Genomic DNA, 144,179 nt, shown 5'->3' with positions numbered 1-144,179 from the left:
TGAATGTCTAGTTTATGCACTACTCAAGATACACAAGTAGAGTTTTGTAGTTTTCAGTAGGAAAACGGTAGGGTTTCCAGTATTAATCAGTTGGAGATTTTTACTTCCTGATGTTGGTAGTATAAACAGTAAGTACTAAAAACACTACAGCTTTACTACACAGGCTTGACAATAGTAATCAGGTAGAGTTATTACTATTAGATGTGGGTAGTAAATAACAAGTAACAACACTAAAGCCAGACTACACCAGCTTTTCACGACCATAGAGGAAGACAAACAGGGAGTAGTTGGTTGTTGTTAGCTAGCTACTGTTTGCTCCAAAAAAATGCTCCAAGAAGGCGTAGCAGTCGGACGTGTGTTTGTCTTGTCTTGTCCCGTCTTGTCCCGCGTAAATAGTCCTCGTATTTTTTGTATACATTTCGTATATATTTTAATTTCACTTTCCATCTTGGAACTGAATATACATTCCCGCAACCCGCCTCACCCAATGTGGTACGGATCTGCTATTTTTTATACTTTAGAACCGTAACCCCAATCAGAAGCTAGCCAGATAACTAGCTACTAGCTAGTAGTCAGTTAGCCACTGCTGCGGTCTTCGCCCTTAACTCGGACACCAGCCAGCTTCAGCTCGGGCAAATACCTGCCAGTCTGCAGGCGCGATATCAACCCAGAGAATATAGGACTGCTTTTTCTCTACCACATCACCGGATTCCTGACGCAAGCTCTGGACAATTACACCGGATCATCGTCGCTAGCTAGCTGCAACCAGGTGGCTACTACTGGCTAATACCTCTGTCCTGAAACAAGCACCAGTTAGCCTTGAGCTAGCCTCGAGCTAGGCCCATCTGCCGGCTAGCCGAAGAGGCCTACCAGCGAATTATTGGGCTACAATACCTATTTTGCCAATTGGACTGGACCCTTTATTGCCGACACGGAGCCCCGCCGATCCATCACGACTGGTCTGCCGACGTAATTGTCCGAGGTGGTTTCAACAGGCTTTTCCATTGCGACGTTTCTGAATACCCATCTGCTAATTATTAGCTGTCTTATCGGCTGCTATCTAAATAAATATACCGGACAATTTTTTTTTTCTTTTTCCTGGGTCACTATATCTATTTTGCCAATTGGATCGATCCCCTCTACCACACGGAACCCCACTAATCTACCGACGGAAACGAACGAGGTGACAAAAAAATAAAAAAAATAAAAATAAAAACAGACCTCCATCCTATGTTATCTTGCTACCGATAGCCAGCTACCCGGCCAGCTGTCTGGATCGCCGTGCCCCCAACCAACCTCTACTCACTGGACCCTTATGATCACTCGATTAAGCATGCCTCTCCTTAATGTAAATATGCCTTGTCCATTGCTGTTCTGGTTAGTGTTTATTGGCTTATTTCACTGTAGAGCCTCTAGCCCTGCTCACTATATACCCAACCTCTCAGTTCCACCACCCACATATGCGATGACACCTGGTTTCAATGATGTTTCTAGAGACTATATCTCTCTCATCATCACCCATTACCTAGGTTTACCTCCACTGTATTCACATCCTACCATACATTTGTCTGTACATTATTCCTTGAAGCTATTTTATCATCCCCAGAAACTTCCTTTTACTCTCTGTTCTAGACGTTCCAAACGACCAATTCTCATAGCTTTTAGCCGTACCCTTATCCTACTCCTCCTCTGTTCCTCTGGTGATGTAGAGGTGAATCCAGGCCCTGCAGTACCTAGCTCCACTCCTATTCCCCAGGCGCTCTCTTTTGATGACTTCTGTAACCGTAATAGCCTTGGTTTCATGCATGTTAACATTAGAAGCCTCCTCCCTAAGTTTGTTTTGTTCACTGCTTTAGCACACTCTGCCAACCCAGATGTTTTAGCCGTGTCTGAATCCTGGCTTAGGAAGACCACCAAAAATTCTGACATTTTCATCCCTAACTACAAGATTTTCAGACAAGATAGAACGGCCAAAGGGGGCGGTGTTGCAATCTACTGCAAGGATTGCCTGCAGAGTTCTGTTTTACTATCCAGGTCTGTTCCGAAACAATTTGAACTCCTACTTTTAAAAATCCACCTCTCTAAAAACAAGTTGCCGCCTGCTATAGACCACCCTCTGCCCCCAGCTGTGCTCTGGACACCATATGTGAACTGATTGCCCCCCATCTATCTTCAGAGCTTGTGCTGCTAGGCGACCTAAATTGGAACATGCTTAACACCCCAGCCATCCTACAATCTAAGCTTGATGCCCTCAATCTCACACAAATTATCAATGAACCTACCAGGTATCACCCCAATTCCGTAAACACGGGTACCCTCATAGACATCATCCTAACCAACTTGCCCTCCAAATACACCTCTGCTGTTTTCAACCAAGATCTCAGCGATCACTGCCTCATTGCCTGTATCCGTAATGGGTCAGCGATCAAACGACCTCCACTCATCACTGTCAAACGCTCCCTGAAACACTTCAGCGAGCAGGCCTTTCTAATCGACCTGGCCGAGGTATCCTGGAAGGATATTGATCTCATCCCGTCAGTAGAGGATGCCTGGATATTTAAAAAAAATGCCTTCCTCACCATCTTGAATAAGCATGCCCCATTCAAGAAATTAAGAACCAGGAACAGATATAGCCCTTGGTTCTCTCCTGACCTGACTGCCCTTAACCAACAGAAAAACATCCTATGGCGTTCTGCATTAGCATCGAACAGCCCCCGTGATATGCAACTTTTCAGGGAAGCTAGAAACCAGTATACACAGGCAGTTAGAAAAGCCAAGGCTAGCTTTTTCAAGCAGAAATTTGCTTCCTGCAACACAAACTCAAAAAAGTTCTGGGACACTGTAAAGTCCATGGAGAATAAGAACACCTCCTCCCAGCTTCCAACTGCACTGAAGATAGGAAATACTGTCACCACCGACAAATCCATTATAATTGAGAATTTCAATAAGCATTTTTCTACGGCTGGCCATGCTTTCCACCTGGCTACCCCTACCCCGGTCAACAGCACTGCCCTCCCCTCTGCTACTCGCCCAAGCCTTCCCCATTTCTCTTTCTCCCAAATACAGTCAGCTGATGTTCTGAAAGAGCTGCAAAATCTGGACCCTTACAAATCAGCCGGGCTAGATAATCTGAACCCTTTCTTTCTAAAACTATCTGCTGAAATTGTTGCCACCCCTATTACCAGCCTTTTCAACCTCTCTTTCGTGTCGTCTGAGATTCCCAAAGATTGGAAAGCAGCTGCGGTTATCCCCCTCTTCAAAGGGGGAGACACTCTAGACCCAAACTGCTACAGACCTATATCTATCCTACCCTGCCTTTCTAAGGTCTTCGAAAGCCAAGTCAACAAACAGATTACCGACCATCTCGAATCCCACCATACCTTCTCCGCTATGCAATCTGGTTTCAGAGCTGGTCATGGGTGCACCTCAGCCACGCTCAAGGTCATAAACGATATCTTAACCGCTATCGATAGGAAACAGTACTGTGCAGCCATATTCATTGACCTGGCCAAGGCTTTTGACTCTGTCAATCACCACATCCTCATCGGCAGACTCGACAGCCTTGGTTTCTCTAATGATTGCCTCGCCTGGTTCACCAACTACTTCTCTGATCGAGTTCAGTGTGTCAAATCGGAGGGTCTGTTGTCCGGACCTCTGGCAGTCTCTATGGGGGTGCCACAGGGTTCAATTCTTGGACCGACTCTCTTCTCTGTATACATCAATGATGTCGCTCTTGCTGCTGGTGAGTCTCTGATCCACCTCTACGCAGACGACACTATTCTGTATACTTCTGGCCCTTCTCTTGACACTGTGTTAACAACCCTCCAGGCGAGCTTCAATGCCATACAACTCTCCTTCCGTGGCCTCCAATTGCTCTTAAATACAAGTAAAACTAAATGCATGCTCTTCAACCGATCGCTGCCTGCACCTGCCCGCCTGTCCAGCATCACTACTCTGGACGGCTCTGACTTAGAATATGTGGACAACTACAAATACCTAGGTGTCTGGTTAGACTGTAAACTCTCCTTCCAGACTCACATCAAGCATCTCCAATCCAAAGTTAAATCTAGAATCGGCTTCCTATTCCGCAACAAAGCATCCTTCACTCATGCTGCTAAACATACCCTTGTAAAACTGACCATCCTACCAATCCTCGACTTCGGTGATGTCATTTACAAAATAGCCTCCAAAACCCTACTCAATAAATTGGATGCAGTCTATCACAGTGCCATCCGTTTTGTCACCAAAGCCCCATATACTACCCACCACTGCGACCTGTACGCTCTCGTTGGCTGGCCCTCGCTTCACACTCATCGCCAAACCCACTGGCTCCAGGTCATCTACAAGACCCTGCTAGGTAAAGTCCCCCCTTATCTCAGCTCGCTGGTCACCATAGCAACGCCCACCCGTAGCACGCGCTCCAGCAGGTATATCTCTCTGGTCACCCCCAAAACCAATTCTTCCTTTGGCCGCCTCTCCTTCCAGTTCTCTGCTGCCAATGACTGGAACGAACTACAAAAATCTCTGAAACTGGAAACACTTATCTCCCTCACTAGCTTTAAGCACCAGCTGTCAGAGCAGCTCATAGATTACTGCACCTGTACATAGCCCATCTATAATTTAGCCCAAACAACTACCTCTTTACCTACTGTATTTATTTATTTTGCTCCTTTGCACCCCATTATTTCTATCTCTACTTTGCACCTTCTTCCACTGCAAACCAACCATTCCAGTGTTATTTTTTTTTTACTTGCTATATTGTATTTACTTCGCCACCATGGGCTTTTTATATTTTATTTATTTATTTATATATATATATATATCTTGTTTGCCTTCACCTCCCTTATCTCACCTCACTTGCTCATATTGTATATAGACTTATTTTCACTGTATTATTGACTGTATGTTTGTTTTACTCCATGTGTAACTATGTGTTGTTGTATGTGTCGAACTGCTTTGCTTTATCTTGGCCAGGTCGCAATTGTAAATGAGAACGTGTTCTCAATTTGCCTACCTGGTTAAATAAAGGTGAAATAAAAAAATAAAAATAATCCCGAATGAAGTCATCTTCCTTCCTTCATCGTCCTGTCTTTCATAGCCCTTCTACTGGCACCATCTGTAAGTTTAACTTTCCTTTATGTTTTATGGATATTTTCATGTCATTGCATAGCCGCTTATATAACTTTGTACCACATAAAAAATATTGATATCCAAAACGGTCTTGTGTTTAGCCTAGATGTTTGCTAGCCCCATTGAGATGTAGCTATGTAGCCTCTGTTAACTATGCTAACTAATAAGTTTGTGTGTTTGTATGCAAATGTGAAGCAATTACTACATAAATCACTACTGGTTTCCTACACATCTCAATAGCAATCGAGTAGTAAAACCAGTAGTAAAACCAGCAGGTTTTGTGTAGATCTTGTGTAGTAGGGATGAGTGGTGATTCAGTAGTACTTTTTCATGAGGGACTTCACTGATAATGAATCCTTCATACTCAGACGAAACACTATCAAAGAGATGTCAGGGAACAGTCTCACCTCCTCTCACTGAAGTTAGAGATATTTGGAGGTTTCTCCTCCACGCTTGAGGTACCGGCCAGGAATGTGTTCTCTTCCTGGTCCATTGGGATAGGCTAAGCTTGCAGGGGTCAGTCCAAACCATGCTGAGCTTAGAGTTTGTCTGGCCTGTTCCCCAGTGCTTCCCCAGTTACTGCCAGTAAACCAGTCAGTCTGCCAGCAAGACTCCAGTAAGCAGTCTGGACTCCGATCTATAGGTCTTTTGTTGCTCAGTCATTCCAAATTTGAGATACTATAACATATCATTATACAGTTTTGTTCTCCTTTTTCAAATATAGTACATACATTAGACAGACTGCATAGAGGTTTATCGAGGTTTGTTCATGTTATTGGAGGAGATCTGGAATGATGGTAGCAGAGAAGCTTAGAGGGAAGAGAGGCTTAGAGAGAAGAGAGGCTTAGAAAGAGAGGGAGAGAGAGAGACAGAAAGAGAGAGAGGGAGAGAGAGAGACAGCAAGAGAGAGAGGGAGAGAGAGAGACAGAAAGAGAGGGAGAGGGAGAGAGAGACAGCAAGAGAGAGAGAGAGAGAGAGAGAGACACACACAAATAAAGAGAGAGGGACAGAAAAAGAAAGAGAGACAGAGACAGCGAGAGCGAGAGTGAGCTTAAAAATATATATATATATGCCACAGTATCTCCATTTTGAAATGTCCTCTGCCTCAGCCTCTTTCAACACTGTACTGGCTCTCTTTATATCTCCTGGTGTTATGACAGCTGGGCGAGAGGAAAGATCCTGCTGGGTACCAATGTAGCTCGCGCAGCTGAAATCATGCTTATTTATCTTTCTTTGTCTCCTTCATATGACAATATGAGAACAGTACAGTACAGAAGATTTCCTGGTCACTCATTCAGTCTAGTGCTTCTCTAGGTCACAAACTCTCGGTGACATAATAGATTTGATTTGGTGTACATGTTACGTGGGGGATTTAAAGATGTACTATGCAGAAATCCGCCATTTCCTGGTAGCGAAAATTCTAATAGTTTGCCTAATTTCAGTGTATGTGACAAAACAAGCAAGTATAGTGTAGAGCAGTGGTTCCCAAATGTTTTATAGTCCCGTATCCCTTCAAACATTCAACCTCCAGCTGCGTACCCCCTCTAGCACCAGGGTCAGCGCACTCTCAAATGTTGTTTTCTGCCATCACTGTAAGCCTGCCACACACTATATGATACATTAATTAAACATAAGAATGAGTGTGAATTTTTGTCACAACCCGGCTCGTGGGAAGTGACAAAGAGCTCTTATAGGACCAGGGCACAAATAATAACATAATAATAATCTATTATTTTGCTCTTTATTTAGCCAATTTACATATAAAACCTTATTTGTTCATCAAAAATTGTGAATAACACACCACAAGTTAATGAGAAGGGTATGCTTGAAAGGATACATACAGTGGGGAGAACAAGTATTTGATACACTGCCGATTTTGCAGGTTTTCCTACTTACAAAGCATGTAGAGGTCTGTAATTTTATCATAGGTACACTTCAACTGTGAGAGACGGAATCTAAAACAAAAATCCAGAAAATCACATTGTATGATTTTTAAGTAATTCATTTGCATTTTATTGCATGACATAAGTATTTGATCACCTACCAACCAGTAAGAATTTTGGCTCTCACAGACCTGTTAGTTTTTCTTTAAGAAGCCCTCCTGTTCTCCACTCATTACCTGTATTAACTGCACCTGTTTGAACTCATTACCTGTATAAAAGACACCTGTCCACATACTCAATCAAACAGAGTCCAACCTCTCCACAATGGCCAAGACCAGAGAGCTGTGTAAGGACATCAGGGATATAATTGTAGACCCGCACAAGGCTGGGATGGGCTACAGGTCAATAGGCAAGCAGCTTGGTGAGAAGGCAACAACTGTTGGCGCAATTATTAGAAAATGGAAGAAGTTCAAGATGTCGGTCAATCTCCCTCGGTCTGGGGCTCCATGCAAGATCTCACCTCGTGGGGCATCAATGATCATGAGGAAGGTGAGATATCAGCCCAGAACTACACGGCAGGACCTGGTCAATGACCTGAAGAGAGCTGGGACCACAGTCTCAAAGAAAACCATTAGTAACACACTACGCCGTCATGGATTAAAATCCTGCAGCGCACGCAAGGTCCCCCTGCTCAAGCCAGCGCCAGGCCCGTCTGAAGTTTGCCAATGACCATCTGGATGATCCAGAGGAGGAATGGGAGAAGGTCATGTGGTCTGATGAGACAAAAATAGAGCTTTTTGGTCTAAACTCCACTCGCCGTGTTTGGAGGAAGAAGAAGGATGAGTACAACCCCAAGAACACCATCCCAACCGTGAAGCATGGAGGTGGAAACATCATTCTTTGGGGATGATTTTCTGCAAAGGGGACAGGACGACTGCACCGTATTGAGGGGAGGATGGATGGGGCCATGTATCGCGAGATCTTGGCCAACAACCTCCTTCCATCAGTAAGATCATTGAAGATAGGTCGTGACTGGGTCTTCCAGCATGACAACGACCCGAAACACACAGCCAGGGCAACTAAGGAGTGGCTCCGTAAGAAGCATCTCAAGGTCCTGGAGTGGCCTAGCCAGTCTCCAGACCTGAACCCAATAGAAAATCTTTGGAGGGAGCTGAAAGTCCGTATTGCCCAGCGACAGCCCCGAAACCTGAAGGATCTGGAGAAGGTCTGTATGGAGGAGTGGGACAAAATCCCTGCTGCAGTGTGTGCAAACCTGGTCAAGAACTACAGAAAACGTATGATCTCTGTAATTGCAAACAAAGGTTTCTGTACCAAATATTAAGATTTTCTGGATTTTTGTTTTAGTTTCCGTCTCTCACAGTTGAAGTGTACCTATGATAAAAATTACAGACCTCTACATGCTTTATAAGTAGGAAAACCTGCAAAATCGGCAGTGTATCAAATACTTGTTCTCCCCACTGTAACTCTGCAATGTTGGGTTTTGTTAGAGAGAGTCTGTCTTAAATACTTTTCTACACACAGTCTGTGCCTGTATTTAGTTTTCATGCTAGTGAGGGCCGGGAATCCATTCTCACATAGGCACGTGGTTGCTAAGGGCATCAGTGTCTTAACAGCAAGAGTGCAGCCGTATCCAGAAATCTGTCTGTGGCTTCTGATAAAATTAAATTTTCACAGAACCGCTTGTTACAATTTCGATGAGGCTCTCTTGTTCAGATATTGGTAAGTGGACTGGAGGCAGGGCATGAAAGGGATAACAAATCCAGTTGTTTGTGTCGCCCGTTTCGAGAAAGTACCTGTGTAATTGCGCACCCAGCTCACTCAGATGCTTCGCTATATCACATTTGACATTTTCCGTAAGCTTGAGTTCCTTTGCACACAAAAAAAATGATGGAAAGACCTGTGTGTTGTCCTTGTTAATGCAGACAGAAAAGAGCTCCAACGTCTTCATCATAGCCTCAATTTTGTCCCGCACATTGAATATAGTTGCGGAGAGTCCCTGTAATCCTATATTCAGATCCTTCAGGTGAGAAAAAAACATCACCCAGATAGACCAGTCGTGTGAGAAGCTCGTCATCATGCAAGTGATCAGACAAGTGAAAATTATGGTGCGTAAAGAAAACTTTAATTAAGCTCGTCTCTCAATTTTTAAAAAACGTGTCAATACTTTGCCCCTTGATAACCAGCGTTACATGGTCGCTGCCCATATCATTGCATAATGCAGAAAATACACGAGAGTTCAGGGGCCTTGCTGTAACAAAGTTAACCATTTTCACTGTAGTGTCCAAAACGTCTTTCAAGCTGTCAGGCATTCCCTTGGCAGCAAGAGCCTCTCGGTGGATGCTGCAGTGTACCCAAGTGGCGTCGGGAGCAAGAAAAAGCTAATTTCTTACAATTATTCACTTTTTGCCATGGAGCAGGGATTTTTTTCCCCTGTTTTCTAGCTTATCTCATGCTTTTGTTCACATTTTGTCATGAGAATGAGAGAAAATGTTGCAGTTTTAAAGCGAATTTGCTATCATATATGATCCACGGAAGCTCAAAAAGTCCCTATCACAGGACATAAAAACATGTACAAATCCACAATTCAATTAACAGAGGCTTGAATCACGGCATACACACAGATCAGATCAATATTCCGCACAGGCAAAGAACATGTGTTGTGCAACACCTCGGGAGGGCGTACCCAGGGACAAGGAGAGTGGGTTCAACTGGCATACGGGAAACCTTGCCATAAACACATTTACTACCCATGGAAACACTTCTGAATTTGAACTAGCCCAATAACTCCACTCCCATCCTTGCGCATGTCAACCTTCACATGGTAATCTCTACAACAGGGATGTGCAACTTTGAAGGGGGCCACAAAAATATCTGAATTCATCATGAAGGGCAACAGTTGCTCATATGGCAAGCAAAATATTTTAGTGCCCTACCCCCGCTTGTCTGCAGCACTAAGCCAGTTGCCCAGCCCTGCTCTAGAACGGCAGGAACAGGCAGGTTAAATACTGAAGGCCACACCTTTAATTACAATCAAGAGTCTCACACACCTGGCACTGACAAGCTGTATTCACCAACTCAACAGTTCCACCCTGTTACATACATACTATACAGTACACATGCCTGTGGCTCAAATGCATTACAGAAGGGGTGTCAAACTCATTCCATGGAGGGCCTAGTATCTGTGGGTGTTTGGTTTTTTCCCTTCAATTAAGACCTAGAGTACCAGGTGAGCGGAGATCTTTACTAATTAGTGACCTTAATTAATCAATCAAGTACAAGGGATGAGCAAAAACCTGCAGACACTCAGCACTCCGTGGAATGAGTTTGATACGTGCATTACAGGCGAGACCAATTTGACAGAAAAAGCACGAAAGATAGATTGATTTAATGGAACTTTACATAGACAGAGTGAATGCATTGAGTCTAATGTTTATGCTCAGCATACAACAACCATATGACACACACCACTGTCAGTAAATCACTCTTAATCCCTCCAACCTTGTCTCAGTGCTGCCCATTATAGTAATCTAGCATGCCACATATTAAACAGGCAGTTTACACTCATTCACACACAGCTTGTCACAATTTTCTCTCATTCACACTTGCATTATCACAAATACACACAGTTACATAGATAGATGGATTGAATGGATCTACTGCAATGCTGGGTGGATGGTGCATGGCCAATAAACATGACAGTGCACTTCTCTGTGACTAACAACCAGAGCGAAACCCAACACTGAGTCAAGGACAGGGAACCAGGAACATCCATCTCCCCAGGCATTAAAAAGGCAGCCCAGCCTAGCACAGAGTAGCACTCAGTCCCAACCACACTCCACTACAAAACGGTTTCACCCGGAACTCACACTGGCTACTCCCTTCACGGGCATTAATTACAAATTACAATCATAAAATACCACAAAAATCTATGTATCAAAATAAAATATAATCGATTTTTGCAAAGTATTGTCTTTAATTAAAATACATGTATTTTAAAATACAAAAGTACATTTGCTTTGTGGCAGGCCGAACAGCAACAACATTCTCAGTAATGGTTACAGAAACGTCTTACTTTCTATGACTGTGATATGTTGTTGTCTATCTACCTTGGTTGACTGCACTCCCTCTGGATAAGAGTGTCTGCTAAATGACCAAAATGTAAATGTATAAGTGAAAATGAACAACTGTAAAGCACACTGGGTATTGTCATTGGTCTTGTTTCGGAGCGGGAGTGCATTAGAATGATACTCAGCATGCTTTGCAAGTGTTCATTTTTACACATTTACATTTAGTTTATTTAGCAGGCACTCTTATCTCACCATAGTGCCATAAGACTTTTGAGACCAATGTAGGGTAAAAAGGGGCCCCAGAAGGCCAAACTGCTATAAAGAAATGGTATAGAAAAGTATTTTGTATTTTAATATACAAATGACAACTTTCAAAAGTATCTTGTTAAATTATACATTGGAGTGTAGTTCAGCACAGTGCAATACAACATACAAAATAATCAGAAGTAATTCAAATACATATTTCAAATACATGTAACAGAAATACTGCCCATCTATGACATCATCGACAATAAAATAAAATAAAATGAAATGTGTAAATTCTATCAATTGATGACACAATATTGACAAGTATTGACAATGTGAGAGCAGGCCCAGTGGGAGTTACCGTACTGTGGATGATGATGTGAAATGTGAGATTTGGCTGGAGATAGGATCCATGTTTTAACCTTTCACTTAGTTGTTTTAAGTCTGGAAAGTACTGGCTCCTGAAACAGTTTTTTTTTTAATTGTCTCTTGTTTAGGAGTTGACGTGAGATAGGCCGCTGGTCTCACAGGCAGGGTTGGGGAGTAACGGAGTACAAAAAAATGTAACTGTAATCCATTACATTACCAGCTCAAATATTGTTACCAGATTACAGTTACATAAAAAAAATTAGATTATTATTTCGAAGATTACTTTTAAATTCCGAAAGGATGTTTGCAAAAAAATAATTTGACACCTTTCTTCTGTTTTCTCAATGACTTTCACATCAGTTTGGTTCCGTCTGAGTGAGTCTGAATAGAAATCTGAGACCACCATGATGACACACCAAATACGTTTGATGGATCGCGGGGAAAGACCAGGAACATGCTTTTGTAGGCTACAGTCCAAGCTACAGTATGTCTTCCAATGGTCCAACTTGAATAAACGCTTGGAGGTAAGGAAGACAGCAGTGGTGTAGCCTAACTGCGATATGGATATCGCGTATTATAGGCTACATAGCGCATTCATTTAGCAATTTGTGGTTGTTGTGGATAGCTGTTAACAAATGTATATGTGTATTTTAACCCAATAATGGTTAAACTGAAGAAATGTAAGTTGCCAATCATTGTTTTTGCGTGCAGGGGTGTCGCCTATTCATTAAGGAAACCATTTACCGTTTAAGAACCAAACGGAAGAAAATGGCGCAAAATGAGAGTTTCTATTGGACAAATGCAGGTAGGTCCCGCCCCGTTTTTTTCCGTATAAGGATATTTTTGCAACTGAATCGGTGTAATGAATATGCCCAGGTGGAAGAGCGGATCCCAGCCTATGGAATAAAGGTTTGAGTTCCTCCCTTCTAAACTGCCCCTGTGGTATTGTGCTCCATACTGTCAAAAACTAGTTTAATTTAGGAAGACCAGGAGCGGGGCTTTTATTGCTCCTTTTTCTTCGTCATAGGCCTAACAGAAACATGCTCGAACTCGCACAATTTTGAACAGCTGCAAATTATCAATATATCAAGTGTCACCAACAAAAAACGTAAACAATAGGACTAATTAAATGCAGCATATGGAATTGATTTTTCATATGCAAATAGCACTTTTCGGTGGTGCTCAGAGCATGCCATTCCAAGAGCAGAATTTATTTTTCAATTAGAAGAAATGAGCCCAATCAGTCTTCCATGACAGCAAAATCATAAACAACAGGGTAGGCTAATTAGTCTTTCGTTTTTGGGTTATGCTAAACAGAAAATTCCACAGTGTTAACGCACTGCTCAGTGTAAAGCTTTATTTGCATATGTCCTAGAATGCCTTGCCTTTGTAGTGAATTGGTGAGTTACCATCCATGACAGAATTTGTTAGTGACAGAGATATTCTTGTTCCAAACATCCATTTTCAGCCCTGTGGACTTCAAATGAGAACACAAGTTAATATAACTCAAATGTATTGTTTTAACACAATATTATTTGTATTTTATAAGGCCTTATTTTGAGGGATACTCTAAAAGGAAATACTTGTTTTTTTGGATGACCCGGTTGCAGGCATTTGGTCACTTATACTGAACACAAATATAAACGCAACATGCAAGAATTTCAAAGATTTTGCTGAGTTACAGTTCATATAAGGAAATCAGTCAATTTAAATTAATTAATTAGGCCCTAATCTATGTAATTCACATGATTCAGCAGGGGCACAGCCACGGGTGGGCCTGGGAGGGCATATGCCCACCCACTTGGGAGCCAGGCCCACTCACTGGGGAGACAGACCCAGCCAATCATAATGAGTTTTTCCCCACAAAAGGGCTTTATTACAGACAGAAATACGCCTCAGTCCCCACCCCGTCTCTGATGATCGTGCAGGTAAAAAAGACGGATGTGGAGGTCCTCGGCTGGCGCGGTTACACATGGTCTGCGGTTGTGAGGCCAGTTGGACGTACTGCCAAGTTCTCTAAAACGACGTTGGAGGCAGCTTATGGTAGAGAAATTAACATTAGATTCTCTGGAAACAGCTCTGTTGGACATTCCTGCAGTCAGCATGCCAAAGCACGCGATTCAAACCAGAGCATACCGGACCTATTTTCTCTCCATATCCCCAGACTCCCACCGCACGCTCCGAACCTTTTCACCTGAATCATCGCAGCTGGCTAGCTGCAATCCGAGTGTCTACTCCTGGCTAACGTCTCTGACCTAGCTACTAGCTAGTAGTCAGCTAACCACTGCTAGCGGTAATCAGCTAACCTTTAGCTCGGAAAGCTCTCGCCAGTTTGCAAAACTCGATTCTAACCAGAGCATACCGAACCTATTTTCTCTCCATATCCCCGGATTTCCACCGCAAGCTCTGAACCTTTTAACCTGGATCATCGCAGCTAGCAATCCGAGTGTCTACTTCTGGCTAAAGTCTCTGTCCCGAAGCAAGCACTAACTAGCCTGGAGCTAGCCCATGCTAGGCCCATCTCCCGGCTAGCTGAAGAGTTCCATCAGCCACTCCTGGGCTACTATACCTATTTTGCCAATTGGCCTGGACCCATTTTACTGCCGGTGCAGAGCCCCGTCGGTCCTTCACGACTGGACTACCAACGTAATCTGCCCGAGGGGGTTATTCAACTGGCCCCTCCGTCGTGACATCCCCTGAATGCCCATCTGCTAGCCTGCTATCCGCGGCCCACTAGCTGTCTAGAGCATATCGGCTGTTAGCTGAATAGGTCCATCGGACAATTTCTTGGCCCACTATACATATTCTGCCAATTGGACTGGTCACCTTTACCACACGGAACCCTACTAATCCATCACGACTGGTCTACCGACAAACGCACGAGGAGGCTCCGCACGAGGAGGCTATAAACAGACTTCCCCGGTCACGACGTCCCTCTTTGGCCCTTCTGCTAGCCCCGGCCTGCTAGCTGTCTGAATCGTTGTGTCTCCAACCAGCCTCACTACTCACTGGACCCTTATGATCACTCGGCTACGTATGCCTCTCCTTAATGTCAATATGCCTTGTCCATTGCTGTTCTGGTTAGTGATTATTGTCTTATTTCACTGTAGAGCCTCTAGCTCTGCTGAATATACCTTAGCCAACCCATTAGTTCCACCTCCCACACATGCAATGACATCACCTGGCTTAAATTATGTTTCTAGAGACAATATCTCTCTCTCTCATCATAACTCAATGCCTAGACCTATCTCCACTGTATTCACATCCTACCATACCTTTGTCTGTACATTATGCCTTGAATCTATTCTATCGTGCTTGATGCCCTAAGCTATCTAAGCTTGATGCCCTCAATCTCACACAAACTATCAATGAACCTACCAGGTACTGTAGGTTCAAAGCTGTAAACACGGGCACCCTCATAGATATCATCCTAACCAACTTGCCCTCCAAATACACCTCTGCTGTTATCAACCAAGATCTCAGCGATCACTGCATCATTGCCTGCATCCGTAACAGGTCTGCGGTCAAACGACCACCCCACAACATCACTGTCAAACGCTCCCTAAAACATTTCAAGAGAAGGCCTTTCTAATCAACCTGGCCCGGGTATCCTGGAAGGATATTGACCTCATCCCGTCAGTAGAGGATGCCTGGTTATTCTTCAAAAGTGCCTTACTCACCATCTTAAATAAGCATGCCCCATTCAAAAAATGTAGAACCAGGAACAGATATAGCCCTTGGTTCTCTCCAGACCTGACTGCCCTTGACCAGCACAAAAACATCCTGTGGCGTTCTGCATTAGCATCGAATAGCCCCCGTGATATGAAACTTTTCAGGGAAGTTAGGAACCAATATACACAGGCAGTTCGCTTTCCTAAGGCTAGCTTTTTCAAACAGAAATTGGCATCCTGTAGCACAAACTCAAAGTTCTGGGACACTGTAAAGTCCATGGAGAATAAGAGCACTTCCTCCCAGGTGCCCACTGCACTAAGGCTAGGAAACACTGTCACCATCGATAAATCCACTATATTTGAGAATTTCAATAAGCATTTTTCTACGGCTGGCCATGCTTTCCACCTGGCTACCCCTACCCCTGTCAACAGCCCTGCACCCCCCACAGCAACTCGCCCAAGCCTCCTCCATTTCTCCTTCACCCAAATCCAGATAGCTGATGTTCTGAAAGAACTACAAAATCTGGACCCCTACAAATCAGCCGGGCTAGACAATCTGGACCCTCTCTTTCCAAAATTATCTGCCGAAATTGTTGCAACCCCTATTACTAGCCTGTTCAACCTCTCTTTCGTATCGTCTGAGATTCCCAAAGACTGGAAAGCAGCCGCGGTCATCCCCCTCTTCAAAGGGGGAGACACTCTAGACCCAAACTTCTACAGACCTATATCTATCCTACCCTGCCTTTCTAAGGTCTTCGAAAGCCAAGTTAACAAACAGATTACCGACCATTTCGAATCCCACCATACCTTCTCCGCTATGCAATCTGGTTTCAGAGCTGATCATGGGTGCACCTCAGCCACGCTCAAGGTCCTAAACGATATCATAACCGCCATCGATAAAAGACAGTACTGTGCAGCCGTATTCATTGACCTGGCCAAGGCTTTCGACTCCGTCAATCACCGCATTCTTATCGGCAGACTCAACAGCCTTGGTTTCTCAAATGATTGCCTCGCCTGGTTCACCAACTACTTCTTTGATAGAGTTCAGTGTGTCAAATCGGAGGGCCTGTTGTCCGGACCTCTGGCAGTCTCTATGGGGGTGCCACAGGGTTCAATTCTCGGGCCAACTCTTTTCTCTGTACACATCAATGATGTCACTTTTGCTGCTGGTGATTCTCTGATCCACCTTTACGCAGGCCCTTCTTTGGACACTGTGTTAACTAACCTCCAGACGAGCTTCAATGCCATACTACTCTCCTTCCGCGGCCTCCAACTGCTCTTAAATGCAAGTAAAATTAAACGCATGCTCTTCAACCGATCGCTGCCCACACCTGCCTGCCCGTCCAGCATCACTACTCTGGACGGTTCTGACTTAGAATATGTGGACAACTACAAATACCTAGGTGTCTGGTTAGACTGTAAACTCTCCTTCCAGACTCACATTAAGCATCTCAAATCCAAAATTAAATCTAGAATCGGCTTCCTATTTCGCAACAAAGCATCCTTCACTCATGCTGCTAAACATACCCTTGTAAAACTGACTATCCTACTGATCCTTGACTTCGGCGATGTCATTTACAAAATTGCCTCCAACACTCTACTCAGCAAGTTGGATGCAGTCTATCACAGTGCCATCCGTTTTGTCACCAAAGCCCCATATACTACCCACCACTGCGACCTGTATGCTCTCGTTGGCTGGCCCTCGCTTCATAACCGTCACCAAACCCACTGGCTCCAAGTCATCTATAAGTCGCTGCTAGGTAAAGCCCTGCCTTATCTCAGCTCACTGGTCACCATAGCAGCACCCATCCGCAGCACGCACTCCAGCAGGTATATCTCACTGGTCACCCCCAAAGCCAATTGCTCCTTTGGCCGCCTTTTCTTCCAGTTCTATGCTGCCAACGACTGGAACGAACTGCAAAAATCACTGAAACTGGAGACACATATCTCCCTCACTAGCTTTAAGCACCAGCTGTCAGAGCAGCTCACAGATCACTGCACCTGTACATAACCCATCTGTAAATAGCCCATCCAACTACCTCATCCCCATACTGTATTTATTTATCTTACTCCTTTGCACCCCAGTATATGTACTTGCACATTCATCTTCTGCACATCTACCATTCCAGTGTTTAATTGCTATATTGTAATTACTTTGCCACCATGGCCTATTTATTGCCTTACCTCCCTTATCATACCTCATTTGCACACACAGTATATAGACTTTTTCTACTGTATGTTTATTTATTCCATGTGTAACTCTGTGTTGTTGTATGTGTCGAACTGCTTTGCTTTATCTTGGCCAGGTCGCAGTTGTAAATGAGAACTTGTTCTCAACTATCCTATCTGGTTAAATAAAGGTGAAATAAAAACAAATTTAAAAATTGCTCCCTCAAAAGTGGATACATCTGTGGCATTGTGTTGCATGACAAAATGGTGCTTTTTAGAGTAGCCTTTTATTGTCCCCAGCACAAGTTGCACCTGTCTAATGATCCTGCTGTTTAATCAGCTTCTTGATAAGCCACACCTGTCAGGTGGATGGATTATCTTGAAAAAGGATAAAATGCTCACTAACAGGGATATAAATACATTTGTGTACAACATTTGAGAAATATGCTTTTTGTGCATATGGAACATTTCTGGGATCTTTTATTTCAGTTCATGAAACATGGCACCAGCACTTTACATGTTGCGTTTATATCTTGGTTGAGTGTTGTTGGGTTATTTTTTTAAAAGAGCAAGGTTGGTTTGCTGATGATGGGTTATTGAGATATGACCCAGTGGGTCAGATCAGAAGACTGGAGGCTTGGTTTAGTAGGGCTTTGGCTTTCAGGAAGTTATTTTGGCCACCTGTGAGAGTTAATGTCATTCCGGTTCATCTGTTCTGTTGAATTTTTATCACATGCTACTGGCCAACACTGACAAGTTTGTAGCTTTAATGAATCTTACAGAAGTGTATGAATTTCTTAAGTCCATGCAAATTCAAGCGTGAGATACCCAATGGTATATTAACCACTTTGTTACCGTATCTAAATAATATTGTTAATATAATCTTTTAACAATCTTTATTAAATCTGCAGATCCATCCATGGTGTAGCAAGAAATTCAGGTTGCTGGCAACCGAGAGGTTCGGAGTTCAAATCCCATTGAGATGAACTTCCAAGTAATCAGAATTTAGCTGATCTGCAAAACCACACCCATCACCATCATATTTTCCAGCATGATGTATTGCAATTATTATTTTTTCAGTATGTGTTTTTTGCATTATACATTGACTGATTAATTAATACATTAGTTAATCTAATGTTACACATTTCATACATTTATAAACTAGTTGGACTTCCACCCATTACTGAAATGGTTTTCCACTTTACCTTTTTAGCTAGTCTCCTTCATGTGTCTTCCTAACCCTGGCAGTCATTCTGAATGCAGATTGTGGGCATCAACGCTGGCGGGTTTCCAATCGGAATTAAACATTACATTTCAAGCCAGCATAATGTGACTTGATGCTGGTTTTAATTTAGCTTATGTTGGTCACCAGTATCCAAAACATAGTGAAGGCTGGCCACCAGCAAAAAAAAACTAAACAATGAAGGCTGTTCACCAGGGAAAACGCAATGAAGGCTGGTCTGCCAGCATAACCAGCAGAGATAGGCAACTCCAGTCGTGGGGGCCAGAGTAGTGTCACACTTTTCTCCCATCCCGTGCAAACACAGCTGATTAAAATGAATTGCATTCTAAACTGAATATCATGATTAGTTGATTATTGGAGTCAGGTGCGTTAACCGGGGCTGTGGCAAAAGCGTGACACCAATCAGGCCCCCGAGGACTGGAGTTGCCTATCTGTATCGATGTGCGCTGAAGGGAAGCAAGTTCAGGGAGTGAATACATTTTAATTAATAAATTAACAAAACAAGAAACACAAACAGCGCACCAACATGAAACAGAAACAATGACGAATGGGAAGAAACCAAAGGGAGTGACATATAAAGGGCAGGTAATCAAGGAAGTGATGGAGTCCAGGTGAGTGATGAAGCGCAGATGCGTGTTACGATGGTGACAGGTGTGCGCCATAACGAGCAGCCTGGTGACCTAGAGGCCGGAGAGGGAGCACACGTGACAGTACTCCCTCCCGATACGAGATTAGCCGGATCGCCGGCTCCTCTAGGTCACCAGGCTGCTCGTTATGGCGCACACCTGTCACCATCGTAACACGCATCTGCACTTCATCACTCACCTGGACTCCATCACTTCCTTGATTACCTGCCCTATATATGTCACTCCCTTTGGTTCTTTCCCCATGCGTCATTGTTTCTGTTTCATGTTTGTGTGATTTTAGTGTTGCTTGTTTGGATTATGTTAATTTTATTGAAACACTCACTCCCTGAAATTGCTTCCTGGCTCTCAGCGTGTATTGTTACACTGTCCATGCTGGTAGATCTGCGCTAGACCAGCTTGAACAGCATCCGACCAGCACTGATCAGCATTGACCACCTTGAAATGTATGTTGGTCTATGCTGTTTCTTTCAAGAGGGTTAATGGGGAGGTCTGGAAAGATGGAGCAGAGAGGAGATACGGGAAAGAGAGGCTTAGAGAGTAGACAGACTATTACGTTATCTAAAGTATCTCCATTTTGAAATGTCCTCTGCCTCAGCCTCAGACTCATTCAACACTACTAAGGCATGGATATGCAAAATTTACAAAATAAAACTACAAAATACCATAAAGATCAATGTATAAAAATAAACTACAAAATACTTGCATTTTGTAATGTATTTAATTTAAATATATAAAATACATTTGCAAGCAGCAACAACAACATTCTCAATAACAGTTTTCATAAACGTTTAACTTGCAATGACTATGATATGTTGTTTATCTATCTTAGTTAAATGCACTGACTAAGACTAAGTGACTAACTCTGGAAAAGAGTGCTAAATAGCCCAAATGTAAATGTCTATGTGAAAATGAACATAGCTAAATTAACTGCAAACCACACTGGTATTATTATTGGCCTTGTTTCACGGCAGAGCTCATTAGATTAATACTCAGCATGCTTTGCAATTGTTCCTTTTTACATATACATTTATATTTAGTTAATTTAACATATGCTCTTATCACACCACAGTGCTATCATACTTCTGATGCCAATGCAGTGTTAAATGGAGCCACAAAATGTGAACTGGTATAGAAAAGTATTTTGTATTTTGAAAATACAAATTGCAGCTCTCAAAAGTATCTTGTTACAAAATACATTGGAGTGTTAGTTCAGCCCAGTGTAATTCAAATGTCAAAATACTCAGAAGTAATTGAAATACATATTTCAAATACATGTAACAGAAATACAGCCCATCTCTGTACTCGGGGATGGGCATAAATCACAAATTACAATTACGAAATACAACTACAAAATACCACAAAGATTAATATATCAAAATAAAATATAATAAATACACTTTTACTAAGTATTGTATTTAAAGGTCATGAAAAGTCAAAATCATGTTTTTTATGAAAAATTCTTACAATTACTTTTTAATTTTTTAAAACCTTTTTTAAGGGGGTAGATCAGCTTTAATATTGCAGATATATTGTTTTTCATTAAATTTGTTGATATTTGGATGAAACCAGATCAAAGTAGGATGACCGAAGTAGGAAAAATGACTGTTGGTTCTACATTGATAAAGTTTGACCATAAAGTTACTGGTCCCCTCCCCATGTCAAACACTTGGATTCAGGAGGTGGGATTATTAAAATTAACTCTCATTTTAATACACCAATGGTAACATGTTATTCTCTTACCTAATTTAAATAAGTACCACCTTGTAACCAACATTGGAGAAGATATGTTTGCAGATGGGTGTGGTTTATTTTAGCAATAAGGCCAGAGGGGGTGTTGTATATGGCCAATATACCACCGCAAATGCTGTTCTTATGCACGATGCAATGCGGACTGCCTAGACACAGCCCTTAGCCGTGGTAAATTGGCCATATATCACAACCCCCCGAGGAGCCTAATTGCTATTATAAACTGGTTACCAACATAATTAAGGCAGTAAGTATACATGTTTTGTCATACCCGTGGTATACGGTCTGATGTACCATGGCTTTCAGCCAATCATAATTCAGGGCTCAAACCACCCAGTTTATAAATAGCTATATACTATAGCTACTCTACTGGTGCCAAAATTTGACTGTCGGGTGTCAGCAAATAAAATTAAAAGTTTACACATTTCATCTATGGTAAAGATACATCATTAATGCAATTTCAATGTTTGAGTTGCTTTGTGTATCACCAAATTAGCTTGAGATGATTTTACAGCAACACTGCATCCAAGAGCTGTCAGTCAAGGGGAGCTCATAAATATAAGCTCCCAAGCCCACTCAGCCTCTTTTCAAACTTCTTGGTAGTTAGCCATTGGCGATAAAGTACTTTTCTCCAATTTTGAGCATTTCTACCCTACTTTTTTTATGGGTGATATTTGAGTCACTCAAAAGGCTATTTTACATGGGAATCAGACTGACTGTTCAAGACCTTTAATGAAAATAAGAGTGTCTGCTAAATTAACAAAATGGAAATGTATATGTGAAAATGAACAACTTTTGATACCAATGTAGGGTGAAAGGGGGCTACAAAATTGTTAACCGCTATAAAGAAATGGTATAAAAAAGTATTTTGTATTTCGAAGGTATCTTGCTACAAAATTCATTGGAGAGTAGTTCAGCCCAGTGTAATACAACATACTCAGACGTAATTAAAATATGTATTTCAAATACGTCACAGAAATACTGCCCATCTCTGACTGTACTTTCCTTATGACGTGATCACGTGTGATCTCATGTGATTTTATTTGAAGTTAATGTGATCATTTTAAAACATCTCGTGAAATAAGTTTGACGACATGGGGATTCAAAATGTCAACATGTGATACCATGAAACTACACGTGACAACATTTGAGCACATGTGAAAACCAAGGTGTCAAATGTCATTCAGAATATTTTACTTTAAATGCATAGTTGACATTACTTGAATTTAAACAGTCATAGTCGCCTGCAGGTTTTATCTAGTTCCCCGTTAGTTCCAGGGACACCCCCCCCCCCCCCCCCCCATCAGTTCTTTTTAACATTGTGTCATAGTCCGCTGGATCATTTGGGATTTAACCTCACTTGGATTTGAACTCACAACCTTTTGTTGTTAGGTAACTGAATTTCCTTCCTGCTGAAACACCAGGTCTATGTGGACTAAAGGTGACTAGAAATGTCACGTGAAGTTTTTCAAAAACACATTTTCACAGGATTTCACATGTGAAATTTGGTGATTTTCCATGTGAGATAATATGTTTTTTCTGTAAGGGGGGGGCTCTGTACTGTGTCTCGTTATCTCTCCTGGTGTTATTACAGCTGGACGAGAGGAAAATCCTGCTGGGTACCATGTAGCTAGCACAGCTACAGCCATGCTTATTTGTCTTTCTTTGTCTCCTTCATATGACACTATGAGAACAGTACAGTACAGAAGATTGCTCATTCGTCTCTCAATCAGTCTAGTGCTTCTCTAGGTCATAAACCCTCTGTGACCTAATATATTTGTGTTTGGTGTAAATATTATACACAAGCCTGGGGCTCAAACGCATTACAAGCGAGACCAGAGTGACAAATAAAGAACGAAAGATAGATTGATTTAATAGAACTTTACACATAGACCGAGTGAATGCATGGAGTCTAATGTTTATGCTCAGCATACAACAACCATATGACACACACCACTGTCAGTAAATCACTCTTAATCCCTCCAACCTTGTCTCAGTGCTGCCCATTATGGTAATCTACAGTGGTTCTTCCTTTGAAAATTGCGGCGTACTGCAGTGCAGCTTGCGCGGTGCCGCAGAATTCTATGGCACGTTATTTAATTGTCAATCATTGTTGCAAGAATGACTCAATTTACCAGAAACTGCCACCATCTCATCTACCACAAACGGTCGCGGCATAAGCTCAAAACCTTTAAATGAAGAACCACTGTAGCAAGGCAGGTGCCACGTATTTAACAGGCAGTTTACACACACACACTCGCACACAGCCTACCACAATTGTCTCTCATTCACACTTGCATTATCATAAATGCACACAGTCACACAGAGACCAGGGTTTAAATGGCTCCACTGCAGTGCTTGGTGGATGGTGGATGGTAAATAAATCTGACAGTGCACTTCGCTATGACTAACAACCAGAGCGACACCCAATCCTGAGTCAAGGACAGGGAAACTGGGACATCCATCTCCCCAGGCATTGGGGAGGCAGACCAGCCTAGCACAGAGTAGCACTCAATCCCAACCACATTGCACTACAAAACGGGTTCACCCGAAAATCACATTGGCTACTTGGTTTCTCATTGGTTTCTAGGAAATATGTGTCAATTCTGTCATTTGGTGGAGAAAGATATTAATATTTACGACACATTATTGACAACTACTGACATGAGAGTAGGCCTAGTGAGAGTTACCGTGGATGTTGATGTCAAACATCAGATTTGGCCAGAATGAGTGCATAATATTTTTCCTGGAGATAGGTTTCATGTTTTTACCTTACACCTATTTGTTTTAGAGTCTCAAAGGACACAACGTCCCACAGAGGTTAAACACACTAAACAATATAGCTGAGAAAGTCATATGTGGGAGTACTGGCTCCTGAAACTATTTTTTGGGGGGGCTTTCATGCTTACAGTATGAGTTTATGTGAGATATGCTGCTGGTCTCACAGGGGGGGGGGAACTATTAAATAGAAGCTTATAAGCACCATCCAACAATTGTGAATCTGTACTCAATCAGAGATATGAATATAGAACTACAAATCAAATCAAATTTTATTTGTCACATACACATGGTTAGCAGATGTTAATGCGAGTGTAGCGAAATGCTTGTGCTCCTAGTTCCGACAATGCAGTAATAACCAACGAGTAATCTAACCTAACAATTCCACAACTACTACCTTATACACACAAGTGTAAAGAGATAAAGAATATGTACATAAAGATATATGAATGAGTGATGGTACAGAACAGCATAGGCAAGATGCAGTAGATGGTATCGAGTACAGTATATACATATGAGATGAGTAATATAGGGTATGTAAACATAAAAGTGCATAGTTTAAAGTGGCTAGTGATACATGTATTAAATAAAGATGGCAAGATGCAGTAGATGATATAGAGTACAGTATATACATATACATTATATTAAGTGGCATTGTTTAAAGTGGCTAGTGATACATTTTTGATCAATTTCCATAAATTTCCATTATTAAAGTGAGCTGGAGTTGAGTCAGTATGTTAGCAGCAGCCACTCAATGTTAGTGGTGGCTGTTTAACAGTCTGATGGCCTTGAGATAGAAGCTGTTTTTCAGTCTCTCGGTCCCTGCTTTGATGCACCTGTACTGACCTCGCCTTCTGGATGATAGCGGGGTGAACAGGCAGTGGCTCGGGTGGTTGTTGTCCTTGATGATCTTTATGGCCTTCCTGTGACATCGGGTGGTGTAGGTGTCCTGGAGGGCAGGTAGTTTGCCCCCAGTGATGCGTTGTGCAGACCTCACTACCCTCTGGAGAGCCTTACGGTTGTGGGCGGAGCAGTTGCCGTACCAGGCGGTGATACAGCCCGACAGGATGCTCTCGATTGTGCATCTGTAGAAGTTTGTGAGTGCTTTTGATGACAAGCCGAATTTCTTCAGCCTCCTGAGGTTGAAGAGGCGCAGCACAACGCTGTCTGTGTGGGTGGACCAATTCAGTTTGTCCGTGATGTGTACGCCGAGGAACTTAAAACCTACTACTCTCTCCACTACTGTTCCGTCGATGTGGATAGGGGGGTGCTCCCTCTGCTGTTTCCTGAAGTCCACAATCATCTCCTTTGTTTTGTTGACGTTGAGTGTGAGGTTATTTTCCTGACACCACACTCCGAGGGCCCTCACCTCCTCCCTGTAGGCCGTCTCGTCGTTGTTGGTAATCAAGCCCACCACTGTAGTGTCGTCCGCAAACTTGATGATTGAGTTGGAGGCGTGCAGGCCACGCAGTCGTAGGTGAACAGGGAGTACAGGAGAGGGCTCAGAATGCACCCTTGTGGGGCCCCAGTGTTGAGGATCAGCGAAGTGGAGATGTTGTTACCTACCCTCACCACCTGGGGGCGGCCCGTCAGGAAGTCCAGTACCCAGTTGCACAGGGCGGGGTCGAGACCCAGGGTCTCGAGCTTGATGACGAGTTTGGAGGGTACTATGGTGTTAAATGCTGAGCTGTAGTCGATGAACAGCATTCTCACATAGGTATTCCTCTTGTCCAGATGGGTTAGGGCAGTGTGCAGTGTGGTTGCGATTGCGTCGTCTGTGGACCTGTTGGGGTGGTAAGCAAATTGGAGTGGGTCTAGGGTGTCAGGTAGGGTGGAGGTGATATGGTCCTTGACTAGTCTCTCAAAGCACTTCATGATGACGGAAGTGAGTGCTACTGGGCGGTGGTCGTTTAGCTCAGTTACCTTAGCTTTCTTGGGTACAGGAACAATGGTGGCCATGTTGAAGCATGTGGGGACAGCAGACAGGGGTAGGGAGCGATTGAATATGCCTGTAAACACACCAGCCAGCTGGTCTGCGCATGCTCTAAGGATGCGGCTAGGGATGCTGTCTGGCCCAACCGCCTTGCGAGGGTTAACACGTTTAAATGTCTTACTCACGCCGGCCACGGAGAACGAGAGGGGGGGCCGGCAGTCCTTGGTAGCAGGCCGCGTCGTGGAACTGTATTATCCTCAAAGCAGGCAAAGAATGTGTTTATTTTGTATGGAAGCAAGACGTCTGTTTCTCTTTGCACGACCCCTGAAGACACCCAGTGGCTGTACTGACTCTGACAACATATCCTGAGAGAACCATGTTTCCGTCAAACAGAGAATGCTACAATCTCTGATGTCTCTCTGGAAGGCTACACTTGCCCTAGTTTCGTCCACCTTGTTGCCTATAGACTGAACATTGGAGAGTAATATACTCGGAAGCGGTGGGTGGTGTGCACCCCTTCAAAGTCTGACCAGGAGGCCGCTCCGTCTACCTCTCCTGCGGCGACGTTGTTTTGAGTTGGCCTCTGGGATTAGATCCAATGTCCTGGGTGGTGGTCCGAACAAAGGATCCGCTTCGGGAAAGTCGTATTCCTGGTTGAAATGTTGGTAAGTTGACTTCGCTCTTATACCCAGTAGTTCTTCCCAGATGTATGTAATAACACTTAAGATTTTCTGGGCTAACAATGTAAGAAATAATACATAAAAAATGTAAATACTGCACAGTTTCCTAAAGACTCCAAGTGAGTCTTTAGGAAACTGTCGGTGCGAGATTTTGTAAGGATAAACATGTGTATGTGAGAGGAATAAATCCTTAGCCCTAATCCCAATATCAGCATATTTGAACTGAGAACCAACTGTACTATATGAACATACATCACAGACTCCAGTAGTGGAGGCTCCTCAGAGGAGGAAGGGGAAGACCATCTTCCTCAGTGAATTTCATAAAAATAAAAATCCTAACAGCTACCATCTGTCCTCCTCTGGGTACATTGACTTCAATACAAAACCAAGGAGGCTCATGGTTCTCACCCCTTCCATAGACTTACACAGTCATTCTGACAACTTCCAGAGGATGTCCTCCAACCTATCAGAGCCCTTGCAGAATGAAACTGACATGTTGTCCACCCAATCAAAGGATCAGAGAATGAATCTAGTACTGAAAGCATAAGCTACAGCTAGCTAGCACAGCAGTGCATAAAATGTGGTGAGTAGTTGATTTTAAGAGACCGAAAGACAATAGCTGAACAGTTTTGAACAAATTAATTTCTTCGTAGAATGCATCTAGCTAGTTTAGCCTACTCAAACACCCAGTTAAAAAAGAAAGGGATGCTATGTTAGCTAGTTGGCTATGGCTATCCAACACTGGAGCTCTTCCAAGTCAAGGTAAGCTTTTGGTTCTATTAATTTATTTAACTATTTAACTATTAAACTGCTTGCTGTACACTGTACTGCATGATTGTAGCGGGTTTACTAACGCTTTAGTTCTACTATGTTGACTATGATGTTAATATGGTGAAAACAATGTAGGCTATGTGTAGCTGTTATTGGTTATGTGTTACGAGTCCCGCCGAGGATGGTGCCTCTTCCCGTTCGGGCGGCGCTCGGCGGTCGTCGTCTCCGGTCTACTAGCTGCCACCGATCCCCTTTTCTGTTTTCCTTTTAGTTGGTCTAATTTGTTTCACCTGTTGTGTGTTTAGATTAGGGGTTATTTAAACCCAGTTTGCCCGCTCCCTTTTGTGCGGGCTTGTTTTTCTGTTTCGTGTTTGTGGTGTGTATTAGTGGATTTTTTGTGATTCAATTTACTTTGGACATTTCTCTTTACGCGCCCAGTGTTTAGTGTGGCGTCACCGGTTTGTAGGTGATTACTGTAAGGAAATAAATTCCACTCGTTGAAGAGATTCCTGCTCTCTGCACCTGACTCTTATTTCCACCACTGGAATTGTTACAGAAGCCCGCACCCCATAATGGAGTCAGCAGAAGCAGCAACCACCCCTCTCCCATCGATGGAGGAGCGTGTCCATCATCACACCGCCGTTCTCCATCGGATAGGGACGGCAATGGACATGATGATGGAGAGGATGGAACGATGGGAGAGGAGTGGTATCCCGACTACAACCCCAGCTCCTTCCCAGACGGCGCAACCTTCTCCATCAACGTCAGCATCAGGTTCGGGCGCATTGCGTCTTGCGCTCCCAAGGGAGTACGATGGAGCGGTGGCTGGGTGCCAGGGGTTTTTGCTCCAGTTGGAGCTCTACTTGGCCACTGTTCGTCCGACTCCCTCTGGAGAGGAGAGTGTTAGCCTCCTCATCTCCTGTCTGACGGGTAGAGCCCTGGAATGGGCTAATGCGGTCTGGAACGGCCCAGACTCGGTTCGAGACAACTACCCAGAGTTCACTCGCCGCTTTCGGGCCGTATTTGACCACCCTCAGGAGGGCCGAGCGGTGGGTGAGCGACTGTTCCACCTCAGACAGGAGACGAGGAGTGCGCAAGACTTCGCTTTGGAGTTCCGGACCTTGGCTGCTGGCGCGGGGTGGAATGACAGGGCCCTGATGGACCATTATCGATGTAGCCTTCGGGAGGACGTCCGTCGGGAGCTAGCTTGTCGAGACACTACGCTCTCTCTCGATGAGTTAATTGACATGTCTATACGACTGGACAACCTGCTAGCTGCCCGCGGGCGTTCAGAGGGGGTCCTGTCAGTTCCACCTCCCAGTCCTCCCGCTTCAACCCCGATGGAGTTGGGAGGGGCTGCATCTAGGGGGGCCAGAGGAGGTGGCTTCTCTTGCACCTATTGTGGCAGGAGAGGACACACTTCAGACCGGTGTTGGAGGAGCGCCTCTGGGAGTGGAGATGGCAGGCGGAATACTCCTCGATCACCCCAGGTGAGTAGGCACAAGACTCACCCAGAGCTTCCTGTCGGTCACATGTTTTTGGTTATTTTTTTCCCTGCGTTTTTCCCTTCTCTCCAGCATAAGGCGCTCGTAGACTCAGGCGCAGCTGGGAGTTTTATGGATCGCGGTCTAGCCCGTAAGTTGGGTATTCCGTTGGTGCAGATAGACCCTCCTTTCCCTGTGCACTCCTTAGATAGCCGACCGCTAGGGTCAGGGCTGATCAGGGAGGCCACGATTCCGCTGGACATGGTAACACAGGGGGATCATAGGGAGCAGATTAGTTTCTACCTTATTGATTCACCTGGGTTTCCAGTGGTGTTGGGGGTTCCTTGGCTAGCCATTCACAATCCCCTCATTTCCTGGAGACAGGGAGCTCTTCAGGGGTGGTCAGAGGAGTGTTCAGGTAGGTGTGTGGGAGTTTCCATCGGTGCCACCTCGGTGGAGAGTCCAGACCAGGTTTCCACTGTGCGCATTCCCCCAGAATATGCCGATTTGGCTATCGCTTTTAGTAAAAAGAAAGCGACTAAATTACCACCTCATCGACGGTGGGATTGCGTGATAAACCTCCAGGTGAACGCTGCACTTCCCAGGAGTCATGTGTACCCCTTGTCACAGGAGGAGACGTTGGCTATGGAGACATATGTCACGGAAGCTCTGAGACAGGGGTTCATTCGGCCCTCCATGTCACCCGTCTCCTCGAGTTTCTTTTTTGTGAGAAAGAAGGAGGGAGGTCTGCGTCCGTGCATTGATTATCGAGGTCTAAATTCAATCACAGTGGGATTTAGTTATCCGCTACCTCTCATCGCTACGGCGGTGGAATCATTCCACGGAGCACGTTTTTTCACAAAACTGGATCTTAGGAGCGCGTATAATCTGGTGCGTATTCGGGAGGGAGACGAGTGGAAAACAGCGTTTAGTACCACATCAGGCCACTATTAGTACCTCGTCATGCCGTATGGGTTAAAGAATGCTCCAGCCGTTTTCCAATCCTTTGTAGATGAGATTCTCAGGGACATGCACGGGCAGGGTGTGGTAGTGTATATTGATGACATCCTGATCTATTCTGCTACACGCGCCGCGCATGTTTCCCTGGTGCACAGGGTCCTTGGGAGGCTGCTGGAGCATGACCTATACGTCAAGGCTGAGAAATGTGTGTTCTCCAAACAAGCCGTTTCCTTCCTGGGTTATCGCATTTCCACCTCAGGGGTGGTGATGGAGAGTGATCGCGTTAACGCCGTGCGTAATTGGCCGACTCCAACCACGGTAAAGGAGGTGCAGCGGTTTTTAGGGTTTGCCAATTACTACCGGAGGTTTATCCGGGGTTTTGGCCAAGTGGCGGCACCCATTACCTCACTGCTAAAGGGAGGGCCGGTGCGTCTACAGTGGTCGGCTGAGGCTGAGGGAGCTTTTAACCAGTTGAAGGCACGTTTCACTGAGGCTCCCGTGTTGGCGCATCCGGACCATTCATTAGCGTTCATAGTGGAGGTGGATGCGTCCGAGGCTGGTGTTGGAGCCGTGCTATCACAGCGCTCGGGCACGCCACCGAAGCTCCGTCCCTGTGCTTTCTTTTCTAAGAAGTTGGGTCCGGCGGAGCGGAACTATGATGTGGGGGACAGGGAGTTACTAGCTATGGTAAAAGCCCTGAAGGTGTGGAGACACTGGCTTGAGGGGGCTAAGTACCCTTTTCTCATCTGGACTGACCATCGCAATCTGGAGTATATCCGAGAGGCGAGGAGATTGAATCCGCGTCAGGCGAGGTGGGCCATGTTCTTTACTCGTTTTAGATTTACGATCTCTTACCGACCAGGTTCCCTCAACACAAAGGCCGACGCGCTGTCTCGTCTCTATGACACGGATGACCGGCCCATCGATCCGACTCCCATCCTTCCCGCCTCTTGTCTGGTGGCGCCGGTGGTATGGGAGGTGGACGCGGACATCGAGCGGGCGTTGAGGGTAGAACCTGCGCCGTCCCAGTGTCCGACTGGCCGTAGGTACGTACCGCTTGGTGTTCGTGATCGATTGATTCGGTGGGCTCACTCAATACCTGCTTCGGGTCATCCGGGGGTGGAGAGGACAGTGCGTGGTCTTAGAGGGAAATACTGGTGGCCCACCTTGGCTAAGGACGTGAGACTCTATGTCTCCTCCTGCTCGGTATGCGCTCAGAGTAAGGCTCCTAGGCACCTACCGAGGGGGAAGTTACAACCCCTTCCGGTTCCACAACGGCCATGGTCTCATCTATCGGTAGATTTTTTGACGGATCTTCCTCCATCTCAGGGGAACACTACCATTTTGGTCGTTGTGGATCGGTTCTCTAAGTCCTGTCGTCTCCTCCCATTGCCTGGTTTCCCTACGACCCTACAGACTGCGGAGGCTCTATTTACCCACGTCTTCCGGCATTATGGGGTGCCGGAGGATATCGTATCTGATCGAGGTCCCCAGTTCACGTCCCGGGTATGGAGGGCGTTTATGGAGCGTCTGGGGGTCTCGGTCAGCCTCACCTCTGGGTATCACCCCGAAAGTAATGGGCAGGTGGAGAGAGTGAACCAGGAGGTGGGTAGGTTTCTGAGGTCGTATTGCCAGGACCGGCCAGGAGAATGGGCGAGGTACGTCCCGTGGGCGGAGTTGGCCCAGAACTCACTCCGCCACTCATCTACGAACATGTCGCCCTTCGAGTGTGTACTGGGGTACCAGCCGGTCCTGGCTCCGTGGCACCAGAAACAGACTGAAGCTCCTGCGGTGGAGGAATGGGTACAGCGCTCTAGAGAGACCTGGCGAGCGGTCCAGGACTCTCTCAAGCAGGCCAGTGAACGGCAGAAGAGGAGCGCTGACCGCCACCGCAGTGAGGCCCCTGTGTTTGCACCAGGGGACAGGGTCTGGCTCTCGGCCCGAAACCTGCCCCTCCGCCTGCCCTGCCGGAAGCTGGGGCCGCAGTGTGTGGGGCCATTTAAAGTCCTGAGGAGGATAAACGAGGTGTGTTATAGGTTACAACTTCCCTCTTACTATCGTATTAACCCCTCGTTTCATGTGTCTCTCCTCAGGCCGGTGGTAGCTGGTCCCCTGCAGGAAGGTGAGGTACCGGAGGTCCCTCCTCCCCCTCTCGACATCGAGGGGTCCCCGGCGTATAGGATAAGAGCCATTCTGGACTCAAGACGCCGGGTGAGGGGCCTGCAGTACCTCGTGGACTGGGAGGGGTACGGTCCGGAGGAGAGATGCTGGGTACCGGTGGGGGACATCTTGGATCCGTCCCTTTTGAGGGACTTTCACCGCCTCCATCCGGAGCGCCCTGCTCCTCGCCCTCCGGGTCGTCCTCGAGGCCGGAGTCGGCGCGCTGCGGGAGCCGCGCGTCGGGAGGGGGGTACTGTTACGAGTCCCGCCGAGGATGGTGCCTCTTCCCGTTCGGGCGGCGCTCGGCGGTCGTCGTCTCCGGTCTACTAGCTGCCACCGATCCCCTTTTCTGTTTTCCTTTTAGTTGGTCTAATTTGTTTCACCTGTTGTGTGTTTAGATTAGGGGTTATTTAAACCCAGTTTGCCCGCTCCCTTTTGTGCGGGCTTGTTTTTCTGTTTCGTGTTTGTGGTGTGTATTAGTGGATTTTTTGTGATTCAATTTACTTTGGACATTTCTCTTTACGCGCCCAGTGTTTAGTGTGGCGTCACCGGTTTGTAGGTGATTACTGTAAGGAAATAAATTCCACTCGTTGAAGAGATTCCTGCTCTCTGCACCTGACTCTTATTTCCACCACTGGAATTGTTACATTATGTTATAAAAGTTTGGCTTGGAAAGGTTTTTGCCAGGTCACAGAGAGTTGTTATATTGTGCACTGAATTCCACAAGTGTAGGGAAAAGGTGAGAGGAGAAGAGAGTGTAGATGAGAGAAGGAATTATATATACACCACAAGCAAAATGATCATGCCGTTTATATGTGGCTGAGTTCTGTGTTTGCGTGTGATCAGGGGTGTATTCATTCTGCCAATGCTGTTGTTGAAAACATTTATTCAACCGAAGCAAACGGAACGAAACGGGGATAAACATACCTGAATTTGTTATTTGCAACTGTTGGACTAATGACTACAACCTAGATCAGCTAGATGCAGGCAAGAGTGTTGAAGGAGGTATTGAATGTGTCACCGCCTTTCACCTTGATTACTCTAATTTCTCTCGACCTGTCCACCTACTTTATAAACTTTCATTTGTAGGCTAGTTTGTAGCAACCTCATGATGGGTATAGGGAAAATGTTTGTATCGTGTAGTAGCCTAAACCTATCGATGTTACATTGAGCTGGGTGAATGTAATATGAATGACAGTCATCTAATATGCTGTAAAATAAATAAGGCCATGCTTATAAAAAATAAAAAAATGTCCTCCCTCATCTTAAACGGCACTGATCGCCACTGGACACCAGTGATCAAGTCATAAAATACGAAGCAAGTGTATACAATGGTCATGACAGCCCTCATAGTCCTTCACACAGATTGGAATTTGGATTGTGTCTTCTGTCTATAATACATGGATGCAGGCTGGGAACTCATGACATAATGAGGGTGTCAGGTGATATGTCGGGTCATATATACTGTAACTTATCCAACAATATGAATGTGTTCATGTTTAAAAGCAGTTTATAAGAGGACTTTCAAATAGTGCTACAATTCTTATAATGATCATTATTTAACATTCACATTTCCCAGTATTTCTACACTTTTACCTCTATTTCTCATCTGATCTCCATCAAAGTCTACAACCAAGGCACTTGTGGTCACTAAAACAGGATATTTGCCTCAAACATCAACAGCAATGTTATTACATGATAATCCATGGGAATGTTGTATTAGACAAGAAGATATCCTCTATGTTAAATAATGAACAGAAAAATTCAAATATTTGTTGAGTAGATTTTAACTTGTATTTATTAAAAGAGAAGATTGAATATTTGTTTGTTGTTCAATAAACTGTGTGCTGGGAGGCAGATTGAACTCAGATTGAATTAATCTTTTCCCAACCATGTGTCCAATGCTCAGCTGTGAGAGCTTCAGCACTAAGCTATTCACTAGTAAACAGAGGTAGGCTATGTAGCCTCACCATAACTGCTAAAGCTAAATGGGAGTATCAAATAGTATGTGTATAGAATTATATAAAGTAAAGTTTTTTAAAAAGAGAACCATGTGTATTGGGGTGTGATCAGAAAAGCAAGTTAAGAATAAATAGGACTTCTATATAGTTATACTACTAATATTGTGACATTCATAAAAAATCCACAGTTTTAACATGAATGGGATCATAGAATAATCCAAATGACTATAAACTCTCTCAAAACAAGTAGATTATGTGTAATGAAGAGTAAAGTAACATACTAACTGCTTTAAAACTTTACACTTATTGTACACAATGACCAACATCTCTGAAGTATATATTGGAAATATTTAATCCTTTTGATTAAGTAATTGTGTGTTTACTGGTTCAGTTTTTCCAAAGCCACACCATGTTCTGTTTTTAGTTGAATATGTGGACTGAAGTCATTATCTCCTAGTGAGGTACGTTAGTAATTTCTATCGAACCTCTGATGACACATACAGGAGGGGAGGCGATAGGGAGGGTGTGTCACCTTGGGAGGTCCTTGGTTTTCCACACTATTCTAATCCTAACCAGGTCACCTACATAGAACATTACCTCTCCTAGCCATACTGATAAGGCCACACCATTTCACTAGGGAGGTTAGCACACCAGAGCAGTGGAAACAAATCTTATTTGAGTCAAAATCACCTTCGGAGTCAAAATGCAAGCCGAGATCTACTGTTATATATATTTTTAACATGACTTAAAAAAAACATAAGCCTATGCAACACTAATGTATTAAAAACAGTACTGTAGTAATGGGATTTGTGTAGTAGGCTATAGGCCCAAAACATTATATTGGCTTTGCTTAAATTGCCCTGTTCTTCTCAGACCATTCAAAAAATTTAAATGTCAACATATTTGATGTAGGCTATGTGATCACACCGGTAATAGATCAGTTGTTGTATTATTTGTGAGGCACAGCTGAGTGAGCATACACTTACATTTCATTTTTATTTTATTTTACTGGGCTGATATAGCCTGCATCTGAGGGTCAGTCTCAGTGGAGGGAAAGAGCAGCAGACTGAGGGTCTGCCTCTCAACCTCCTTCCACTTTCGCTTTCCTCCACTGACACTGACCAAAAAGGGACACCGTCTAACAGCTGATGGCAAAACTTGAGTCGCACAGCATTATTTCTGCCTCATGCACAAATTCATGTTGTTACTCCTATGACCAGAAAAAGTAAAATATTCCTCGATATTGAAAAAGACCCAGGCTTCTAATAACAAGAATGCAAGCCTATTGATACACTTTCCTACTCAGTCATTACAACTACAGTGCTGGTTGTAGCACTCCTTCCATGACATAGACCAGCCAGGTGGTCAAGGTGATCCCTTATTGATGTCCCTTGTTAAATCCACTTCAATCAGTGTAGGATTTGTAAGCCTTGAGACAATTGAGACATGGATTGTATAAGTGTGCATCCCCGTGGAACACTTTCGACACCTTATAGAGTCCATGCCCCGAAGAATTGAGACTGTTCTGATGACAAAATGGGGTGCAACTCAATATTAGGAAGGTGTTCCTAATGTTTTGTACACTGAGTGTATGTTACCTTTACAATTAACATTGAATTGAACATTTGTCAGTCAGCCTTTCTCTCTCTCCCATCATTCCTCCCTCCACCTACAACCCTGGCACTACTTTCCCCATGAATTCTCTCCTCCTCTCCTCTATTGCTGCTCATTCAGCCAACCCCTCAGTTCACGGCCCACTAGCTCTCCAGTCTACGGTTCACCTCCATGCCCCTACTTTCTTGTGGTATGCTTGGGAGAGGGGCTAGCATTACCCAGGGAGAGTAAAGTTTCCCGAGGAGCGGCAGGGGGTCAAGTCTCTCAGGTTACCACGTGTTGGCAACTGCTTGCCCTGCAACCTCTCAGCTGACACCCAACAGGCCGCATACTGTATTTGTATGCTTGACGTAAGTGAATAGAGACATAGGGCTCCATTCCATCAAACTCGTATTACGGGAAAAAAATATTATTGATTAAGAGAATGCATGGTCCAATAAATAATCCCATTAGTTTCATTCAATTGGTTTCAATCAGTAAGCATAGTAATGTAAGTGATTTCAAGCTTTTTCTTGGTGCATGTATTATGCAATGCTGGTTTGATTACATTGAACCCACGGTCCAGTCAAGCCGCTTTATTTGAAGGACCATTATATCATCATAACTGATTGGGTGATAAAATATGTACTGCACTTGGCATTGTGTTATACTTGGCACTGAAGCATCCATTTCATCAGACAAGCCAATGATCAATTGTATTATTATTACTGACTAATATTGAATTATCTCTGCCATCAAGGATGTGGATATTGTTACACAACAAAGAGCTCTTGTTTAGCAAAAATCTATTTTATTGGAGCATGTATATAAGTGATTGAATATAACCATTTATTTTCACTTGGAACATGTGTAGTGGTTCGCCCTGAACAGTTTTTAGTAGTTTCACTTGTGGATGTGGTGTAAGGGTGTGTGCAACAGTGCTGCTATCTGTTTTGAACAGGCATCTAACCAGAAGATCCAAATTTCGTTTCAGTTGTTGATTGTATCAGTGTCTACTGCATGCTTGACTACAGATACACACATCAGCACGCACGCACATAAAACAACCCATATCTCCCTAACACATTCAAGTGAAGACACATGACATGACATGTAACAGCATTCACATGCAAACACAGAAATTCACACAGACACACACTTTTTGAGTGCTCTTGGTTCATCCCGCTGGACACAAACTGGTTGAATCAATGTTATTTATCAATATATTGTGACGTGGAATCTACGTGGGAAAATACATTGGATCAAAAAAGGAGTAATTGAGGGTGGTATTTCAACCGCAGGATTGTGTCATCGTGGTAACCAAATTCAACTTCGACAAACCTATCTTTAACTTCAATTTTTTGTTTGAGATGTGAATCCAACATAGAAATAATTTTTTGGGAGACAAACATTTAAGCCAGACTAAGTCAATGGCACTGATGATAAATCTTTTTCAAATGTTGATATTTGTCACAGGTGCTCCCTCCGGCCTCTAGGTCACCAGGCTGCTCATTATGGCACACACCTGTCACCATCGTTACGCACACCTGCGCGTCATCAGACTCATCTAGACTCAATCCCTTCCCTGATTACCTTCCCTATATATGTCACGCCCTTTGGTTCCATCCTTTGAGTTGGCGTCCTGAGGCTGGAGGCGAACGTACCTGGGAGGGGGTACCGTCAGGTATGCGCTCTCTCCGGCGCTCTAGGTTGCCATGCTCCTGCGTCTCAGCCGGATTGACAGGTTTCCTGAGCCTCTGCAGAGTTGTCTGCTCCTGATACCCGGGATTGTCATTTTGGTCGGTGTCCTGCGGCTGTAGCCGTGCGTTGGGAAGGGGGTACTGTCAAGTGTGCTCCCTCTCCGGCCTCTAGGTCACCAGGCGGCTCATTATGGCGCACACCTGTCACCATCGTTACGCGCATCTGTGCGTCATCAGACTCACCCGGACTCCATCACTTCCCTGATTACCTTCCCTATATATGTCACGCCCTTTGGTTCCTTCCCCAGGCGTCATTGTTTCTGTTTCATGTCTGTGCATTGTTCGTGTTTCTTGTTTTGTATTATGTTGCGTTTTATTTAAAACACTCACTCCCTGAACTTGCTTCCCGACTCTCAGCTCACATCATTACAATATTTGGTTGCATTGACAACCAAGCAAAATTCAATATCACGTTTGATATACAATAAACAGCCTTTTAACTTGTCGACAAGATAAATTTTTTTATATTGTATTCACATCTCCAACTCAGCCAAAAATAACAGTTAAAGAATGGGATTAAGGCAATGGCTCAGATGGAACTATTTAAAGCAGTAGATACATATCCTTTGAATATTGATATTTGGTTGCATTGTCAACAATAACAATTTAATATTACTTTTGTAATACAGTAAGCCTTAACTTTAGGCTCTTTCGGCCATCTTACAAACTAATGTAACATTGAAACTTAAAATGAGTATCACATCCATGGTCACATGGACTTTAACAATACATTTCTTCTTATGTAATCATAATGCGTGCATGTTAAAAATAGCATGCATAGGTCATCGCAGGTCTGTGGAAATATACAATTGTTGTAAACTGTGCAGAATCTCAGCATCAATCACTTGCACCATGTATTTTTAACTGGATCGGTGCCCCGAAATCGGGACAAATGTTGCTCAATATGCGATAATGTAACTAGAATGACGGTGTAAACAGCCAACTTCCCGGGACATAGACATATCTTATATGGGCAGAAAGCTTAAGTTATTGTTAACCTAACTGCAGTGTCCAATTTGCAGTAGCTATTACAGCAAAAAAAATACCTTGCAATTGTTGGAGGATAGTGCACAACAACTTATCACTTATCACGGCAACTGGTTTAATACATTCACCTCTTTAGGGAAATAATGTACTTGCATTCAGTAATCTTGCTCTAATTTGTCATCCTGAGGGTACCAGAGATATAAATGTAGCATAGTTTTGTTTGATAAAATCAATTTTTATATTCAAATGTAGAGACCCCACTGCTGTCTCTGGCTCCACACCCACCATGCCTGGCCATCTAGATGTTTGAAGGTTAATGTATTTTCTTTAGGGAGGTACTGATACTCCTAGGAATGTCAAACATGTTGTATGTCAAATGTTTTATTACCATAGCATTTTTGTATGTTCTCTTTAGTTATGTACTTGAAAATGTATCAATTGACCAATTCGGCACATTTGGGAAAACTGGTGAAGGACATCTGGCAGACTTGATATAAAATTTTGTGTGATGATGTAATTCTTCAATGGATCAGTCTGAAACTTTGCTCACACACTGCTGCGATCTTGTGGACAACATCTAAATTACACCTAGAATCCTACTTCACTGTCTCGCCTTTCTCTTGCATTTCAAAGATGCAACAACAAACAAAAAATCGAAAGTGCATGTTTTTTGGTTTGTATTATCTTTTACCAGATCTAATGTGTTATATTCTCCTACATTAATTTTACATATCCACAAACTTCAAAGTGTTTCCTTTTAAATAGTATCAAGAATATGCATATCCTTGCTTCAGGTCCTGAGCTACAGGCAGTTAGATTTGGGTATGTCATTTTAGGCGGAATTTGGGAAAAAAGGCGCCGATACTTAAGAGGTTTTTAATGTAATCTCAACAGCAATCCAGGTCATTTGGTTCTGCAATAACAGTGTTTCCCGATTCTGGTCCTCAAGTACCCCCAATGCCTGATTCAGCTTGTCAAAGGCTTGATGGTTAGTTGACAAGTAGAATCAGGTGTGCTTGTCATTTGAATTTTGCTGTGCTTTTAAATGGTTGAAAGTGCAGTGAGACATTTGGGTGACAACTAAACCAAATATCTGACATTGTTTTTCCATTGGAATTTGGTTTAGATGGTTAAAAGAATAGTGATAACACATCAGAAATTCTATTGACTTTTGGCTGTCTTTTTGAGTGGGTGAATATAGGTTATAATCTCATTGATCAATTTCTCAACCAAATATTACCCAATTATCCACGTTGAAATGACGTGGTGTGCTCAGTGGGATTGTTGTGCAAGAACAACAGTAGTTGGTCCCGTTTTTGAAAATGAATCTTTGTAGAAGGATTATTCAAATCCTCTCTGCCCCTGCTCCCTGATACACATACAGCATATAATCATGTGGATAAGAGATTCAGTGAAACCAGAACAATATCAAATTCCCCAAAAGGTCTAAGCTTGTAGACATAACCTTTATAAACAAAGAGACTTAGAATTACAAGATGGCCGTCTTAAAATGCTTTGGAATAATGCAAAAAATCTCTCTTTTATGCAATGTGTTGTGTGCGCAATAGTCAAGGGGTACTGTGAGAGACAAAGAGCAAAGTACTGTATGTATCATAAAACATCCCTTGCACCTCATGGGAACATAGGCCTTTGCACTTTGGCGCCATGTTTGTACAAGAAAATTGGTTTGAATGTAAACAAGAGTCTATGCAAAGAGATCTAGTCATTGATAGCCCTATACACAAGCCAAACAGTTTTTTGAGGTCTGCAAGGGACTATGGGGACATTCTTCAGAGACACTAGCGTATGACAGCCCTCATGCTCATAATCATTTTTACAGATTGGAGATTGGAATGTGTCTCTATAGTGCCTGGATGCAGGTTGGGGCGTGAGATATGAGAATATCAGGTGAGGTGTATAGCTCACGCGCAGCTGCGCAGTGTGCGGCGCCACCAAAGGACTAGGATCGTGGGATCGTGGCATATCTCAAGTCATAATTCAACTCCGGATGATATGGCTTGTATATCATTTGACAATGACATATTGATAGAATATTTTATTTGTGAGAAGCAAATTACTTAATTGCCCTCTCTCTATCTCACACGCACATGTAGATGCAGTCTCTTACACTCTTTTGTGGTTTGTCTGTCTGTCTGCTTATGGAGACTTTTGGGGAAGTAGGTTTATATTTTTCACAGGAACATAAGCATGTGATTAAATAAAGCATCTGTACAGATAGGACCTTTACTTTCTCATAATGTGAAAAGTTCAGGCAATCATGACTTCAGCAGCCATAGTTATACATAGATCGTATGAGGAACAAGGAAGACTACCCTTGAGTGAAACTGAAAATGTTTCATGTGGGGGCTTATTGTACTATTAAGTATTCCAAATACATAATAATAACAATACTTTTTTACAAATAATTTAATCCAACTGATGTACAAAATATTGGAACAAACATGGAACAAACAATACATTCACGTGACAAATTCTGCATAAAGTGATAGGTGATAACATCGTTCCTTTGAGACAGCCCTGCACATCTGGACAATACATTGACCTGCTGTAGTTAAAATGGTACTCAGTTACTATAAACAGGAAAAAGAGTGCAGACAATATTGAACTGTTCATTGAATTCACTCAGAGCTCAGGGTCACCGGTCATGCGTCATGGGTATAGGGCCCTGAGCTGTTCCAGATCACATAGTCAGGGAAAACTCAGGGCCTCGTGGGAAGAAGAAGGAAGAGGGAGAGTTTCAAGGAAGAAAATGCGTTACTGCATTTATTGGTCGAGTTTTGATTGCAATTCAACTTTATTGAGTTAGAAATGCACCTGAGGCTCGAACAATGGTTGCATCATCAAAAATGTTGTCAAACTTTAGCTTTGGCAGCAAACATGGGAACGGTTGACTTCCTATTTGACAGCCAATAAATAGACGCAATTGATGTCTATTGCGAGCTATATGGATCACTCCATATATTTCGTTTTATGACGCATAGCGACAGTTTAGTTTTATATTTGTGTAACCAGTGTCTGCCGCTAAGTGTATGGCCACTCATCACATGATCTGCAAAATGTCCCCCTGTACATTGTATCACAGTGTTAAAATTCCACTCTGTAAACAATTCACAGACATGTTCTTATGTAATCGTTTACATGTACCCTACCTTCCACCCATATACCCAACTTTTTCTAGTGACCGTATATACACTGCTCAAAAAAATAAAGGGAACACTTAAACAACACAATGTAACTCCAAGTCAATCACACTTCTGTGAAATCAAACTGTCCACTTAGGAAGCAACACCAATTGACAATAAATTTCACATGCTGTTGTGCAAATGGAATAGACAAAAGGTGGAAATTATAGGCAATTAGCAAGACACCCCCCAAAACAGGAGTGATTCTGCAGGTGGTGACCACAGACCACTTCTCAGTTCCTATGCTTCCTGGCTGATGTTTTGGTCACTTTTGAATGCTGGCGGTGCTCTCACTCTAGTGGTAGCATGAGACGGAGTCTACAACCTACACAAGTGGCTCAGGTAGTACAGTTCATCAAGGATGGCACATCAATGCGAACTGTGGCAAAAAGGTTTGCTGTGTCTGTCAGCGTAGTGTCCAGAGCATGCAGGCGCTACCAGGAGACAGGCCAGTACATCAGGAGACGTGGAGGAGGCCGTAGGAGGGCAACAACCCAGCAGCAGGACCGCTACCTCCGCCTTTGTGCAAGGAGGTGCACTGCCAGCGCCCTGCAAAATGACCTCCAGCAGGCCACAAATGTGCATGTGTCTGCTCAAACGGTCATAAACAGACTCCATGAGGGTGGTATGAGGGCCCGACGTCCACAGATGGGGGTTGTGCTTACAGCCCAACACCGTGCAGGACGTTTGGCATTTGCCAGAGAACACCAAGATTGGCAAATTCGCCACTGGCGCCCTGTGCTCTTCACAGATGAAAGCAGGTTCACACTGAGCACATGAGCACATGTGACAGACGTGACAGAGTCTGGAGACGCCGTGGAGAACGTTCTGCTACCTGCAACATCCTCCAGCATGACCGGTTTGGCGATGGGTCAGTCATGGTGTGGGGTGACATTTCTTTGTGGGGCCGCACAGCCCTCCATGTGCTCGCCAGAGGTAGCCTGACTGCCATTAGGTACCGAGATGAGATCCTCAGAGCCCTTGTGAGACCATATGCTGACACATGCACATTTGTGGCCTGCTGGAGGTCATTTTGCAGGGCTCTGGCAGTGCACCTCCTTGCACTAAGGCGGAGGTAGCGGTCCTGCTGCTGGGTTGTTGCCCTCCTACGGCCTCCTCCACGTCTCCTGATGTACTGGCCTGTCTCCTGGTATCGCCTGCATGCTCTGGACACTACGCTGACAGACACAGCAAACCTTTTTGCCACAGTTCGCATTGATGTGCCATCCTGGATGAATTGCACTACCTGAGCCACTTGTGTGGGTTGTAGACTCCGTCTCATGCTACCACTAGAGTGAGAGCACCGCCAGCATTCAAAAGTGACCAAAACATCAGCCAGGAAGCATAGAAACTGAGAAGTGGTCTGTGGTCACCACCTGCAGAATCACTCCTGTTTTGGGGGGTGTCTTGCTAATTGCCTATAATTTCCACCTTTTGTCTATTCCATTTGCACAACAGCATGTGAAATTTATTGTCAATCAGTGTTGCTTCCTAAGTGGACAGTTTGATTTCACAGAAGTGTGATTGATTTGGAGTTACATTGTGTTGTTTAAGTGTTCCCTTTATTTTTTTGAGCAGTGTATAACACTAACTGCACACACCAGCCGGTTGCTTACTGTGTGATGTGTATACATTAAAAGGAGAAATTACACCGGAGGGTAAATGTGTAAAAAAATAAATAATAAGATACACATGCTATGGTCACTTTGAGGTCATTCTGTTTCAGGAATTAACACGGCTATGTGAGCTATATGGATCACTATACGGATCACTCCAATATATTGGTATCATTCTGCGGCGGAGGGATACATATGAGGTGAGGATTTACAGATTTTCTCCTGGGTACACCTGTGGTCCACCCCTATATATAGACCCTGTGGCCACACCTCATTTTTGAGGCGCCTCTACCACCGTAGAGGATTGGAGTGATCCATATAGCTCACATAACCGTGGTTACATACATAATCTTCGTTATGTTTCACTATATTGGATCACTCCAATATATTGGTATACCCGTACCAGATTTAGTCGGTGCTAGAGGGACCTGGCCAGCCAGCGGCGAAGTCCCAACGCGGGACCGAGATGCAGGGGCCGTCAATGTGGAAGGTGGGTCCCGGCACAGTCCCCGGAAGGGGAGGCGATGCCCAGGACCGCTGAACCAACCACAGAGGGAGGTGCCACATTTACCCGATAGTACCTAGCAAAGGAGCAAGAGGAAGCCCAGCTGGCCCCAGTACAAATATCAGAGAGGGGCACTCCTCTCAGTAGAGCCCAGGATGCAGCCACACCTCGTGTTGAATGTGCCACCACAAATCCCAGCACTGGCCTGCCAGCCAGGCGGTATGCTGTCATAATTGTGTCCACGATCCAGTGAGAGAGCCTCTGCTTTGATAGCCCAGGCCCCAGGACACTCTCACCATAGCAGACAAAGAGCTGTTCTGTTGTTCTCACTGACCGTAAGCAGCCAGTGCCCACACAGGGCATAGCATGCCGGAGGGAGGCCCAGACTACCCCGCCACTTCCAGGGGGGTCGTAAGCAGACAGGATAAAGGGGATGTTCACATGCCTGTCTGACAGAACCTTCGGGAGGAATGAAGGGTTGGGGCGGAGAGATATACTCCTCCCACCTGGGTCCATCCGGTAGCACTCAGAACTTACCGAAAGAGCATGAAGCTCACCGACCCTCTTCATGGAAGTAATCGCTACCAAGAAAGCCACAGAGGTCCTGGTGGCTATGACATGGAGTACCACAGGGGACAGTGTGCATCGTACAGGGAGGCAAACAGGTCCACCTGCGCCCTCCCGAACATGTCCCACGGGTGCTGCACCACCTGGGGATGTAGGCTCCAGTCCCAAGGTGGCGGGCCCTCCCTCAAGAGCATATCCACTGCCACATTCAGGATGCCAGGTATGTGCGCTGCGCGTAGAGACGCTAGACGTCCCTGAGCCCAGAGAAGGAGTTCCCATGCCATAAGATGGAAACGGTAGGACCTCAGTCCACCCTGAAGTTTTATGTAAGCCACCACTGTGGTGTTTTCCATTGTCACCAGGACTTCAGATGTGGAAGGAAAGACCGCAGGGCCAGCAGTACAGCTCGGAGCTCTAGTGTATTGATGTGCCTGCCGCTCCAAGGAGGTAGCCAACAGCCGCTGGCCGACCTGCCCTTTGAGGCGTCTGTGCTGACTAGCTCCCGGCGACACATCCTCAGCATCTCCACCCCACCTGAGAGAAAGGAGCGACAGTGCCACCTCAACAATGCCCTGAGGCACTGTGTGGTCACCTGCAGCTGGCGGTAAAGGTGGCGCTTCGGGTGCAGCCGGTGGGAGTTGAACCACCGTTGAAGAGGTCGGAGATGCAGCAGGCCCAGGGGAATTAGCAACGAGGCCGCCGTCAGCAAGCCCAACAGGCGTTGGCAATACCACCCGCCCCTGCCGAAAGTCGAGGCAAGATAAGATCACCTGAACCCTTCTGGTGGGCAGGCGTGCTCTGATGAGGACTGAGTCCGGTTCCATGCCAATGAAGGCCAACCTCTGGGTGGGCGTCAGACGACTCTTCTTGTCATTTACAGTAATGCTCAGCCCGCCGATGTAGGTCAGGAGCATGTCTCTGTCTGACAGGACCTGGGTCCTGGTTGGGGTACAAATCAACCAATCGTCCAGGTAATTGAGGATCAACAATCCTCGGTATGTGAGAGATGCCAGGACAGCGTCCATGCACTTTGTGAAAGTGCGGGGTGCCAAGGAGAGGCCAAAGGGAAGAACCATGAATTCGTAAGCCATCCCTTCGAAAGCAAATCGGAGGTACTGCCAATGAGCTGGGTGAACAGGAACATGGAAGCACGTCTCCCTCAGGTCCAGCGTCACAAACCACTGGTCCCTGGACACGGTCTGCAACACTCAGGCTGGGGACAGCATGTGGAACCTCAGTACCTTGAATTACCCATTGAGGTTGCAGAGGTCCAGAATCGGTCGAAACCCTCCGTCTCTTTTTGGGACTACAAAATAAGTAGAACCCACCTAGCCGTTCTGATGTCTCGATCCTGCAGATGGTACCCTTGTCCAGGAGTGAGGAGATCTCCAACCACAGGGTTTTCTTCTTCAGGGGGTCAGACACCGTGGTGACACGAAGGCCCCTGAAGTACGGGGGCCGGCACCGGAATTGGAGTACCCCTCGAGCATTGTAGACAACACCCAGGGGGACTTCACACCCTCCTCCCACTTTGTTCTTTGAGACCGGGAGAAGCGGCCCGGGGAAGGGTGTGTCAGGGGTCCTGCCGGGGCCCTCCTCTCTTCTGGTGCACGGAGCGCCTGTGTCCCCCAGGCACGTACCTATGGCAGTGACAGTTGCTCTCCCGCAAGCTGTGCCCCTCCCTGCTGTCGCCTCTCAGCACGATATCCAGTGCATTGGCTACCCGAGTGAGTAGGCTCCTCATAGCCTCTCGATCCGCTGAGGGCGATGAAGACCTGCTGCGGCTTCTGATGGCCTGTCAGCCTGGTAGCCCTGCTCACGGTGGTGAACAGTGCCAGCATCGTCCCTCAGAAACAGCCTATCACTGGCCAACAGGGAACAGCAGTCGTTACCGTCGAAGCTATCAGCCTTCTGACGCAGGGCATGCGCCCTCCGTTCAAGGTGGTCCCGGCGGTCCGACTCCTGGCCTCCAATCGCGCCATGCATTCTGAGAACACCACACAAAACGGGCATCCAGTAGGGCGCGCCACCGCCCTCTCTGCATGGCTCAAACCCAGGCAGTGCATACTCAAGGTATGCACATCCCCAGGGGGGAGGCCACCATCACACCTGTCACAAAGGGAAGCCATAAGCTCAGCCAAGCCAACAAGACCACGGAGCAGGGGTCCAACGCCCTGGAAGAGCTATGTCGTGACCCGCTTAGAGGAATAGGAACCCGGTGAGGGATAAATTACCCAGTATCTCTGAAAAAAATGGGGAAGACCCGTGTGGGAAAAGCAGGCAGACAAAAAAACAGCAACCAGGTAATGGATTTGTTTTATTTGTTTTTGTTTCACGCCAACTGCAATATTACCTAGCCGGTTTAATATCCAAGCAGTAAAAACAGCACCATATGATGGAGTAACTCCATTAAGGAACTCCAAAGTTAATGTCTCAACGTAGTGGAAAGCCCATCACAAATACTCTTACACTCTGCAGGGGAAAGAACAAGAAAAAAGCAGCATGTTAAAGCAATTCACAACACACACATAGACCAAGCCAGTGGGCAAGTTGTGTAAGGTAAATTACAGTTTGTGGCAGCAAGAGCCGCCATACTAATGGATGCACACGGAGTCGTAGTGTAACGCTAACGAAACACAAGTACGACAAACCATGGGCGGAAGGTACAGATCAACCACGTGCAGCGAGTGGAACACTCAAGAGGAGGGGCTGGCCATGTGGCCAGCTGTAAACAGCCAGTGAGTATACTTCCACGTAAGATATTACACTTACCAGTGACTTACCAAGCAAACTTCCGAAAGTTTGTACCTCAAACCATACGGACGTCCACAGAGAAAATGAAAGAGAACATGGGGTCTATATATAGGGGTGGATCCCAGTCGTGACACAGGTGTACACGGGAGTAAATCTGTAAATCCTCACCTCGGGTATCCCTCCGCCGTGGATTGATACCAATATATTGGAGTGATCCAATATAGTGAAACATAACATAAGTTGCGTGCAAGTAGTTATTTCTCATTAAGCCCCCTCCCAAACAAAATACTCAGTGAGTTAGTAAACTGTGCTGTGCAGTAGGGTGGGATTGGGTTGGGTTGCCCCCAATCGCCAATCTCTGTCTGACCCTTACAGCTGGCACTGTATGGCTTTCTGATAACTGCAGTATCTCTCTTATCTCACTCTACAACTCTGCAAAGTCATAATACAGCTTGGTCGTTCCACAAAATGAGTGCCTTTTGCATCCCTTTGATATTTTAAGTAGAAATTGTGTGAAAATATAGAATTTTAAAACCCTGTTATATTAAATGAAGTGCCCTTTAATATAAACCCCATGGAAAATTCAATAAATCTGATTTTTAACATGAATAAAGAAGACTTGCCAAAGTGCATTTTGAATTGTCCCTTTTTGCACGCTGTGTGACTTCTAGGAAGATTTTAACCCACTTAACCCTAACATTTCTCCAAGTTGTAACAATCATTGTAAAACCCTATTTATTATGTTGCCTTGACAAAGTCATTTCTGGCTATTATTATTTATTTCATATGATTAGTGATTAATTTTAAGGTAAAACCCTGTTACATGAACAGAACTCTCGTTTTAATATGGTGAAACTATTCCTTTAAAAATATATATATTTTAAAGAAACGTTGAACATCTTATAGTCAAACCCTAGTGTAAAAGCAGGTGAGCTGGTTCTACTCTTTTTGGCAATTTTCTGGTGTTTTGTAGTGGAAAACTAAGTGGGTCGAGTATGACACATAAACCCTGTAATCCATAGAAACTTGCATTCAATTGCCCCTCTCTGTTGCACACAACAAGCTTCCATTCGCCCTGTCACAAGGGGATTTATGGCTGATTTAAGATGAAATTGTCAACCCTGTTACTTTACTTGGTACTTACTATGATCTCTTTTTTAGTTAACCACTTGAGATGGGAAAACATGCTTTTTATTAAGTTGACCATGTGCTCTTTATGGCAGAATGTAAAAATGAGGTAAAACAAAATGTTTTTTGTTTTTTTGCACCAAATGACACTACTCAAAAGGCACCCACTTGGTGGAGCGACCCAGTGTCATGTACTGTATGCATATGGACTCATAAATGAACACATGCAAGAGACCATTCAAAGAGAAAATGACGAGTGAACTGAGAAAACAAATGTGTATACTGTATCAAATGAAAAAATGATAGCAATTATTTTGTCACATCGACAAAGCAAACAAGCATTATTTCAATTCCATAACTATTTATTGAATGTGCCCCTCGAAAACTGACAGGATATTTTGTGGTGTGTACTAGACAATAAACTCCCCAATTGTATTCTGCTCTGCTGTATCTCTCCCCTAGGCCCAGAGCTTGTGTAAGGATATTAGGCCTGACAGCTCCACATTAATTATGACAAATGGCCAGACGTGAGACAAACCCTGGGGTTCAGGGCTTAAGCAGGAGGATGTTGCGGCACGCGCGTGTGAAAGTGTGTGCGTGCATACAGTATGGCTTCTGCTTATCACACTTTTGCATCAATGTGAAAAGGTTAAGAGAAGGGTAAGAGAAAGATAAGAAAACATCATTCGATTTATAGCAGGTAGGGACAGATACTATCTTTTCTTTCTCACTAAGATGTGCTTCAGAGACACTTGAGACACATTTGAGATGTTTCATAATAATAATAATAATAACTTGCCGGATGAGTAAGATGAACTCAACTCTGGGATCACAGACAGCTGCAAAATAGAAAACCACTCTAGAGAAAGAAATTGTAATATAGTATGTATCTTATTGGTGAATATGAACCAAGTTACAGACAATACATTTTTGGGGGGATTGCTCATTAAATCCTCACTGACATATTAATTGGATTAATACATTAAGAACACATTTATATTGTGAGTGTTGTTTTGGGGGGGATAGAAACTTTAAAAAAATGATCAGCCCCTCTAGTTTATTTTGTATTAATACCTGTTTTCCCTAATCAATCAATCAAATTTATGAAGCTATTTTTAATTCAACAGTCCATCATCAGGCATCAGAAAGCCGATTGGATTTTCCTGTCTCTGTTATGTTGTCTGTAGAGCCAGACAGCTACTGTACTGTACAGTCTCCAAACCGCATCATAAGCAACTGACCTCAATTCCTGTTTTGACATATGGTGATTCCGTGCAGAAAATGAGGGGAAATCGTGTAAAACATGACATGGCTTCCTCACAAACACACTGTCAGCAGACAGTGCATAATGATGGTGTATATAAAACATTCAATTTGCTTGTTTGAATCAGGTAGCCAACAAGTTTCCAACTTAAAAAACTCAACACACATATAGTGCTGTGAAAAAGTATTTGCCCCCTTTCTAATTTTCTCTATTTTTGATACTGAATGTTATCAGATTTTCAACCAAAACCTAATATCAGATAAAGAGAACCTGAGTAAACAAATAACAACAATTACATACTTATTTAACTGTGTGAAAAAGTAATTGCCCCCTTACACTCAACAACTGGTTGTGCTTGAAAACCTACAAATGTCGCTGCGTTAAAGCAGTTCTGCATGGAATAATAGGCCAAAATTCCTCCACAGCGATGTGAGAGACTGATCAACTACAGGAAGCATTTGATTAGAGTCATTGCAGCTAAAGGTGGCACAACCAGTTAATCAGTTTAAGGGGGCAATTACTTTTTTACACAGGGGCATTGGGTGTGGCATAACTTTATTTATAAAATAAATGAAACAAGTCTGTAATTGTTGTGTTATTTGTTCACTCAGGTTCTCTTCGTTTAATACTAGGCAGTTGTGCAAAGTACTTAAGTAAAAATACTTTAAAGTACTACTTATTAAGTCATTTTCTTTGCTACCTGTACTTTACTATTCATATTTTTACCAACTTTTACTTTTACTTCACTACATTCCAAAATAACATTTTTACTCCATACATTTTTCCCTGACACCCAAAAGTACTCGTTACATTTGGACAGGAAAATTGTCCAATTCACACACTTATCAAGAGAACATCCCATGTCATCCTACGGCCTCTGATCTGGCAGACTCACTAATCACAAATTCTTTGTTTGTAAATTATGTCTGAGTGTGCCCCTGGCTATCCGTAAATACATTTAAAAAACTAGAAATTGAGCCATCTGGTTTGCTTAATATAAGGAATTTGAAATGATTTATACTTTTACTTTTGATACTTAAGTATATTTTAGCAATTCCATTTACTTTTTATACTTAAGTATATTTAAAACCAAATATTTTTAGACTTTTACTCAAGTAGTATTTTATTTGGTGACTTTTACTTGAGTCATTTCCTATTAAGGTATCTTTACTTTTACTCAAGTATGACAAATGAGTACTTAGGTTTTAGGTTGAAGATCTGAATGTTAATTCAGTATCAAAAATATGAAAAACTACAGAAAATTAGAAAGGTGGAAAATACTTTTTCACAACACTGTACATGTAAACCATTTGAGAGATGAAAATGAAATCATATCTGCGAAGTTAAGGACAAAAACTCATTTGAACTGTTCATGACCTACCTCTGACCTTCCTAAGTTAGTTGCATGTCTGGACTGCTGAAACAGGCGCCAGATCGGTCCAATTCACCCTGAAAATGTGGCCAAATGTTTCCCTCTGGACACGCCGCCACACACACACACACACACACACACACACACACACACACACACACACACACACACACACACACACAGAGAACATCTCAGAGCATATCTCAGCATTGTTGGCAAAGCAAACACAAATACCTATTCCATATGAAGGCAAAATAGACGCTCATAATAAGCCTTTCCGATGGCCATCAGGCTTCCTCCCCAGTGAGCAGGCGGTACATGGCAGGGCATGAGAGGCCGACAGGGGCCTCCTGAGGCCAATGTTATGTAACCAGTCAGCTTCTGATGAGCATACAGACAATAGCCTGTCTAGCCCCCATTCCCCCAGATAAGCACATGGGGCACATGAGGATGTGTGAAACATACTCCTCAGCCTGAAGTGTCCCCACTTGCGCCAACGAATAGCTAGCGTTTCACGTGGCGCTGAATGGTAAGACCCTTCAGGAGGGCCATCACGTGTGCTAAAAGGGCAGAGGTCCTGGGTTTGAGTCTTGGTGTAAGCCGAATCAGGAGGAAGTAGTACTCGCTAAGCAAGCAGCGTGATTTCCTTTACAGTTGTGCCGTGACCTGGATCTACAGTTGCGCTGGAGTCGCTGTTGAGTAAGTTTGAGGGGTGAATGTAGCACATAATGATGTGTGAAACGTACTCCTCAGCCTGAAGTGTCCTCACTTGCGCCGACGAATAGCTAGCTTTTCTTGAGGTACCGACTGGTAAGACGCTTTAGGACACGGATGATCAAATATTACAAAGTACAGATACAAAATTATATTTTGTAATGTATTTAATTAAAACACATTTATTTTGTATTTTAAAATTCACAAAAAAAATCTAAGTAGCCAGTCTGAGCAGCAACAACATTCTCAATAACATAAACTTTTTTCTTGCTGACTGTGATGTGTTATTGTTAATATACCTTAGTTGAGCAATTCACTCTCAGTAAGAGCGTCTGCTAAATGACAAATGTGAATGTATAATTGAAAATGAACTGCAAAGCACACTGGGTATTATTATTGGCCTTGTTTGTGGGTGGAGCTCATTAGAATAATACTCAGCATGCTTTGCGATTGTTCATTTTCACATTTACATTTTAGTCATTTAGCAGACGCTCTTATCCAGAGCAACTTACAATTAGTTCATTCATCTTAAGATACTATAGCTAGGTGAGACAACATATCACAATCATATAAAGTACATTTTCACTCAATTAAGTATTTATCAACCTTTTTACATATTCAAGTACATTTAGTTAATTTAGCAGACACGTATCTCACCATAGTGCTATCAAACTTCTGATGCCAATACAGGGTGAAAGGGGATCGCAATATGTGAATCGCTATAACAAAACAGGTATATAAAAGTATTTAGTATTTTGAAAATACAAATTACAGTGTTTAGAATATACACAACACAAAATACATTGGAGTGTAGTTTACCCGGTGTAATTCAAATGACAAAATACTCAGAAGTAATTAAAATAAATATTTCAAATATGTGACAGAAAAACTGCCCATTTCTGCTTCAGGAGTGCGGTCATGTGTGCTATTAGCAAGGCGGAGGTCCTGGGTTTGAGCCGAATCAGTAGGAAATGGTACTTGCTAAGCAAGCAACGTGACGTCCTTTACACACAAATATTTGAAGCGAGGAACTGGTTTTCCAGATAATATAGCCTTTACAAGGATAAGTATCACACATCCAAGTGTCTCAAATGTACTGCTGGTTCAGTGGCCCTGAGGGCGTCCACATACATAAGTTTGGTTTGCCCCTAGCAGAACTCGTCTACGCGAAGTGATAGTGTCTTAAAATACATTCGCTTGAAAACAAGAAAAAAAACGGCAATATCAATGTTTGTTCCTGTTGAGACACCGTATCAACAACATAGCCAGTACACTTCCTCAAAATAGTTAGAATTAATATTTCCTGTTGAGACACCGTATCAACAACATAGCCAGCATTAATCTATGATAATTCAAGAAATCTGTCATTAATTTTGACGTTTTTTTGCAGAGTAATCTTAGTCGCACAATTTTACATCTAAGATGTTTGATGCAGTATTTCTCAAGTGAAAAAACGTGCATGAAAACGAGTTGTCTGTCATTAAATGACAACAAACACTTAATTGAAGAATCCATACTGTCTACCAATCACTGACGAAGGAATGTAGATGTTGGCTACCGAACTTCGACAAGCCTCAAGAAAAAATTGTGTGTGCTCAATAAGCCGAAAAACCCTTGCTAAATGCTGCTGAACACCAAAACCAAAAGAAACGCCATGTGAATGCAGTAATATAGAAGCTTACTGCTCGATTGTACAGCACAGTCCTTTATTGTGCAGTATATCGTGTGAAGAGAAGAGTTCAGGAGGTTTATTCATTCTGGGCCACGCAAATTAGTTGTGCATTGACAATGAATCTTACCATCAAGTCATGCTTGCAAGCATCTGAAGTGAGAGTTGACTCGATTACATGACACACCCAAGCAGAGACAATCTGCTCTCAATCAGCTGATGAAGGACTGACCTGTACATTTGACATTAAGCCTTCATTGGTAAACTACAGATTAATGCAACCTTTTGCATTTATTCACATGATCATTTAACCCTAACCTGTAAGTAGCAGTGCTTATTTTTTCAATATTAAAGAGGTCAATGACTGGTAAACACTCAAAAGAAAACAGCTGCTTAAACTGCAGTATTCCAAAAATAGTTTTGGATTAAATGTCTTTCCATCTGTTTAAAATGTTATTTTGGGCACTGCGGGGGCCATTTAGTGGACATAAAATCCCATCACACTACACACTCCAATAATACATTTGTATTCTAAAGTATCACAGGAGTAGACATGATTTAGAGATTTTCTTTTAACCTTTATTTAACTAGGCAAGTCAGTTAAGAGCAAATTCTTATTTTCAATGATAGCCTAGGAACAGTGCCTTGTTCAGGGGCAGAATGACAGATTTTTACCTTGTCAGCTCGGGGATTTGATCTTGCAACCTTCCGGTTACTAGTCCAACGCTCTAAACACTATGCAACCTGCCGCCCCAGATGTTGTCGTTGAGTAAAGTGAGTCAGTCAGGGGTTTTCAGCGATTTGACAACAGCTATGCTACTGCACAGTGAATGAAGTGTTGTACAGCCAAAATAGATGGCTACTCAACTTGTCTCTATGCTGAATAGACATAAATAAGGGAAAACGTGTTCTTGCAGTGTTCCAATAAAACAACCTTCTGTGGCTAATATTTTAAGTCTCAACAAGAACTGAGCTGGATTATATTAGCATACTTATGTGCTTCCATCTCCATAAAATGATTGCACAGGAACAAAGGTCTGCATTTATTGCCATTTAAGATTGGTGTAATTGTTTTAATTCACCAGTACTTTGCACCTGAGGCTTAGTTATGCTTCAGAGACACGAACATTCGAACGAGGAAGTCGCATAAATCCCAAACAGCCAGTCTTTTTAATTGTAATTCTAAAACAATGTAAACCATTATGAGAAGTGCTGAGTTGGTAAAGGCCTCTGCCATCACATTAATGGGTCAAGGTTACGTCTCAGGGCCAGTCATTGGAAAGTAGATCTCATTATCTTAAAAATAGAACACAACGCTTTAATCGTCTTAGTGAAATCCAAAGTATTACCACACACCCAAGCATTCACTATGGCAATTCAGTGTATCTGGCTAGTCACAGACTCGTTGACATTGTTAGACAGGGTAACTAGGATTTCAGATTTCACATACTATAAAGGTGGACCCCAGTGCTGACCACAGAATCTCTTGAGAATCAGTGTTCACCCAAGCACTGTTTCTTCTGTTTCCTACCCTATTGACTCCTGAACTTGACTTAAACATGCACTAATTGTTCAAAGAATGTCGATCCAACTTCTTGCCATGCATTTGATTCGCCATTTTATCCTGTGATGAAAGACCTCTGTGAAGTCTGTTGAAAAGGGGGTGTTCTCGCCTGTGTAAATATAAGGTCTAATTGCATTTCCTTATGTAGAAGTCTCCATTGCGAGGTATTTCCTGTATAAACTGTATACTGGGGTCAACAATTCAGCGAGACCAACTTCATGCAATTAGAGTGATCATGCGAATGATAAGATAAACTGCATGCATGCATGGCCCTCTGGAAGTCACGTCCCATAACGGAGCAAACGGTATCCGAAGGTCAAACGTTCAAATAACCCCAAGTCCACTTTGTGTTGGACAAACAAGATCCTCCAGTCTTGCCATGCTTTGATGTATGATGTTTATTGTCAAAACAGGCTTAGTCAAAACAGTGATCTAGACTAAACAAGATCTTATGGTTTCATTGCAGTGAAACCACTTGTAGATTATCCTGATTTTCAATTTTGAGATTGGGTTAAACTCACATTGTGATTAAGTTTAAGGTCAGGATATTCCACAAGTTTACAGCACTACTATGGTCATGGCATGTGGTCATAAATGTCCTACTTCAATTATTCATGTTTTTTATGTTCTGATACATTACCATATTTGATTGATGATTTCCATATCCATCTGTCATGTATTTGACATATTTTACCTTTTGCCCCTGTAGGTTAACAGATGCTGCTAATTTCCCTAATAAATCTACAGTGAAATTCTCCCACAATCCTGCATGTTCTCAAAGCCCCATGGGTATCCCCTCCTTGTCTTTCTGGTCCCTGGCTCACTGGAGCTGGCTTTGGTTCTGCTTCCTCCCAATGGGGGATACAGGGACCCGAGGGGGGAGGGGAGTGGGTGGAGGGGGGACACTGTGCCAAGTATAATGTATGTGGGACACAGATCAGGGTAAGCCATGGGCATGGAAATAACAAGGCAAAGCTACTCACTGTTTGTATGTGCCCGTTCCTGACAGAATGGGAACAAGAGGAATGCCTGCAGTGACAAACATCATTTCCTCCAGTTTACCCCCAAATACATGGCTACTGTTTTCTAGAGCGGTTTTTATACAGTAGTTGCATTCAGCGTGCGTTTTATTAAGAAATTCAGAGTTCCGACCATCCTCCCTAGTGTTGCCAGACAATTCTCCCAGGTGTTGATCAGGTTCGCCAACAATGCATCACTTGCTTGGCGAGTGAAAAGCCGTCCTTTGGAATCACATTGGACCCACCAGGCAAAGGCTAGAATACAAAAGGTAGATTTTAGCATTCGGACCACACATTCAACGGCCTCAAACTAGTCTTTTCACGATTCAATGGTGCTTTAGTTTAGAGGAGCCCTTGTGTATAGATAGGAACCATGGCCAACTGTAATCTCATTCCATTCTGTGGTTCATAGGTTTTGGTAGCCATGACAACGTATTAATCTCTTATTATGGATTGGTGTCAAAAAATAAATAAGCCAACCAACCAGGATCAGTGTTGGTTCTGTAAACAAAAACGGTTGGGGTTTGAGGGTAAGGGTGGTTTTCCTGATGGCAATACATGTGATGTATGCAAACATTCAAAGTTGGCAGGAGATCCAGACTGTGGTACATTGGTATTTAATATTATTTTCACCATTTTTTTCTTGGGAGCCAAACTCAGTGTGTGCTCACTTCATTAAAGCCAATAGAAAAACAGGAGAAAATAGACAGGGAACATTGGATATTTTCCAAAAGCCCATGTCCATCCCCTTTTAGCTGGCTGGCTCAGGGGAGAGCATAGGATCAACATACTGATTTTTCATCACTTCTAGCCTAGGACATCTGTCAAATGCAATTGAGAGTGCTTCCTTGATTGTAAAAGTGGTGGCACAACATCAGTTACATTTGCTTGAAACAAGTGTAACATGAAAACATTCTCAGCAGTGTAGTAGCATTTTCTAGTTACTCAACTGTGGGCCTTTTCTAGTTATTCAATTGTTACCAGAGTTACCCTTGGGACAAACTCACAAGGACATGAATGGAATATCAATAGTTTACGGTTGGACAGTTTTCCGCTGTGGGCCCAAAAGTTCTATGGACAGCTCGAAGCCTGTTGGAACGGTTTTCATTCAGATGCCAATGAAGCTTGAAATTGCAGCCTCTCTCTCTCTCTCAGACTCTTATTGAGAGTATGTCTTTCTTTGACAAAGCCACTTTCACTCTGAATTTTCTGCAGTCCATTTAACTTTTGCTTGAGAATGTGGGATGAATAGTAAAAAGTTCCTGAAGTTCATCTCCAAGTGACTGTGACAAAACCATAGACGCAGGATTTGTCCAAAGGGATGCTGAAAGTAATTTCAAGACTAGAGGCATTTGTTATGTGTGTGAATAGATTCAAATCACTTTGATCTCACTACTGGAAAACACGCAGTAGATACTGCAATGAGACGGTATCAGAGAATTACATTTTGGTTTGTCGTAGTTGTTTGTGTGAAGAACCCTAATAAGCCTCTTTATTACATCAGCAACAGATATTACGTTGTTGATTCTATTGACCCGTGACCTGGAAGTCAACTCCTTTTACTGTCTGTGTGTGTGTGTGTGTGTGTGTGTGTGTGTGTGTGTGTGTGTGTGTGTGTGTGTGTGTGTGTGTGTGTGTGTGTGTGTGTGTGTGTGTGTGTGTGTGTGTGTGTGTGTGTGTGTGTGTGTGTGTGTGTGTGTGTGTGTGTGTGTGTGTAATACAAAAGGCAATACAGTGGAGCATCAGTTCATTTTACATGCTCTACTCGTCTGCTGTCTACAAGTTTGGAATGTGGTGCAGTGTTTTACATACCGCGTAGATGTACTGTACCATTTGACCTTATCTGTGTCAGGCATTATTGGTCCCAATGCTGTGGACAACTATGGCAGAGTTCCCAGATTTATAAAGGTTTTTCACCCCTGTTCAGCTCTACGGATAGCCAAGGACATCAGTCCACCACTTCTTGCAGCGCCAACTTTATATTGTTCAATGTCAAATGATCTATTAGCACTTGACAAAAATAGGCTTGGTGAAAAAGGTAATAATAATGTAATCTACCAGCTATCCATTTGCAAAACATGAATATATTCAAGAGTAAACACACCAAAGTGCATTGTAAATTGTCAGAATATGCACCAAACCTTTTGGCAACCACATACTGATGGCTTGGTTTTTATTTGATTTTATTTTGAGTAGATTCTAATCCATTATTTAATCAGACCTGAAATCTAGATTGAATACAAAATGGGATTATGTGGCCCTTTACATAATGTAATACCTAAAGGAGGGTAAAGCCAATATCAAAGCTGCACCCTGCTGTAGAACAATAGGACATCATCTGCCTATGTGTCCCATTTCCTGTTGAAACTCAGGAGGAGATGTGCTGTACTGTACTGTGCTGAATACCCAATACAACATTCAATGCATGCCAGAAGGGACATCTGCATACTTTCATGCTTTAAACAGCTTTCCAGAAAATGTGTAAAATTCTCTATATGTCCTCTAGGTTCTTTACTTAATCTCTATTTGCTGGAATATTGTAGTATTGTGGGTCATATGCAGATGAAAGGTACTGTAGCAGTGCCTATTCAAATCAACAAAATAAAAATACAACTCCTGTATCATGAGCCAGCACTGAGTAAATGTAAATCTATCAACTGATACAACCAAGGTTAGAATAATAACAAATGTTCTTACCAAATATGGTTTGAATTAAGAGATGTGTGCTACAAAATCTATTTGGTGGATGAATCCATCCATCCCACTCTGATTATGTAAAAAGGTCATGAATCAATTACTGTCAAATGTGTTGTCTGTGCTCAGTTTGGGTATTTTTTGGAACCGAGTCTGATACAAAAGCATGTCAGGCAGAGAGGAGAGCAAGCACAGAAAATATCGGTGTGTTTTCCTATTAGAGCAGGGAAATGTCTTATTATTTACCCTACAAATGGGCTCCCTCCATTTTTTTCAGGCCACTGGTCCATGACTAACTTTCAGTGCCCCCAGTCCAAACTGGCTGTCTCTCTGTGCTCTCTGTCTGCCTTATTTGTGAATTAATGTCCTACTTTCCTCCCTGTAAGTACCCATCATGTCTTCATCTAAAGCTGTTACATCATCAGTAGTCGTCAGGGAAGCCCTATGGTTGATACAGAATGTTTGAGCTCAATTACTGGGAGTAAGAAGTCAATTGATGAGCACCGTCTTATTGTCATACAGTACCAGTCAAAAGTATTAGAACACCTACTCATTCAAGAGTTTTTCTTTATTTTTACTATTTTCTACATTGTAGAATAATAGTGAAGACATCACAACTATGAAATAACACATGTAACCAAAAGTGTTAAACACATGAAAATATATTTTAGATTCTTCAAAGTAGCCACCTTTTGCCTTGATGACAGCTTTACATACTCTTGGCATTCTCTCAACCAGCTTCACATGGAATGCTTTTCCAACCGTCCTGAAGGAGTCCCCACATATGCTGAGCACTTGTTGGCTGCTTTTCCTTCACTCTGCGGTCCAACTCATCCCAAACCATCTCAATTGGGTTGAGGTCGAAGGATTTTGGAGGCCAAGTCATCTGTTATAGCACTCCATCACTCTCCTTCTTGGTCAAATAGCCCTTACACAGCCTGGAGGTGTGTTGGGTCATTGTCCTGTTGAAAAACAAATGAATGTCCCACTAAGCGCAAACCAGAGGCGATGACGTATTGCTGCAGACTGCTGTGGTAGCCATGCTGGTTAAGTGTGCCTTTAATTCTAAATAAACCACAGACAGTGTCACCAGCAAAGCACCCCCACACCATCACATCTCCTCCTCCATGCTTCATGGTGGGAGCCACACAAGCGGAAATCATTCATTCACCTACTCTGCATCTCACAAAGACACGGTGGTTGGAACCAAAAATCTCCAATTTGGACTCATCAGACCAAAGGACAGATTTCCACCGGTCTAATGTCCGTTGCTCGTGTTTCTTGGCCCAAGCAAGTCTCTTCTTATTATTGGTGTCCTTTAGTAATGGTTTCTTTGTAGCAATTCGATCACGAAGGCCTGATTAACGCAGTCTCCTCTGAACAGTTGATGTTGAGATGTGTCTGTTACTTGAACTCTGTGAAGCATTTATTTGGGCTGCAATTTCTGAGGCTGGTAACTCTAATGAACTTATCTGCAGCAGAGGTAACTCTGGGTCTTCCTTTTCTGTGGCAGTCCTCATGAAACACAACTAATTGGCTCAAACGCATTAAGAAGGAAAGAAATTCCACAAATTAACTTTTAACAAGGCACACTTGTTAATTAAAATGCATTCCAGGTGACTACCTCATGAAGCTGGTTGAGAGAATACCAAGAGTGTGCAAAGATGTCATCAAGGCAAAGGGTGGTTACTTTGAAGAATCTCCAATCTCAAACATATTTTGATTTGTTTAACACTTGTTTTGGTTACTACATGATTCCATATGTGTTATTTCATAGTTTTTATGTCTTCACTATTATTCTACTATTTAGAAAATTGTAAAAATAAAGAAAAACACTTGAATTAGTAGGTGTGTCTAAACTTTTGACTTGCACTGTTTATAACAGTGAATTAAGGATGACTTGCCATATGTTGTAACATGCAAAGCAGTACTATGACACTTGACACTGTCAACCATGTTCTGTTTCATGCAGGCGTTGGCCCCCTGCTGAGTGGTTTGATTGATGGTCCAACAGCCTCAGTGTTTCTCCAGCTGCCTTTAGTCTTACCAGAGCTGGATATAGTCATCAGTTCCAAGATGATCTACACCTGATCTGTCTGAGTGGGCACGTGAAGAGAGTGATTTCCTGTACCCGTAGCATGTTTGGGTGGATCCATCTGAGGGGCACGGTGGATGAGATATGGTACTCTTTGTACCCAATGACAGGAGGGGTGGTGATGCAGTCCGACTTACTAGATGTAACATAGGATAGTGTGATGGATAGACCACAACCACACCCTATGTGGAGAAGCTGAGCTGAAGTTTACCACAAATAAATGTGTCAGAAAGATGGGTGTAAAGATTACCAGCATGATTTAGATTTATAAACAGGAACAATACCAGTGAAAACATCCACCTGCCTGCTCTAAATGTCATAAAAGCAAGCTAAAGATCCATACCCATCAAATAAATTCTGTCGAACAATAACATCTTTCGTAGAAGCTCAGTCGACTGCAGACTGCCTTAAAATTTGTCATAAAATGGCTTGACGGTGAGCAAACTAATCACTAAAATTTACAGTATAACACTTTATGTGAAATGTTAAACATTTGCACATTTACTTTGCTCCTACACGCACAATCACAGCTGAAGCCCAACTAATGAGGCCAACAGATACAGTGACAAAAACAAAGCTTAACAAAATTCTTACATTCACAGCTGGACATTCAAATATGACCCCGTGACTCACAAAGCTGTAGCAGGCTCTAGACAGCACCCATAAAACCAGGTTGCGCTGGGCCCTGAAGGACTGCAGTTGTTAGCCACTGACCTGACCTACAATATTGACTCCTAGACTCTATATATAGCCCTGACTGGCAGCTTCCTGAGGCTTGTGGTGCATCAAGGCCCTGATGACTGCCTCTGCAACTTCAAAGCAGCAGAGCCTACCATCACCTCAGTTCTATCCTGAGATCCTTCTCAATCTAATTACTGTACGTCTTAATAATGACCAGAGAGGCAGATCGCAATAAATCAGCTTCAGTACAGAAACAGACCTATTTTATGCAGCCATTTCCCTGTGTGCCAATTTTCTTTATCAGAGGTGATGTTTGAATGGAGGATGTTGACTTCAAAGATAAAACAGGTGAGATCAAAACGTTTGATTAAAATGAATATGTGTTTGGGGAGGTGGGGGTACAGCTTGTTGGTTGCGTAATGTCGCTTTGGTGGAGAACTGGGACAGTATCTGGGACTTTGACATACATCAGAGAGGGGACACAATGTGTTTGAAGTTCTAAATCCACAGTGTAGAGCACATACATATTAAGAGAAGCTAAAAATATTACTGAGGGAGAGACGGTGATTACTAATTTTCTGTTACATTTTTTAAATATGTATTTCAATTCTAAGTATTTTGTCATTTTAATTACATTGGGCTAAACGACACGTTAATGTATTTCGTAAAAAGATACTTTCAAGAGCTGTAATTTGTATTTTCTAAATACAAAATAAGTTTGATTGCAATATGGTGTGATAGGAGCATCTGCAAAATTAACAATTGCAAAGCATGCTGAGTATTATTCTAATGAGAGCTGCCCTGAAACAAGAACAATAATAATACCCAGTGTGCTTTGCAGTTGTTCATTTTCACATACATTTCCATTTTGGTCATTTAGCAGACACTCTTTTCCAGAGTCACTTACATTCAACTAAAATAGATGAACAACAACATCAGTCAGAGCAAATATAAAGTTTATGTAAATTGTTACTGAGAATGTTGGTTCTGTTTGGCTGGCTACTTGCAAATGTAGTTTAAAATACACAATATATGTATTTTAATGAAATATAAGTATTTTGTAGTTTATTTTTGATACATTGATCTTAATGGTATTTTGTAATTGTATTTTGTAATTTTTGCCCATCCCTGCTCATTTTATGGAGAATATGCCACTTATACAATTATGTTACTGGTATATGAAGCTCACTTCCTGACCAGTAAGAGTCATTGTACACTGGAATGATTTTGATGCATTTTGGTCTGGAAGGGAAATGAATATTTGCATTCTGTGTAGATCATTTAGAAAAGGCATCAGTTATTACCCACAATATGAGTGGGGTCTAAATGTGGGTGAACAAAATTCAATAACATTTCCTCAGATTCAATGATTCACAATTACAACACTGCACTCTCTAAGGGGTGAAACGAGTTTCAAGTTAGTCTAATGTTGACATAAATGCATGACTAAGTGAAAATTTCAAGTGGAAGTTTGGATTCGCCTCTAGCAAACATTGCCTTTTTAATTTAACCTTTATTTAACTAGGCAAGTCAGTTAAGAACAAATTCTTATTTACAACGACCGCCTACACAGGCCAAACCCCAGTGCCCTATGGGACTCCCAATCACAGTCAGTTGTGATACAGCCTAGATTCAAACCAGGGTGTCTGTAGTGACGCCTCTAGCACTGAGATGCAGTGCCTTAGACCGCTGCACCACTTGGGAGTGCCTTTACAAGAGAGAGGGCAAGGGTTACGGCAGGGGAGCATAGTAAGAAGAGATACAACCAACAAACAACTTGTACATTTAAACCGAACTGTATATGTGGGAGAGAGCTAGTTATTACATAATGCAGACCTTTTTCACACAAAATACACTATAAAGTGCCCTTGGGAAAGTATTCAGACCGCTTGACTTTTTCCCAACATTTTTAGGTTACACTACACCCTTATTCTAAAATTTATTAAATCGTTTTTTTCCCTCATCAATCTACACACAATACCCAATAATGACGGAGCAAAAACATATATATATATATATATATTTTTTTTTACATAAATAGCCTTCCTTTTTGCAGAAAAGAATAGACAAACGAGTTTCAGAAGAAAGTTATTTGTTTCTGGCCATTTTTTGCCTGTAATCGAACCCAAAAATGATGATGCTCCAGATACTCAACTAGTCTAAAGAAGGCCAGTTGTATTGCTTATTTAATCAGCATAAAAGTTTTCAGCTGTGCTAACATAATTGCAAAAGGGTTTTATAATGATCAATTAGCCTTTTAAAATGATAAACTTGGATTAGCTAACACAACGTGCCATTGGAACACAGGAGTGACGGTTGCTGATAATGGGCCTCTGTACGCCTATGTAGATATTCCAGAAACAATCTGCAGTTTTTAGCTACAATAGTAATTTACAACATTAACAATGTCTACACTGTATTTCTGATCAATTTCATGTTATTTAGTGGACAATTTTTTTTATTTTTATTTTTTAACAAGGAGATTTCTAAATGACCCCAAACTTTTGAATGGTAGTGTAAGTATTCAGACCCTTTACTCAGTACTTTGTTGAAGCACCTTTGGCAGCGATTACAGCCTCGAATCTTCTTGGGTATGACGCTACAAGCTCGGCACACCTGTATTTGAGGAATTTCTCCCATTCATCTCTGCAGATCCTTTCAAGCTCTGTCAGGGCACAGCTATTTTCAGGTGTCTCCAGCGATGTTCGATCAGGTTTAAGTCCGGGCTCTGGCTGGGTCACTCAAGGACATTCAGAGACTTGTCCCGAAGCCACTCCTGCGTTGTCTTGGCTGTGTGCTTAGGGTCGTTGTCCTGTTGGAAGGTGAACCTTCGCCCCAGTCTGAGGTCTTGAAAGCTCTGGAGCAGGTTTTCATCAAGGATCTTTCTGTACTTTTCTCCGTTTATCTTTGCCTCGATCCTGACTACTCTCCCAGTCCCTAACGCTGAGTAGTGGCTTCCGTCTGGCCACTCTACTAGGCCTGATTGGTGGAGTGCTGTAGAGATAGTTGTCCTTGTGGAAGGTTTTCCCATCTCCACAAAGGAACTCTAAAGCTCTGTCAGAGTGACCATCGGGTTCTTGGTCACCACCTTGATCAAGGCCCTTCCCCCCCGATTGCTCAGTTTGTCCAGGCGGCCAGCTCTTGGAAGAGTCTTGGTGGTTCCAAACTTCTTCCATTTAAGAATGATGGAGGCCAGTGTGTTCTTGGGGAACTGCAATGCTGCAGACATGTTTTGGTACCCTTCCCCAGATCTGTGCCTCAACCCAATCCTGTCTCAGAGCTCTACGGACAATTCCTTCGACCTCATGACTTGGTTTTTGCTCTGACATGGGATCTTATATAGTCATGTTCAATCAATTTAATTTACCACAGGTGGACTCCAATCAAGTTGTAGAAACATCTCAAAGGAAGAACCTGAACTCAATTTTGAGTCTCATAGCAAAGGGTCTACTTATGTACTAATGTACATAAGGTATTTCGGATAAAAAAAAATAAAAAAAAATTATCCCCTTTTCTTAACACAGCGCGCCTCCAACCCGGAAGCCAGCCGCACCAATGTGTCGGAGGAAACACCGTGCACCCGCCCCCCTCGGTTAGTGCGCACTGTCGCTGGAGCGCGATGAGACAAGGATATCCCTACCGGCCAAACCCTCCCTAACCCGGACGACGCTAAGCCAATTGTGCGTCGCCCCACGGACCTCCCGGTCGCGGCCGGCTGTGACAGAGCCTGGGCGCGAACCCAGAGACTCTGGTGGCGCAGCTAGCACTGCGATGCAGTGCTCTAGACCACTGCGCCACCCGGGAGGCCCGCAGGTTTTTATTTTGAATACATTTGAAAAAAATTCTAAAAACATGCTTTCGCTTTGTCTTTATGGGGTATTGTGTGTAGATTGCTGAGGATTTTATTTAATTTAATCAATTTTAGAATAAGGCTGTAACGTATCAAATTGTGGAATAAGTCAAGGGGTCTGAATACTTTCCGAAGACACCGTATATACAAAAGTATGTGGACAGTTCGTTACATTTCTGCCCTGCTAGAGCTGCCCTGATCAAGTGCTGTTATTGTGAAGTGGAAACGTATAGGAGCAATAACGGCTCAGCCGTGAAGTGGAAGGCCACAGAAGGTCACAGAACGGGACCATCTGACCTCGGTTGCAACACTCACTACCGAGTTCCAAACTGCCTCTGGAAGAAACATCAGTTAAGAACTGTTCGTCAGGAGCTTGGGTTTCCATGGCCGAGCAGCCGCACGCACACAAGCCTAAGATCACCATGCGCAATGCCAAGTGTCGGCTAGAGTGGTAACAATTTTGTGCTTCCAACTTTGTGCCAAAAGTTTAGGGAAGGCCCATTCCTGTTTCAGCATGACAATGCCCCCCGTGCACAAAGCGAGGTCCATACAGAAATGGTTTGTCATAGCCCTGACCTCAACCCCATCGAACATCTTTGGGATGAATTGGAACGCTGACTGCGAGCCAGGCCTTATTGGCCAACATCAGTGCCCAACCTCACTAATGCTCTTGTGGCTGAATGGAAGCAAGTCCCTGCAGCAATGCTCCAACATCTAGTGGAAAGCCTTCCCAGAAGAGTGGAGGTTGTAATAGCAGCAAAGGGGGGACCAACTCCTTATTAATTCCCATGATTTTGGAATGAGTGTTCGACTAGCAGATGTCCACATACTTTTGGTCATGTAGTGTATGTGATTCCGATATGCTTCTCTGGGACCATAGGAAGAGATATTTTTCATGCAGGCCCTTGATGATTAACTCAGGGCTGCAACAACAGAAGGACAACCTCTGTACGACCTTAGTGTTTTTTGTGGCTCGGGTATACATCACCGCCGTGAACACAGTGGTTGGATTCCCTGCTGATGAGGCTGTGTTGACTCAGTGCTCCATCAGCTCAGTGTATGTTACTGTACAAGAAAACAAATGTTGGTGAGAAAAAAGGCCCCTCTATCTCTGACGGGGGGACGGGTATAACATAAGTAAAACTTCAATCAACAGTTCTGCACTTTGAATCAGCCCTCTTGTCCAAAACAGCACCCAAAACAAGATTGCAAAGATTGGGACCTGGTATCTGGAAAAAAGGGTGCAGCAGTTGAAAAAGCCATTAACTGTTGGAGATAAGATCGGTAAGAGGCAATGGACATAGAAACTGAATGGGACCGTTTTATATGTTACATAATCACTTGAAATAGGGGGGAGAGAGGTTGAAAGACGAAGGGGGAGAGACATGGGAGAGAGCGTCAAAGACAAAAAGATTGAGACATAAACAATGAGAGTGGGAAAGAATAACTAACAGAGGTGCAATGAGAACGAGAGAAATCGGGATAGAGAGAAAGAATAAGAGTGAGGAGAGAGGGGGGTGATAGGGAGAGATGTTTCACTATGAAAAGCCTCAGATATGTAGTACATTTAAATGTACTGTACAAGCCGCACTGTTCAACTGTGTCATGGTGCTTCTTGTAAGGAGTGGGGGTGGTGACCTTGAAACCACTGTGTCATAATATAAACATTTAGGTTTCTGGCGCTGCCAGCTCTGCCAGTGATCAAAGTTAAAGGGCAAGATAATGTCACAATGTGTTACCGTGTAATCAAATCAGCTATTCCAATCTTCTTTAGCTTGTCTTACATTACACAACAGAAAAATACAAGAATATATTACAATAGGTCAAAATGGTGTGCAACAATGACAATACACTTTTTTTTAAACCAGATTCAAGTTTTTGTGGGTTAAAACTAGAAGCATATCCCAGAGAAGGGAGAGTAGGAGAAATATGGACATAACATCTCATATCATGCGAAAATAAAAGATGCCCTCAGAACGACTTGAATGAAGCCTCTGTGCTTGCCTTCAAAATGAGCTTTTGGCACTATTGCCACCTAGAGGTGAGGGATAACATGTTTGTTTAGTGGTTGCAGTAGTCCACAGGGTCATAAGGAGAATAATATCAGAGCTATTTCCATCCCCAGGCTGGGCTATAGAGGAAGAACACAAGGTCCCTTATGTGACTCCGTCTGGACCTGAACTCTTGAAGACTAGTAGTTCTGAGATTCCCAAGTACACCTCTCCAAATTGGTCCGACTGAACAATGCCTTTTTTTCCCTTTGTTACTTAACAAACATTTTCATAATAGCTCTCCACTGTAATGTTTATATGTACAAGTTATTTGTTCTCATTTTCGGTATGGTATGTTGTAAATGTTTATTTAGAGGGACAGAACAGTACATCCTGATGCTCCTCTGTTGTCCCTCTTCTCTTCCTAGGAAGTTGTGGAGGCGCCAGTGATAGGCTAAGTAAACTGTTATGGCTGATGCTTTTAGCGACCATTGACATGTCTGCAATATTAAACACAGTGATCCAGACAGAGGATCAAATATAAACACAAGCATGGACAAACAAATAGATGACTGTCACCAAGGAAATACATAACAATGCATGGTTATGACATGCAATATAGCCAGTATCTCCAATCCAGGTACATCTGAATTCTATTAGCCAGCACACGATTTGGTTCTGTGTTCTATTAGTCATCTATTTTAGAATGGCATACAGGCAGACACCCTATTGAGGTCATAATGTCAAGATAAAGTATCATACAAGATAGATGTTCAGTATACATGCCCCCCTCACCACCCCGCGCTTCTCTGTCTACTTGTTGCTTGTATTAACGTATTAATCAGGGAAGGGGAAGTGTGTGGGGGGTGGGGGGTAACAATGCTGGAGCCATGCTCTAGTCAGGATAAGAAAACACAAACAAGGAGTTTAAATTAGAAGTATTCTCCTATGGGATACCCTGCTGGGTTTTAATTAGGGCAAATCTAATAACATCACACACACACACACGTGTGCACACTGCTACACATGCACATATGCACGCATGCACACACACATACTCTTAAGTGACTTAACTTGATGAACCAGGGGAAGGAAATGTTTGCTAACACACAATCAGATGATGGCCCGGCTACGTACTTCCTGCTCGCATGACCTTCCCTGCATAAAAAACCCACTCCCTAATGAAAAACAGAACAGGTTGAATGAACCATTCATTTTCTGTGTATGGATATTTAAACAAGTGCATATGCCCAGAAATGTCATACCACCAGAGTTAGAGGAAAGCGTAACCCAAATGTGTTAATCTGTCAGCAGATGCAGAATGTCTCTGTCTAGTAGACTGATATTGCCTCCTGCTGGAAAAAGTTTGAAACTATTTGGTACTGCAATGGGATACGCATCACACATGTGGTAAGAACTAGGTATATTACTTTTTCAACGAAACCAACATATATCCTTGTAACACATCCTTGTCTTTCTCTCCCTCCCTCCCTCCCACCCACGATGCACGCAACCCCCCCCCCCCCCCCCCCAGTTGAGTAACAGCAGTGACCAACATCATGTGACTGCTCTCGGTGGCCAGTCATTCTCCACTATCCCCTTCTTTCCATAGTTAACCGAGAACCGTGCAGACATAAGCAGGATTTTTGGATTACTACCTGCTGGTCAAGGGCACAAGAAATAACAACCAGTCTGCAGTGACCACAGCTCAACCCAATCTTCCCCAGTAAACAAAAGTGCTTTTTTATTTTAATAAGAGCTACTGGGCTAAAAGGCTACACTTAAAACATTTTTAGGTACACCAAATACCAAAATAGCTTATTTTGAGCATAGATTGAGCCAAATTAGAGACCAGAGAAAGACATAAAACATAATTGTGTGGCCATGCTTGGGCTTTAAAAGTAGTACACTGATGACCCCTTGTGTCAGTCTGAGGTACCTAGTCATCAGAGATAGAGAGGGCACAGAGTGCACAGAGTGAGGTCCAGAATAGACTTGTTTCCTACATATAAAAGAAAACAATTATGGTTAAAAAATATATACATTCAGGTCCTTTACCAGGGGTTCACTTTTTTCTCAGATAATATGCAGATAAATTCTACATTACCACCTTCATGATCAAATTCAACTTTAATACATTCATTATCATATTCCTAATATTGAGTTGCACCCCCCTTTTGACCTGAGAACAGCTTCAATTTATCAGGGCATGGACTCTACAAGGTGTCGAAAGCATTCCACAGGGATGCTGGCCCATGTTGGCTCCAATGCTTTCCACAGTTGTGTCAAGTTGGCTGGATGTCCTTTGGGTGGTGGACCATTCTTGATACACACAGGAAACTGTTGAGCGTGAAAAACCTAGCAGCGTTGCAGTTCTTGACACACTCAAACTGGTGCACCTACTGCCATACCCCCGTTCAAAGGCACTTAAATATTTTGTCTTGCCCATTCACCCTCTGAATGTCACACATACACAATCCATGTCTCAATTGTATCAAGGCTTAACAATCCTTCTTTTTTTTATTTTTTTTTATAAATTTTTATCCCATTTTCTCCCCAATTTTCATGGTATCCAATCGCTAGTAATTACTACCTTGTCTCATCGCTACAACTCCCGTACGGGCTCGGGAGAGACGAAGGTCGAAAGCCATGCGTCCTCCGAAGCACAACCCAACCAGCCGTACTGCTTCTTAACACAGCGTGCCCCCAACCCGGAAGCCAGCCGCACCAATGTGTCGGAGGAAACACCGTGTACCCGGCTCCCTTGGTTGGCGCGCACTGCGCCCGGCCCGCCACAGGAGTCGCTGGAGCGCGATGAGACAAGGATATCCCTACCGGCCAAACCCTCCCTACCCCGGACGACGCTATGCCAATTGTGCGTCGCCCCACGGACCTCCCGGTCGCGGCCGGCTGCGACAGAGCCTGGGCGCGAACCCAGAGACTCTGGTGGCGCAGTTATCACTGCGATGCAGTGCCCTAGACCACTGCGCCACCCGGGAGGCCCCTTTAACAATCCTTCTTAAACATGTCTCCTCCCCTTCATCTACACTGATTGAAGTGGATTTAACAAGTGACATCCATAAGGGATCATAGCTTTCACCTGGATTCACCTGGTCAGTCTATGTCATGGAAAGAGCAGGTGTTCTTAATGTTTTGTACACTCAGTGTACAGTGATTTGATATGTGTAAGTGAAAAAAAATTGTCAGCTGAAATGAAATGCTGTTTGTACTTGTTATTGTTTTTTTTCATCTCATTCATTTTCGTCATGAAAAATAGGATCTTGACGAATAATCTTTAGTCATAGTGACTAAATTAACACTGGGCAACGTCATGCTCGTTAGGAGCATGAGCTGCCTGGCAAGGCCATCACAACAGCCTTTCATTCTAACCTTGCCAAGGCAAACACTCACAATGCCATATGGTGGCTTGCGCTCCCACAGTTTGGCTAAGGTCTTCCTGGCGCCACTCCACAGGTTGTTAGAGTAGGTGTCCTGCAGTTTGTTCTTATGCTTGTAGATGTGCAGGAAGAGGATGGAGAGGTAGAGAAAGAACACAATGAAGAAGGGCACGATGAAGACAATGACAACTGGAGGGAGGATCCAGCCCCAGTAGTCTATATAGCTGAGGTAGTCCTGAAGGTATCCCAGTCCCACATAGTCTTCCTACAGCTGGAACAGGCAGGAGACTGCTGGGCGTCCGTGCAGGAGTGATTTTCACAGGTCATCCTGGCTGTCTCTGCACAGCCCCCAGAGATGGCCGAGGCATCAATGCTTTACGACAGCCTTGGTCCACACCTACATCATACTAAAACCAGGAAGTAGAGAAACAACACATTAGCTTGCCTGCAAACAAATAGCCCACTGCAGGGATCATCAACTAGATTCAGCCGCGGGGCGATTCTTTCTTGAGCGGATGGTCGAGGCCCGAAACATAATTCAAAATACATTGTAGACTGCAAATTGACAGCAAGAAGCCCAAACCGATATAATATTTAACTAAAACAGAATAATTTCAAACCTTGTTTACATTTGTATATGATCACGTTTCTCTATTGTGTGTGGGAATACTTGGGAACAGATTTCCAAAATTAAAATAACTTCGTGTAACGGATGTGAAATGGCTAGCTAGTTAGCGGGTACGCGCTACTAGCGTTTCAATCAGTTACGTCACTTGCTCTGAAACCTTGAAGTAGTGTTGCACCTTGTTCTGCAAGGGCCGTGGCCTTTGTGGAGCGATGGGTAACATTGCTTCGTGGGTGACTGTTGTTGATGTGTGCAGAGGGTCCCTGGTCCGCGCCCGTGTCGGGGCGAGGGGACGTACTAAATTGATGCTGTTGACCCGGATCACTGGTTGCTGCGGAAAAGGAGGAGGTTGAAAGGGGGGTGAGTGTAACGGATGTGAAATGGTTAGCGGGTACGCGCTACGAGCGTTTCAATCAGTTACGTCACTTGCTCTGAAACCTAGAAGTAGTGTTGCTCTGCAAGTGCCGTGGCTTTTGTGGAGCGATGGGTAACGACGCTTCGTGGGTGACTGTTGTTGATGTGTGCAGAGGGTCCCTGGTTCGCGCCCGAGTCGGGGCGAGGGGACGGTCTAAAGTTACACTGTTACATTTGCATAACTATTCCACTTAGGGGATGGCAAGGTTTCTATCAGTCACATAAACAAATAAAGCTGGCTGTGTGTGTTATCATATTACAACAGCTACATATTGATATAAACATTTGTATCAACAGACCTAAGCCAGTGCGAACACCCCACGATGCCACATCTTGGGTGTATTCATTACGCCAATTATGTTGCAAAACGTTTTACAGCGTGAAACCGTTTACTCCAAACGGAAAACTTTTGCAAAGAAAACGAGAGTTTCCATTGGACAAATTAAGAGAGGTCCCGTTCCGTTTGCTTTCATATAATTAGATTTTAGCAACAGAATCGGAGTAATGAATACACACCCTGAAGCTTCAGCGGCAACTTCCACTGCTAGTGTCTATTGAATTATCCGTGGCAAATAAGCTCGTCTCTTTAGTTCTGATCTAAATAGTTTTCCGTTTTCATGTTTAGCTAAATACGACGTGGAGGAGAAAGCGTTGTTGCTGACACTTATTGCTGTTTAACATTGATCTATCTTTCAAAAACATCGATCATGTGACAAAAGAAGAGTTGTTATCCCACCATGCAATGCGAGGCACGAATTCTAAAAGACGTGAACTCGAGCTAGTTCGGTACCAAGTTGATTAGCTAGCTAGGTAAGTTGGGAAATTAGTACATTTGGACACATTTAAACACGTAATACAATTACAGTTGGCTATAGAGTCATGTCATACTTTATTTTCATATCTGTCTGTCTAATGTAACGATGAAATTAACTGTGTCTAGCTAGGCTAGGTAGTTAGCTAACTAGTGTTGGCAAGCTGGCTGTCTTTACCAACTTGACTTTGCTTGCTATATATAGGCTAAAATAAGTTATAGGATTGTTAGGGAATAATGTTGAGTTAACTAAAAAGTTATAGCTTGGAAAATATCATAGCTAGCTAATGCCAGCAACATTTTTCCATTCAAAGAAAACCCTCTTCACCTCTCACCCTTGCTAGAATATCCCGACCCTATTGTTACGCTTGTTTACATTTAGCTGCACTGGGGTCAGAACGCCATCAAGGTTAAATTAAGACACCTTGGAGGGAGAGGGAAATATGGTTAGGAAAATTAGGGATGGTATATGCCACTGTACTCCCAAGTTTTACCAGAATAATATTGTGTGTAATTGCGGACTATTCTTTGGGTGCTTAAATCAGTAGTTTTTGATTACATAAAATGAAGTTAAGTCAGAGCTCCAGTCCGTCCACACTAGTCGCTGCTCAACTGCATCGAATATCGTGGAGTTGAGTTTAATCGGCTACCCTCACCCCAACCTCCCACAACAGAAAATAATAGCCCCTCTTCCTCTTTCCTAGCCGCGCATGTGCCGATGCTAGATGTATATTGGTACAATTACAAGGGGCATAGCTATATCATTTGAGCAATTTAGCAGATGTTCTTATGCAGTATGACTTACACTTAGTATAGCCTAGTATTTTACAGTATAGTGACTTACAGTATATCCTGCAGCAGCATAACCAATATTCATCTGTGATGTGATCAAGAATCTCTAGTGGTTTGCAGAGTGAGAAATACAGTTATTAGCAATGGTCTTTGGTGTGTGTCAGTCTATTTACTGTAGGTGGTGCTGATGGCTAATAGTGGTAGGCTGCTATGCACCCAAGACTGAGAAGCTGGCCATTACGAGGTAGTACTAGGTCATATACTGTACTTTCAAATACTTCAGCTGGACATTTATTTAGCATGGTACAATGGAGCTAATGGAATAGACCTAAAAGTGCAAACTTCAAGCTAATTTGTGTGCATCAGACTTTTAACCCAGGCCTGTCATGCAGCTCACAATCTGATTGCATGTCACCAGCATCTTTAATTTGACATAGGCCTAGTTCAGAGGAGGCATCAACGCAGCACTGCTTTATATATTTATGAAAGCGTTTATTGCAGTGCCCCCACGTAGTCCTACTGGAATGCATCTGGCTGGCACAGGCTTGTCTTGCAGGATGTCTGGGACATCACATACAACACCACCCCTTTCGTGCCCTTGCTTGTCAGAGAACAAAATCCCCACTGACACAACACTAGATCTTTTGTTTTCTTTCTTCCTCCATGTTAGTTATTTTAAGAGATACTTTTAATGAGTTAGCCTAATGTGTGATTTTGTTTTCATCTGCAGACAACCAAAGGTACTGGTGATATCGATTTATTGCTGTCAATGGTTAATAAAAATGTATTATCCAAATTAACCTGTGACACTAAAATGTCCATGAAATTGGGCATTTTCCTAAAATTGAATCATCTTTTTTTGTTTACTACTGTGGGTTCAATCTTACAGAGTGGGGCTGAAATGTCATCTGAAATTACCCCGCTGCATTGGAGTTTATCATCATTCGTTGGCCCTGGATAGTTGTGAGTTGACAGTTAGGGCCTAACAATTAGCCTATACTAGTACACCCTAGACATTAGGCCTAGTTTTAATAATTTAGGAAGGATAGCACAGGCTGGAAGGATAACACAGGCTGCTTCACATTCAGCTGTTTTGGACAGTAAAGACCAGACTGGTAAATACGCCTCGGCTTCTGGGTACTGCATGGGAGTGGAGTTCACGATCTTAATAGCTGCAGGCTACAACATTTGCCTTGTCTCTGCAAAGGCAGGGAGGAGTGTGTGTGCATCTGCCATTTGTGTTTGCTAATGTATGTCTGTTTTTTTGTGTGTTTGTGCTTGTGATTGTGTGTATGGGTTGTGTACATACATTTGTGTGTGCTCCTGTCTCCAACTGTGTGTGTGTGTGTGTGTGTGTGTGTGTGTGTAGAGAGAGAGTGTGTTGCTATTCTTCTGAGCCAGCTGCTACACATCCCAAGCTCTCCCCCCTCTCACCTCCCTTTTCCTTTTAGAGCCGACTGGCAAGACCAGTTTGTGTTTGATCGGGAAAACCGGCTCTTCCAGTTGTCCATGCCAACAAATTCTGGTATGATCCCAGCCAGGTCCCTGGGAATGCTCAAAACGCCTGGCCAATCCCATGAAAGGCATATTGGGTTATCACTGGTGGTAGTTTAGTTGGTATAGCAGTTGTTCCCTGGTTTCCTCCTCTCTATGAAGTTTGGATCTGTTGAGTGGCTTTTGTGTGCATTGAGTATACTTTGACTGACAGTTCATTCTAGTGGGGTGAGTGAACAAGGCTCTTTCATTCAGTTTGATATAGGAGGACATTTTCATTTTGCCTGGTGAATGTCAATGATGACTGTTGGCAGATTTAGTAGGTAGGATTAGGCTACAAAGTGAAATAGCCTAGTGTATCATGTCTATGCTCAAAAATGGGAGAAATATATTATTTGGCCTTAGTTATTGGATGATTGAATGATTATTATAAACCGGGTGTTCGAGCCCTGAATGCTGATTGGCTGAAAGCCATGATATGTCGGACCGTATACCACAGATATGACCCACTTTTTTTTTTACTGTTCTTATTACGTTGGTAACCAGTTCATAATAGCAATAAGTAATCTCTGGGTTTTGTGGTAAATGGCAAATATACCACGGCTAAGGGCTGTATCCAGGCATTCAGCGTTGCGTTGTGCGTAAGAACAGCCCTTAGCGGTGGTATATTGGCCAAATACCATACCCCATGTGCCTTATTGCTTAATTCTCCAATGGTGATTAAGCCAAACCTACTGTACCAGCTTGGGAAGAGAGGGGAAAGAGAAGTCAAGGCAAGCTTGAACTCTGTGTGCGTGCACTGGCCTGCACTAATGTGTTTGTGCATTATGTGCTCTGGCTACATTGCCTTCAAAAACCCGATTTACATATTTGACTGCCCTTTAGGATCAGATATGGTGATGAGAATGAAAGAGAGGACTATTTGAGCATGCCCTGGATTGCAGTCACTTCTCAGTGTCTACATAAGCAAAATACTGGTTGTATTACCGGTATCATATTTTACCGGTATTGTATCATGTTTTATTACAGGTATTGTAATGGCCTGTCAGTGCAGCCATTTCCTCTAGGGGCGCTCGTGAGTAAAATAGGGTCCTCTCTTGACTCATCTTACCCTCTGTTTTCTTTGTCTTTTTTGATTTCCCTTCCTCTCGCAGATTTCCGGTTTGGTGCTAGATGGAGTTGTGTATTGGCTGAGTGAAGCTACCAACCAGTGAGTGATTGGATGATGAGCAGTCCTCTGCTAAGTGGGAGCAGCCCCGGCTCCAGTGGGGCCTCGGAATCCACTGACCTCTTCAGGGACCTATGCGGTCGACTCAAAGACTGTCACGATAGTGCACTGCAAGGTAGGCCTACTGTCTACATGCCAGGGAATCTCCACCAAAACAACTAAGGCCAGTGGGCCATGTTTAATACAACTATCAGTGTTAAGAGTACTTGTCAAAATAAATCATTCAACAATCCCCTTTTCAAGCTCTTTTTTTTATCCTGTGTTTAGGTTTGCAAACCAAAGTGAACAAGCTGAAGAAGGAGCGATGTTTGTAAGTACAGTCATTTTAGTTGAACGTTGTGTTGATGATCAATGAATAGAATCCGAAACTTCATATTTTCTGACATTCAACTTGCCATTTCAAAGAGTGTGATTATTGTTTTACGGCCCCACTTAAGATGAGACTGTTTTCCGTTGACTCCCCGTCAGTGTGTAAGGTTTCAAATGTCACTGAGCAAGTCAGTCTGACAAAGGCCTCTTTCACACTCTTACTTCAGTAGGACAGCATTCTGGGCCCTACTCATTTACCAGGGCTCTGTGATGGGAATCCCAAAATATAATTCCTCTTGTACCCCAAGAATGCACATTCAAATACATTACTTATGTACTCAAACACTCCAATGTTTATTAATTCAAAGGATTTAAAGCAATGTGTTCCTTCCTTTTGTCCCCCCTCTCACCCTGTAGAGATGCCCAACGACTGGAGGAGTTCTACAGCAGACACCAGCAGTTGAGGGAGCAGCACAAAACCCTGCAGGACACTGTCACAGTTCTGGAGGACAGGTTGGTACCCCATCAACCTGTCTGTCTGTCCCTATATGTCTGTTTGTCTCCCTCAGAGAAAAAGTCAATCTACCTATATTTCTCTCAATCTCTCCTTTTGTTAGTCCTTTGGTTCATCTTTTCTCCTGTCTTTCTTCTTTCCCGTCTGTCTCTCTCCCTCTGCCCAGGCTGCGAGCAGGGCTGTGTGATCGCTGTTCTGTCACAGAGGAGCACATGAGGAAGAAGCAGGTGGAGTTTGAGAAAGGCCGTCAGCAGAACATGCGCCTCATCGCAGAGATCAGTGAGTTGTACATCATTCCCTTCTCACTTGCATGTACCCTACATTCTGTATCTGAGATTCATTTACCTCCACACTGGTCCCTCCTTTGCACAGCCCATACAGCTCCGACACTTTTGGCTAAAGTAGGATATGAGTATGACAAAGGATGGGGGCGGTCATGAGTCATTCACAAGGGAACTCTCTCCCTACCACCCCCATCTCTCTTTGTCCACTACACTCCTTTTTTCTCTGTAACAGGTTCCCTCATAGATCTACACATCACACAATATAGCCTTTCTCTTTTTAGCTAAGTCTGGGGGTAGCGGGGGGGGACAAGTAGAGTCTCTTTTTACATTGATGGAAAAGGCAAACCTGAATGATCTCTTTGTTTCCTATGTTATCTCCCAAATGTAACATTCCTCCGTGCTCACAAAAGGGATGCAGTTCTTCCTCTATACCACTAGTGCTCTGCAAATAAATGGACTAAGAACAATCATCGCTGTAGTAAGACGATTCCATTGGGAGGAAGGATGTTTGACATGCTTTTTACATTTGTATCATAAATCATGTTTAAGCAAAATCATGATGAATGTGGCCATTTTAGGCCCATACTTGCCTTCGGTAAGACCCTATGATCTGTGCATCTTGGTGTCGTTATACTTACTACATGATACAGACAACATCTTGGTGTCATTATACTCCTTATAGTCTGTTCTCAAATATGGATTATGTCTACATTCTGAAATACACTTTTTCACGTTAATGTATTCAATATAAAAAATATTTATTTGAATATTTCAAAAGTACCCTTTTTAATTCTGTGAGTTTTTAGACACTGTTTGAAAAATTATACTCTTCAAACATGTCAAGTGTCCAGATTGGGGGCTCTGTTCTTTTGAAGATATTACCCATTTTATACATTTACATTATAGGTCATTAACCAATCACAGCCCTACTTCAGGATTGATTGCACATTCAGCAAATCACCAGCAGAGGGAGTTCCCTTTGAATCCATTTTACCATTCACTGTGTTGCTTGTGCTCATAAAATGTATCATAACTTCAAAATTTGCAGAAAGCCCACTCTGGAAATTTGATGTACTTGTTGAGTATATTGTTCCAAACAATGTCTTAAAATCTAAAAGGGTACTTTTGCGATATTAATATTTTTAATGTTGAATAATTTAATATAAATAGTTTTATTTCAGAATCTTGACATACTCCATATGTCAGAGCACACTATAAGGAGTATAACAACACCAAGATGTTTACAGATCATACGGTTTTACAGGAGGCATGTATAGTTCTAAAAAGGGCCACTCATCATGATTTTCTAAAATTCCTCCCAAATTAAGTTTGTGAAAATTGCCAGAACAATCTGAGATAACAAAAATAGCTAAAATGTCATTTGCATAAGTATTCTCACCCCTTTGCTGTGACACTCCAAACTGAGCTCAAGTGTATCCAATTTCCTTTAATCATCCACCTGTGGCCAATGAAATTGTTTGAACATGATTTATGATTTAGAAAGAAATGCATCTGTCTATATGTACACTACCGGTCAGAAGTTTTAGAACACCTAATCATTCAATTTTTTTTTTTTTTTTTTACGATTTTCTACATTGTAGAATAATAGTGAAGACATAAACTATGAAATAACACATATGGAATCATGTAGTAACCAAAAAAGTGTTAAATTATATTTTGATTTATGTTTGAGAATTTCAAAGTAGCCACCCTTTGCCTTGATGACAGCTTTGCACACTCTTGGCATTCTCTCAACCAGCTTCACATGGAATGCTTTTCCAATAGTCTTGAATGAGTTCCCACATATGCTGAGCAGTTGTTGGCTGCTTTTCCTTCACTCTGCGGTCCGACTCATCCCAAACCATCTCAATTTGGTTGAGGTCGGGGGACTGTGGAGACCAGGTCATCTGATGCAGCACTCCAACACTCTCCTTCTTGGCAAAATAGCCCTTACACAGCCTGGAGGTGTGTTGGGTCATTGTCCTGTTGAAAAACAAATGAATGTCCCACTAAGCACAAACCAGATGGGAATGCGTATCGCTAAAATAGCCATGCTGGGTAAGTATGCCTTGAATTCTAAATAAATCACAGATAGTGTCACCAGCAAAGCACCCCACAACATAACACCACCTCCTCCTTTATGCTTTACGGTGGAAAATGCACATGCGGAGATCATCCGTTCACCCACACTGCGTCTCACAAAGACACGGCGGTTGGAATGAAAAATATCCAATTTGGACTCCAGACCAAAGGACAAATTTCCGCCAGTCTAATGTCCATTGCTCGTGTTTCTTGGGCCAGCAAGTTTCTTCTTCTCATCGGTGTCCTTTAGTAGTGGTTTCTTTTCAGCAATTCAACTATGAAGGCCTGATTCACGCAGTCTCTGAACAGTTGATGTTGAGATGTGTCTGTTACTTAAACTTTGAAGCATTTATTTGGGCTGCAATCTGAGGTGCAGTTAACACTAATGAACTTATCCTCTGCTGTAGAGCTAACTCTGGGTCTTCCATTCCTGTGGCGGTCCTCATGAGAGCCAGTTTCATCATAGCACTTGATGGTTTTTGCTACTGCACTTCTTCAAAGTTTTTGAAATGTTCCATATTGACTGTTCTTCGTGTCTTAAAGTAATGATGGACTGTCATTTCTCTTTGCTTATTTGAGCTGTTCTTGCCATAATATGGACTTGGTCTTTTACCAAATAGGGCTGTCTTCTGTATATCCCCCATACCTAGTCACAACACAACTGCTCAAACGCATTAAGAAGGAAAGAAATTCCACCAATTCACTTTTAAGAAGATACACCTATTAATTGAAATGCATTCCATGTGACTACCTCATGAAGCTGGTTGAGAGAATGCCCGAGTGTGCAAGCTGTCAAGGCGGCTATTTGAAGAAACTCAAATATAAAATATATTTTGATCTGTTTCACACTTTTTCGGTTTCTACATGATCCCATATGTGTTTATTTTATAGTTTTGATGTCTTCACTATTATTCTACAATGTAGAAAATTGTAAAAACAAAGAAAAACCCTTGAATGAGTAGGTGTTCTAAAACTTTTGACTGGTAGTGTATGTCAGAGCAGAAACTATACCATGAAGTCCAAGGAACTGGCCTTAGATCTCCAGGATAGAATTGTGATGAGGCATATATCTGGGGAAGGGTATAAAACAGTTTCTAGAGTGTTAAAAGTTTCCATAATTGGGGGGAAAAATATAAAAAAATATGGAACTACCCAGACTCTGCCTAGAGCTGGCCGTCCGCCCAAACTGAGCAACCGGGCAAGAAGGACCTTGGTAAGGGAGGTGACCACTCTGACAGAACTACTGAGTTCCTTAGCTGAGATGGGGAACCTGCCAAAAGGACAACAGTCTCTACAGCACTTCACCAAGTGCCACTCTCCCATAACGCCCAAATTGGTGAAGTGCTGTAGAGACTGTTGTCCTTTTGGCAGGTTCTCCCATCTCAGTGATGGCACTCCTGGAGTTTGCAAAAATACATGCTAAAGATGGCGCATAAGTCAAGTTTCTGTGATCTGATGGTACAAAAATAGAACTCTTTGGCCTGAATGCACATTGAACTTTTTGCCTGAAGAAAACCAGGCACAGTTCATCACCCATCTAACACCATCCCTACCGTGAAGCATGGTGGTGGCAGCAGCATGCTATCAGGATGCTTTTCATCGGCAGGAACTTTGAGACTGGTAAGGATAGAGGGAACAATTAATGGAGCCTAATGCCGGCAAATCCTTGATGAGAACCTGCTTCAGAGTGCAAATGACCTTCGACTGGGGTGAAGATTTATGTTCCAACAGAACATTGACCGCAAGCATACAGCCAAAGCAATGCTGGACTGGCTTCAGAACAAGAATGTTAAGGTCCCTGAGTGGCCCAGCCAAATCCCATTGAAAATCTGTGGAAATACTTAAAGATTGCTGTTCACTGCTACTTCCCATTTAACTTGAGAAAATATGCAAGAGAAAATGGGAAAAAAATGCCCAAATCCAGATGTGCAAAGCTGATGCAGACATACCCAAGACGACTCAAAGCTGTAATCGCCGCCAAAGGTCCTTCTACAAAGTATTGACTCGGGTGTGAATACTTATGTAAATGAGATATTTCTGTATTTCCTTTTCAATACATTTACAAAGATGTCTAAAAACACGTTTTTACTACGTCATTATGGGGTATTATTGTGTGTGTATATGGGTGAGGGGAAAAAAAATATTTAATCAATTTTGAATGGAATAAGTCAAGGGGTATGAATACTTTCTGAAGGCATGGTATATGTGGTTTGATGTGACTTCCAGTGACCGAGAGGAACAGCCTGCAGGATGAGAACAGAAAGCTGAGTCTTGAGTTGGATAGACTGAATGGAGCTCTGTGAGTTAAAACCATCCCCATCCGGCACTACAGTACTTTTGTAACCAGGATTGTTGATTCCATAACAATATTCCTCTTGCACATCGAGAAAGCATGGTTGAATTAGAGATTTCTCACTTTGAGCTTAATACGGTATATTATTATTTCTGTGTATTATTAATACTTTCTATTATTAATACGGTATGTTACGCCTCAACGCCTGTTGTATTTCTGTGGTGCGTCTGTATGGTCGCAATTGTAAATGAGAACGTGTTCTCAATTTGCCTACCTGGTTAAATAAAGGTGAAATAAATAAATGTTTGGTGTCCAGCTCCGTGTCTCCTGAGCCAGAGGAGGCGGTGATTCCAGACTCTCCGCTGCAGCAGATCTCGCTGCCTGTGGTCAGCAAGATGAGGAGGAGGAAGGAGACCCACCATGTCCGCTACGCCGAGAAGTCCCTGTCTCAGAGCTCGGCGCTCAACGGTCAGTCTGCTTCATACAAAGAAATGCATACACAGCTACAGCATTCAAGGGTCACACTCAGTATCAAACACACATGCAGGTGCGTGCACACTCAGTCACACTCGCACGCACACAAACACACTCAATATTAGTTCTTTACGATATCAGTTTCATAGACTTCATTGAAGTTCATTTTATTTGTTTTCGTAATGGTAGAACCAAGGAAAGGATTGCCCTCCCGAACCGCGCAGAGCCAAGGAAACGGCATACTGGTGCCTGAAACGTGTTACATGGACGCCACGCAGACCCAACGTAAGGCCTTCAATTACTAACTGATAACATGCGTTTGTAATTATGTTATTGCCTCTAAAATGTCTGAGGGTCTTGAAAAGCACTGTAAAAAAATCACGTAGTATTCTTCTTGTTGATTCAGAGGGCAGCAGCCAGTGTCATGAAGGTGCTGTAGTGGCAGAGACGTGTCGCCTGGATCTCCCAGATGATCCACTGCCTATCCCCCAGAGAAAGGGTCCCCTCCTGGGCTGCCCCGGCACCACCACCACTGAGGACGGCCCCCTGTCCCTCCTCCCCCGCCTGAAGCTCATCCCCGCCAATGCCCAACAGCGCCCCCTGGAGGGGATAGCCCGCATCGCACCTCTTAGAGCCACTTTCACCCAATGTGGCCTCTCTCACCAAGAGCTGGAGAGAGGAAAGAGGAGGAAAAGTAGCGAGAAGGAGGAAGATGAGGAAGTGGTTGACAAGCCTTTGGACCTTTCCGACTCCCCACAGAAGGCCCTCGTGCCTCCGCTCAATGCCCAGAGAGGTAGCAGCGTCCCTGCATCAGAGAACCAAGACAGAGGCCAAAAGCGGCACATCCTATTTAAACATCCCTCTACCTCTCCAAGTGATGAACGATACAAAAATGTGTTGCTTAGTCAGCAGGTAGAGCCATGATTTTTCATGTATTTTTCTTAACAAATTACACAAGATGTTATACAGGTACATTAGTCACATTTGAGCATTGTTATAGATGGGTTCATCTTGGAAACCCAGAACAAAAATCCTGATAAATCCAAATAACCAGTGACATAAAACCAAAGCACCCAAATTTTTGGGGGGTTTGTTTGATAATTTAACACTAGGTACACATTACACAGAAAAGTGCACAACTTATTTGCATTGTGATCCTCATGAAGGCATGTGGCAGGATAAAAAAAACAGATGCTAAAATGGCAGGTCAACTTGGTTATGTTCCTCGTTAGTCGTCGCATCCCACAGTCTTTTGACAGACGATACCATTTATGTTACGTTGTCTGTCTATGAGATATTATAGATGGGTAGATCAAGAGCTCTTTTTCTTTGACACGTTCACCCGTCTTATGCATCAACATACTACTGTACCCGAGTAGCCCCTGCTTTCCTATTTGTCCATTTAGACCCACAATGTCAACCACGAGCCAATCAGAAAGCGGAGTCGGGAGGATACTGAAAAACTGAAGCAGACCTCTGTCCTGCAGGCCAACCCCTGTGCTCGTGTGAAGAGGAGCCCTCCACAGGACAATACTGGTACTGCATCAACAACGCTGCCCTCCAATGCCCCTGAAACTCCACTGGGAAAAGGTATTGTGTTGCAACTCTGCATAATAGTCATTCATTGATACTGAAATTGTGTTTTTTTTTCTCGATTGACTGGCCCTTAAGCATAGTCTAAGCAAGCAATTTGAATAGAAATGTCATAATGTTTCATTTCCTACCGTTTGTTTAGCCAAGCTGATGCCAGCAGAGCAGATGTGGAGCCTTGACCCAGAGGCGGCCCTCTCCCAGTATGATGTAGACACCCCTACTCGAGCAGAAGTATGACATTCACCAAATTCATCTGCTACTTTCCTATACCCTCTATGTATACTTGCAGTTCTTCACTCGTGTGTGTGTGTGTGTGTGTAGCCCCTCTGTGAAGGTGAGTCTGTCGATATGGACTGCACCTTCGTCAGCCCCAGCCTGCTCCACCGAGGAGCTCCAAGAACCAGCTCTGTTACCGGTACAGCTTACTACATTTTCGAACAAAATCTTTGATACATTCCCAAACATCTGATTTTAATTTAATCAAATACGGCAAAGAGGAGATAGCAATGAAATCCTTACTTTTATCTTTCAAGTTGCATTAGATCAGTGATCACTTCAGTGATGGGAGGAAGGACGGTTACATTCGAGCAGGACCCATATAAACAAGCCAACCAACCATGTAACCAAATTCAAAACCCTTCTTTTAGGGATTGGTCAGAGGGCCAACGACAGCTTGGCTGAGATATTCGACAGAACAGGCTACGGGGAGTACGAGTCGTGTCCTCAGCATAACGGCTCATATTTGGACAAAGAGGAACCCCATCATGGGGAGGAAGAATTTGATGATAAGGAGGAGGAGGAAGAGCATAAGGATGGTAAGGATTTTACACTGTATTTTCTCTATAATCTTCTATACTTGTTTATTTTATTTGACCAGGCAAATTGGTTGAGAATGACCAAAATGACCTGGTCAAGTAGTACAACACTTGAGATGAATTTGCACATTCGTTGTTAAATATTTATATCAATATTTTAAACTGTAATTTTATTGTCCTCTCATTAAAAGCACACATGCTTCAACCTGGAACACCCAATGGAGAACACAAAGACAGGTGAGATCATAATCGTCAGACTAACCTAGAACACTTTCATGCCAGGTTTCTAAAAGTTTTTTTTCCTTCGTTGTCCTGTAGTAAAAACCTACCATTTGCACACGTGGTGGTGGTCCGCAAGAAAGCTGAGAGGAGGAAACTCAAGGGGCACACGTGTAAAGAGTGTGAAATCGTGAGTTGACTCGACTGTGTTTTGATGTGTGGAGCTGAAAGTGCCTGTCCATGGTCGTTTTCATTACATTTACATTTAAGTAATTTAGCAGACGCTCTTATCCAGAGCGACTTACAGTGGTGAGTGCATACATTTTCGTACTGGTCCTCCGTGGGAATCAAACCCACAACCCTGGCGTTGCAAGCACCATGCTCTACCAACTGGACCAAACTGAATAAATGTGGTGTTTTCCGTTTCAGAACTTTTTGCCAGATCAAACACAACCCACGATTTGTGACATATCTATTCCATCTCATCTCCCTCAGTACTACGCCGACCTTTCAGAGGCAGAGAGGGTGAAGAAGTTGTCAGCCTGTTCTCGGCACCGCTTCCGTTATCTTCCTCCATCAACCCCAGACCACTTTTGGGAAGTCGGCTTCCCTTCAACACAAACCTGTGTGGACAGAGGTATGCTACCCTATTCAATTGGATCCATTCAACAGAACGCAATGGTCATCAAATCCATAGTATTTAATACTGTAGTCTTTTCTACACAGAAGATCATACACAATTGCCTGATAATCTTCCCTGATGTTTTCCTGAACTTCCCAAAATCTCCCTGGTGCATTTCAGTCACGTCAAACCATTCTTCCTTCAGATTGAAATACTGTCAGACTGAATTGTAATAGATCACCCCATGTAAACACTGGCTAATGATTATATAATTTTTGTCACACGGTTGGGTTGTGAGAATTTTCTGATATCAAAATGGGGTCGTGGGCCACAAAGGTTTACAAACCCCTGGTATTAATTGTGACTGATGTCTAAGCACTGATTTCTTCTGAGGAGTGCATTGCTGTTGTCTCAGCCCTCAAAGGGGCGTTTTCCCCCTTGCTTCTATTCAATGTCAAACTCCACTTAATGAGATTAACAACATTGTGCTTCTTGTTTCTCCTACCAGGTTATGTAAAAGAAGATAATGATCCAGAGCAGCGCTTAAGGAGGAGAAGACCTTACAATGCTCTCCCCCAAAGGCAAGGAACAGAAGACTTAAACCAGTAGGGGAAAATAAATACCCAAACATAATGTAAAACTGTATTTAATTTTCACTGCAACAATCTGCCAGTATCATAATCCTAGTGCCTCAAAGGAATGTGTGCCTGTTGTGGTATATACACCCAGAGATATTTCAGATTATTATAATTGTTTAAAACAATTGAATGGACCGTCAGGTCAGAGTTCTCCCAATGTCCTCAAAAAATGAATACAGAATATGCAGCAAGAACCTCTGCTCAGTTAATTATTCTTTTTGAAACTAATATGCACCGTTGACCACTACTCTTCGGCTGTCCCCATAGGGGAAAGTACTTTAAACCATTGCCTATGGGGACAGCCAAGGAATCGTTTTTTTTGTTTTATTTTGGTGTATTTGTAGAAGAAAGAAATGTGTTTGTTACTCACCTTCAAGTATATCACATCCTAGGAAATTGTATTTAATGGAAATATATAGAATCTTTATTTCTGCTTTACAGCAAGTTGTAGAAAAGGCACAGTAAATGATAAATAATCTCAATTGAAGCATACATTATTGTGCTATGTTCCAAAAGCAAAAAAATATCACTGTGGGAAATTGAGTGCAAGTAAACTCGTTGAAACATTCAGTGAGGTAGAAGTAGTTTCTTTCGCAAAGGTCTCATCGCACTTGGGAAGTACTTTCAGAGTACACCAGCAGGGCTTCTCCAACATGGCTGAAGAAAACACTAAGGAGCAAACCAACACAAAATCACTGAAGTAAATAGTAACTTCAACAAACACCATGATCACCAAACTTGATATATAGGCTTTAAAGTAGCAGACTATAAACTGACCGAGTCTTCAGGGAATATCATCAACTGCTATTTGTCTTGAATGTAAAATTGGTGACTGGATAGATAGACATTATTTACACAGGTAGAGAGAACTCACCAGCAGAAAGTTGACGTGTTAACTTCAATGTTAAAAACAAGTGGGGATAGGCATGTGGCAAACACCTAGACAGGGTAGAACAAGACACGGATATGTAACTGGCACATCCACTGTCCCTGAAGGAAGTCTAAAACATAATTAATTTACTATTTAACTGTCGGTTTTATGACACAATCGTTTACTTAGGTTATTACGGCAGGTTCTGCCAATTACCAATAATAGCTAATACCTTTTTCTGTAGATGGGAGATGGTGGAAGGTAACAAATAAAGAAAATAATCTTGTGGGAAATAAAGATATGTTTACCGTTGATCATTAAGTTGAATTCTGACTTTCATTACCTTGGACAAAAAGATCCAGACCCCGCAGTGCTCAAGGGGTAAACCACTCTTTAGTTTGACTGATGCCAACAGCAAGAAAAAACCCAACAAGGCACTGTGGAAGATAAGTGTTTGTTACTACAGTGTATAATGTCAAAAGTGTATATTTTAAAGATTTGGAAACCCTATTAGCAAGTTGATTTTATGAGATTGCTTTTAACATGCTCAACTAGACATCTGAGTTTTACCTGGCACAACAGCCACTGTGAAATCTTGGGGACAGGAGGAAAGGGAATTCCAAGGCACCAAATAGGTCACCTAGATGGAATAAACAAGCAAAGATAAACCCAGCCATCAAAACAGATTACGTTCCCTCCTCCAAACAGGAAGGGGGGTGTTAAGAGATGTAAAATCAGCACTTGACCAAGATTTAAAATCAGTGTAACATTGGGATAACTGGACCAATACAGTTACATAATTGCAAAAGACCAAGAATAAGGAAGACATTGAGACAACTGCATTGAAATAGCAAACAGCTGTTCATATACAGTGAATTCAGAAATTTAGACCCCCTTTTCCACATTTTGTTACGTAACAGCCTTCTAAAATTGATTACATTTTTTTTACTCATTAATCTACACACAATACCCCATAATGACAAAGCGAAAACAGGTTGACATTGTTGCACATAAATTAAAAATGTAAATATCTTATTTACATAAATATTCAGACCCTTTGCTATGAGAATTGAAATTAAGCTCAGGTGCATCCTGTTTCCATTGATCATCCTTGATGTTTCTACAACTTTATTGGAGTCCACCTGTGGTAAATGAAATTGATTGGACATGATTTGGAAAGGCACACACCTGTCTATATAAGGTCCCACAGTTGACAGCCCATGTCAAAGTAAAAACCAAGCCATGAGGTCGAACGGTCCGTAGACCTCCGAGACAGGATTGTGTCGAGGCACAGATCTGGGGAAGGGTACCAAAACATTTCTGCAGCATTGAAGGTCCCCAAGAACGGTGGCCTCCATTATTCTTAAATGGAAGAAGTTTAGAACCGCTAAGACTCTTCCTAGAGCTGGCCGCCCAGCCAAATTGAACAATCGGGGGAGAAGGGCCTTGGTCACGGAGGTGGAGATGGGAGAAACTTCCAGAAGGACAACCATGTCTGTAGCACTCCACCAATCAGGCCTTTATGGTAGAGTGGCCAAACGGAAGCCACTCCTCAGTAAAAGGCACATGACTGCCCACTTGGAGTTTGCCAAAAGGCACCTAAAGGACTCGCAGACCATGAGAAACACGGTTCTGTGGTTTGATGAAACCACGATTGAGCTCTTAGGCCTGAATGTCAAGTGTCACGTCTGGGGGAAACCTGGCACCATCCCTACGGTGAAGCATGGTGGTGGCAGAATCATGCTGTGGGGATGTTTTTCAGAGGCAGGGACTGGGAGACTTCAGGATCGAGGGAAAGATGAACAGAGGAAAGTACTGAGAGATCCTTGATGAAAACCTGCTCAGGACCTCAGACTGGGGCAAAGTTTCACCTTTCAACACGACAATGACACTAAGCAGACATCCAAGACAATGCAGTATTGGCTTCGGTACAAGTCTCTGAATGTCCTTGATTGGCCCAGCCTGAGCCCGGAATTGAACCTATTCGAACATCTCTAGAGAGACCTGAAAATAGCTGTCCAGCAACGCTCCCCATCCAACCTGACAGCTTGAGAGGATTTGCAGAGAAGAATGAGAGAAACTCCTCAAATACAGGTGTGCCAAGCCTGTAGCGTCATACCCAGGAAGACTTGAGGTTGTAGTCGCTGCCAAAACAAAGTACTGAGTAAAGGGTATGAATACTTATGTAAATTATCATTTTATTTTCTAAAAAAAACATGTTTTACTTTGTCATTATGGGGTAGTGTGTGTAGATTGATAAATGTTCAATTAAATCCATTTTAGAATAAGGCTGTGACGTAACAAAATGTGGAAAAAGTCAAGGGGTCTGAATATTATCCAAATGCACTGTAGCTACAGAAAACAATTTGATCGATTGGTGGGGAAGAAACGGTCCAAAGGTCTTACCAGTAGGGTGTGCAGCGAAGGCCAACAGCAACACACTAGTTTCAGGATTAATGACAATTATAACTTACATTAATTAATGACAAAATGGATTGAAGAGTGCACTGCACATACACAAAGACACACACCCCAGGTGAACTATGAAAGGACATCGGGGAAAAAATCTGCAAAGCCCCCAAAAGTTATTCCCCCTCAAACTTAATGTGACAGCAATTAGTGACAATAACTTGATTGCCCCTGATAGTCTACTGAAGCTATAGATTGTAACATTATTTTAACTTTTTACAGTCAATTTAAAAATGCTTTGGACAATAAAGCAGTGATTAGGCCATTAACAGTTTTTTGGATCAAAGTATTTCCCTCTTACCTGAACAAATAGTTGATGTATTGTTGTTCAAGGTCACTGTAATATAGATCAGGAAAACAAACATGTTGTTGCATAGTATTCACAACAGGAAACCAGTTTTTCAATCTTTTTTTTTACACAAGGGATGCAAATGTAACTATAATGTAAATTATAGTTTACCTCAAATGACTGGACTTGAAGTGTGTCTGGAACACTCTATAGGCACCTGAAATTGATGTATTTCTGTATTAATATTGTGTTGCTAAGTGTATTCAGCGATTTAATTTTATATGCTATACGCTTTAAACATATAACGACACAATCCCACAGCTGGTTTTATTCCAGACAGACTTGCCAACACAGAAGAGATGTGCCAAGGCCCACATGTAACCACCAGAGTCAAACTGAGGGTCATAGAGGGGGAGGTTGATGGCCGACATCAACAGCAGACTCACACTAGAAAGAAAGCCAATAGCTTACAATTCCATAGTCTTCAAGGACAATCAGGCTAGCTTCCAACAGCATACCCAATAGCAGATGTATGAGGTATAATATAGTATTACAAGGGGAAGTTAACCTAATATCCAAAATGTCCCAAGTGATTCCATACATTGAAACTCGTTACGTGGAGTTTGCCTTCTCTCCCTGCAGTCTAGAACTGGAAAGCTGCAAAAACGGGTCAGACTGGTGACGTGCCTTTGTGCATTGCTAGCTCTGCTCTGTTGTCAGAGTGATTGAGAAATCTGGAAATCGTGGACAAAGTGTTTTATTGAAAGTGTATGGCCAATTTCTTAAATCAAAAGTACTATTGGTTTTGAGTCAGGAAATGTGAACTTTTTCACCTAAAACTATTGAGAATTTTATGTGGCTGACAGCAACAACAGTGGAAATGGGTACCAACTGCGCACTTGTGTGGCCAACTCTGACGTATATGCCCATATTTGGAGCTTTAAGTCACCAGAAGAGAAAGCGAGCGTTCAGACGTATGTCGTCTAATAATTGCAGTTGAGTTGATCTTATTGTGTTGTAGCCTAGGTGCTTTACCAGTTAGGATATGTTGAGGAGATAAGACCGTAATTGTGTCATCTTACATTGCAGAATAGACTGAATAAAAATTAAAGCTGTTACATTTTAATTACTTAGGATCGGGTCTACTCACTTTTTTTTTTCATATTCTCCAATGTCTGTGTTGGCCAGCAACTGGTTTTAGAAGTGAGGGGGACATAATTATATATTTTTTTATCCAGTCAGATGAACACTCCAAACAGCCTACCCTACCGCTCGGAGGTGTCCGCATGGTCCTAAAGCACACCGTTGACTGTTTTGTATCACATTCCAATGATAAAACTGGGGGGGGGGACAAAAATACAATTTCACAATGTGGGGCATGTCCCACCTGTCCCCAATGAAAGTTGCGCTCCTGACATTTCATGCTTTTAACAACTGTATAGATTTGTTTGAAATACATGGCCCCAGGAACCACCTGGGGTAGGCCTATTTGGTTGCATGTAGTCTGGTCTATTGTGTATTCGTAACCCCTACCTTCCCCTATCAATAGTGGTCATGAGTATCCTACCAATATAATTACGTTTAGCCATGTGGCCATAAATGTATTACAGATTCAAAATACCGGCACCCCTCCAAGTAGTTTCTAAATCACTCGTGAGTATTTAATCATCAGACCTGTCTGTAAGTTGTTATTTACTTAGTATAACTAATCTGAAACATTGTGTATAAGGGCCTTAATCTATGCCATTTAGCAGACACTTTTATCCAAAGCGACTTAGTCATGCGTGCATACGGGTGGCCTGAGAATTTAACCCACTATCATGGTGTTGCAAGTGCCATGCTCTACCAACAGAGCTACAGAGGAGTTTTTACGTTAAGGGATTCCCCCACGAGAGCGTACCCATCTCCACTGTTGCAGTTGGCCACATAAAATAATGATAAAATAATCGTTTTAGGTGGAAAAGTACCCATTTCCTGTCTCAGAACCGATAGTACTTTTGGTAAAAATGGCTAATTCGTTCATAAACTTTCAATAAAAACTTAATATACGGATTTTTCAATCACTCTTTGACTGACAACGGAGCAGATTTTGCAATGCACAAAGACACGTAACCAGCCATGTGATCCGTTTTTGCAGATTTCCAGTTCTAGGCTGCAGGGAAAGAGAGGCAAACTCCACCTAACTAGTTTCAGTGTATTGAATCGTTTAGGGATTTTTTTTATTTTAGGTATACATCCCCTTTAAAGTCAATAAAACCAATACAAATCCAGTTTTGAAAACTTACTAGCTACTTTTTCTGTTAGACTACTGAATATCGAAACTTTTATTATATTAACGATAAGAAGACTTGGAACAAACCTTAATAGCTTCATCCATGGAATTCGCTGTTAAAAAAAAAAAAATATATATATATATATATATATATATATATATATATATAAGTGATTACATGTGTATTATCGACCTTGCCCAAAGTTCAGTGTGGGTACAAGCTTACACTTACCTCCATCTGGGTTAACTTCAGGATCAGGCAATTCACCACTTCAGAAGCATTGTGAAGAGTGAAGAAGAAAGGGATAGGCTGGAATATGAAAAGCGGACATCTTAGATCAGTGTCTGTCATGATAGTAGGTATACAAAATCAAGATCTAGAGCAACGTGGAGACCTTATCCCATGGTGAGAGATGCTCCCATCATTTGGGGTCATTTGATGAGTGAAATCCTAGTGTTTGCCCAGTTTCACCTTAAAAGTGTTTGTAACAGAAATAGCTTGCATGATCAGGAGTGAATGACTCACCAAGCATGAAAGAGCTCTGGACCCAGCATAAATATTCCCTACAAACAGGAGGGATCCCGGAAGCCAGGAAAGTGCTGCTGACCTGTAGGATAATGGGGTATAATACACAAGGTCATCATCCAGGGATTAAAGTTATCTGTCACTGCCATGGATTTCCAACATAGATTTTTTTTTTTACATGAAGGGGAGGTTAACTTGGCCCTGCAACCAATCAATCTGAGATCAATTTAAATTTCAGTCATGGGATTTTGTTTTGCTTTAATTCCTGTCATCAACCACTAGAGGGTGGTCACAGTCAGACAGTGCCACCTTGGATAACCCCCTTGCATTCCCTAATGCTGGGAATACACAGGACAAATGTAGAGGTTACCTGGGAAAGCCACTTATATCCACCAATCCAAGCTTCCCAGAGAGCAGAAGCAGCAGGCCCCCAATAAAAGTCTGCCATCTGTACAGAATATAGGAAGATGTTTGCGGCATTATTAATTTGCGAGAATCATCCGTAGGCTAATGCTCTAATTACGCAAAAGTTTTTTTATCGGAATATTGCACAGATGTTATTTAACACTAACTAGTGTAAACAAATGTTACTTACCCCTGAAATAGGGTTGGATATGTAAATTTCAAGACAGACAGGACATACTGTAAAACAAACGACAAAATGTATCTATATGGAATTAAGAATTACTACCTCAACTGCACAGCGCTGAACGGAGGTTTAAAACCCGGAAGAGGCTATGAGGTCTTGTTACAGTGTTAGAATACAGCCACACATTAAGCAGGAAACACATAGTTGCTTTCTTTATCTTTGATACAGCGACATACTTGCATGCCAACCAGCTAAAATCTATAATTTATCACTGATAAATCAAGCAACCGTTGTTCATGAGAGAGCATTGATGTTGGTAGGTCTGTTTGCCTGACTAGCCTGTATCTGTGGGAAAGCCAGCGAAAACTCACCTTATTCGTGAAATACGATACTACATAAAAGAAACAAAATATAAGACCAGTAACATGTCTTTTGAAATGCATTTGTCTTCCCGTCTCGTAGTTAAAGATTGATCATTTTACATCATCAAGCTTTTGGTTCACCCTCAGAATGGCCGGGCATCTTTGAACGGGGTTCGAAGTTATGACACGTCATCACACAACCAAGAAATTAACCCTTACCTTAACCATTCGGAACCATTTTAACCCTATTCCAAACTTTTACCCTTATGGAGTGAACGTTATTTATAATATGGGTTACATGGATAAATTAAAATGGATGACCCTCCCTTCAGCAAAATATGTTTTACCTAAACCCTCCCTGAACGCTTGAGAGAAAAAAAACAAGTGACCCTCCCCTATACCCAAAGTAATAACTAAAACATGTGGAGAACATGTCTACCTTTTACCCTCACTTCTTGGACAGACCAGGGCTGTATGCATTACATGGCAACGAAGGAAATTTGATGTTGCGCAGGGCTGCGGGCCAGAAGGTTGATGGTTCACAGAACACCATGGACCTTTATAGTAGGTCCATGGTGTTTAAAGTAGTAGGATCTTTATAGTAAAATCATTGCATGACTATCATCGTATTTGCAGGTCCGAGAAGAAGGAAAAAAAATCGCCTTTTGTATATATTTCATGCAATTCTATGTAATTTTACATACTAGCTAAATATTTTTTCAAACCACACAAATTACAGGCTAAGAATGGACAAGTAGATAGGCCTGTGTTCATCTTATCATATTTTTCCAATGCCAAATCAGTGTGTCTTGTTTGCAACAAAACTGTCCCTGTTCGCAAATAATTAAATCTGAGCCATTAGGAGAGCATGGTACTTTCTCTCAAGAGTTAGGCCTACCTTTCCACCAGTGGTGTGTATTCATGGATTCAAAGGGTAGCCATGCTTCCCAATTACTTTTTACAAATAAAAAAAGAATACATCTTTCCTCTGTTGAATCATTTTCCTTTAATTTGCAAGAGACTGAATGTATCTTACAGGAGAAAGCAGTGGTGGTTCTAGACCATTTCAACTGGGGGGGCCAAGCTGGGGCCAGTTGTACTGTTAGAGGGGCCAGTTACATTAGACATTATTGTTGTCATCGTTTTCTTCACTGCATTGCAGGCATTAGCAGGCAAAAGACCATGTTCATAATCATCATCGTTGCCACTGTCTAATAACGGATGTAAAAAAAGAACGATAGCAAAAAATGTGTAATGTAAAAATTATTTCATACTCCACATTTAGGGGGGCCACGAGGGGGTCCAAAATTGTTGTCACAGGGGCACTGCCCCCCCAGAACAGCCACCGGGAGAAAGCACCCGAGCGAGCAACTACGTGTAGGCCATCTATCTGATGCTGTCTGGTCCAAACAAGTATGCCATTGTTGCTGGCCGTAGCATTGAAGGCAAGGGAAGCCAGCGAGCATCTGACCTCCCTTGACAAGAACAGTATAAAATAATTAGCCAATCAGCATTAATCAAGCTCAACCGTGAATGCACCAAAAAAAAAGTGTCAAGGTAAACCAGTTTGGATTTGGCTACTCTTTTTCCATGGCTTAATCTAACGAAAGGTCACAAGTGTTTCCCTAAAAGCTGTCTGGGTTTAAACATCTTCTATTGTACAGAATACGAACAGCTTATTAATTGAAAATGACAGAAGTAGATTACTTTCCAAGCAAAGTAAAAATGTTGTCTCCTCAATTATAGGTTGTAGCTCAGCCTCTGAATGACAAAGAAACTAAACAATGATATCCCCATATGCATCAGAGTCGGATCTTTCCCTACATGCTTCTGCATTGCTTGCTGTTTTGGGTTTTAGGCTGTATAAGCACTTTGTGACATCTGCTGACGTAAAAAGGGCTTTATAAGTACATTTGATTTGATATTTTACAGCTTGTTTCTAGCATAAAGCATCACAGACCAAAGCGCTGTTATAGACCACTTTATGTAATCGGATCCTAACAAGGGTTAGGCCTGTGCTTTTTGCCATTTTCTTTCATAGAACGTAGACCTATGGCATACTCTCTCATACCCCCTCGAATTCGAATCTTAGTTATAACTTAGCAGCCCTTCACTGGCAGGGATGTGGGCTATTTAAAGAGTGCATGGTGGGTGGAGGAATTGACCAACAAATCTATGGATATAGCAGCTTATAACCTAATTTAATCTGCCAAACAGGTAGGCCTACCTCTTAATTCTTACATAGGAAGAAATAGCCATCAACACACAGCCCTCTTGTTGTTAGTAAAAGTCTAATTAACATTAAGATGGTTTAAATGAGTTATGCCTACTCGAATTTGCCTACTTTCAGCACCATGAGCTGTCCATTTCCGATTGATTGTGCTGCAGCTGCTGCTTCAAGTATCAGCACCAAAATATAAATTACTCGAATCTAGCTTATTGTGAGTTCAGTTGTGAGTCCAGTGGTTCACTCAGGTTAGCTCAGCCAGAGTTTTTCCCCCTCGTGATGTAATCTGCTGGGTTGTTAGCAGTGTCGACATATCTCCACTCCTTAACATGTGAGATATTGTATCTCAGCGACTCTGGTACCGACAAACACTTTGTAACGTCACAACTCCGATTGCAGCCAGTATAAGACGGTTGTTGAATCTGAACACAGGGTAGTCCTGCGGATCTCCAAAGTAAGCTCAGTTTGCAGAAGACGAGCTAGTTGTGCTCCAGTCAGGGCAGCACTGAGATCCAGGTGGGGTATTGAGAGATGGTGCTTGGGTGCCACACGAGTTCTTGCCATGAGAAATGAGACATGTACTTGTCCTTGGTCGTCCTCGATGAGGAGATGGCTCTATCTGAAGCATCGCAAAATATGTGGATGTTGGTGGTCACTATGGCACTGTCTATATTTGGAGGGACATAACACCTAGGGATGACGACCTCTGACAGCGTCGGAAGTTTACGCTCCCACTCCTTCCACTGGTCTAATAGGGGTGCCTGTAAGATGGTGTCTTGCCATCCCCTCTGCTTCTTCCAGAGCTCCTGTACCAGGATCTTTGCTCTCGTCGTGTAGGGGATGATATATCCCAGGGGCTCGTACTGGCGGGCAAGAGTACGGTAGACTGTCTTCATGGTGGGCGTCGGCTCCACCACAGGGCGGTACTTGTACCCCAATGTATCTGTAGGGCAGTGCCAGCGGAGTCCTAATGTGGGCTCTTCAGGGTCCACACAGTCTTGGAAGAGCCACAGTTCTGCGCTCACAGATCTGGCTTCTTTAGGGAGATGCTCAACAATGGCCGGGACATTACTCGCCCATTGACAGATCTCGAATCCTCCGTGGCAGGCAGAGTCTTTGTCTTGTTCACCAGCTGGCGTGCTTCCTGGGATGCAGGCAGGCTATGCAGGCAATTGTCGATGTAGAAGGCATGTTCCACCATCTATAGCACATCCTCGTTATCATCCTTGTGATCTCACACATGTTGCTGCAAGGTGAATGTGGCGCAGCAGGGGCTGTAGGTCATGCCAAAAGGAAGAACCTGCCATTCGTAGACATCTGGTCCTTGGTCACTCTTCAGATCCCTCCACGGGAATCAGAAAAGGCCTCGGTCTTGGGGTAGCAGGCGCGCTTGATGAAACATGGCCTTGACGTCTCCACAGATGTCTCCACTGTGTGCTGCCTGAATTTCAGGAGGATGCCAAGCAGGTAAAGGTCTCAAGGTGGGTCCTGTTAGGAGGAGTTTGTTAAGAACTTGGCCCTTGTACGCTAAGGAACAGTTGAACACTAGCCTGTTCTTTCCATTGTGGTGCAGGATGTACCAGGACTCCTCTTCCGTGTCAACCTCTTCTTGGGGGAACTTGATCACATAGCCTGCAGTTTCTAGCTTCTGAACTTCTTGGCAGTAGATCTTCGCCTGCTCTGGGTTCTTGGGTAAACGCCACTCAGGACTCTTCAGGTGAGCCAAGACTGCCTCCTTTGGTACTTTCAAGCGTGGAGAGTCCTTAAATCGGAGTAGAGGAGTGGCGTGCAACATCTCCTGCAGTCACATGTACGGCGTCAGTCTCAAGGGTGCGGATAGCCTCATGATCTTGCTTGGACCGGGTCACTATCTTCTTGTTGAGGCAAGGCAGGGTATCAATCTGCCACAGCTTCTCCTCATGGCAGAAGAGGCCATCTGAACAGGAGATGGTGGAAGGCACTGATGTTCCTTGCCGGAATTGGACGGGGAGTTGGAAGGCCCTTGGAGTGCTTAACCAAGTGTTGTGTTGACTGCAACAGGTCCACCTTGAGGGCCCATGCACACCGGTTCCATTGGTGTCAGCAAGTGGGGGTGATCTGAACCGATCAGGACCAGGGGACTGGCCTTGGGGAAAGTCTTGAGGGGAAGACCTCGGAGGTGTTGGTAATGCTTCTGCAAAGCCTCCACTTGGTAGGAGTACTCTGCGAGGTCTAGGTCATCAGCAGTGGTTTGGTTATACTGAACTGCTTGGACGGGTTGCACACTGGTGAAAACTTAAGTGACTGAGTGGCATTTTAACTGCACCACCTCTTGATGTACAGTCCTAAGCATCAGGGACGCCAGCTGCTGAACAGCAGAGGGAAGGACAATGGTACGCTCTGAGCTGTCATCTAGGACTGCATAGGTTTCGAGGTGTCTGTTACCATTGTGGAGCCAGACTTTGACCACCTTTAGCATCACACGGCCAGAGTGATTTGGTCGGTCCAAGTAGACTGTAGTCGGAGGTGTCTTTGCAGATGTTGCACGGCTTCTTTAGGGTGCAGGAATCTGGCTGGTGTCCTCGCCCACACCGCTAGCACCGGTCTTTATCCTTGACCCACTGAGCTATTTGGTGTTTGGAGAGCTTCTTAAACTTCTCACAAGACCTGAGTTAGTGCTCTTGGTTCTTTCAGAAAGGGCAGTATGGTTTAGGCTGCTCTTTGCCCTTGGATGCCTTCCTTTCCTGCGGAGCTGAGGACTCTGAAAGCTCAGTAGTCTGGTCTGTGTTGTAGAGGACGGTGGCAGACTTGTTCTCGTTGTGGGAAGGTGGGCGCTGTTCTTTAGCTCTCTTTTCCTCTTTCTGGTACAACTTGAAGGCTCGACTGGCGTTCCGCTTGGCCCGAGACTTGACATGTAACCATGCAGTCAGGTATACATGTGGTCTGTGAACAGAGGGAAACAGGATAAAATAAATAGAAAATTGCTACAATGTAAATCCAATAAACAATATTACATTAAACAGTAATGTCAGTAATCTCTATGCACAATTTACAATAAGAGAAAATTAACACCATAATTCCTCTCGAGAATTAACATTAGTTACTCCAGCTGGTATGCTAATTACATAATTGTGCAAAATGGTATGAGAACTGGTGAAGAAAGTTACCCCTCTACATAAACATTTATTGTATTTACATATAACAATAGCAACAGGAACACTATAAAAGTATTTGTTTGGACTTACATTTGGTAAAGAAACGCACAAATATCCCCTCCAAGAAAGCCAACCGAACAAGTGGTTGCATGGTAAATAATCCAATAATAATTGGTAGGACATATGAAAGGAACCATCAAAGAGTTTACCGGAATCTCTAAATGAAAACACTGGCAGATCAATTAAATTTAGAGGATTCTAAATTAATATCTAAGGGGCTTTTATACACTATTAAATAGGCCTACTGTCACACCAGCCTTCACTTTGGCTCCCCCTCCTGTCCAGCTCAGGCGTTCGACGTTGCCGGCCTTCAAGCTGCTGCCGAACATACTGCTGGCAAAGGCCCTTCACTCGTCAACTCCGGACTTGTCTCTTCATCATTACACACACCTGGTTCCAATCCCCACTCTATCACTGTATAATTACTCCCTCTGCCATTTGTCTTTGTCGGTCATTGTAGATGTTGCTTATTTTCCTGTGAGGAATCTCTCCTACTATTTCCTGAGTACTTTATATTTTGCACTTTGGGTTCGCCCTGTGCCTTTTTGTTTAAGATATATTTTGAGCACAACATTGTTTGGGTTTCATCCCACTCTGACCACTGGTGCTTAAATAAATTCAGTGTTCTAAATCTGCGACTGCCTCCTGTCTACTCCTCTCTACACCAGTGACAGAATGTCAGAATGTCTCTACCCAAGAAAACAGAAAGCAGCAAGACATCCCGACCTCTCTGCTGCCAGAGCGAAGCTCCGCCACCACGACTCCTGCCTGGAGCACCTCGGGACTGCCATGGACGAGGTGCTCCGGGTTGTACACCAACTGCAGGTTACACCACCACCTTCCCAGCTCCCCACCCGTCTCTGCCCTTCATCGTAGAGGTGGAAGCCTCCGAGGTTGGAGTAGGGGCTGTTCACTCCCAAAGCACTGGAGTGCCGCAAAAACTACATCCATGCGCCTTCTACTCACGGAAGCTGTCTCCCACGGAGCAGAATTATGACGTGGGTGTTCGTGAGTTGTTGGCCGTCAAGAAGGCGCTGAAGCATGGCGGCACTGGCTGGAGGGTGCTAAACACCCATTCATTGTCTGGAAGGACCACAGGAACTTGGAGTACATTCGAGCAGCGAAGTGGCTGAACCCGCGTCAGGCCAGGTGGGCCCCATTCTTTGCAAAGTTTGACTTTACCCTCCTGCCGGATGGGATTAAAGAACGTTAAGGTCGATCCGTTGCCCTGAGTGCATGACACAGAGGATCGGAGGGAGAAAGTGAAACCCATTATTCCCCTGTCCCGCATTGTGGCTCCTGTCGTGTGGATGTGGACATCCATCGAGCCCTGCGACAGGAACTTTCACCTGCCCACTGTCCCGAGGGGCGTATCTACGTGTGGGACCGTCTCCTCGCCTGGGCACACACCGCACCTGTGTCGGGACACCCGGGTATAGCCCATACTATCGACTGTCTCTCCGCCAAGTACTAGTGGTCCAACTTGGCCCGGGACGTCCGGGTTTACATCACTTCCTGCTCCACCTGCACACAGAGCAAGACACCTAGACATCTCCCCTATGGAAAACTCCACCCGCTGCTGGTTCCACAACAACCCTGGTCCCATCTCTCTGTGGACTTAGTCCCAAACCTTCACCCCTCAGAGGGGCACACCACCATCCTGGTCGTTGTGGACTGGTTTTCCAAAGCTTGTAATTTGATTCCTCTGCCTGGTCTCCCTACGGCCCTGCAGACCGTGGAGGCCCTCACGTCTTCAGGCACTACGGGATCCCGGAAGACATCTTGTCTGACCGGGGACCTCAGTTCACCTCCTGTGTCTGGAAGGCCTTCATGGAACGACAGGGGGTCACTGTCAGCCTCACTTCCGGGTACCGACACAAATCAAATGGGCAGGTGGAAAGGGTAAATCAGGAACTGGGTAGGTACCTTCGTAGTTAATATCAGGACCGGCCGGGGGATTGGCCTGCGTTTCTGCCTTGGGAAGAATATACACAAAACTCCCTCCGTCAGTCTGCCACTAACCTCACACACTTTCAGTGTGTTCTAGGCTGTCAGCAGGCCCTGGCACCGGAGTCAAACCATTTACATTTACATTACATTTAAGTCATTTAGCAGACGCTCTTATCCAGAGCGACTTACAAATTGGTGCATTCACCTTATGACCTCCAGTGGAACAGCCACTTTACAATAGTGCATCTAAATCTTTCTAAGGGGGGGGGGGGTGTCAGAAGGATTGCTTTATCCTATCCTAGGTATTCCTTAAAGAGGTGGGGTTTCAGGTGTCTCCCGAAGGTGGTGATTGACTCCGCTGTCCTGGCGTCGTGAGGGAGTTTGTTCCACCATTGGGGTGCCAGAGCAGCGAACAGTTTTGACTGGGCTGAGCGGGAACTGTACCTCCTCAGTGGTAGGGAGGCGAGCAGGCCAGAGGTGGATGAACGCAGTGCCCTTGTTTGGGTGTAGGGCCTGATCAGAGCCTGAAGGTACTGAGGTGCCGTTCCCCTCACAGCTCCGTAGGCGAGCACCATGGTCTTGTAGTGGATGCGAGCTTCAACTGGAAGCCAGTGGAGAGAGCGGAGGAGCGGGGTGACGTGAGAGAACTTGGGAAGGTTGAACACCAGACGGGCTGCGGCGTTCTGGATGAGTTGTAGGGGTTTAATGGCACAGGCAGGGAGCCCAGCCAACAGCGAGTTGCAGTAATCCAGACGGGAGATGACAAGTGCCTGGATTAGGACCTGCGCCGCTTCCTGTGTGAAGGCAGGGTCGTACTCTGCGGATGTTGTAGAGCATGAACCTACAGGAACGGGCCACCGCCTTGATGTTAGTTGAGAACGACAGGGTGTTGTCCAGGATCACGCCAAGGTTCTTAGCGCTCTGGGAGGAGGACACAATGGAGTTGTCAACCGTGATGGCGAGATCATGGAACGGGCAGTCCTTCCCCGGGAGGAAGAGCAGCTCCGTCTTGCCGAGGTTCAGCTTGAGGTGGTGATCCGTCATCCACACTGATATGTCTGCCAGACATGCAGAGATGCGATTCGCCACCTGGTCATCAGAAGGGGGAAAGGAGAAGATTAATTGTGTGTCGTCTGCATAGCAATGATAGGAGAGACGATGTGAGGTTATGACAGAGCCAAGTGACTTGGTGTATAGCGAGAATAGGAGAGGGCCTAGAACAGAGCCCTGGGGGACACCAGTGGTGAGAGCGCGTGGTGAGGAGACAGATTCTCGCCACGCCACCTGGTAGGAGCGACCTGTCAGGTAGGACGCAATCCAAGCGTGGGCCGCGCCGGAGATGCCCAACTCGGAGAGGGTGGAGAGGAGGATCTGATGGTTCACAGTATCGAAGGCAGCCGATAGGTCTAGAAGGATGAGAGCAGAGGAGAGAGAGTTAGCTTTAGCAGTGCGGAGCGCCTCCGTGATACAGAGAAGAGCAGTCTCAGTTGAATGACTAGTCTTGAAACCTGACTGATTTGGATCAAGAAGGTCATTCTGAGAGAGATAGCAGGAGAGCTGGCCAAGGACGGCACGTTCAAGAGTTTTGGAGAGAAAAGAAAGAAGGGATACTGGTCTGTAGTTGTTGACATCGGAGGGATCGAGTGTAGGTTTTTTCAGAAGGGGTGCAACTCTCGCTCTCTTGAAGACGGAAGGGACGTAGCCAGCGGTCAAGGATGAGTTGATGAGCGAGGTGAGGTAAGGGAGAAGGTCTCCGGAAATGGTCTGGAGAAGAGAGGAGGGGATAGGGTCAAGCGGGCAGGTTGTTGGGCGGCCGGCCGTCACAAGACGCAAGATTTCATCTGGAGAGAGAGGGGAGAAAGAGGTCAGAGCACAGGGTAGGGCAGTGTGAGCAGAACCAGCGGTGTCGTTTGACTTAGCAAACGAGGATCGGATGTCGTCGACCTTCTTTTCAAAATGGTTGACGAAGTCGTCTGCAGAGAGGGAGGAGGGGGGGGAGAGGGGGAGGAGGATTCAGGAGGGAGGAGAAGGTGGCAAAGAGCTTCCTAGGGTTAGAGGCAGATGCTTGGAATTTAGAGTGGTAGAAAGTGGCTTTAGCAGCAGAGACAGAAGAGGAAAATGTAGAGAGGAGGGAGTGAAAGGATGCCAGGTCCGCAGGGAGGCGAGTTTTCCTCCATTTCCGCTCGGCTGCCCGGAGCCCTGTTCTGTGAGCTCGCAATGAGTCGTCGAGCCACGGAGCGGGAGGGGAGGACCGAGCCGGCCTGGAGGATAGGGGACATAGAGAGTCAAAGGATGCAGAAAGGGAGGAGAGGAGGGTTGAGGAGGCAGAATCAGGAGATGGGTTGGAGAAGGTTTGAGCAGAGGGAAGAGATGATAGGATGGAAGAGGAGAGAGTAGCGGGGGAGAGAGAGCGAAGGTTGGGACGGCGCGATACCATCCGAGTAGGGGCAGTGTGGGAAGTGTTGGATGAGAGCGAGAGGGAAAAGGATACAAGGTAGTGGTCGGAGACTTGGAGGGGAGTTGCAATAAGGTTAGTGGAAGAACAGCATCTAGTAAAGATGAGGTCAAGCGTATTGCATGCCTTGTGAGTAGGGGGGGAAGGTGAGAGGGTGAGGTCAAAAGAGGAGAGGAGTGGAAAGAAGGAGGCAGAGAGGAATGAGTCAAATGTAGACGTGGGGAGGTTAAAGTCACCCAGAACTGTGAGAGGTGAGCCGTCCTCAGGAAAGGAGCTTATCAAGGCATCAAGCTCATTGATGAACTCTCCGAGGGAACCTGGAGGGCAGACCGAGGCTCCTGCGGTGGACGATTGGTTCCGGCGTGCCGAGGAGGTATAGAACATCGCGCACACCCGTCTCCACCGCGTCGTCCGCCGGCAGAAGGCGCAGGCCAATCGTCACCACAGTGTGGCCCTGGTCTTTCACCCCGGTGACAGGGTATTGCTTTCTACGAAGGATCTTCCCCTCCGACTGCCCTGCCGGAAGCTGAGCCCGCTGTTTATGGGGCCGTTCAAAGTCCTGAGGAGAGTAAATGAGGTGACGTACAGATTACAGCTCCCCGTCAATTACCGTATCTCACCCTCATTTCATGCATCTCTCCTCAGGCCGGTGGAAGCTGGTCACTTGGCTAGTGCTGGACCCCACGACGCACCTCCCCCTCCCTTGGATGTCAAGGGGGCCCCGGCGTACTCTGTACGCAGCCTGTTGGACTCACAGCATCGTGGGGGGCTTTTCCAGTACCGGGTCGACTGGGAGGGGTACGTCCCGAAGAGCGGTGCTGGGTTCTGGTGCGGGATGTCCTGGATCGTTCTCTCATTTGGGACTTCCACAGGCGTCGTCCTGACCAACCCTCACCGCGTCTCCAGGGTCGCCCCAAAGGTTGGTGGCACCCTGCTGCTGGAGCAGTGCCTCGGGGGGTACTGTCTCACCAGCCTTCGCTTTGGCTCCCCCTCCTGTCCAGCTCAGGCGTTCGGCGTCGCTGGCTTTCTAGCTGCTGCCGAACCTACTGCTGGCAAATGACCTTCACTCATCAACTCTGGACTTGTCTCGTCATCATTACACACACCTGGTTCCAATCCCCACTCTATCACTGTGTATATATATATATATATATTCCCCCTGCCATTTGTCTTTGTCGGTCATTGTAAATGTTATTTGTTTTCCTGAGAACTTTATATTTTGTACTTTTGGTTTGCCCTGTGCTTTTTTGTTTATGAAGACATATTTTGAGCACAACAGCGTTAAGGTTTCGTCCTGCTTTGATCTATGGTGTGTAAATACATTCAGTAGTTCTAAACCTGTGACTGCCTACTCCTCTCTACACCAGTGACACCTACGTCATGGGCAAGAAACATATTGTTTTTAATAAAGTCAATTATAGTAGTAGCAAGCTATCAAAGTTGACCTCCAGTCCATCCTTCTCATCTTCGCCCTCTCCTTCTCGAACAGAACATAGGCTAGTCCTAATCCCACATTTCTTTCAGAAGAAGCCTTTGACTCCTCCTGAAATGCCGCGGTAGGCCTACACAGCACAGCCATTGGTTAGGCAGCACAAAAAATTGTTTTTGATCAGCAAGAGCAGAGCAGGCCCGGGCTCAGGGGTGGAATAGCCATTGCAGTGTGTAATGCAGCCTAGTTTTATTTACATCCCAGCAGTGGTCTTAGAAATATAATTTTGCTCTGTGCTTCTCCAAGCATGCACTTTGTAGGCAATTGATCGTTTTGAAACACTAAGCATATAGGTGCACTTGATATTGCACAGCTAGCAGAGAATCTGAGATGAGGGGCGGCATCGGGCACATGTCAATATAGAGCCTAATAAGAAAGTAATTCTAAAACAGAGAAATATAGACATTTTATCCATTACATGACATTTACCTTAACCATTCAGAATGAGTGACTAAACTAAACCCGTAACTTAAAACTTTTAAGTTTGGATAAATTTAACAATACAGAGCAGCATGAGCATGAAAAACATTTTGAAATGTGATGTCTGGCTTTTTTTTGGCGGTTTTGGAGCAGTGGCGTCTTCCTTGAGGAGCGACCTTTCAGGTTATGTCGATATAGGACTCGTTTTACTGTGGATATAGATACTTTGTGCCTGTTCCCTCCAGCATCTTCACAAGGTCCTTTGCTGTTGTTCTGGGATTGATTTGCACTTTTCCCACCAAAGTACGTTCATCTCTAGGAGACAGAATGCGTCTCCTTCCTGAGCAGTATGATGGTTGTGTGGTCCCATGGTGTTTATACTAGCGTACTATTGTTTGTACAGATGAACGTAGTACCTTCAGGCGTTTGGAAATTGCTCCCAAGGATAAACCAGACTTGTGGCGGTCTACAAATTTTATTCTGAGGTCTTGGCTGATTTCTTTTGATTTTCCCATGATGTCAAGCAAAGAGGCACTGGGTTTGAAGGTAGGCCTTGAAATACATCCACAGGTACACCTCCAATTGACTCAAATTATGTCAATTAGCCCATCAGCTTCTAAAGCCATGACATCATTTTCTGGAATTTTCCAAGCTGTTTAAAGGCACCGTCATCTTAGTGCATGTAAACTTCTGACCCACTGGAATTGTGATACAGTGAAATAATGTGTCTGTGAACAATTGTTGTAAAAATTAGTTGAGTCATGCACAAAGTAGATGTCCTAACCGACTTGCCAAAACTAGTTTTTTAAATTTATTTATTTATTTCACCTTTATTTAACCAGGTAGGCAAATTGAGAACACGTTCTCATTTACAATTGCGACCTGGCCAAGATAAAGCAAAGCAGTTCGACACATACAACAACACATAGTTACACATGGAGTAAAACAAACATACAGTCAATAATACAGTGAAAAATAAGTCTATATACAATATGAGCAAGTGAGGTGAGATAAGGGAGGTGAAGGCAAACAAAATATATATAAATAAATAAAAATATAAAAAGGCCATGGTGGCGAAGTAAATACAATATAGCAAGTAAAAAAAAAAACACTGGAAAGGTTGGTTTGCAGTGGAAGAAGGTGCAAAGTAGAGATAGAAATAATGGGGTGCAAAGGAGCAAAATAAATAAATACAGTAGGTAAAGAGGTAGTTGTTTGGGCTAAATTATAGATGGGCTATGTACAGGTGCAGTAATCTATGAGATGCTCTGAAAGCTGGTGCTCAAAGCTAGTGAGGGAGATAAGAGTTTCCAGTTTCAGAGATTTTTGTAGTTCGTTCCAGTCATTGGCAGCAGAGAACTGGAAGGAGAGGCGGCCAAAGGAAGAATTGGTTTTGGGGGTGACCAGAGAGATATACCTGCTGGAGCGCGTGCTACGGGTGGGCGTTGCTATGGTGACCAGCGAGCTGAGATAAGGGGGGACTTTACCTAGCAGGGTCTTGTAGATGACCTGGAGCCAGTGGGTTTGGCGACGAGTGTGAAGCGAGGGCCAGCCAACGAGAGCGTACAGGTCGCAGTGGTGGGTAGTATATGGGGCTTTGGTGACAAAACGGATGGCACTGTGATAGACTGCATCCAATTTATTGAGTAGGGTTTTGGAGGCTATTTTGTAAATGACATCACCGAAGTCGAGGATTGGTAGGATGGTCAGTTTTACAAGGGTATGTTTGGCAGCATGAGTGAAGGATGCTTTGTTGCGGAATAGGAAGCCGATTCTAGATTTAACTTTGGATTGGAGATGCTTGATGTGAGTCTGGAAGGAGAGTTTACAGTCTAACCAGACACCTAGGTACCTAGGTATTTGTAGTTTGTTAACAAGAAATTTGTGGCGTGGTTGAAAAACGAGTTTTAATGACTCCAACCTAAGTGAATGTAAACTTCCTATTTCAACTGTATATATCAACCATGCCCATTTAGATGGTTCGCTGGACAAAGAAAATTAATGGCGTTTTTGTATAAACGCTGAAAATAAAGTATGTGGTAAACCCAGGCTTAGTAGATTTTACACGTTTTTTTATATGAGATGATCAGCTAACATCACTTTTTGTGATTTTTGAGGAATGTATGTTAATAAAAAAGGCTTCATAATTCATGAAGTTCGTGTTAACTGACTGCTATTATCTCATATAACAAAACGTATAAGACGTATTCTCCTAAACCTGTTAACCTCAGACCTTATTTTCGGCGGTTTTTCCAAAACCCTATTCTTTTTAGTTTGTCCCATAGGGATGGCTGAATGAACTCGATAAAAACTAATTTCCGGGTTTTAGGACTACACGCTGGCGAGCTCTATTGCGTTTCAAAAACAACGTTTTTCAATTTCGGACCAACTCCACCTATCTCGCTCCTGGTATCTGATTGAAAGCTTGCTTCGTCATTTCTGTCGCAGTGAGTTTCCGTGTTTTTGCCGCGTTCAAAGCAACTGGGAACTCGGAAAAATACAAAGTCAAATCATGACGTCAGCGATCTTCAGCTCGGAAGGTCGGAGCTCTCCAATTCCCACGTTGGATTTCCGAGTTGGATGACCGTTCAAATAGATTTTTCCCAGTCGGAGCTCGTCTTTTTTTTTTTTTTTTAGATCACAGTTGTTTTGAACTCATTGAAGTCGGAAGTCAGAGATTTCCGAGTTCCCAGTTGTGTTGAACGCGGCATTAGCTACAACAACATCTCACATATGCAATGGTTGGTGTGCAGTGATGGCTTTTATAAAGAGGAAAGAACGATCGAAAGAAAGGTTCGTAGTTGGAAAACATTATAGGCTTCCTATGGGGTTGTGTTGGAAGAGATTTGTGCAATCTAATGTTGTCTTGGAAATTGCCAGGGCGCGTGCTGACAAGCCTGACCGAGCACAGAGGTCTGACTTCGGGCAAGGAAATGCAATTGAGATCCTGGGATTTCCGTGTTTGTAGGCCAGTCTATTTTATGACTTGACCGTAGATGCTGTTTGTTTTGACTGTCTGGTCGTGAAGAAAATTGATACATTGTCACACGTGTACTAGAGTAGACGAGATGTTAACAATGTATACATTTTCCCAGGACATTAGAATTAAGTTTAATGTACAGTCTGTGATAATTACGCTACATTTGTTGCGTTCATTGTTTACCTACTGATTCTGTAAGAATATAACTGATAAATGCTTCATGACCTTAGTACAGCTATCTTCCCCCGCCATAAACTCAAATTAGTTTGTGTACTATAGGCCTATTCCATTATATATATTTTTATGAAAACTATGAAAACTAAACAATCGGATTCAAAATATGTTTAAAACTGTTATTTTGATATAATGGACTGTCAGTCCTTGCATCCATGGCCCCATCTATGAATTTGAAAGTGGTTTACATTTGTCCAGCACCATACCATCCCTTATAGCCAATGGCATTGCCCAAATGGCAAATCAATTGGAACTTAATGTTATTATGCGACACAGAAAAAAATGTAGTTGAGGTTATTCTAGGTCATTCTTTTGAGTCATGACCTCAAACATGTGGTAGTTCTGTGTGAAAATGCAGCTAAAATGTCTGAATTGAAGGACCTCTTCACCGCCATTGTTTTTTCCCCGGTGTGTTTCCCCTAGGTTTTCTCTCCTGTTGCTGGACCTGGAAGAGTATTACTTTGAACAGCACACAGTGTATCATGTGACAACCAGTTCAGCCAAAAAAAGGTAATGTCTGAAATTGACTGACTGACAGGTCCACCCAATTCTATCCCCTATCTAAGTCATGGTGGATAGCAGCACAGTAGTAGCAGCACTGATACTCTTTACTCCTTGCAGAAAGATCAGAGGGTCACTCAAAGTATGCTCCAAATCCATCATATTTGAACCCGAGGACCATGTGGAGCCCATTTTAAAGGTGTGTTTTTGTGCATTGTAGTACAGCACCACTTACCAAGGAGGATTTACTCAAATGGAGCTCAGAGCCCGTATTTACAAAATGTATCGAAAAGGAGCACTGATCTTGGATCAGTTTTGCCTTTAAAATCGTAATGAATGGATAGGAGGATCTGATCCTGGACCAGATCGTTGCTTTATAAATAGTGTACATCGGTTCGTTCATACTGATTTTAACCTCCACCAGATTCCTCTCAGAGATTGCAAAAAGATTGAAGCGGTTGAAGAAAAGGACCAGAATCCTTTCAATGAGTAAGTCTCATTTAATTTGCAATTAAACTGGGTTTATCCACATACATAAACCAATAAGATGACAACATTGATTTGAATGTTCATTTTTTATAGGAGCAAACCAGCTGGCCTCACCATTTTATGCAAACAGGTGTGCTTAATTAAAGTGTTTACATTTTAATTAAGGAACATTTACCAACATTTTGTCATAGAATGTTGCTGACATTATTCTGTATAAATATGTTTAGTACAACTAATCTGATGCACATTTTAACTTCAGGTGTACCTTATCAAAGAGAACAATGTGGTTGCACCTTACAGAGTTGAAAGGGTGAGTACATGAAATGTCAATTAGATTTCTGATGCAGGTTGTCCATATGTCCGATTTTATAAACATGACATGATTTATAATCAACAGCTGTAGGAAAATTGATAATTTTGCACATTTGTATGACTTTTCAAACCATTTCTAATAGGGAGACAGTACCTTTCTCTTCCATCTGGAAGTTTTCAGTAAAACGGAGGATGTTGTCCAAACATTACTTCAGGTATGTAACGGTACCATAGCCGGATTATTACAGCCGTGAAAGTGCTTGCCTTCCATGTTGTAATGCAGCTTTTGCTTGTTCTCATTAATTGTTTTCATTCACTTCTCCAGCTGCATAGGGCCTCTTGTCTGGACAAGCTTGGAGACCAGACTGCAATGGTAAGTCATAACTGTACAAAACTGCAACACTAGAAGTACCAAAACATTGTGAAAACAGATGGTTTTATCGTGCAACTGAGAATATTGTTTGTCTACATACCGTACATCGAACTGGATTGAACTGTTGAATAAGTAGTTTCAAACCCATTTAGCTCCCCTGTTTAACACAGCATTGTTGTATACAGGACATGTAAGCAGTTTATGTTTTTGTGCTTCTAGATTGCTGCTAATTTACAATCCAGATTGGCAAGAACTTCATTTGACAAGAACAGGTATGTACTTAAATAATATGAGAATAAGCTCTTAGTCACAACCTTGGTGTGATACTGAAATACTTAAATAATGCACTGAGTTTCTAATTCCTCTCCAGTTAGCTACAATATATATCACAATGTATGGTTTGTCAGATTAAAATGCATATAATACAATTTTTTGGGGTTCTCAGCTTTCAGAATGTTTCAGAAATACCACACATGGAATGCGAGGCTGAGATGGTCACTCCATTGGTTACAAACCCTGGTCACGTGTGTATAACTGACCAAAGCCTCTACTTCCAACCACTCAATGGCTATCCTGTGAGTTCTCCATACGTACACATGTTATGCCAGTTTGCTATTATTAATTGCGATGTCTCTAAGATGGAAAATGCCTTCCTTGTTGGGATTTTGTGAAGATACAATCTGGTTTCTGTCTCCTTTTCCACAATGTTCGTTTCAGGAACAGGTAGTCCGGATCGAGCTCCATCGAGTGAAACAAATCTATAAGAGAAGGCATGGACTCAGGCCATTGGTGAGTGCGATGCTCAGGAGGTTTTTCAACCGAGCAATGTAGAAACCGATTAATTTCTCATTCTGGTTATTATCTAGTGACCTGAAGAGTAGTGGTTGTATTCGTTTCAAGTCATTAATCTGAAATATTTGCATCATGTTGATCTAACTAGTCAGACTATGCCGCTTTTTCATACCCCGACCAAGTTTAGTTCCATAAATGTAGACGCCTGAGGATGCTCTTTCCCCAACTATAATGTGTTTTTCTCTCCCTCCCAAACTAACTGACTCACTCTGTCTTGATCAGGGGCTGGAGGTATTCTGTACTGAAAACGACTTCTGCTCTGACATCTATCTGAAGTTTTACAAGACCAGTGACAGAAATGACCTCTACTACTACATCGCCACGTTTCTGGGTCAGTAACACACAGCAAGTTACATAGCAAACATACAAACACATTTTGCAGGAAGACCTCACGTCAGCTCTTTCTCTCTGAGTTGATCCTGGTGAGACCATAAATACCTCTATTGGCCCTGGTCAAAATCACTGCGCTATAGGGAATAAGGTGCTATTTGGATTGCATTCCGTAATGACATATAAACATACCAGATTCCTGATTGGTCTCTCTCCCTCTCGCAGAGAACCACATGGTGGAACACACAGCGGAGAGTTACATGCTGCAGTGGCAGCGGGGTCACCTCAGTAACTACCAGTACCTTCTGCACCTCAACAACCTGGCTGACCGCAGCGGCAACGATCTGTCTCAGTACCCCGTTTTCCCCTGGATCATCGCTGACTACAACAGCACAGAGCTTGGTGAGTGGGGCGCAAGGTCGAGTTTTGGGTAACACCTTTTGACAGACAGAAATTTGACGGACTGGAGTACATTTGGGATCATGTAGCGCTGTAGCTTCGAGCTGAAATATTTTGAGCCATTGTTGTATATTAGCATATTTGGATGTTGTCCATCTTTCCTATTCATTTGGAATTGCTCTATACCTGTGTAGTAACACTGTAATTACTGTAGTAACACCAACATGTGGTTCCATAGTTAGTAGGTCATTGTTTTGTAATGGATCCTTTTGATTCTGTCTCAGATATGATGAACCCCGCAACTTTCCGTGACCTGAGCAAGCCTGTGGGAGCGCTGAATAAAGAGAGACTAGAGAGATTGTTGGTGAGACTACCCTTTGTCCCAGGCTCAATGACCCCTTGCATTATTTCCCCCTTCGAGTCAGGACTGATGTGCCGCAGTTTAGAAAATAGGATTAAATACTTGATATTTGTAAAACCTAGGGATGTTAATCGGTTAGCTGCCGAAAATAAATTTGACCGGTCATTCTTATCGGTCTATAGGTTAATTTGCATAATTTTGTGGAATGAAATTGGCGAGTGTGTATTTTCATTAGTCGTTATGTATCTTATTTATCACAGGCCCACAGCATACAGAGCCTAGTTTGAGGAGCGGAATGGCCTACCACCTGTCAGACAGCTCGAGAGTAGTTACTCAAAAAGTTGGTACTGGAGTGAAGCCTGCTTTTGTAAGCCCAGTCATTGCGCAACAAATTACAATTCTAAATGCAATCGCGTGCTAAACTGTTTAGATGGCAACGATTTAAAAATATCTAATTAAAGCGTGCATCCCATTCACTATTTGATTGCATAGGCTGTAGTCAACGGTAGGCAAGTGATCAGCACGTCACCTACAACTTTACATTATGAGGAATAATTTTTTGGGGAAACCTGAATGTTTTACTCTACTTCAAATAATGAGGCACGTCTAACCTTGCTTCAAAGTAGCCTAGCCAAAATCCATCCATAGAAACATGGAGGTAATTATTTTATAAAGACTTCCTCATGCCATTAACCAGAATTTCTCTCCTGTTCTATTGTTTTTTTATATCAACTTTCTTTCGTTGTCCAAAAGCCAAAGGCACAATCCTAGTCATATTAGCAACCCCCATCCTAGTTGTTCCTTGTAGATTCCCCCTCATTCTATGTTTTTAATATATATTTTTCTCTCTCACATATGGATCCGCTGACATTAGGTATGCAGTTTAGAACAGTCCCCCCCCACCCCCCCCCCCCCAAGTAGCATTTTGGAAAATGTTTGAAAATGACGTTTAATTAGCTGCATTATTACAGCAGTTGCTGCTATATCCTTTTGACTGTAAAACATAAAGCTTGCTTTTGTTGCATGTTTTCATTAAGCTCTTAATGAAAAATGTCAGTTCCTTCCATGCATGCAAAGTATTTTCTGTTGGTCACATAATTTTACTGGTTGGGGAAAAATGTGACCGTTTGTTAATAAAGGTTGGTTAGACGGCAGCAAAATGTACTGAAATTTGCACCCGAGTAAAACCACAATAAAATGTTCTAACTAGGGTTCATCTCTCGCTTCCTTACAGTCCCGGTACAGAGACATGCCTGATCCTTGTTTCATGTACGGCAGTCATTACTCCTCTCCAGGCTATGTGCTTTTCTACTTAGTCAGAGTAGGTATGTCAACGCCTTCTTATATTGTTTGACATATATTACCACTTTTTGACTGTACATACATTGCCACTGTGTGTGTGGTTATTTCAAAAGGAAGCTTTTATGTTATTTAATGTACTCTCTGAGAAGGCTTACATGACATACTATTTTTTTTTTTTGACCATCTTCTCCCTTGCAGCCCCAGAACACATGCTGTGTCTTCAAAATGGCCGCTATGACAATGCAGACCGCATGTTCAATAGGTTAGTAGCTTGCTTCTAGTTCTGCCCGAGAAAGTTAATGTCACCAGTTTTGGTTATTCATTTAAAGAAGGAAAAATCACCTATTGCATAGCTATTACACAAAAATATAAAAGCTATGTAATGGCCCATTTTCTGTAAGGTATCTGTGACCAAAAGATGCATATCTGTGTACCCAGTCATGTGAAATCCATATGGTAGGACCCAGTTAATTAATTTCAGTTGACTGATTTCCATATATGAGCTGTAATTCAGTAAAATCTTTGAAATTATTGCATGTGTGCTTATTTCTGTTCAGAGTACTATGTAGTTACAGTGTAACAACCATTGCAGACAATAACCTAACCAGGAGAAATTAGGAGACATGAGGAAATTATGTGTAACCCTTTTAGTAACATTGTACTACAATGTAACAATCTTTAACAACCAACTCTGTAATTACAATTTTGTTACAAGGATATACTGTACGTCTATTTACAACGTACTTATCCAGGACCCCTTAGAGACCATGTCAGCCCCCCCGCAAACATCAAATTAGCAAATAAAATAAAAATCCCCATAGAATTCTGTCAGTTTAAGATGTTTTTTTTTGCTTTGGGTGCATCTCCGTCCATCACATCCGCCGATGTTGCACTTCCGCATCTGTGGTGAAAGGTGACAGCGCTAGAGCAGTGTTTGTCAGACCATGAGACATCCCTAAAATCAATCTTCTCACAAAATTGAAGGTTTGGCCTACTCTTGAAAGATGAGACTTGCTCTACGAAAACGTCTTGGGACTCGTCTGAAGTCGGTAAAGCCGATCTGCCTGTAGCATCCAAAGAGTTTGGGCTACACACTAATATGACCCATCTATGGAAAGGTGAGACTGTGGTGCTCTAGGACGCCACAGGCATCACGAGACTCGTCTGAAGGTCCCCTGGTACCAGTTGAAAAAATGAATGGAAGTATACAGTGCATTCGGAAAGTATTCAGACCCCTTCCCTTTCTCCACATTTTGTTACGTTACAGCCTTATTCTAAAATTGATATTTTTTTAAATTCCCTCATCAATCTACACACAATACCCCATAATGACAAAGTGAAAAAAGTTTTTTTGAATTTTAGAAACAACAGAAATACCTTATTTACATAATTATTCAGACCATTTGCTATGAGACTCGAGATTGAGCTCAGGTGCTTCTTGTTTCCATTGATCATCCTTTCCGATGTTTCTTTAACTTTATTGGAGCCACCTGGGTAAATTCAATTGATTGGACATGATTTGGAAAGGCACATGAATGGGGAAGTGTGGTGGTAGCATGGTGGTGGTAGCATCATGTATGGAGATGTTTTTCAGCGGTAGGGACTGGGAGACTAGTCTGAGGGAAAGATGAACGGAGCAAAGTACAGAGAGATCCTTGAATAAAAACCTGCACCAGAGCGCTCAGGACCTCAGACTGGGGCAAAGGTTCACCCTCCCAACAGGACAACGACCCTAAGCACACAGCCAAGACAATGCAGGAGTGGCTTCGGGACAAGTCTCTGAATGTCTTTGAGTGGCCCAGCCAGAGCCTGAACTTAAACCTGATCTAACATTGCTGGAGACACCTGAAAATAGCTGTGCAGCAATGCTCTCCATCCAACCTGACAGAGGTTGAGAGGATCTGCAGAGAAAAATGGGAGAAACTGCCCAAATACAGGTGTGCCAAGCTTGTAGCGTCATACCCAAGAAGACTCAAGGCTGTAATCTCTGCCAAAGGTGCTTCCACAAAGTTCTGAGTAAAGGGTCTGTGATTTTTCAATGTTTTTTTATTGTGTAGATAGTTTTTTACTCAATTTAATCGATTTTATTTTAGATATATTTATTTCCCATCGCTGCAACTCTCATACGGACTCGGGAGAGGCGAAGGTCGAGAGCCATTTATTCTCCCCCGAAACACGACCCTGCAAAGCCACACTGCTTGCTTGACCCAGAAGCCAGCCTCACCAATGTGTCGGAGGAAACACTGTACAACCGTGTCAGCGTGCATTGCGCCGCCTCATGGGTCTCCCGGTCGCGGACGGCTGCGACACAGTGACGCCTCAAGCACTGCGATGCAGTGCCTCAGACCGCTGCGCCACTCGGGAGGCCTAATTTTATCAATTTTAGAAAATGGCTGTAATGTAACAAAATGTGTTTTCTGGAGTCATGAATCACGCTTCATCATCTGGCAAACTGACGGATAAATCTGTGTTTGGCGGATGCCAGGAGAACGCTACCTGCCCCAATGCATAGTGCCAACTGTGAAGTTTGGTGGAGGAGGAATAATGGTCTGGGGCTGTTTTTCATGGTTCCGGTGAAGGGAAATCTTAACGCTACAGCATAGAATGGCATTCTAGTCGATTCTGTGGTTCCAATTTTGTGGCAACAGTTTGGGCAAGGCCCTTTCCTGTTTCAGCATGACAAAAAAGTGCAACGCGAGGTCCATACAGAAATGGTTTGTCGAGATCGGTGTGAAAGAACTTGACTGGCCTGCACAGAGCCCTGACCTCAACTCCATCGAACACCTTTGGGATGAATTGGAACGCTGAATGTGAGCCAGGTCTAATCGCCCAACATCAGTGCCCGACCTCACTAATGCTCCCCGCAGATATGTTCCAACATCTAGGGTAAAACCTTCCCAAAAGAGTGGAGGCTGTTATCGCAGTAAAGGGGGGACCAACTCAATATAAATGCCCATGATTTTGGAATGAGCTGTTCGATGAGCAGCTGTCCACATACTGCTACACCACATGACCAAAAGTAAGGCCAAATCAATTTTTAAATCAAATATTTTTTGTATATATTTTTGGGATACTTCAAGGGGTCTTACATTTTTTTATTTTTTTTGATCGCAAAAGGATGCTTGGTATGACCTTCTTAAAACAATTCCATATAGCTTAGTAGTACTTCCCTCCCCTCCCCCGGCTTAGACAGGGCTTAGACTCTTATGGATTTGACAAAGATTCATATTCCAGACTCAAAGCAATAACTATTAGTAAAATGTACTAATTAGTTAGTAAAACGTACTAACACAGGTTGGTAAAGGTCCTAGACTATTTATCAACCTTTGTATTACATGTGGATTCGTTGGTAGTGGCACATGTAACAAGATCAGATTTTGGTTTGAGTTAGCAACATGGTATTTCAGAGCTGACTTTCAAATGTGTAATTACAAAAGGTTAGTTACACAGTGGAACAAGAAAATGTGCAATGGCATCAGTAATTACACATGTGGAATAACCTTCAGCAAGTAGATGTGTAATTACACATTTCTTGTTCCAATTGTGGAACTACTATGTTACTACAGTTGTTGCTGTGTAGTTACATAGTAATAGGGGCAATTTAAAGATGCAGAAATTGCCGCGCCATTTCCTGGTTGCTAAAATTCGAATAGTTCGCATAATTTCAGTTTGTGACAAAACAAGCAAGTATAGTGCAGAGAATCATTGTACCATCTAAACTGCTGTGAAATACCTTTTCCATAACCAAAAATGTTTTATTTTCAGCGGTTTGAAGCTGGTGTACAAATCCAAATGTAAAAGACTCAAAAAATAAACTTAAGAATGGGAAGCATAGAAATAGTGTGTATAGAACTACCGTTTTTTAGACTTGCTTTCAATGAGAATGACAGATCTGTACACACTCTTCTGAGTGAATTTGGTCGGGTCACACAAAAAGTTGCATATTGCAGCTTTAATGTAAAGTGTTAGCCAACTAGGTTTACAATATTTGACTGAATCAACCATGCCATATTGTTGAACATGGGTTTATTAATGTGTTTGCAGCATTGGAGAAACGTGGAAAAATTGCTTAGAGGGTGCAACTGACTTCAAAGAGGTAAAAAGTACCTTGAATGGAAAATCTTTTATAATGATCAGAATTGTATAATACCAAATCTCCCTTTGCGCATTATTTCTGTCACATGTGGATGTGTCCTCGTCAACCATCTGTTTCAGTTGATCCCAGACTTCTATGGGAATGACCCCAGCTTTCTGCTAAACTGCCTTAGTCTGGATCTGGGGAAGAAGCAAGGTGGAAGCTCGGTTCAAGATGTAGTTCTTCCGCCATGGGCTGCAGGTAACAACTACAACAGGGAAACCATTTTTGGGGTGTTATATTTTTAGTGATATTATTTTGGTTGTGTGTGTTTATCTTCATTATTCTCCTGTATGTATGATGTAGATGCCAGTGATTTTCTTCAGAAGAGTCAGAAAGCGCTGGAGAGTCAGTACGTGTCAGAACACCTGCACGAGTGGATCGACCTGGTGTTTGGCTTCAAGCAAAAAGGAAGTGAAGCCGTGGCAGCCCACAATGGTACAAGACCCCTAGATCTTATCAGAGACTGAGTATCCATTTGCCTGATGATGAAACGTTGTTTTTAATTAATACGGGTGTGATGTAATGATGATGATTTTCCTGGTTTTATTGGCAGTTTTCCATCCGTTGACATATGAGGGTGGCATTGACTGTGATAGGTAATGAAACCATTCAGTGTTAACCATTCAGTGTTATCCACCTCTCCATATTTCAGACATATCCAGGAAACTGATTAAATGATTGATGAAATAATGTTTCCTTCTCTGTTCTCTCCCTCTGAACAGTATAGAGGACCCCAATGAGAAGATTGCTATGTTGATTCAGATCCTGGAGTTTGGGCAAACCCCGACGCAACTGTTCACCACCCCACACCCGCAGAGGATAACACCCAGATTCCAGAGCATATCGCGAACACCCAGTGTAAACACACCCCTCAACGAGCTTTCTCCAGGTAACACCCTCACCCACACACTGACCGACAGACAAGCACAGGGAACAAACTCACTCACTTGTACTCACAGGCAGACAGTCAATCAAATACTGACATTGCAAAATGTCGGTTTGTTGGATCTTTTCCCAGTCAGACTCAACATTTTTGCTTTCGCGATATAATCTCAAATGCCAGTTGTTGAAGTTTGGAGGTGTAGTGTTAATTAATCCGTTGTTCTTTTTTTTTAGCATCCACCAGTGAAGACTCCTCCTTTGAAGACCTAACCGAAGAGACTAGGAGACTGGCTTGGAACAACATAGCTAAACTCAAGTTGATGTCCACCCACAAAATCCATAAAGAGTGAGTGAGAATTTAAACTGTCATTTTTCTCTCCGCCCCTAAAATATGTTCACCCTGTTATTGGACAGTGACTTTTCAACTTGATCACCTCTGACTGAATACACTCCTTGCAAAAACACAGGGCTGTGACAGGCATCGCAGTGACTCGGACCGCGTCGTCTGTCTTCACAACATCACAAGGTCTGGAAAACCTATCAGCTTGTTAAGTAAACTTTGGTTATGTTTTAGAATATGGTGAATTCAAATATTGCTGAGCCTTTCCATGTGAACATTAATGTCCAATTAATATGAGTATCATTTGCTATTGAAGTCTGATAAAGACTAAAAGTACTTGTCTCCTCCAGACTCGACACTGAAGATGTTCTCCAGAGAGTCTAATGGATTGCAGAGAAGCATGTCCTTCTCCAACATGGTACTGAGCAGAATGTTATCCCCTCTCGCCCCCTTTACTGTGAAACCATTTCCATTATTATGAGATGAAAGTATGACTTGGTATTCTGCATTTTATTCCTGCAGGCATTATCGTCGTGCTTGATGCTACCAGAGGATAAGGCCGTAGTCTGCTCCTCGTGGGACAATAATGTGTGAGCATTTTCAGTTCATCACTTGACCATTATCTTAACATTATTCATCACAACATGGCCTATTCCAGTCAGCACAACATTACTATTTCATCACATCCATTCACACCCAGTGTTCTTCCTCCCCAGGTATTTCTACTCGATACCATTTGGCAGGCGTCAGGACACGTTGATGGGCCATGATGATGCCATCAGTAAGATGTGCTGGAAGGACAACCAGCTTTACACTGCATCCTGGGACTCTACAGTCAAGGTTAGGGACACATCATGATGATGAACACCATGGGTGTAAAATGATAGCCTTTTTTCAAAGGATCTTTATATTGCTTAATTCATTTCTAATTCAGCTGTTTGACAATATAATAGGCCTGTATGAATGTTAATATTTCTATTGAAGGTTTGGCAATGTGACTCTGTCGATATTGCGAATAATAAGAGATGCCAATTCGAGTTGCTGGCAGAGTTTGAACACGAAGCGGGGGTAAGGGCCTGCCTATCACCTCACATGATGCTAACGTGTCTCTCAGAAATGACTTTACTGTTTGCGATCTGTTTGAGTCTTTCTGTCCAACAGCCTTACCCTAACCTATGTTTTCTCCATTTCCAGGTGAACACTATTAACCTAAACCCAGCGGGTACTTTGTTGGTGTCAGGGACTAAGGATGGAACTGCCACCATTTGGGATACCAGTAGCTCAGTACAACTCCATCAAGTCCACTGTCATTCAGGAAAGATCCACGATATGGCCTTTAGTCCTGGTACGCATGTAATACTAACTAATACGTCCCTCAGTCCCAGTATGGACTATACATGGGAGCATTTAACAAATGTTTACTGGTAGTTTAATCCTTATCATTGAGGACTCTACCCACAGTTTGGGAATAACTGTACTAGAGTAATACAATGAATGATGATGTCTGCTGGTTATTGTCAATGGGGTTTATAATTACTCACTTTCACTCTACACCTTTGCTATCTCTGCATAATATACACAAAACATGACTGAGCCAACTTATCAAAGGCTTTTATTTATTTTCACAGACAGCAGACACATCTTGAGTGTAGGAGAGGACTCGTGTCTGAAGGTAATCGACGTCCAGACAGGCATGATGATCTCATCTGTGCAAGCTGATGAGGAGCAGCGGTAAGGCCACGCCCACGCTGTCCCAGTTCCATTTCAGTCCATGGCAACTTCCTTTAGTCCCTGCTCAGAAAGATCTGGAAGGAACTTACCGGGTAAAGCAATATGGTGATAGCCTCATGAATCCCTTTAATTAGCTGAGTGGAGCTTCTGCCATATTTCTTACACCTATCCAACCCTGGATTTGTGAACAGAGGCGACGGGCCAGAATGGAACAGGTTACTATGCCTGTATCCTCATTCGTCTCTGGCTCATAATGTGCATCTACACAAATATAATGACCCTTGCCTGACTGTTACCATGTCCCTGGGGACAGGTGTTTCTGCTGGGACGGGAACACGGTCCTGTCGGGCGGTCAGTCCGGACACCTCCAGGTCCTGGACCTGCTAAGCAACAAAGTGACCACCAGGATCCCTGGACATTCAGGTACACCAAACATCATCACTAAAATGTCAAAACACAAATGAAACGGCATAAATGAATACCAGTACACATCATTCAAACGGTCCCTCGTGTATACATGCGCAGAACAAATTGCTCTTAATCTTTAATTTTTCTTCGGCCTTGACCAGGTGCAGTCACAGCGATGTGGATGAACGAGCAGTGTAGCACGGTGATCACAGGTGGCGAAGACAAGCAGATCATCTTCTGGAAACTTGACTGTTGACCACGGTGCTAGATAGTCCCTCTGTACGTGTATGTACAGAGGTGAAGTCCAAGAGGGACACTCACAATGAGACATCTTTTATACTGTCTGGCTCCAACCAAAGAGGCTATCATCGTCGGTCAAGGTAACTACTTAGGCTGGCTGGCCTGCTGGCTGGCTCACCCAGAGATGGTAACGCATTATCATTGCACATATGACTTTACAAATATACTGGTCCAGTTAGCAGGGACAACAATCATACTCCTGTCTGGAGTTCTCAAACAAAATCTGATTATGAACAATATAACCATCCTCAACCATGTTAGCGTAACATATTAACCATCCTCAACCATGTTAGCGTAACATATTAACCATCCTCAACCATGTTAGCGTAACATATTGGCCATCCTCAGCCATGTTAGCGTAACATATTGGCCATCCTCAACCATGTTAGCGTAACATATTAACCATTCTCAATCATGTTAGAGTAACATATTAACCATCCTCAACCATGTTAGCGTAACATATCGGCCATCCTCAACCATGTTAGCGTAACATATTGGCCATCCTCAATCATGTTAGCGTAACATATTGGCCATCCTCAATCATGTTAGCGTAACATTGGCCAGCCTCAACCATGTTAGCGTAACAACTTGGCCATCCTCAACCATGTTAGCGTAACAACTTGGCCATCCTCAATCATGTTAGCGTAACATATTGGCCATCCTCAATCATGTTAGCGTAACATATTGGCCATCCTCAATCATGTTAGCGTAATATATTGACCATCCTCAACCATGTTAGCGTAACAACTTGACCATCCTCAACCATGTTAGCGTAACATATTGGCCATCCTCAACCATGTTAGCCAATAGAAATGTCAATTTGAAACTAGTTAGGGTGGTATGGCGATGATTAGATTCTGCACATGCCCTCTTGCAGCATTCCCATGCTAATTTTGCACTTCAATGCTTTTGCCAGACAGTGAGTCAACCCAGGTTTCTTTAGATTTGTTTTTTTACATTATCTTACTGTACAGCATATTTTGCTTTTCTGTCTATTGTTTAAGCGTTCATTCAGTTGTCATAGTGCCTTAGTGACTGGCCATTTAATCATGATGTAATTGACCACATAGTGGTCGGAATAAACCTCTGGCACAAAACAAACTGTATAGCAAGCAGTGTTTCAGAAATAACTGCAGTAGAGATTATCATGACAATAAATAAATGTACAATGTAACACACTTTGAGCACCTGGAAAAGCTCTATATAAATCCACTCCATTCATAGTATTATTAAATACACACGTGCTACATAAAAATATATTCATTCGATTTATTTTCCCCACAATTTTCATTTGAGAGCAGCAGTAATTCATTGCTAATGCATGTAAAATGTCCAAGAGTTATTGTAGACACACAAAAAAAGGAATATATTAATACACCTAACTGTTGAACTTACACTGAGGCATAATTCAAAATAATGTTTATAAGCTCTTTGGCCCAACTGTATTTGAGGAACTGCTTTACTGAGACTGAGTGGACTCAGGAACTCTCACCCATGCAAAGAGTGCATTTCTTTCAAGTTTGTCAACCTTGTTCTAGCAAGATAAATCTGTGTGTTACTGAAGCATTGTGCTATGGCCTAGACTGCCAATGCACTGTGTAGCTAACCATATACCACCCTGTACATCCATTTTAACAGAGATGACCCATCTTGTTTTATTACTTTAGATTTTATTTACATTATGTGGAGCTTAAACCTGTATTAACAAGGTAGTTACATAGCCAAGTACTGTAGAATGTAATTGCAGTATTGGAACATAGTTTTAAGTACTATGATACATGTTTGCCATTTGTGTAAAATTACACATTTAGACTTTTTTTATATGCATCGGATTTGTGAGGCGGAAACCTCCAATTTAGATGTGGTTTAACCTCCCCTTTTCCTATAAATATTGCTTTCGATTGCACAGTTGTCTCCACTGTGATCAGTTTATTTGCGAGTCCTTGTAATCCTTAAACAGGTGTAAGTAATATGTAACAAAATGTACTCAGACTCTAGTACCCCTACTAGCACTGTAAGTAAAAGCTGCCAGCAGCATTTGGCCTAATGGGAAGTAGCTAAAAACGAAGCAGTGCCCTCCTAGTGACGTAAGTGAATGTATTTGAGTGAGATTGCTGAGAAAAACTATGCTGTAAATCGGGATGTCTACTATCTTTCAGGCCTCAGGGCTAACAGTGTTATGTTGCTGCAGTATGTCCTCCCAGCTTTTGTGTACTGTACAGATCCTGCTCAATAAAATATTGCACATCTGTGAATATGTTTTTTTTCTTGGTGTCATTTTGTGGTACTGTTAGGTTTCACTGTAAACATAGCAGAAGACATGAAACGAAGAGGAAAGTTTGTATGGCTTTATTTAATTCATTAACACTGGAAAGCTGTCATGGTAAAACACAATTGTGTATTTTGTTTGTGCGAAAATGACATTGATGATCATGCAGGGCTTTTTAACCCACCAATATATGCAGGAATGGATTGATAAAAATGACATACAGTTGAGATTAAACTAAATTATAGTATCTACATCTTATTGTGGGCTGGTTTTGAATATTATTATGTTAGGATACCTTCAAACACCCAAGCTTTTTCACTTTGTCTCAGGTAAATAGTTTCTTCTTAAAGCTTACAACATGTACTAGAAGGCATACATGTGAAACATTTCAAACGTGTACAATAGAAGAGGGCAAAAAAGACGGGTAATTAAAAGTACAGAAGAAGATAGATTGTGTCACTTGACTACAAAGTCATTAAAGAGGAAAGTAATTTCCACTGACAAAAAGGAGGGTATGAGATTTGTTAATTGATGAGCTCAAGGTATCATTCAATCCAAAGACTGTGGCTACAATGGAGCTTTAGGCCATTAGGGCAAGACGGGGTCTATTGCGCAGGGGTCTATAAAATCAAATCTGTTAACCTGAATTTGTGGGATAATTCAAAACCATAATTCCTCTAGCGCTGCAGGAATAGATGTCTGAATACATATGGACTGTTATGTTACAGCTTGAAACAAACATACTGTACAGAGTTGATTTTACACGCTGAGTTTTTTAATCGCAGAAACATGGTTATGGGTTTTGATTCAAGTAATGGCATAAAGATGCATATGTGACTGGTCTGTTTCACGAACGCAGGATACAGCATTGAGACATGGGGTTGCTAGCACAACTCAGCAGGATCATTTCTCATCAATTCATATAATGTTATTGGTACTCCTCTTCATTCCCTATCACATGACTGCCGGCCTCACACCTCCGGGATAGAGTGATCCATTAGGCTCTTCACAATGCTGGAAGACATCCTGGAGACACGTAGAGAGAAACAGATGGACAGTATATCAATGATTGTTCCTCCCAGACTATCCTGTGGGCGTGACAGTGTCCTACTAGCCTCGAGAAGCCAATCAGGTTTCTCCAGAACGAAAATTAGAGTTCTGGGATCGCAAGACTAGTGTCCTACAAAGACAGCCTTATATTAGCATATTCCCATAGGCATTTCCACCCGTTATGTGGTTTCACAGTATTACTGTTGAAAACCAATCAATATTCTGGTAAATTTAGATTTCTGGGGGCGATTAGTGGTTAATGGTTTTTGCGTCCGTTTCAACTCTGAACAGATCACTCGATACATCGTACTCACTTTTTCGTCATGTGCTCAAAGATGATGGTGGGTGTCACAGTGACAGTTATCACTCCACCAGCGGAGTTCAAGATGTCTGTAATCTGGGGATCCTGAACCCAGGAACAAAAGCAGAGGGGAAAAGTAAGTAATTGTTGGCACAAAGAACAGAACAGCAAATTGACAAAAAGACACATTTTCTGATGAATACACTGCAAAATGATCAAAGAAAAAATGATTGTGAAAACATTGGTTGTTTTTGAGTGCAACCAATCAGGACAGCTTGTTTACCTTAAGTCCAATGACATTCTGCCCATTGACTTCACAAATGTGGTGATCAGTCAGGAGGCCGTTGCGGGCAGCAGAACTGTCCTTCACGATAAAGGTGATCTTCCCCTTCTTAAAGATGAAACCCAATTGGCCGTTGATGTCTTTGTGCAGGGTGATGGTGCGCTCAAATGGCCTGTCGAAATGTACAGTTGCAAACACTATAATACACACCATAGTACTATAATGATATCTGTTGCAGCTAGAGTGTTTTGGCACACAGTATCCTCATCCAGAAGCATGATGGACCAAGTCAAGTCAATAATTCAGTGATGTAACTGGATCCTCAGTTGAATTATGAATGGCTGGTGGGAGCTCACCTGTCCCGTACCACAAAGGCTATCCTCTCGGCGCTGGCGTTCTTCAGCACCTTGTGGGCCTTGTCCGTGCTCCACCCAGCACAGTTCTCCCCGTTTATCTGCAGCACCTGATCTCCAAAGCGCAGGCCGCCCAATGCCGCGGCAGTGTTCGCTTGTACCAGCTGAACAAACACACCCTGCCAAGCAACACTGATACTCAGCAACAGAACTGTATCCAAGGGAGACATTTTGAGTACAAATGTGGCGCTATAGTCAGGCTTGCTAAAGGGAAAACCTAGGGTGGCCTACTATTTTGTTCATACTTCCAACTGGATCGTTTTATATTACTTGACATGTCATTGAATAGTGCCAGTGTCTTACATTGTCCACAGATTTGAGGCGCAGTCCGATCTTGCCGTCGCTGTCCTTGCAGAGGATGACCTCCCTGATGCCTTGCCTTATCTCAGCCCTGCGGATGCCACAGTCATTCCCTGTGATCGGAGCGCTCATGTAGCTCAGCGCGGAAGTCCTGGGAGCCACAGCCTGCAGAAACCACACAGAGCCAACATATCTCTCTCAAAGAGCCACAGAGGTGAAAACATTCATCAGCATCCCATGGAGTAGATGACAATTAACGTCTACTTTATGGTTCATTTCTGCAGTTTTAGATTAAACAGAGACATGATAGTAAAGAAATAGCAAACAGGGTTGGTGTCAATTATATTTTATTTCAGGACCGTGGACTGAAATTCAACTAAATCAACCCTGACAATAACTGCCACCATTTTATATCAAATTATAGACCCAGAGTGTGATTACCCCAGAGTAGTCTTCTGCTGGTACCATGGACAGCGCCTGGCGAAGTGCATCCTCACTGAGGTTCAGCCCCATGAACTCTGAGAGCTCAGGGTACAGTTTGGGGTAGAGTCCTGCAAAGCAACCAACACCAACAGATACAGTGAAATGAGAAACAAAGGCAAGCTACGATCAATAATTATTTCCCATTTGCTCTAAGAGTGGATACAATTCTACCATCATTTGTGAGACATGATATCAAAAGGTTAGTAGAGTCAGCACGTGAAGACATTACAACATATCCAGACTGCATCATTGATAATGGAAGACTTATGGGAGGAATTCGTTACTCGTTTCTTCCTCCACAGGATTTGGATTTGGAGCATCCTGTACAGCAAGTAGAGCAGGTGTCTTGCTTGGACTGGCAGAGTAAGTACTTCGAGCCTGGTAAAATAATGAGGCCAATTAGTTATACATGTGCTCAATAACAATGCATTAGGTGTTTCTGAAGTGTTGAAACAAATGTAGGACTCTTACCTGTATAAATTGATCCACCTTCATGTCCTCCAATGATGGATACAGCGACATGGTGGTTTCTAAAGAGAAAAGTTGCATAAGATTGATTGCAAAGACTCAGCTATTCTAATAGGTTTCCCTTATTCCTCTGTGTAATTACAGGCTTTCAGCATCTGTAGGCCTAACTGGTAATGTCTAATACATTAACAACTACCTAATTTATGTCTGAAAAATGTACATCAAAGGTCGTCTTGGTCTAGCTGGCTGTCCTATCAAATGTTGGCTAAATACGGATAGGCCTAAACCCAATATTGTTATTTCAGTAATCCAGGGCAGCACCAAATCGATCACATGAAAACAAGCTCCTGTCTATTTTTATCAAACTGCACATGAGTTAGGCTATGTTCTCATTCACCGTAAGGGATTTATTCATGAGACATCAAAGCATAAGCCTAGTATAAAAATTCATCGAAAAACCGCATTATGACGCGAACCCCATTGAGATGCTTCCAGCTATTTTTATACAAGGGAGAATTAGACGCAGTGAACCTCAACCAGAAGAACGAATTAGCCAACTCCTCAGATATGACCTGCGAATATAATAGTCTACTCATATTTGATACGAATAAAAAGCGTGAACTAAACACTATAGCCAAAATGTAAGAGAAGGAAACGGGAGGCAGAGATATAACCGTGTCCAACATTGATAAATACACCCACGCGCAATATTATGCTAACAATAGGCTACCACCCTAATATGCCGGACAAAAAATAACTCATGTTGGTTATTTGGCGTTTTTCTTCTAATGCATCAGTTTAAAGACTATATTGTACGCATCATTGTGGCTATTTGCAATATGGATGGGGATGTGTAGCTTAATTGAGAAATTGCCTACATTGTTATGTTTGAGAAAATAAAAAAGACAGGAGGAAAACGCCAAAACTCACCTGGCAAGCGCGAGGAAGTCCGAGAGAATAGCCTACTTATATGTGTTTTTATTATGCGATATATTGACTGTCCGTTATACATGCACGGTCACAAATTGTCTAGTCTACTGTGCTGTTTTTTCCATTGAGGTGTAACGGTTTCTGATATCCGTACGTTTGTTGTGGAGACAGCTAGGCGGCTATGCGCGTGTTGCGCGACCTTGTCCAGCCCATTTATTATAGGACAAGGTAGCGTAACAGATCAGTTACCTAGAACGGCTGCTGTATAGCCTAAAAGCACAACAAGAATAGCCCCTTACGGCGTTTTACTGTGTTAGATAACTATATAAGTGAACATAGTGGAAAATAAAAACATATGTTTTCTTTAAATTAATATATCAGAGATGTTTTAGTGAAACATTACATTTTTCAGTATTTTATTCGTTTTCTGTCCTTCATCTAACTGCTTTGCCATTCATCTAACTGTTAATTGATTGAACAATTATATGTAGTAGCCTAGCAGAGATTCCTCTTTAGTCAACTGAGAAGGCAGTTTGTGTCATAGAAATAGCCTTTTAGCCTAATCTCTATGGTTTGTGTATTGGAGACAGAAATGGAGGAGAACCCATTATTTTATAGATTTATTTCTAAGAATATTTGGTGTAGGGGCATACATGTGAGGATGAAATGCTAGTTTACATAGGGAGCAGGCCAGCACAGACAGGATAGGACCAGAACTCTGGAGTACCATAATATCATCATTCTGGTTCTGGAGCATCACAATGCTGTTGTCATGACAACATACCCAACAATCTAGATGTTGCAAAAATAAATTCCACTTCTGAGTCACTTTTGCTGAACACTTGAAGCAGAGCACAATGCAAACCTATAAGCCTGAATGACACATATAAGTCTGAATCCTTAAACTCAGCAGGTGGAAATTAATAGATTTATTTTTAGAATCCAATACTTTTTTTCCCCACAGACCTGAAAAAACAGAAACAGGATAACGGACAACGTTCTTGTGCTGTGAGTTTCCATAATCAATCATCTGTAATTAAGTAGCCTATTTGGTGGGCTATTACAATCTAGCTGTAATACAACTTCCCCTCTGTTGAATGAATGATTCAATCTGACTTTGCCATGTTAATTTTACCTGGCTAGACTAAACTAGACTACACTAGACTGGACTAGACTGAACTAGACCAGTAGATTGGACTAGACTGAATAGAATAGATTCTCAGAGAGCGAGGGCTGGAGGAGAGAACTGGAGAGGGAGATAGAGGGAGATGGAAAGAGCGTTAAAGAGAGTGCGGGTACACAGGTGAAGGAAGAAACTTTGAAGGCTCTCTATGGACTGCTGAGAGAGAGAGAGAAAGAGAGGATGAAGGAGGTAGAGAAAGAAGCATAGAGGATGAAGGAGAGAGAGAAAGAGGTAGATGATAAAAGATAGAGATAAAGAGGTAGAGGATGAAGGAGAGAGAGAAGGGGAGATGGAGGAGGGAGAGAAATAGGTAGAGAGGATGAAGGAGAAAGAGGTAGAGAAGTTGAAGGTGGTAGAGAAAGAGGTATGGAGAAAGAAGGAGAGAGAAAAAGGTAGAGAGGATGAAGGAGAGAGAGAGAAAGCAGAATAGAGGATGAAGAAGAGAGAGAAAGAGGTATAGCAGATGAAGGACAGAGAGAAAGAGGAAGAGAGGATGAAGGAGAGAGAGAGAAAGAGGTATAACAGATGAAGGAGAGAGAAAAAGAGGTAGAGATGATGGAAAGAGAGGATGAAGGAGAGAGAGAAAGAGGTAGAGAGAATGAAGGAGAGAGAGAAAGAGATAGAGAGGATCAAAAAGGTGAGGGAGAAAGAGGGTGTATATGGAGAAGAGGGTCAAGAACTAAATGGAGCGGGTGAGAGAGGAGGTGCGGGGAGAAAAGGAGAGTGAGCGAGATGATGGAAGGAGAGAAGGAAGAAATAGAAAAAGAAAGACAAGGAAGCATACATATACACATTGTTGGAGCTGGAGAGAAAAAAGATATACTGGAGAATGTAAGACAAAACCTGGGAGACGTGAGAGTGTGTTGAGAAGGCGAGAGATGCTCAAAGACAAAGCAGAGAAAGAGATAGCAGGACTATGAGATGAAGATTGGCGAGTTGCAGGATGAGAAGAGGGAATTGATCCGCAGACTTGTCAAGTAAAATAGACCGGGGATGGAAAATACAGGTACAGAAACGCCAAATGACCTTCTGTATGTATTCTGTTTTGTACACTGCACATAGCCAGAGCTATAGGAATAGAATAAAAACACTATACAGGTACATCTATGGCCACAAACACTATTCACTAACATTAGGTTATATACCTAACCAGAGACACTATTCACTAACATTAGGTTATATACCTAACCAGAGACACTATTCACTAACATTAGGATATATCCATAACCAGAGACACTATTCACTAACATTAGGTTGTATACCTAACCAGAGACACTATTCACTAACATTAGGTTGTATACGTAACCAGAGACACTATTCACTATTATTATGTTATATACCTAACCAGAGACACTATTCACTAACATTAGGTTATATACCTAACCAGAGACACTATTCACTAACATTAGGTTATATACCTAACCAGAGACACTATTCATTAGAAATTGAATAGATCCCAGATAGCCTACTCGTGTTTGGATGCATAAACCACCTCAAAGCACTGATGCGGTAAGTACACAAAGCTCTTTCTTTCATTGTCAGATTCCCAGACAGGACAGCTACAGTGATTACATCCCTGACCTCATCAAAAGGGAGTAGAATGGAGAGAGGAACACACATTTCTACTCAAATGATAAATAAAGGCATGCAAAGGCAACGTGGTTATTTGTAGAACCCTATGAAATGACAATTAAACAGCAGGAAATCTTACCTGGCCTTTAACGCATGTAAGAGCATGGTTTATTTTATTACTGCTAAGTGCAAATATGTTGGAATGGTCACTGACTAGCAAGGCAAACTCCCTGTTGATTGGCTTTTGGTTTTATGAGAAAGGTTTCGCGACACACGTGCTTGTGGTTTTGCCATTTGTGTAAAAAAAAAAAAAAGAACTTACTAAAAGTTTTGCAGGATAATTCAAATGTAATGAAATATAAAAGACCAGGCCTAAGCAGTTGATAAGCTATTTAATACAGTAACAAGCAGAATTGAGCCTTTCATAGTTATGGTAGCAGTTGAAGTGCTATGCATGTCCTTATACAGTATACATTATACAATACAAAAAGATCTTGGGCCACTGGTACATTGCATTGGTGATGCATTGACACGTAGAGCAAGCCAATAGTCCCCAAACGCAACCATCCGGTTCTAATTCGCCAATGAACACAACAGTGACCACATGGAGGAAACTACAGAACCATTACAAAACCAAATAGAAATTGATAACATGCTTTGCCAGCTAAAGAGTTTATATTCACACAGCGCTTGGACACAGACACACACGTGGGTATTGATAAAAGCACACAGGAGCTAAGCATCAACACTGAAGTGCAAATAGCAGAACATAATGCGCCCAGCCTCAGGAATGACTTGAGTATCAGTCCATGTACCCAGACAATGCTGACTGTGCCAATGCTGCTTAACTAGTTGTTTTTGTTGTTGAAAGATAGTAAGGTACTACAGCAGCCATCTTAAAATCAAGGTTCTGTCTTGAGAACTGCAGGTTTTTGGGAAGCATGCAGGCTGACAGGACAATGTTTTCAGGACCACAAATACCTATTGTAGATCAAATAATGCATAATGGATAATGAATTACATCCACTGTATCTACAGGAAGCATTTACAACCTTACTGTAAGCACTAGGTAAACATGATGAAACAGCAGCATATAGGGTTACTGTATGAAAACGTCACAGTTTGACATAGCATCACCCTATAGTGCATCCTATCCTTAAAGGACAAGACAGACCAACACGAATGTTGGCCATGCGCAGTAGATCACCTGCTGGGTGTCAACGAACGGTGTCGATTCAACATGTAGAACCGTAGGGAAATGAAAAGAAAAGGAAGGCCAATGTTCTGTGGTCAGAGGCGTTAGGACTGCCACCAGCGTGTAGGTATGTCTTGTCCTTTAGTTGGAACTTTGGTTAGCAGTCCTTAGGTCCAAATTTTAATTGTGGGAAGGTTTTGTAATTGGAAACACTTTTATTTGAATGCCTGCTTTTAAACTACTTATAAACACTAATCTATATAACCGTGTTTACCTTTATACAGTATAAGGCCTGTTGTTGATGATTCAATACATACTTTACACATATACATGTTTTACTATACATATGCATGTACTCCAACAAGTGTTTTATGTTTACGCATTTTACGTTTCTTTATCATGTAGATATTTCATAGTGTTTCTGGATGTCTTCATGAGTGACATTAGTGCTATGACATCTGGCATGATAATGAATAAAAAATGATTCAATTGTATTAACTTACTGTTAATAAATGAACAAATGCATAATACATGATGATTTATAGTTTACTATTGATTCACAAATGGTTCAGAAATACCAATAATGATATTATACTTTGACATAAATGCACTGTAAGATGCTATGTTAAATACATCACAAAGCGTTTATCAACTACCTATGTAGTAGTTATCTTTATTTAGTGCTTATGGATGGGTTATGAATGCCTTTTGTAGCTAGTTCCGCTAATCATGACCTAATAAAGCTCGAGTCCTCTCAAACATGGGAGACTTTCTGAGACTCTCGTGCATGTTTGATGCTATACAGCCATTTGATAACGCGTGCATTGCGCTCGACGGCAGATATTCCGTAGGGAACGCGCTCAGCCGAGTCCGCGTCGTCTGTCAGGTTGTCGTTGCTATGTAGCGATCGCTCGCAGTCGGAGCTGATCATGCTGGCGCTGCGGAAGTTGAGGGAGAGGAGGTCGGAGTTGGCTCGGGCAAAGCTCTCCACCACACCGAGGCCCTCCAGCTCCCCGGGGTCCAGCCCACAGTAGTTAAAGAAGCGCTCCACGTCAGCGCCTGCTCGGGCATAGCGCTCACTCAGGTCAGATTTGGACCGGTTCAGGGATGGTCTCCGGGGAACAGAGGCATGGGGCTTGGGTGGCGGGGGCGGGCCGGAGCCACCGCTAATACCGGGCTTCACACGGAGGGGCAAGCGCAAGTCTGAGGAGCTGAGTGAGAGGTGCAGCAGGCCCTCGACAGGCCGTTCCTGCAGGAGGCTGGCGCTCAGGTTGAGGTTGGCACCCTGCGTGGGGAACACCCGCAGCGACTCAGCAAAGGAGCGGCGGTGAAGCTCGCTGGACCGGGAGCGCTGTGGGGCCCAGCTCCTCGCTCCATTCCCCTGGCCCGCCATGCAACTCTCTGAACTGTTGAGAAGATTCCGCAGGATCTCTAAATTGAGGTTGGCACGCTTGGCTTGGCACACATCAGATTTACCGTTGTTTTTGTTGGAGGCTTTGAGGGCAGGGCTGCTGCCAGCTCTCTTGGGACCATATGCAGGGCCACCAGGGGGTCCAGGAGGGCTGGGCAGGAGAAGAGCAGACGTCACAGGCTCCTGCTTGGCGTTGATCACCTCTTGGCTCTTCACGTACTTGGCCTTGTCCGCCTCCAGCCTCTCCACGGCGCTCATACGATGGGGTTGGTGCTGTTCTGCGGCCTGCCTGCGGAAGTATTCAGGCCCCTTGTTGAGGATCCGCAATGGCACCGTGCCGGGTTGAGCCGGGCCGGCTGTGGCAGCAGGTAGGGTGACATCCTTGCCCACGCCTTCTGACTGAAGCATCTCCGTGGGCATGTCAGAGATTTTCTCCCCCGCCACAGTCTTGCTGGATTTGGTGGTACTACGCACCACTCACAGCACTGCCTCAGAATAACAGACATCCAGCCGGAGGAATGCTCTGCTGCTGCTGCTGCTGCTGTTGCTGCAACCTGCGTCTGGCCAGTATCGATAACACAGCCTCATTGCACCTCCCAGCAGGTAACACCGGCCCTGTTTTGCTTCCCGTCTATATACAAATCTATATTTATCTATCTCTTTTGTGCTAAATCTATGACTCTCCCTGTATCTATCCCTCTCTCTCTCTACATCCTGAAATATCTCTTTATATTTTTTCCTGGCTGTGCGCAGTCTCGGTCTGAGTCTCTGAGCAGACGTGGGTAATGGAGCCTGTGGCGTTTGTCTTCTTCTCCCAATCCAGTGGATTCTTCCAATGCAGAGATGGATGCAGCTTTCTCCCCCAGTCCTTTGTGCTGCTCAGCCTAGGCAGCGACCTGAAACCCAGCACAGCCTTCACAGCCAATCATGTCACAGGAGAGTTGACATCACTTTTCTAGCAACAACAGGAAGAGAGGGCAAGGTAGGCTTGTGGTTGGCTGTTATAGCAAACTCTACGATCCGATTGGTTGATCAAGCACCAAGGGGAGGGCTGGGTAAAGGAGTCTCTGTAATAGCATGTGGGAAAATATTACACTGTGGAGCACTACTGATTTTTCAGAGAGGTGAACAGGATTTTCCAGAGTGGAATAAAATGTTTCACAATGAAACATTAATTCCACTATGGTGATGATACTGTCCACATATACTGAAATTATTCCAATCCATACCACAATATGAATTCAGGGAGAACCCTCATGGAAAAAACACGTGAATTTCATATGATTTTATGGGGGGTGGCAGGTAGCCTAGTGGTTAGAGTGGTGTGCCAGTGACTGAAAGGTTGCTGAATCAAATCCCTGACCTGACAAGGTACAAATCTCTTGTTCTGCCCCTGAACAAGGCAGTTAACCCACTGTTTCCTGTCATTGTAAATAAGAATTTGTTCATAACTGACTTGCATAGTTAAATAAAGATTATATATATTTTTTAAATCAACTAATGTGATAACGTGAAATATGATGTAATAGGATCTCATGTGAAATAAATGTGGCAACATGGGGATGCAAAATTTCAACATGTGAGCATGTGACAACATTTGAGTACATGTGAAAATCCAGGTGTCAAATGTCATTCAGAATATTTTACTATAAAATGCATAATTTCCATTATTTCAATTTTAACAGTCCCCCGCTTTGATAGGTGGGTGCAATGTACTGGTGGGGTCATTAGCATATTTGGGGACGTGGTCAAATATATTTGTGTCAACCGTCAGTGGCAGTGTTGTAGCATTTTAACTGTCTGATAGTAATGTTGTTGGAAGTTGAGTACCTCTTTTGACATTGTCTATTTTACAGATTTTGTAAGAGCATGTGGCACTGATGAGCGCCACTGTAAAAAAAAGGTAATGTGTTGCTGTGAATTTGTCTTTTCCTATCTGGAAACCCTAAGTCAGTAAATGATTGTAAAATTCACAGTAACATACCAGTAACCTATTGAGCCTTCCCTGACTCTTCTATTGACAACAAGCAACATTACTTGCTAATTGGCAGCCTATCAGAATATTGCAGGCATGGCTTACTGCATGCGTGGCTTTTAACTAGCTCTTTTTGGTCTCCCAAGAGTGGGAATGGCTTCCCAGTTAATATGGTCTGTTGTGTTCTGTTCATAGTTCTGCGCTTGTGGGCTGTCAGTTCTCCAGCCTGACATGAGATACCAAATAACTGTATAATATTTCATTAATGAAGTACCTAGTCACCATGTCATTGTACTACGCCCTTCCCTACTGCACATCAGACATACAACTAATCATTAACTTCACATCAGCTTTCTGTAAACCAGTAGACATTAAAATGCACACTACTCTCCTAACAATACAGCTCCTGAGTGTCATAAGTCCTTATAGAGATTTCAGAACTAACAGTGTCAGCAGAGATGTTTAACAACTTTTATTAACATGATGATTAAAACCACTTAAACACATACAACATTTCCAATGATGGTTGCCACAAAAACAACATATTTTACACTACGCCCCCAAATATGCTAATGAGTCCGAGCCAGCACATTGTCCCCACCTACATTTTAGTGCTGTAATAATTGTACCTTATACTGAATATGTTGTGTAGAAAAATATAAACCCAACATGTAAAGTGTTGATCCCATGTTTCATGAGCTGAAAAAAAAATCCCATATTTCTGTCTGTAATAAAGCCATTTTGTGTGGAAAAACTAATTCTGATTGGCTGGGCCTGGGCCTGGCTCACCAGCGGGTGGGCCTGGCTGCCAAGTGGGTGGGCCTATTCCCTCCAAGGCCCACCCATGGTTGCTCCCATGCCCAGTCATGTGAAATCCATAGATTAGGTACTAATTGACTGATTTCCTTATTATGAACTGTAACTCAGTAAAATCTTAGAAATTGTCGCCTGTTGCATTTCTATTTTTGTTTAGTATAGATTAGCCGCACATGTACTCTAAAAGGTATCGACCAGTACTGTGTGAATTCCTATTTGTAACTCTAAGGTACCTTATGTGTACCTTTGACCTTTTTGTAAACCAGGGAACAACATTTTACTGTAACCATACTCTTGTTTTCAAGAGTGTGTGGATATATGTTCTTGGTAACAAATAAGTATCTGATGTCACTGCTGAGGCATTGATGCACTCCAGACGAAACCATATGAAAACCTGTCTTTGGAACACCTCACATTGTGACATTCCAATACACGTTCATTACCTATAATGCATCTCTGCACTTAGAGTGCCATCTTATTAGTTATCAAATAATTGGACTATTCTCACATCATTGGTTTAATTGACTTAGACTGAGATTCAGTTTTAATTCCAAAGTGTAAGAATACAGGTGAAATAAGTTGTTAGCACAGGCTTGGTGGCGTAGCAGAAAGATCGAAATGCTGTGAGCCAAGAGGTTGTAAATTCAAATCTGAGGTAAGACACGTTGAGTAATAAACATATGTTGAAAGCATTGCACGATAAAAGCACTGTGTGTATCACAATTACTTATTTTTGTTTTCACATATGACTTTCGTTCCAAAACCACGTTTTCACGTGAAATCATGTGGTTTTTCTGTAAGGGAATAATCAATAAGGATGATTTTAAAAAACAAACATTTTAAATACCCCAAACAACCCCAAACCTCTATGTATTGTTCATCAAAAATATGTATTAACACAAATATAATAACACAAAGGCCTTCCCCTTCCAACACAGACATACTATTGTACTAAAGCATGTTCAAAACTGACTGAATATTATCTCCTGTGTTTGTCCTGTTGCCATGGTTAGAGAGGATGGATAGTTGGATCCCGAGATGGCCGTGTAAGGCCAGTCTGGTTACTTATTGCCCCCACCCAACGGAGGGGGTGCCCCAGAAGCGAAATAACTTACTGTCAATTTTTTTCTGGTAGTGGCGGGGCAGGTGGAGTGAGCGGAGAGGTCAAAATAAGTAGACCAGTGCTCACACGAGAGAGGGAACGCCCACTTACACAGAAAATAATCTTTATCATTATTTCCAATGGTAAACTGCCTGAGTAAGACATCTTCATTTATCCACCATCTTTGGTCAGATACCTATTCCAATTTAATGGCAGCCCTTATAAATGTATTTCTCATATGTTACCAATGGGTGGCGACAACATACCAGGTTCTACACAGAATGTAGTGCTGCAGATGGATTACGTGCCTTGCACAAAGCCACATTTGAGTTACCTTGCCTGAGACCTGAATACTTGTATTAGGTCTTCAAGCTCAGTCTGCAGGCTTTCTCAGGCAGCAGGCTAACATATAGGCTTGTGGTGCAAGGGGAGACCCAGGATCTAAGCCAGAAAGTAACACCAGTAACCATCCGGCTCACTACTGACAGATTTGTCTTGTCAGCCCTGTGATTCGAACCAGCTGTCGGTAAATTACTGTAAAATTCACAGTTACCCCTATGTAGTGCATGGTAAGAGAGGATGGGTACCTATCCCAATCTAATGACAGCCTCATGAATGTATTACTCCTGTGTTACCATTGGGTGGGGCAACATACAAGGATGGATATTGCGCTGCATACTGATATTGCCATGAGGCATTGTGCTTGTTTGAGAAAAACATGTCAAAAGATCTTCAGGCATTTAACCTATCAATTTGCTATAAAACTCATATTTTCTTTGCAGAATAAGTGGTAAAATACCTTTTGCTTTTCTGAAAAATAAATACAACTATTTTTCTACGATTAAAATAGATCACTGCAAAGTACAACCCAACCAATCTGATATGGCACATTTCATTTTGCTATTAATCTGCACACAAATGTCAAATAGTCAAGAATACATGCCGTGAATGCAAAGATTATAAAGTGAGCCAATCGATCGTCAGGAAAAATGGTTAGTTCAGAATTGGGCCATAAATGTACGCAAGCCTCAGAGGACTTCCACTTTGATCCACATGTAATGTACATGCAGGGATGTAATATGAGAAGCCAAGCAAGACAATTCAATTTAATGGTTGTACTTCTGTGCACAGCATGCTATTGAAATAGTCAAATGAATGGTTTCCCATTGTTCACTTGACCTCCAGTCCAGTTGTTGTTTAAGTGGCAATTATTTTCTGCTGATTCAAGATTTAAGTCCTGCCCCTGGAGTTATGGCTGGTCAGATTGGAGTGACCCCCCCCCCCCCCCCCCCCCCCCCCAGCAATGGTGGAAAAGGTACCCAATTGTCATACTTTAGTAAAAGTAAAGATACCTTAGTAGAAAATGACTCAAGTAAAAGTAAAAGTCACCCAGTAAAATATTACTTGAATCAAAGTCTAAAAGTATTTGGTTTTAAATATATATAAGAATTAAAAGTGAATGTAATTGCTAAAATATACTTAAGTATTGAAAGTAAAAGTACAAATAAAATAAAACATCCGGATATTAAGCAAACTAGACGGCAATATATATGTATTTTTTTACAGATAGCCAGGGGACACTCAGACATAATTTAGAAACAAAGCATTTGTGTTGAGTGAGTCCGCCAGATAAGAGGCTGTAGGGATGACCAGGGATGATCTCTTGATAAATGCATGAATTGGATCATTTTCTTGTCCTGCTAAGCGTTCAAAATGTAACGAGTACTTTTAGGTGTCAGGGAGAATGTTTGGAGTAAAAAAATACCTTATTTTCTTTAGGGATATAGTGGAGTAAAAGTAAAAGTTGTCAAAAATATAAATGGTAAAGTAATGTACAGATGCCCAAAAACACTACTTAAGTAGTACTTTCAAGTATTTTTACTTAAGTACTTTACACCACTGCCCCCCAGCCATGCATTTTCAATAGTCAATTTCTGATTAGATGATATTTTTTAAAAATCGTTAGCCTAACATTTCAATCTGACAAAAGGCGGGTGGAACAAAATTAATATTAAAGAGACATTAAGTGGAGTGTCAAGTTCTGCTTTATTAGTCAATGAAACAGTCCACTGAAGAGAGCTCTTTTGGCTGGTTTGTGATCTGATCTCAAATCGCTATCGCTACGTTGCATTTGTGGCTGACTGAATGTGTCAAAACACCCTTTACCAAAGCAGTTGTGACCTCTGTTACAACTCACGCACCAGCTTGGCCCAACACACACACAAGGCCATTACCAACGTGAAGACCAAGTCTGTCAAGAGATGAATTAAACATGACTTTTCAGTAAACAAGGAGCGAGAGAAAAGGGAGAGACAGAGACTGAACCATACTACCACAATAGCACCCGACCCACCATAGCCCACTGAGCAGACCAGACAGACACCATGGAATAATGCATGCCAAAATGTCTTCATGTTGCCTGGCAACTAACTCACTGTGTTGTTTAGCAGTGCTTGAGGCAATAGATCTATGCAAATTGTTTTTTTTTTACATGCCTCTCTCTATCCCCTAGCTGGCAGCGACAAATAAGCAGCAAGTGGATCTATTCTCACAAGTCAGCACCCTTCAGGGATTGTTGCTGTTATTGATTAATGTGACAGATTTACTTGTCAAAGCTATTGCCCAAGTGTGAATTATAGCACATGAAGCTCTGTGTTTAGACCTCACACTGCTTTCAACTGCAGTTTGCGGACATCAGTAGTAGTTTCAGTGTGAGGTACCAGAAACATATTCAGTGTATTAAACACAGCGGGTTCCTCTCAACAAGCATTGCCAGCCAACACCTATATCCCTTGTACAGATCATTTCATTAAACCAAGTGTATCTTTCATTTCACCAGCTGTCAAAGCAATGGTAGACTACTATGCAGACCCCTTATCGATAGTTTCCAAAGACACAAGTTGATATTATGGTGTTTAATTTGTATTCCGATGTATTTATCTATGACAGTCGCTTTGAGGGATTATCTCTCTAAATGTTTTTTTTGTGTATTATTATAGATGGGGGAGTAAGGGAATGAATGTGTGTGTGTGTGTGCGTGTGTGTATGTGTGTTTGTATGTCTTGTCTCTGCAGGTTTATTTAATAGGAACATAGCCAACAGATGTTTCCCTCCTACATATAGGCCTATCTAAATAACTGACTCTGGTCCAATTATGAACATTTCTCTGAACAGAGCAACTAATGAAGCTGATATGTTGCCATTCTGTCTGTGAAAGTTGACTAAATGGATGATGAATTTACTTTCATTACTGCAGCACATTGTGTTGACAACCTGAACTTCATTCATTTTACAGCAAATGTGAAATGAATTGTGTTGTTTATTTTGGCTAGCCACATGTAACTGCATAACAATGACTTGATTGTGCTATTATAAAAAAAAAAGTAAACAACACAAGTATATTATTTCTTTTTTGCATCTTGCAGGTTGCCTATCTTTGGACTGCTGCCTATGTAAGGTGCCCATACCTGGGTTCAAACAGTATTTGTTTTTCTTCAAATACTCTAGATGCACTTGACTGAGCCCAGCCTGGCACAATGGAGCCAATGGGATAATCCCAAACGTGCAAACCCTTCCCATCTATAATTTTTTTGTTGTATAAAGAGGACCACATTATTGACTGAAGATTACCGTATACGCAAAGAAAAATGATTGCTTGTTCAAATTGCTCGACCTACCATACAGAAGAATAAAGTGTGTCGTTTCCACCCAAGGTTGAATGGACCAACCTGCAGTTAGCAGCTGATTGGCAGCATAACAAACAGAATAACCTATTTTCCTGTCCCTAAAAAACATTAATGTTCTGTAACTGGTTACCTCAGAAGTAAGGACACATTATGTTCGAAATGTTGCGTAGTAGATCAAACAAAAATGAGAACCAGTTATTCAATGGTAGTCATTTCATTTTCAATTTCTGGCAGTGTTCATTAAGCAGGGTCACGGCACTGTAAATTTATATTTTCCCAGTGGGTGTGGTGATTGGTCTATCCCAGCCACCCTGACATCATGATTTTTAACCAAAGCTAGTTAGCTTAGTTAGCCAAATATGTACATATATACAGTTGAAGTCGGAAGTTTACATACATCTTAGCCAAATACATTTACTCTGTTTTTGACCATTCCTGACATTTAATCTTAGTAAAAATTCACGGTCTTAAGTCAGTTAGGATCACCACTTTAATTTTTTTTTTTTTTTTTATTTATTTATTTATTTTATCCCATTTTATCCCCAATTTTCGTGGTATCCAATTGCTAGTAATTACTATCTTGTCTCATCACTACAACTCCCGTACGGGCTCGGGAGAGACAAAGGTCGAAAGCCATGCGTCCTCCGAAGCACAACCCAACCAAGCCGCACTGCTTCTTAACACAGCGCGCCTCCAACCCGGCCCGCCACAGGAGTCGCTGGAGCGCGATGAGACAAGGATATCCCTACCGGCCAAACCCTCCCTAACCCGGACGACGCTATGCCAATTGTGCGTCGCCCCACGGACCTCCCGGTCGCGGCCGGCTGCGACAGAGCCTGGGCGCGAACCCAGAGACTCTGGTGGCGCAGCTAGCACTGCGATGCAGTGCCCTAGACCACTGCGCCACCCGGGAGGCCCCGCACCACTTTATTTTAACAATTTGAAATGTCAGAATAATAGTAGAGAGAATTATTTATTTCAGCTTTCATTTCTTTCATCACATTCCCAGTGGGTCAGAAGTTTACATACACTCAATTAGTATTTGGTAGCATTGCCTTTAAACTGTTTAACTTGGGTCAAACATTTTGGGTAGCCTTCCAAAAGCTTCCCACAATAAGTTGGGTGAATTCTGGCCCATTCCTCCTGACAGAGCTGGTGTAACTGATTCAAGTTTGTAGGCCTACTTGCTCGCACACGGTTTTTCAGTTCTGCCCACACATTTTCTATAGGATTGAGGTCAGGGCTTTGTGATGGCCACTCCAATACCTTGACTTTGTTGTCCTTAAGCCATTTTGCCACAACTTTGGAAGTATGCTTGGGGTCACTTGTCCATTTGGAAGACCCATTTGTGACCAAGCTTTAACTTTCTGACTGATGTCTTGAGATGTTGCTTCAATATATCCACATAATTTTCCTGCCTCATGATGCCATCTATTTTGTGAAGTGCACCAGTGCCTCCTGCATCAAAGCACCCCCACAACATGATGCTGCCACCCCCGTACTTCACAGTTGGGATGGTGTTCTTCGGCTCGCAAGCGTCCCCCTTTTTCCTCCAAACATAACGATGGTCATTATGGCCAAACAGTTCTATTTTTGTTTCATCAGACCATTGGACATTTCTCCAAAAGGTACGATCTTTGTTCCCATGTGCAGTTGCAAACCGTAGTCTGGCTTTTTTTATGGCGGTTTTGGAGCAGTGGCTTCTTCCTTGCTGAGCGGCCTTTCAGGTTATGTCGATATAGGACTCGTTTTACTGTGAATATAGATACCTTTGTACCTGTTTCCTCCAGCATCTTCACAAGGTCCTTTGCTGTTGTTCTATGATTGATTTGCACTTGTCTCACCAAAGTACATTCATCTCTAGGAGACAGAACGTGTCTCCTTCCTGAGCGGTATGATGGTTGTGTGGTCCCATGGTGTTTATACTTGCGTAGTATTGTTTGTACAGATGAACGTGATACCTTCAGGCGTTTGGAAATTGCTCCCAAGGATGAACTAGACTTGTGGAGGTCTACAATTTTTTTTCTGAGGTCTTGGCTGATTTCTTTAGATTTTCCCATGATGTCAAGCAAAGAGGCACTGAGTTTGAAGGTAGGCCTTGAAATACATCCACAGGTACACCTCCAATTGACTCAAATGATGTCAATTAGCCTATCAGAAGCTTCTAAAGCCAAGACATAATTTTCTGGAATTTTCCAAGCAGTTTAAAGGCACAGTCAACTTAGTATATGTAAACTTCTGACCCACTGGAATTGTGATACAGTGAATTATAAGTTAAATAATCTGTCTGTAAACAATTGTTGGAAAAATTACTTGTGTCCTGCACAACCGACTAGCCAAAACTATAGTTTCTTAACAAGAAATTTGTGGAGTGGTTGAAAAACGAGTTTTAATGACTCCAACCTAAGTGTATGTAAACTTCCAACTTCAACTGTATGTTGGTACTAGCGCAGGTTAACCTTTACTGCTCAGGCGTTCCGCCAGCGGAACTCCTCCCACATTCCACTGAAAAGGCAGAGCGCGAAATTCAAAATATATTTTTTTGGAATATTTAACTTTCACACATTAACAAGTCCAATACAGCAAATGAAAGGTACACATCTTGTGAATCCAGCCAACATGTCCGATTTTTAAAATGTTTTACAGAGAAAACAGCACGTATATTTATGTTAGCTCACCACCAAATACAAAAAAGGACAGACATTTTTCACAGCACAGGTAGCATGCACAAAGCCAACCTAACTAACCAAGAACCAACCAAACTAACTAACAAACAACTTCATCAGATGACAGTCTTATAACAGGTTATTCAATAAATCTATGTTTTGTTCAAAAATTTTGCATATTTCAGGTATAAATCATAGTTTATATTGCAGCTACAATCAGAAATTGCACCGAAAGCAGACAGAATAATTACAGACACCAACGCCAAATACCTAAATACTCATCATAAAACATTTCTGAAAAATACATAGTGTACAGCAAATGAAAGACAGGCATCTTGTGATTCCAGCCAATATTTCCGATTTATTAAGTGTTTTACAGCGAAAACACAATATAGCGTTATATTAGCTTACCACAATAGCCAGAAACACAAGCCCTTCCCCAGCAGTAAAAGTTAGCGATCGTGACAAACCAGTAAAAGATATATAATTTTTGACTAACCTTGATATTCTTCATCAGATGACAGTCCTATAACATCAGGTTATACATACAGTTATGTTTTGTTCGAAAATGTGCATATTTAGAGCTGAAATCAATGGTTATACATTGTGCTAACTTAGCTACTTTTTCCCACAACGTCCGGATTTTTTTCGGACACTTTTTCAGACACACATATTCTGACCAAATAGCTATTCATAAACATAACTAAAAAATACATGTTGTATAGGAAATGATAGATCCATTACTTCTTAATGAAATCGCTGTGTTAGAATTCTAAAAATAACTTAATTACGACATACAGCTTCAGTATAGCTAGAGTACCCAAAAGCTGGGCGCCGACGACTAGTTCACATGTACGACAGATATATGAAATAGCATCATAAAATGTTTCCTACTTTTGCTGATCTTCCATCAGAATGTTGTACAAGGGGTCAAGAACAATCGTTGTTTGGATTTAGAACGGCCTCTTTCCCTCTCGATTTAGCAAGCACACTAGCCAAGTGGCACGAATCTCTCCATGTCAACAAACGGAAGAGAACAGAACACGGCAAAACTCCCGAAAAAAATTCAATAATCTGATTAAACTATATTGAAAAAACATACTTTACGATGATATGGTCACATGTATCAAATAAAATCAAAGCCAGAGATATTAGTCGTCCATAACGGCAGCTTATCAGAAGGCAAATCCAGGTTCCTTCTCGCGCCTTCCTGAAAACAGGAAATGGATGACACGTCATTCCAAGAGCTGTTATTCCACTTCAGACCAAGATAAACACCCCATTTCTTCTCTCACCGCCTCTTGACATCCAGGGGAAGGTGTATGACGTGCATGTATACTAATACGTATCATGCCCATTTATAGGCAGGACCTAGAAGAGAGCATAGTTTTCAGACTTTCCACTTCCTGGTCAGGAAGTTTGTACCAAATGAGTTCTGTTTTACTCACAGATATAATTCAAACGGTTTTAGAAACTAGAGA

The 144,179-nt window shown here is 42.9% G+C and overlaps 5 protein-coding genes across 6 annotated transcripts; 2 read left to right on the top strand and 3 right to left on the bottom strand.

The window, feature by feature from the left end:
• Positions 1 to 72,071: 72,071 nt before the first annotated feature.
• On the top strand, positions 72,072 to 86,742 carry rbbp8 (retinoblastoma binding protein 8). Its single transcript, XM_055928951.1, is given in 18 exon segments — positions 72,072 to 72,192; positions 75,634 to 75,822; positions 75,975 to 76,017; positions 76,434 to 76,529; positions 76,697 to 76,809; positions 81,123 to 81,195; positions 81,506 to 81,657; positions 81,853 to 81,948; positions 82,070 to 82,575; positions 83,070 to 83,253; positions 83,399 to 83,487; positions 83,578 to 83,671; positions 83,904 to 84,071; positions 84,263 to 84,308; positions 84,390 to 84,480; positions 84,786 to 84,927; positions 85,421 to 85,481; positions 85,483 to 86,742. Coding segments are annotated over 17 exon segments (2,106 nt in total). The 5' UTR covers positions 72,072 to 72,192; positions 75,634 to 75,701; the 3' UTR covers positions 85,514 to 86,742.
• LOC129859323 (transmembrane protein 241) lies at positions 86,131 to 93,127 on the bottom strand. The gene is made up of 14 exons (XM_055928952.1): positions 92,938 to 93,127; positions 92,573 to 92,619; positions 92,348 to 92,425; positions 91,978 to 92,059; positions 91,684 to 91,761; positions 91,539 to 91,564; positions 89,526 to 89,626; positions 89,351 to 89,396; positions 89,192 to 89,227; positions 88,828 to 88,862; positions 86,992 to 87,061; positions 86,765 to 86,858; positions 86,425 to 86,489; positions 86,131 to 86,219 (listed from the first exon to the last, which is right to left on the bottom strand). Exons 1-14 carry the CDS (start codon positions 93,007 to 93,009, stop codon positions 86,153 to 86,155), a joined length of 897 nt encoding a protein of 298 aa, XP_055784927.1. The 5' UTR covers positions 93,010 to 93,127; the 3' UTR covers positions 86,131 to 86,152.
• A 13,958-nt stretch (positions 93,128 to 107,085) lies between these two features.
• Positions 107,086 to 122,850, top strand: nsmaf (neutral sphingomyelinase (N-SMase) activation associated factor). Of its 2 annotated transcripts, XM_055928948.1 has the most exons (31): positions 107,086 to 107,456; positions 108,301 to 108,387; positions 108,499 to 108,577; positions 108,803 to 108,867; positions 108,961 to 108,997; positions 109,127 to 109,177; positions 109,323 to 109,394; positions 109,505 to 109,552; positions 109,772 to 109,824; positions 109,998 to 110,127; positions 110,270 to 110,341; positions 110,627 to 110,735; positions 110,960 to 111,136; positions 111,418 to 111,497; positions 112,729 to 112,819; positions 112,995 to 113,058; positions 116,841 to 116,892; positions 117,012 to 117,132; positions 117,238 to 117,369; positions 117,488 to 117,530; positions 117,657 to 117,823; positions 118,051 to 118,162; positions 118,284 to 118,342; positions 118,507 to 118,574; positions 118,679 to 118,746; positions 118,873 to 118,996; positions 119,141 to 119,224; positions 119,351 to 119,501; positions 119,785 to 119,887; positions 120,201 to 120,310; positions 120,457 to 122,850. In XM_055928948.1, exons 1-31 carry the CDS (start codon positions 107,419 to 107,421, stop codon positions 120,549 to 120,551), a joined length of 2,742 nt encoding a protein of 913 aa, XP_055784923.1. In that variant the 5' UTR covers positions 107,086 to 107,418; the 3' UTR covers positions 120,552 to 122,850. The 2 variants fall into 2 exon arrangements, with proteins under 2 accessions (XP_055784923.1, XP_055784924.1); XM_055928949.1 differs by lacking the exons at positions 107,086 to 107,456; positions 108,301 to 108,387; positions 108,499 to 108,577; ... (9 more) ...; positions 110,960 to 111,136; positions 111,418 to 111,497 and having other exon boundaries at positions 112,745 to 112,815.
• A 78-nt stretch (positions 122,851 to 122,928) lies between these two features.
• Positions 122,929 to 127,314, bottom strand: sdcbp (syndecan binding protein (syntenin)). Its single transcript, XM_055928950.1, has 9 exons — positions 127,093 to 127,314; positions 126,166 to 126,224; positions 125,979 to 126,072; positions 125,653 to 125,762; positions 125,215 to 125,376; positions 124,855 to 125,030; positions 124,499 to 124,670; positions 124,229 to 124,320; positions 122,929 to 123,890 (listed from the first exon to the last, which is right to left on the bottom strand). Exons 1-9 carry the CDS (start codon positions 127,172 to 127,174, stop codon positions 123,836 to 123,838), a joined length of 1,002 nt encoding a protein of 333 aa, XP_055784925.1. The 5' UTR covers positions 127,175 to 127,314; the 3' UTR covers positions 122,929 to 123,835.
• Positions 127,315 to 130,222: 2,908 nt separating this feature from the next.
• On the bottom strand, positions 130,223 to 133,376 carry LOC129859318 (protein FAM110B-like). Its single transcript, XM_055928947.1, has one exon. It carries the CDS (start codon positions 132,871 to 132,873, stop codon positions 131,797 to 131,799), a length of 1,077 nt encoding a protein of 358 aa, XP_055784922.1. The 5' UTR covers positions 132,874 to 133,376; the 3' UTR covers positions 130,223 to 131,796.
• Positions 133,377 to 144,179: the final 10,803 nt, after the last annotated feature.

This window comes from Salvelinus fontinalis, chromosome 7 (genome assembly GCF_029448725.1).
Source record: "Salvelinus fontinalis isolate EN_2023a chromosome 7, ASM2944872v1, whole genome shotgun sequence".
NCBI classification, from domain to species: Eukaryota; Metazoa; Chordata; class Actinopteri; order Salmoniformes; family Salmonidae; genus Salvelinus; species Salvelinus fontinalis.
This window is presented reverse-complemented; position numbering and strand designations above follow the sequence as displayed.

What these genes read in the sequence shown, in the direction of transcription:
- LOC129859318 (XM_055928947.1), bottom strand. Translation starts at nt 132,873, where the DNA reads ATGCCCACGGAGATGCTTCAGTCAGAAGGCGTGGGCAAGGATGTCACC.
- nsmaf (XM_055928948.1), top strand. Translation starts at nt 107,419, where the DNA reads ATGGCTTTTATAAAGAGGAAAGAACGATCGAAAGAAAG. An exon ending in CTACAACAGCACAGAGCTTG is followed by an intron (nt 111,137 to 111,417) that starts GTGAGTGGGGCG and finishes ATTCTGTCTCAG; the next exon opens with ATATGATGAACCCCGCAACT. An exon ending in AGAGACTAGAGAGATTGTTG is followed by an intron (nt 111,498 to 112,728) that starts GTGAGACTACCC and finishes GCTTCCTTACAG; the next exon opens with TCCCGGTACAGAGACATGCC.
- sdcbp (XM_055928950.1), bottom strand. Translation starts at nt 127,174, where the DNA reads ATGTATAACGGACAGTCAATATATCGCATAATAAAAACACATATAAGT. An exon ending in CAGCAGAAGACTACTCTGGG is followed by an intron (nt 125,377 to 125,652) that starts GTAATCACACTC and finishes TGGTTTCTGCAG; the next exon opens with GCTGTGGCTCCCAGGACTTC. An exon ending in GCCTTTGTGGTACGGGACAG is followed by an intron (nt 124,671 to 124,854) that starts GTGAGCTCCCAC and finishes ACATTTCGACAG; the next exon opens with GCCATTTGAGCGCACCATCA.
- LOC129859323 (XM_055928952.1), bottom strand. Translation starts at nt 93,009, where the DNA reads ATGCATTTCAAAAGACATGTTACTGGTCTTATATTTTGTTTCTTTTAT. An exon ending in GATATAAGTGGCTTTCCCAG is followed by an intron (nt 92,060 to 92,347) that starts GTAACCTCTACA and finishes ATTATCCTACAG; the next exon opens with GTCAGCAGCACTTTCCTGGC. An exon ending in AACACGTCAACTTTCTGCTG is followed by an intron (nt 86,220 to 86,424) that starts GTGAGTTCTCTC and finishes TTTGCTCCTTAG; the next exon opens with TGTTTTCTTCAGCCATGTTG.